Here is a 144,179-nt window from a genome sequence, read left to right on the forward strand (position 1 = left end):
AGCGACCGCAAAAACGGAAGTTAATAGACAAAAGATGGCGGCGCCCTCGTTTCTCTGGCATAAGGTCTAACGTTATATAGGCCTAGTGAACAATTCAAATGATAGTAGTAAAGGTCCTTGCACACTGAGTCCGAAATTTTCGTATGCGGTTTTTTCGTGATTTGGTGGCTCTGAATTGTCAAAACACCATTCAAAATGCTTGCTAAGCGGAAAACGCAGAAAATCTAACCTGATCTGAATTTTTTTATGATGGCGAAAATTTTCGGACCTTAAATGTTTAATAATAAGTAGGCCTATAGCGTCTAAAGAATTAGTAAAACAGTGACTAGCAAAAGTAACTAGTAGGCTAAAACTAATTAAAAACAAATAATTTGAGTATAATTTAATTTAATAATTTAAGTAGCCTACTAATAAAATGTAATATACTAGTGAAGAGGAGTGAATGTTAAATCGGCTTGCCATAGGATGTGTGTATTAAATGAAAGATAGTTGATTGTCCCGGTTTTGTACAGTGAAGAGATAAGCGCTTGTAAGATCCATCAAAGAGACAAGATATCAAGCTCCATTTGCAATAATCTCCTAGTTGTACATATTATAAAATAAAAGGGATCATGAATCAATATATAGGCTACTAGTCCTGAAGTTGAATGAGAGAAATAAAAAAAACGTTTCGAAAATCATATCTGCGCACAGCTGCCGTGGAAAATAATCCTGTTATGAGTATTTGTAGCTTATCTTCCTAAAGTATTTCTAATTTTCTACACAAAAACATACTGTGACGGAAATTGATTTTAAACACAACTTACAAAACAAAACAAATAAGTTACCTTATAGATAAGGAATTGTTGGTTCCCATAAGCATCTCCTTTACTTTCAGTGTACCGCAGAAAAATCCGTTCTGGTGAGAGACAGAGACTCGCTGAGATCCATTTGTCTCTTTCAAATGCAGTTTCTGCCTCTTAACGACGTAAGTCCTTCGATTTTCTTTAAAATGAACAAATCTTGAGTGATTTATCCCAAAACATGTCAGACTGTCTCAGGTGTGGAGCGAGAAAAGCCATTATCCAAAGAAGAAACTGCGAAAGGGTTTGGCGCATCTATGTTGGTCGGGATTCTCCCTTGATGTGACACGCCAAACTTCTAGTGAGCTGAACGCGCGCGAGCACGTGACGCTTCATTTGGCGTTACCCGCATTACTTCACACCAGATCATACTCTTTTATCATTCTTGTTAAGACGGAATACAATATCTATAGATACGATGAAGGCATGCTTAAGTAATTAAATCTAGTAAAATTACAATCGAAGACTATTCACTCAATGGACATGAGAAAAATCTGACTACAATTGGGCTACTGAAAATAATAAAAGTGTAGGCTAACGTTATGCGGAAAGAAATCATTTCGAATGAATCTGTTCAACATTTTCGTACTCACCTATGATTAGCTGCAATCCTCTGATTCTCACAATATGCGTGTTTTCCTTTGTCCCATGTCACCAGTTAACACCCTCAGATAGGCTGCAATAATTATAAAAAATTTAGACAAATCTAACATTTACGTCAATAAATTTATGAATTGAGACAACAGGATGGCCTCAAACTGATTTTCAGCTCTATTTATTGAATTGTCACCATCGACCATTTTATGTTGGTGACAAAATAATGTACATCACATTACACATGTAACTTAGGCCTATAATGCTCATAGTAATATATTTTTTTCTGGTATTATATGTTACAGGTCCCTGCAGTCGGGAGGACTGTAAAAGCAGTGAAAAACTTAATGAGAATAAATGAGAGAGATAGAAAAGATTGCTTGTCACTCAAGCGGTCCTGTGTTTTGCATTTCAGAGTCATTAAGACATGAAAAAAAAAATCCTTTAGCCTACATATAGGCTAAATACTTAAATCAAATCACAATAAATGAAAGAAAGAAATCAAGAAAGAAAGAAAGCAAGAAAGAAAGAAAGCAAGAAAGAAAGAAAGCAAGAAAGAAAGAAAGAAAGAAAGAAAGAAAGAAAGAAAGAAAGAAAGAAAGAAAGAAAGAAAGAAAGAAAGAAAGAAAGAAAGAAAGAAAGAAAAAAGAAAGAAACAAAGAAACAAAGAAAGAAAAGAAAGCCTAACACAACATGTTGCTGACAGTTAGCAGCTAACGTTAACTTACACAGATGCTCAGATTCTTTCACACAACTGGCTGAACTCAGGTAAGTATCTCTACCTCAGGTAAGTATCTCAGGTAAACAACTCAGGTAGCTGCTAAGTAATTTCACGTAGATGACTCAAGTGATAGAACGGACACTAATGGTTGATATGAATTTAAATGAATTTAACTAGCCTTTACAGTAAATGAGAGAGTCAAGCGGTTCTCTCTGTTGTCAGGATGCACAGCAGTTGTCATGGTAACTCTACTCTCTCAACTGCCACCCATAATTAAAAAAATGCAGCTCAGCTGTTCAATGCAAACTCATTATAATACATTAAAGTTATAAAAAGATATTGTATACACATGCAAATAGACATTATATATATATATATATATATATATATATATATATATATATATATATATATATATATATATATACAAATAATTTAATATTTTTGTGACCCCAAATACCATAAAATAAAAATTTTAAAAAATTGTGTGATGGAGCTGACATTTTCAGTTGAGACAGAAAATATAGGCACAGTTATTTGAAATTAATAATAATCATAATAATATTCCAATAATAACCAGAACCTGTTTGACTTTGTTGAGCTGCAGGTAGAACATGAAAGAAATCCTTCAAGATGAAGAATGACTTTAATATTACCTGATGTTATAAACATCTGCCAGTGTTGACATAAAACATAAGAGACAGCTGTGAAATCTTATCGAAAAATGAAAATGAAATCAAATGTTACACTGCATGTAAAGAACGTGATACTTATTATCTAAAATGCACTAATGGCATAAGTTGTCCCATGTCCCAAGAATCAGTGAATTATTAAATTTACAAAAAATACAATGCATTATTACTTGTAATAAATCATCATTGATTTCTGTTGGACTGGATGAGGACTTTGCGGTTTTTAACATCTCATGTGAGTTGACTGTCAAACATGGCATTGAAAATGTATTGTTCTGAATACTAAGCCATTGTTTCAGTGTGAATCAATATTGCCTCCAAAAGGATTAGACATTCCGTAACCCCAATATGTCTTTAAAAAAATCAATGGAGCATTTTACAGTGTACAGTATCACTGTTTCCATGGCATCTATAATCTCAGCAAATTAACTGTAATTCTGAAGAAATATCACCTCCAATAGATCAATTATTTCCCAGAGTTAATCAATACACTGCTTCTGGGAGAATGACCTCTTAAGCTCAGGGTAAGCATGTGGTCGCCACTGATAGCAGCACTGGGGTTTTGCTGGATTTAGCTTGCACATGTGCTGTACAACAGCAGTGGAAGATATATGGACTGAATGCATTATTGAGAGGCATGTGGGCGAGTCTACATGCTTTCCTTCCACGCTCAAGTTATCTTGTAAATGAGTACAGCAAAACATAATAAAAAAATAAATAAAAAAACAGCTTTTAATGAATATCACATGAGCCCAGCTACTGAAGAAATTCACAATATATTAACATCAGAGGAAAGAGATGAAGCCTAATCATTTCACATGCCTGTTCAAAAACATAGCTTTTTTAGCTATGACAATACTAATGTTTGTACATGTTGCATATATATATATATATATATATATATATATATATATATATATATATATATATATATATATATATATACACATTACATAAAAGTTTGTAAATATAACCCTAATGCTCAAAATAATTAATTGGTTTTAGTAGAGTAAACTTAAATTAAACAAATTAGTTCAGATTAACTTTTATGAGTATTTTGAGTTCATCAAACAGACACATTTTAAGTTATCTGAATTGTTTCATCGTTTGGAGTTTTATGGACTAAATTCATCTGAAACTGGGCTGGGATTTCTATTTCCAAGCATGCTTTGCTATGACACTCAAAATGGAGAGTAAATATTAAAATTAAGTGTTGTGATAATGTTTTTTTTTTTTTTTTTTTTTGCAATATTAGTGTAGATTTAGTTTAATGTTTTGCTATGTGAGTTTCTGTAATGTGTTTTTTGTGTGGGGGTTACCATCATGGTGACGAGTGGAGCATGATAAATGTTAACTGATCTATATTGTCATATTCTTTCAGCATAATTGCTATGCTATGCTTAGCTAATGCTATCAAAGCATTGCATTAGCAAGTTAGTTAGTTAAAGCTAGCCAAGTTTCCACTACTAAAATATATGTTGAAATTACATTATAATTTTAATGTATTTATTAGCTTACTCAAATATTTCAAGTTAAGAACCATTAAAATGTATGAGTACAAAATAAAAATCTGCCAGTTCTGCTTACTTAAACTTTGAAGTAACTTTTTACCTCAGTTTTTTGAGTTTGCCAACCTTTTCAGATTTACAGTGTAGCCTATATTTCACACACACACACACACACACACACACACACACACACACACACACACACACACACACACACACACACACACACACACACACACACACACACACACACACACACACACACACACACAAACTGTATATATATATATATATAGCCTATATAGAACTTGTATGTAAGATGCGATTAGACAGCACTAATATATGTATTTTAGGTTAGGAAAGAGAAACCACTAGATATTAATGAGCTGTGTCAAACTCTACACCACCACTTCTTTAATTGAGAAAGATTAAGAACAAAGATCTATCGACAAGTCTGGAAACAGGTGTGTGACTTAAATTACACTGAAATGGATTTGATGATTGTTGGGGCCAAGGGGTTTGCACAGTTTGGTGAGCATCCAACAGTTGTGCTGCGTCAACTAAAGCCACTCCAGTATCTGTGGTGAGAGAATCTGACGCGTTCTCACAGACGGGGTGGGGGGTGGGTGGGATGCAAGCAGCACTATCAACCTGTCAATCATCCCCTGGGTGGTTATGACTGCCCCGCCCCATTTGCTCCTCCATTCCCTCCCTTTTTTATCACTGCAAGTCATTCAAAAGAATTCTAGAATTTTAAGGATTCTATTTATTTTTTCACAGTTCTTTCTGCATCACAGTCAATGTTTGCAAGCACTATCTGGTACTAGAACAGATTTATTTTTCTATTCAAGACTTTTCAGAGATTAGATGCAGCTTGATTTGTGAAAGTTGTGAAAGGCATGTATATTTCAAGGACCTTCTTCTTTCTTATATTATGCACTCATCCAGGAGGTACTCAAATATTGCTCGTCTTATCCCAGTGTTCTATCAGGTGTTCCGTCCCACTCGGCTCCTTCGGGCAGTCAAACGTGTCATGTCACTGGTATCTTCTGAATAGCAGCTGTACATTCCAATCTGTAAAGCTGCTTTAACCCCCTAGTTTAGGCATCTCATTATCCCGGTGGATGAGGAGCCATCTGGAGACGGCCACCACTTTCTGCTTATAAATATAGGGAGGAGGACTTAACTCATCCTTACAAGACGGTAGACCTTTAATAAAAAGCCATTGATGGGACGGAAATAAGTAATCCAGTGGGCATGGATATCCTATTATACAACAGATTCCGATCTTCTAATCTTCTTGATCAGGGGTTCTCCAAGAGTGCTGATATTTGATATAACATCTCGCATTTTATTCTTCATTAAGGGTGGATTGCATGTTTTCTTCATTTCCCTTTCTTTACTGAGACAATCTGAATGTGGCCTGTGGTCCAGAGCCGGTTTAACACAGATAAAATACTAAGTTACATTGTCAGGGGGAAAAAACAACTTGCAGAACCAAATGAAAGTCTTCTTTAAACAGACGTCATGCAGATTTTCTTTTGTTTTGATCTTCTGTAACACTTTAATCCTCCAATATAGAAAGAGACAACTGATCTGCCAGACATATCAACGATAAAGATGCAATGCCAACATTTGTGGATGAAAAGTGATTATGTTCAATCTTTTGAAAGTGAAATGGCAGAAACACTACAAGCATCCGTGGGTAGAAAAACAGTGGTAATGAGAATGGCCTTCACTGATTCACTAACAAGCTGAGGTTGGAATAACACACTGGAATAATGAGAGAAGACAAAAATCAAGCTAATATTCATCCACCGAGCCACCACCTCCAGCACTGTGTAGTCACTTTCACATGGTCACGAAACCCATTGCAGTGAGTTCTCAACTGGTTTTTCTTCATGAGCCGGATTTTACAGTGGACATCAAGTGACGCTCAAACCAGCAACCCATAATTAATCTAGCCTGTTTTTTTTTTTTTTTTGGAATGTTTGAGGATGAGGGCATGCCATTCAACCTGCCCATGCTGGCATCAGCCTAATTTGGTTGGTTTTACCAAGTGACAGATGAATTTGCACAAAAATAATGCAGTTTGATTGGATGTCAGCCTTTGACATCAACAATGAAAAATATGACGGGAGAGAAAAATGTTTTTCTTCTCCCTTTTAATTTTGGGGATTTTATAGTGGTCTAAATGATGGAGAAGTCCGGTACATCATCAGAGAGAAGACTGGCTTTACCAGATCAAGTTATGACATTTTAACTAAACAATATGAGTTGTTTTTTACAAATTACCCATATGCATATGGATGAATAATTCACAGTAAAATCAATAACATGCATTTACAAAACAGATTGTGAGAATTTTTATTTCATGCTGACTTTTAAGGGATAGTTCACCCAAAAATCTAAATTCTGTCATAATTTGCTTCAAACTTGTATGGATTTCTTTCTTCAGCTGAACACATAAAATATTTTTCAGAATGTAAGTAACCAAACAGTTGACAGTAGCCATTGACTTCCATAGTATATATATATATATATATATATATATATATATATATATATATATATATATATATATATATATATATATATATATATATATATATATATATATATTTACTATGTAAAGTACTATTTTTACTATATATATATATATATATATATATATATATATATATATTTTTTTTTTTTTTCAATGTCAATGGCTATTCCATCAAACATAATATTTTTTTGGGGGGTGAACTATCCCTTTGCCAACTTTTTCCACCCTTGAAATGGTTGCTACCATTGACTATTTGCATCATCAAGTCTCTGAAATATTATTTTTTTCAGGTAGACTTGTTAGACATGATGGAATCTGCACATAATAGCCTGCAGCTTTTGGTTTTTGACATTACCTCCTAATTTCTCCAAAGAACAGGAGGGGCAAAAGCTAAATGTTCCGGAGCAGAGACATATTTATACACCTCATATTTATACAATTTTTTGATACAGCGAGAGCTGTCATGATCCTTTCCACAGGACTCGGAAGCTGTTGGAAACTGATAAGGAGCTGTGGAGCCGTGTAATACACAAGCTATCACCCATCTCTTATGATGGAACTAAATCATAAACTGTTAAGCAGTGGTAGTAGGACCTGGAATTATACTGGTGTGGGGTAATCCACTGTATGTCTGGCCTTGAAGCGGGCTCCATTGAACATATTACATTTAATGTTGTTAAATTAATGTTTATTGCATTTTTAAAATTTCATTTGTTACCATGATGGTGTTTAATGTTTGTGTGAATGACACTGTGCAGCTTCTATATTAGTATTAACTTTCTTGTGGAAGAACTACTTGTGTTGAGCTTTGATTGATCATGTGACTCTCATCACTACTGTGATTGGTGGTTATCAGTGTACAAAACAGATATTAATACTTCAATAGGACGATAAATTAATATTATATCATATTACTGAAATCCAATGTTAAATATACAGTTTTTTTTCCGTAAAAACAACGGGAAGAAATTACCATTTTTTTACAGTATTTTTCTGTTTTTTAACAGAAATTTTCTGGCGCCCCTGCTGCCAGAAAATTGCCGTTTTTTTACGTTTTTTTTTTTTTTTTTTTTTACAGTGTAATGTGTTGGCTGCTTTAAAATGAACATTTATTTAAAATAAAAGTTCTTCTTTTGGCAAAATTACATTTCCTTAATAGCCTAAACAGAGGCTTTACTCCCTTCAAACTTAAATTGTCAATGTTTCATTACATTACTGTTTGAAAACACTCTATTGTACCTTTATAAAGGGCATTTTCCCTTATTTTATTAAATGCACGCTCCATCTTTCATTTCAAATTCTTAAATTTGATAAATATATTCAGTTAAAATAATTAGACACTAGGCTGTTACCAATAAAATAGATTCAAATAGAAAACATATTTTAAATTGTAATAATATTTCATAACATTACTGTTTTTACTGATCAAATAAATGCACCATTGGTGAGCAGAAGAGACTTTTGTATTTCCTTGTTTCTTGTTGCATAACAAAATGGCTCGCTGCATGTTGGTCACACCATATTGTCTTTGATATGACAGACAAAAGTATTTCAAATAATCATATTAAACCAAAACCGCTTCAGTTAATTTTTTTTAAGCAATAATAATTAAGGCTAATGCCACTAAACAATTATGCCAAAGAATTTCATAATCTTTTTCAGAAAAATTAAATAAAAAGTCAAATTGTCTATATGATTTGCATTTTTTAAATTTAATTTTAAATAACTTAGTAAATCTGGGCAAAAAAAAGAAAAAAACTAAAGCCAAACTAAAGCCAGTCAAGCCAATATTTTAATTTCCTCCTGTTTACTGTCCACCAAATCAGAATTTGTGTGGAAGAACAGCTAAATTTATATCAAAATAATATAATGGACAAAATATCAGCTTTTTCAAAATATCTCACTTGCTTTATTGTCGACCTAAACTGTTAGAAGACACATGAGTCACCTCTTCCCTCTGTCACAGCGGTTCACATTGCCAGGATTGGGCAGCATTTGCAAATCAGTAACTGTGCTGAGCGGTAATCCAAGGCTTTGAGATCTCCAGTGGGGTTTTCTATGTGAAAACATGCTCATTAAACTCATGTCAGACTGGCCTAACTGCGTTTTATTGAGTTGTTTGCTAAACACAATGTGAAAGGCACCACACAGTCTCAAAGAAACAAACCTGAGAGATCATGTTCTTATATCAGTCACTGAAAATGTCATCAGACAACCAGATCATTCATTTATTGTATGGGAAAAAAAGAAATAATGAACTCATACAAGTATGGAATGAAATAGTTTTCAATTATTTTTCCAATAGCAGAAATACAGTCACCAGCCAATGATATATTTTTATGACATCATGGAATAACATGACAAAAAATGACATGTTACATGTTCATCAGACTAACCAAAATCTGGAGCTTGTCACAGGATTTAACTGTCAAGAGGGAACCATAAAGCCTCTATTCATCTCATCTAAATAATGTTCACAAAAGCCTGTCAACAGACACTGTCTGCCAAGAGTGAGTGATGGCCGTTTCCTGGATTGGGCACAAGACTAGTGTCTTGTGTAATGAAGACAACACTATACTTCCTTTAAACACTTTGCAAGATAATTTTACACTCAGCACATATCCTGACATAGAAATGCAGTGATTTATGATGCAGACTTCCAGTTCCATGCAACCCACACTCGACAGCAGCTTCCAGTGCATGTCTATAATATGCACCAGAGATCAAAAAGGTTTCCCAGACAACTGGCAGGATCCCGTGTCAGCTTGTAAAAATCCTCTCCTGATGCAGACACGGAAAAACCATTACTGCAAATGCACTTTTTGTCCTCTAATGGTGCACCAGCAAAGCTGTGTGAATTACCAGAAAAAGACACATGAAGAGAATTGACACAATAAACATATGTGCATGTATGATTGAATAACAGGTCTTATAATGGCTCCTACAGTGGGGATCTCAGAAAGAGAATTTGAGAGAAATTTTTACTTAACAGTCACATATTGCAGTGCAAAAATCTATAACTAGCTGCTATCCAGATTAACAAATGAGTTGTGAACGTGTAAATAAGCCATTGTCATTCTTTTCATGTAAATTATGCTTATTATTATGGTGGCTGAGAAAGCTCAATGCGCTGCAACTGAAGAAAACATGCAAATAGAAAAACAACAGCAAATTAAGAAAACATCTTCTCACAACGCAACCAAATACATAAACGCGCTTCAATACTCATAACGCACATATGATCAGGATGTTAAAATAATTGTACATTGTGAGTATTTGCAGCGCGTTTCTGTATTTGGTTGAGTTGCGAGTATTTGCAGCGCGTTTCTGTATTTGGTTGAGTTGTATTTGCAACGTGCTTCTGTATTTGGTTGAGTTGTATTTGCAACGCGCTTCTGTATTTGGTTGCTGTGGCAAGGTGGGCATGGTTCAGCGAGGTCTGTGACGGGAGAGAGAGAAAGGAGACGAGCGGCACGTAAAATGGGTCAAGTGCAAATGACAAACACCTGAGTTTCGTTTGAGTAATTGGCGTGAAGAGACCGGATAAAGCCACCTGGGAGATGTGAAGCGGCAAAGAGGGAATGGCTGAGACTCGTGGACCAAACAAGTGCGAAGAGTTGGACTGTTTGTAAAGCTCGGAAGAGCGCTGGTGGAAAGAGTTAAAGATTGAGTTATGAGAAGCGCCCGCAGCGTGAATTTATATTATTGCGTTATCTACTGTTTCTGAAATAAAGTCACAAGTCTCAGACAAGCCGACACTATCTTCTTCCTTCACCTTTTATCTGAATCTTACTACAGTGGTGCCGAAACCCGGGAAGGAAGAAGCAGCCGCCGCCATGCAATCTCCGTCAGGGACACCACTTGCGGATGTCATCTCATCCCTCGCGGTCCTCCATCAAGAACAGCACCAGGCCTTACTGGATCTGAGGACCGATCAGGAACGTCGGTTCCAGGCCATTGTCCAGGACCAATGGCCGGTGCGCCTCATCCCCCTTCTGTCTGGCGCGGCGCACGTAGCTACCCAACAACTGCCTGTCCGGAACCTCCTGGACTTAGACGACCTGAAACGGGCATCTTACAGCAGGTCGGCTGGAGCCCACACCAACATCGGCATTCCCTGGGTATGGGCGAAAGTGGCCGACCCTTTGTGATGGCCCAACAGCTCCGGGACTCCTGCCGCTAATGACTCCTGGCTGAGGGAAGCGATGTCGAGGGAATCATTGACTGAGTGGTACTGGAACAATTCATAACTCGCCGGCCCAGGAAGACCGCAGAGTGGGTCCAGTGCCACCGCCCGACGTCGCTGGACTCAGCCATCCAGCTGGCGGAGGAACATGTGGTAGCGTGCCAAGGGGTCGGCGAACCCCTCCCAGCAGTCTCTCTCTCTCCTTCTTCTCTTTTTTCTCCCTCTTCCCCTACCTCTTCCCCTCGACCCGTTCCTCTCCCCAGGTCTCGTCCTCCAGGCCCATCGAGATTTCCACCCTGAGGACAGGGTGGGTCCGGCCTGGACTACGCTGGTGGCCCGCGTGTTCTGCCCAGGGGGAGGAAGGACCTTCGGAAAGTCGAAATGAAATTCAGTATGTCCTGGACCTGAGAAAAAAACTCCACACATTGGGGCGGCTCTCGAGCGAGAATTTGTTACAGGCTCAGGACAGACAGACCAGGCTATACAACAGGGGGACCAAACTGAGAGAATTTTCACCGGGAGATAATGTCCTTGTATTGCTCCCTACATCGAGTTCCAAATTACTTGCGAAATGGCAAGGGCCCTTTGAGGTCACACAGCGAGTTGGGGATCTCAGTTATGAGGTAGTTCTAACGGATAGGAACGGGGCACGTCAAATTTACCACCTCAACCTCCTTAAAAAATGGTGTGAGGCAGAGTCAGTGATGCTGGCAACGGTAATTAGTGCGGAAGAAGATCTCGTGCCAGAAGTGAATACGAAAAATCAATCTCCCGCTCTGGCTCCGGGAGGAGATCATCTGTCGCCGTCCCAGAACACAGATGTAGCCAGGTTGCAAGCAGAATTTGCTGACGTGTTCTCGCCCCTACTCGGTCGAACAAATCTCCTTCAGCACCATATTGAGACAGAGGCAGGCGTGGTGGTGCACAGCCGGCTGTATAGGTTACCGGAACACACCAAAAAAGTGGTTCAGACTGAATTAGAGGCGATGTTTGAGATAGAGGTAATAGAAGAATCCAACAGTGATTGGGCCAGCCCGTTAGTTTTAGTACCTAAAACCGACGGCTCGGTTCGCTTCTGTGTGGATTACCGCAAAGTTAATGCTGTGTCAAAATTCGACGCGTATCCAATGCCACTGGTTGACGAACTGCTTGATCGGCTAGACACCGCTCGTTTTTATTCGACACTGGATTCGGCCCTGAGTCGGGCGGTGGGGGTATTTGGCATGGGGGGCGTGGTTCAGCGAGGTCTGTGACGGGAGAGAGAGAAAGGAGACGAGCGGCGCGTAAGTGGGTCAAGTGCAAATGACAAACACCTGAGTCTAGTTTCAGTAATTGGCATGAAGAGACAGGATAAAGCCACCTGGGAGATGTGAAGTGGCAGAGAGGGACTGGCTGAGACTCGTGGACCAAACAATTGGGAAGAGTTGGACCGTTTATAAAGCTCGGAAGAGCGCTGGTGGAAAGAGTTAAAGACTGAGTCATGAGAAGCGCCCGCATCGCGGATTTATATTATTGTGTGATCTACTGTTTCTGAAATAAAGTCACGAGTCCCAGACAAGCCGACCCCGTCTTCTTCTTCTTCTTCAACGTGTTTCTGTATTTGATTGCTTTGCGAGTATTTGGAGCGTGTTTCAGCCTATTTGGTTGCGTTGCGAGTATTTGCAGTGCGTTTCAGTATTTGGTTGTGTTGTGAGTATTTGCAGTGCGTTTCAGTATTTGGTTGCGTTGTGAGTATTTGCAGCGCGTTTCTGTATTTGGTTGCATTGTGAGTGTTTGCAGTGCGTTTCTGTATATGGTTATGTTGTGAGTTTTTGCAGCATGTGTTGTCAAAAATATATTTTCTTAATTTGCTGGTGTTTTTTATTTGCATGTGTTTTCTTCAGTTGCAGTGCATTGAGCTTTGTGCTGTTTGCAGTGCGTTTCTGTATTTGGTTGCATTGTGAGTATTTGTAGCACTTGACTTCTGAGTGACGTGAAAACCTCAGGTGATCTGTAAATCTTTTTGGCTCTGTGCTTAATGTGTGAAAGCATCACACAAGGTGTAAGTTGCACATGAATACTTACTCGAGCGACTGATGCAATACGTTTGCAATGGTGACACACACTTGCTCTGAGATGATTAGATGTTGGATGAATGGATGCTAGCACAGTGAAGCTAGCACAGCATGATTGGTAGAACTATGTAGACATTGGGACGTTTACCAGTATTTATTAATGTGGTTATGCTTGTGTGTTATTCATACTCAAAACATACGAGCACCCAGGTTTTGAGTCTGGCCTGGTGGGGTCATGTTATCCCATTCCTAACAAGCACAAAAAGAAAAAGAAAAAATGATGCCAGAATTAAAATCAACCATCTAAAATGTATGCATCCAGCCAAAGTGCTTGTTCTAAAGGCCATTCCAAAGTGCCACATTCACTCCGAGGCAACGACAATGATCATATGTACTAAACGCATCTGTTATGTTGGCAGAGTTAAGCAGGCATCTGGTCTTGCGGTTGGTGTATCAGCTGTTGACTCAGTGGACTGCCCCTGTTCGTGGGATATTTGCCCAAGAGTGTCCAACAATCGTCATTACAGAGAGATCAAGCATGGCCTAGTTGTGCCTCCTTGGAGGATGATCACCAAGGTTACCGCAGAATACAGCAGCCGAGAGATCTCTCGTCTTCCCAACGTGCAATAAAACCTCAGGTTTCCTGTTTGCGCGTGTGCGCCGTGTCCACTCCGGGTGATTTGAGAGAGGGACATACAACGAACTCTGATCTGTTTTGCCTTCCTGAGCTGTCAGGGTTTGGAGATTTCACAGACATTGAGATGTCTGCGCATAGAGATCGGTGAGAAAAAAAACACGCATTTCTTTATGTAAACATGCCGTTTGGCTTGAGCGTGTGGAGGAGGGGAGTGTTCAAGCTGTTCTTTGAGTGACAGCTTTTATCTTACTGCATTATCTGCAAGAACAGTTTTGACAAGTTCAACAAATGGATCGCTTAAGATATGTTATTGAAATCTCTGATAAAGCAGAGTGCTGTCAAAACAATATCATACACATTTCTGTTTACACACTTTCCCTGATGCATTTTGATGAATCGTTCCATTGCACACACCATGACCCATCTCATATGAGCTATCATTATGCTTCGTGTCAATTTCACAAATTCATATCAAGCTGAAATGCAAGAACCATCTGAGCCATCGATCTAGGGTGAATGTTATCAAGCCCTTAGACCTCTCATAACACAGCATTATTGGAAAAGAAAGAGGTCAGCCCTCAATAACACACAAGCAGAGTCAACCAGTCTCTTTAAAGGCCAGCACAAAGCACTTTATGACCCTGAATGCAATTAGCAAACATAGTTTATTGGCCTGTCTATAAAGTGATCGTCATTATGCTGTTTCTCACGAGTAGTTACTTGTCACTGCACCACAACTGAAGTGAAATATCCTTCACTTTGCTTTAAATAGTATTCACTGATGTACGTGTCTGCATATCTCCAGCGTGCATCATGGGAAAACTACAGCACCATAGAGACTCCTTTCAGCCGATGCTTTCTGTTCAAAAGTGGCCAATATAACTATTTTAACTATCCTGCATTAAAGTACAGACTGGTGCTGGAAGTGTGTCCTCGACAGAGTGGCGTCTGATCTGCTGTGGGCATGAGTGAGCGTGGAGTGGTGTGGAGAACGGCGCTCTAATGTTTAACAGTTACAGGGAGAAAAGGTGCTGTAATACACCAGGCTCGCTGCTGGATTGTGACTGTTCTACATCAAAGCAGGACAGGTAAAAGCAAAGTTGCTAAGCAACCTTTGTCCTTGATATATCTTTCCTTTTTGCTAATGTTATTATGTTTAGGAATATACAAGCGTAGGTACGTTATACTTTCATAAATGGTGTGTTGTGTGTGTTTACTGGGGTCTCATGCAGTAGTGTGTTAGATAAGCATGTTGGATGTAACTGACAAGGGAAATCAATGTTTATTAGGATTGCTGTATCTAGGATACAAACAAACAGATAAAGTGCAACAACATGAGCTTGGATATCTTTTAATTCCACACCATTCATTCATACACTACAACAGGAACATTAGGGGCAACACGAAGGACATTGCTGAAAAAAAAAATCCTTCTCAAATTTAGTGTTGTAAAGTTGTAAAATATGTTTAAATATATTAAGTATTAATACCAAATAAATTGTAATATATGAACGTTTAAACATACTTAATGTATTATGTTTGTATGTTTGATATATAAATATATGCAATATTTAATATTTAATACAATATTTTATATTTTAAAATATATAAAAAAGTATATATTTAATTATATATTATATATAATATTAATGTTTAGAATATATATATATATATATATATGTATATATATATATATTTAAATATATTTTACAACTTTACAACACTAAGTTTTAGATATATAGATATATTTTAAGAAATATAAATCCCCCAAAAGTCTATGTTAGATAAAATTATATGTTAGATTTAATAGTTACATAATTATTTATGTTAAAAACATATCGGGGATTTAATATATTAAACATTAATACCAACAATACAATTGGTCATATTCAGTTATTTAAAAAAAAAATTTTTGGAGGGGGGGGGGGGGTTTATATGTAATATATTAAAGAATATTAAATATAAATAATTAGTATATTTAAATACTATATATATATAAAATATTTTTATGTCATTTATATTCAATATATTTCAATATTAAATAATGTAATATTAAATATACCACACTAAATATTTTAAATATTAATATTTTAATATTATATTTAATACATTAAGTTGGATTTGCATATGTTGTGCAACAATATTGATCATGTGATGCATAACAAAAAATCAGTACAGAATCTCTGTGGACAGGTTACAATTGCAACTCTCATCTTTTCTTTAAGTTTGTACTTGGATAAAACATCACTGTGACATATAGGAAGTACAGAGAAATGTCACAGGCAATACAAAGCCCATCAGTCACCAATCCACCTACACATTTAAACACGTGATATCTTCTGCTAACCTTCCTCTAGCAAACAGCTAATGCGCAAACTGGGAAACGTTAGGATGCAACCAAACGCTGTGTTGTGCAGAAAATGTCATAGGTTAAATATTTAATCAGATTGTGATGACACATTGCACGAGAGGCAGCAATAAGCATGAGTTAGCGCATTTCCACAGGAAAATATTCCTCTACTCTGAGCACAATGCTGCCCCGGACTTTTGTTTTTGGTTTACACCAATCAGACCCAATATGGGTCAGGCAGCCCCCTCCTCGCTCATTCCCACCCCTGCAGTTCCAGCGGCACGTGAGCGCAGCATTGGCTGGCTCCCGTTTGCCATGTGAAGATTCATCTTTTATTTAAACTCCAACTGAAAATGAATATGTGAATACATTTAGCCTGCTCGCTCATCATTAGTGCAACTATTTACATAAGCGTTGAGAAACTCCTCTGCACGCACCCCATGCTTTAACAGGAATGCTTCGAAATGTACATGAAAAAAGATTGATTCCTGACTTCATGGAGAATACAATGGCTCCGTTTATTTACAGGGTTTTCATGGTTTGTGCTTGCAGCAGGAGAGAGCGATGGAGCAGGATTCTTATCACAGTGAGAGAAGCCATTGCCTGTCAGATATGAGAAGACAGTGCGTGGGTGTGCTGGGGTTAGAGGCTTGTGAAGCACAGGGCCCTGTTAACACCACCTCTCCCTCCCTTATTTATACCACACTGGAGGATCTCTGCTGCTATAACATCACCGAATGGAGCTCAGAAGAGCAGATGGTGTTCAAAAGACCTTAATTCAATTTCCCCATCACCACAGATGATAAGAGACGGCAGACACATTGTCATCCACCTCCCTATGGAACGTTAACGGTAACATGTTTGCAATCTCTTCAGGGATCAAACATCAATATCACTCCATTTCCAGTAACTACTTTTCTAGATAACGTATTGACTGGATGCTGTATCAACTATTAACTATGACTTCCTTTCTTTTGTGGAACACAAAAGGAGAATTTTGAAGAATGTAGTTGGTCAGCCATATATCAATGCTGTTATATAAATGGGGACTAAGGTTTTCTAAGCATCACAAAGAATCATAAAAGTAGTCCTTATGACTTCTGCGCTATATTGCAAGTCTCCTAAAGTTGTACAGTAGATTTGTGTAAGGAACAGACCAAACTTTGTGTTGTTGTTCAATGAAAAGCCTCATCTCCTCTAGTGAGCCGTGAACTGAACTCATGAACGAATTTGTGTTGTTATTGTTAAATAACAGTTGAGTGCCATAAAAACAATAGATGAAAAAACTTGGAAAATTGGTGCCTTGGCAATTAAATGGTAAAAAAGGTTTAAGCTGAACTGCTGAAGCACTAACATTACTAAAACTAAAACGGAAATAAATAGAATTTTTGTCAAAACTAAATAGAAATATATAAAACAAATTGGTTTCACTTTATTTTGATGGTCCCTTTAACACATTCTGCTGACTATAAGTAAAGTTGCACCTTCATGTATACTAACTCTTACTAGAGTGTTTGTAGAGTATAAGTAGACTGGTAAAAAGTTGACATGTATTTACTTATAGTCAGTAGAATGTCTGTTGGTGCATCATCACAATAACGAGTTAGCAGGTATTTAAGCAGACAGATTACTAATATTCTAATGAGAATTAATTGGCATGTAGTTGCAAAGTTACTTATAGTCAATGTTCAAAAGGGACCATCACAATAAAGTGTTTTCCAATTATTATTATTTTTTAGAAAAACTCAAATGAATAATTAATTCTCAAAACAGTTATGTCTAAGCAATGACAATGTACAGTGAGAGATTTACTAAATTATTTACAAGTCAAACAGTTGGAACAGCATTTCGAAAATATTTTGATGTGGAATGCTAAATATGAGTGATTAATTAAATAATTTTCATTTTGGGGTGAATTATTCCATTAAATCCCCTCCACAAGCTCCCCAAATCATCATCATCACCACCACAGAAAATAACAGTTGACTGACACATCGTAATCCACTTCCCTATATGAAACATTACATCAGTAGCATGTTGTCAATATCTTAAATGACCAATCAATATAACTCCATTTCCATTACCCAGATGAATAAATGAGCGGTATGGGTGCTGAGCTGATATCAAAAGGTACAGGGAGGGCGGTTAGAGGATTTTCTGCTTTTAACAGTGTTAGTTAAGGTCACGTCCAAACCCTGGGTTAGTATCCCATCAACAAACCGTCTTTTATTCATGAGAGTGTAAGCACTCAAGGTGAAACTGCCACTCTGAGTATATGTTTAAGTAACTGTTGGTACTGTATGCATAAATCATACGTACAGAAGACCTGTCAGCAAGTAGAGCATGCTGGGCACATTTGGATTAGGTCAAAATTTTATTTACTTACAGACGTGTTAAAAAGCCGACCGTAAAATGGAGCCAGTGTCAATGCGCTTACTGTTCTATGCTGTGACCTTACATAATATGACACGCACAGTCAGTGGTGCTCGGAACAAGCCAAAGGCTGGAAGCCAGACGGTGAGGATCCTGGGCACGGCACACCGAAACTAGAGGCGCTGTTGGAGTGGTAGTACACTGCTATCACACATCTCGCTTATTCGGAAATAAATTATGCAAATCAATGGAATCACATGCACAAAATACATTAGACAAAATCACTTCCATGTGGATTAGAGGATCATTTATCTGACAGGGAAGAAGGGAATGACGACACCTGCGTATTTACACCCAAGGCTTAAGAATAACTGATAGCGTGAGAGGATCAGATTCACTGGCACTGCTATGTACTTGTCATGCTCAGTTAAAGCTGTGCTGTGGAGGATGTGTGCACTGCTGAGGGAGGGTAGGATTGGGTAGAAAATGTCAATTTTTGCTCTGAGGTGTGACCTTGCACTGAGTACACCATAATTAATTCTATTACCAATCAGTCTTCGTCCAAAACAAGCACTTAAGCCATTTACAGACCTAATGCTGTACTAATTACTAATTTATCATTCAGCTCAAGCTTTTATTGTTGCACTTCGAAAAGTGAGCGTTACTGTTGAACTAAGGACTGTATATTTTCCACAGCACACACTTAAACATTATGAATTTCTACAGTTTGCATTTACCTTATTTTTGTATGTTCATATTAAAATACCATGTATTAAAGCCAAGTCACATTAAAGTTTAAATGTAACTACAATAATACTGTAACAAGTAAGTGTATTTTTTGTTTGGTGTTCTGATGGTCATTGCGCCTTCACATTCATGCCATCCTTAAGTTGCAATAGTAATTTCTAACAATAAGCGGCTTCTCGAACATTAATCGGCCAGTAAACACGTCATCAGAGAAGAGAAGAGATGTCAGTACAAGAGGGGGGGTTATTTAGATCAAAGATTACGAGGGCACATGAATTTAAAAAAAAGATGAGCTTGGATAAATCATTTATAATTAATCCTGCAATATTCCATAAAAAACAAGACCTGTCAGTTTTGATTTCATGGTGACTAAAGATTTAAGTGCGTTTCCTTGCACTCATTTTAGTCAATCCGAATTGATCCAGTCCAATTTCAGATTCAGAAAATTGATTAAATGAGCCTTAAATGTTGCAATCCGATTCACAGATTGGTTTACATGTCCGAACAAAACCAGTCCAGTTGCCGCGTTCAGAATGAATATATAAACGTATGTCAGAAGATCTTTTAAGCAATTTTTTTATAAACATTCAGTCCCCTCCAATGACCATTTCTTAAGACGTCAATAAACATACACCTTTTAATAAGACGTAAAACATAGGTAAACGTTGGAAATTTCATTCGGATCGATTGAGGTGTTCACTTGAAGGCTTTTCAGTCTGAAAACAGACCGTTTTTTTTTTTTGTTCAGTTAATTATTTTCTCATCCGTATCTTCAAGGATGCACTGCCAAATTCCTGATATGTTGCTCACATTCAGTTATACTGTATATTTTGTCCTTCCATTTATCTTCTGTGCTTTTTTATACGTTTCTATATATGACTTTCCAGTCTGGGAAGAACTGCACTGTGCAGTGAACCAGTGAACCTGAACAATGAAGAACTCGATTTGACAAATTATCCCTAGTCACAAGGACAGTCGCCCTGGAGCAACCTGGGTGTCTTGCTCGATGGCACATGATGATAATTTCATGGATTGTCCCTTGCGGGTTTTAAACCCAGAACTTTAACCACTAAACTACACCATGCCCTTGAAGTAATACACAACTCTAGGAAAGCACTCCGTCTTTACTACACTTCCGAATTGTACTTGGGAGGTTAAAACTAAAAGCAAGCCGTACATTGGATCACACTGCTGTATTTCACTAGGCAGAGAGGAATTTTTCTTCATTCCATTCCTGAACATACTGGACTGAGTAACAAACCCGGTTTGCCAAAAGGAGGTGAATGGTACAAATGCCTCGTCTGATTTAAAACAGCAATTAGAGTGGTGCAGAGTTGCAGTACGCTACACAAACACGCGGAGCGTAACCCCTGTAGACCTGAAGCTTAACGCGAACCGTATTTACATACGATGTGCTGGTGTACTGCAGTTGCTTAGAAAATGAAGGTAGAGTGCAGAGGATATTTTTCCAAATTAGGCCATGGAGGGGGAGGAAAGGAGTATGACAGAGCAGTGCTGATTATCCCAACATGCAGAATTCATAGCGCTGATGTTCCACTGAGAATCTCAGCAAATGCAAAGTGAATTAATATCTTGAAGGGTTTTTTTTTTTTATATCGGTTTAGAGCTGGGTCACGGCAAAAAGAGAAGCATTGTTTATTATCAGATACAATTTGAAATGGTTGATTTCCTCTTTTTCGGCTCTCTCTGTCTTTCTGTACCGCAGAGGTATCCTGCGCAGACGCTTATTGGCATTTCTTGTGAAATGCTTTGAAGTGGGCTCTGATGGATTCAGTGGGGGAAAAGCCATTGCCAAGGTCAACCAAAATTTTATTTCCCCCACTGGAATTTGTGTAGCAAATGCCATTCAATTCTTTTCTTTAAAGAAAATCTCTTGGTAAAGATTTTTTTTCAGGTTGTAGTTGAACTAGCATGGGAGGGGGAGGTTGGGGGTAGTCTGATAAGTTAGTTGCTATGCAACAAGACGGTTCTGTATGAAAGCATTAACATCCTCTCTGTAATGGAACCTGGTGCTATGAAAACACTGGCGCTCTAGATCAGCGATCACACACAGGCGTTTTAAATCTCTCTACCCTTAAGATTAGCCTCTATTTATATGAATCTCGAATATTGGAAGTGTTGCTTAAATCCCACCTGAAATACGCATCAGAGAAAGTGGCGAAGACAGCAGGCAAGTATGGTTCGTCACAGTTGTTCGCTCTTCCCATGAGAGGACCTTAAGATCTAACAAAGACATACACATCAGGCACGTTTTTCTCCCAAACCACAACATTAACAGATGTGAATATATGGCATTCGCTTCACTTCCTGTTATGATGCAAAAAGACAAGAAAAAGCCTTGGGGGCAAATTCACTGAACTGTTAGGGAAAGTAAAAAAAAAAAACGATCTGAAAGGTGACATTACAAACTTTATTAGCTTAGCTCATGAATACTAATTAGGTCATGAATCTTAATTAGGTAGTTGTAATAGGATTGCAAACTTGTGTGATTGTTCGGTGCAACTTGTCAAAGGTTTCAACATGATTCTAAAGGTTTCTTAAATGCTTTTCTTTGCGCTATAACAAAATTACACTCAAACAAAATAATAATTAAATGATTAAATATATAAAATGATTATGAGCTGGAGGGGGACTTTGATACGTCTAAAAGTAAAGCATTGCATCTTATTCTGTAACCACCCACAATTCAGTTTAATGAAAAGCTAGTGTGTAGAAATAGTGCTGCGCCATTAATATTTAAATTAAGTAATTGTCATTTTTTTCAACACAAACATGCCTCCCTTTATATGCCAATTTAGCTCATTATAGATTTGCAACCTCACACTCAGAACCAACCCACAAGATCAGAAATTGCACCATGCAATAAATTACAATTAAAAAAGTTTTCAGGGACGTGTTTCTTACATCACCTGATTTGAATAATTCCTTCAATGAGTGGGCTGTTAAGCAGAGATATTAAAGGGATAGTTCACTCACAAATTCTGTCATCTTTCATGTCATCCCAAGCAAAAATAGACTTCTGTTCATCTCTTTAGAGACTTCTGTCTCTCTATTGAAAGTACGGAGCAAGGTTTAGTGCACTTTGAGTTTGTATGTCCAAAACAAATTTCCCTAGGGACAAATAAATTAATCTTGAATCTTCCCGAAAAATTTGGAACACGGCACAACGCCCAATACTCATAATCTACATCTCAATTCAGAGGCTGCATCCTTTGAAGGACGCAGACTTCAAAGGCCACTCCTTCGAAGGCCACAAAGGTCGGAATTAGTTAAATGTTGTTAAATGGGACGGTCTAGCCTCTGGAGGATTGCTCTTGTCGCCTAGGAACTGTGACAGCTGTCGTTGACGAGCGGCTGTAAAGTTTGCACTGGACTTTTTTAAAAGTTATATTTATATAAAAGTTAACTGTTTGAAAACAAAACAGGGTTCACAATCTGTCTAAATCTGTTCACCTTGGTCTATTATTTACATAATAAAATAGTATAAACTATAAATAATCAAATCTTAGTAAGATATAAGTCAACATTTTCATTTTTACATTTGTATCATTAGATATTTAAGTAAGCTGGAACCCAATACTTATATTTAAAAGTGTAATTTGGCAATCCTGTCGTCACTGGAAGAATAAATTCTGGGGTAGACAAGGCCACGAAGGACCAATCTGTTGTATCCTTCATTTCACGGGAAACGAAGGATGCATTTGGAGGAGCCTTCGAATTGGGCACCCTTCATCGGCCTTTGAATTCACCCTCACATGCAACATAATTTCCTTCAAATGGAAAACCACAATTTAAACAGTGTATTGAAACAGTTAAACAGAAAATTGTTGAAACAATTGAAGTCATTGGGGTCCAATGTTGTACAGGCAAGATAAAGAAAGGTTTCAGGTTATATTAATGTTAAAAAGAAGGAAGGAAGTCATTCAGGTTTGACATGAGGGTGAATTTTCATTTTTGGGTGAACTAGCCCTTTAACAGATTACCAAGGTCACCAGGTTTTACTGGAAGAACTGAAGAAAAAAGGCATTTCATGTGAGAGTTATGACATATACAAGGCACAGAGATTGATTTCCTTTGTCAACTGCAATACCTTTTCACACGGCCCAGACACTGCTGCTTGGCAGCCTCCAACTCTCTTCATCACACGCAGCGAATATACAACTGTGAATGAAATCTTTGAAATAAGTCACATGAGTCATACGGCAGTCTTCAATCAAAACTCTCTGGCATTAAAACTCCCACCCCTTCCTCTAGACTCACCTGCTTCCACGTTCTTTTCTGCCGGGATCTGGACGCGTCAAAGCTTTGACCCTGTTATACTCGCTGTATGAAATAGACCTGTTATGTAACCATTTCACTAGCAAATTGCATTTTTCAAAAGATTTCTGATCACTTTCATTTCAGGGCCAATGAGATTGTCCCCTTTAGAAGCGATTGTTGTATTGGGAACGGCGTGTGTCTTGGATTTAGTTCTGTAAAATTGAGATGCAATCATTTATGTGGATACATGTAGCTTCGTTTCATTGGATTTTCACAAAGATATTTACTCTCAAAGTAAAAGCTCCCCGCGTTGTTTAATTTTCATCTTTATTCAGTGCTGTTTTCATGCTGCTTTTAGGCTGATAGCTACACAACCATCTTCTATATGATTGTTTAACTCGTGCTTCAACAATAAAAGAAATACACATTAAAGCCGCTGTTGTAAACAACACCGCAAAATGAATGAACCGCATCTGAGTCCAGGTACTATAGAGGAGATAAACAGTGAGGGAGAGATGGATTTGTTTGCAGTGGCTTTTCAGTAACAGCGTGAGGTGTGGAGGAGAAGAGAGGGGTAGATGCTGACAGTGTTTGTTTTCACCAGGGACTCTGCTGAACGCATTATTGCTGTGAGACACACACAAAAACAATGCACGCTGCCGCCATAGTACAGTAAACGGTCCGGTTCTTTACCAAACCAGTAAAGAACGCAATTCAGATTAGGGTTGCAGTGATTTGTTTTCTTTTTCAGATTCTTCTCAGAGGTCTTATCTAACAGAGGCAAAATGCTGCAGAGTGGTCTGTTTGTGAGTCTCATGCCAGCACTTCACTGTAGAATGCTTAATAGCGGCTAGCGCAGTGTACACAGTGTTCAGAACTGGAATAAGTAGAGACCTGTCTGAGAGCAGAGAAAAATCCAGCCTCAAAGCGGACTTTCCCTCTATGAAACCAGGCTTCAAAGTAGGCAGGCCATGTTCGGTGCAGGCTCTGCAGTTCCTGAAATATAGATTTCATCGCCTATGGGATTCTGCCTACCGTTTCTTATTATACACTTCTTCTTTAGAGTTAAAAATCTTCTGCAGTAATGTTTATTCTTCAGCAGGCTTTCAATATTTACAAATGTTTATCGATACACCTCCAACTGCTTTTTGTCATAATTTAAATATACAAAACAACAACAATAATAATAATTATTAAAACACACACTGTATGTTAAATAAATATTATACAATACATATTTGCATATTATTTTATTATAATTGTAATATTATTACTAACTAAATAATGTACACTATATGCATATTATTTATTTAATATTAATACTAATAATGTAATGATTAATTATATAATTATATGTAATTATTTATTATACTTAGCTGCCTATATGCATATATAATAATAATATACTTATCTGTCATAATTGCTTCTAATTTCATTTTTTTTTATAAATATGAATAATAATATGTATTATATAAATACGAATAAATGTTTTTAATGAAATAATATATAATAAAATAATTTTGTAAAGTTATATTGCAGCCCTATAAGGATTACAAGGAGAGCAAGCCTGCCCATTATATTGCAAATAACATATTTTTAACATGGCTTTTGAAGTGAAAATTCTGATTCAAATTAAATTATAATCCTCACACATAACTATGATGTCTGATCAGTGATCAGTGACCTGAGGTTAAGCTCAGATACTAATCAATACTGAGAACATATGTCATCACTTTTTACTGCCCATAAATTATTCAAGTAACTCTAAGGTAATGTGCGCTTCTGGGCAGTGGCACAGTAGGCCAAACATAAATTAAATGTCATAAGGAATGGGACATAATTTAAACGGACATAGGTTAAACGAGGTCATAACTACTCAGAAATGTGTAGTTAAATTTGATCTGTAGAGTCAGAGGCCTCACCCTCAGCAAATGAACTTCCCTTACCTTCAAATCGCTCAACATCTTTCTTCATATTGTTAAATGGCAGACAGGTTATATTCATGATCAGTCCACTTTTCTTGTTGCCGACAGTTCCTACAAACCAAACAAAATAATTACAGAATTTATCTGCAAGTTTAGCAATGATTGAAAATGTCATCCTTATCATCACAAAATTGTCCCTGTTGTCTTGGATCTTCTACTTAGTGGGTGAGAGCTTGAAAAGTCTGAAAGCGTGTAAATTAAACAAAATGGCATAAATCAAGTGATCATATAACATCAATAATACAACTATACACTAGTGAACCGTTTAGGCACATTCAAAAAACTATAGCAGAAAAATAGCACAAAACATCTTTTTTTTTACTGTAGGTGGTCTATAACCTTTCCGAACTACTGAATGAACCAAACATACACAAAGTCACTTATGCTCACCAAAGCTACATTAACTAGCTAAAAATACAGCAGAAATAGTAATATTGTGATAGATTATTACAGTTTAAAATAACAGTTTTTTATTTTAATATATTGATATATTATATTATTAATATATTGATATAATATATTTTAATATTTTTTATTTTAATATTTTGAAATGTTATTTTTTTTCCTGATGTTAAAGCTGGATTTTCAGCATCATTACTCCAGTCTTCAGTGTCACATGATCCTTCAGAAATCATTCTGATATGATGATTTGCTGCTCAAGAAACATTTATGATTATTATCAATGTTGAAAACAGGATTCTTTTGATGAATAAAACATAGCCTAAATCTTTTGTAACATTATAAATGTCTTAACTGTCACTTCTGATCAACTTAACTTTCGAATCCTTCCTGTGTTATATTTCCTGTCTAATTTCAGATCAATCCGAGAAAATCAGTAAACATCAGTTACGGTAATGCCCGAGACAAAACCATTTATGTGCTCCTAAAAGAAAGTTCATTATTTTATTATTTATCAAATGGAAAACCTCTAAAAGCCTGGGTGGGGAAGATTTATTCTGCACGCAAAATTAGGGCGTGGTCACAATGAAAGAGCCCTGATCCCTGCCACAAGAGTGGGCTGCTGTAATTTGACACGAGCAGATCCACGGTGACCCCCCCATCTGTCTGACACGGGCCATTATGCTGTCACAGAGCTGCACTCCAGCTAATGGAGAGGCAATATTAATGATCAGACCTCATAATAAATGGCACTCTGCTTTCTGACCATGATTGGAGTTTGGAGTAAAGGACATGAATCGATAACAATTTTACATGACATACATTGAGGTTGTGTCTCAGCTGAGCATTTCAAAGACACTGGTATTTTCAGATGCAGGTCAGGGACTGCACTAATATCTTGAATACCTTGAATCTGAATCATCCTAATTTTCAAAGAACGTTTTTATTTTTCAAGTAAATAAGTTCGAACAAAGACGTTTTAACAAATTACAATTTTTTTTTATTTTTTTTTTACAACATTACAAAAGTACCATGTCGCTGACCCATAAACTGGATGAACCAATGCTATTATAAGCTCTTTCAAGACTAAACAATGGAGATCACTTGTCTTTAAGAAAACACAAGATCATCTTTCGGACCACCAACCAAACCCGCCCAGGGCACATGACATTTTAATGACATTTGCTATGGTGTGGACAGTTGGTGCATGTTTGGGTGACACTAGCAAAGGTCAACCAAACAATCAGATGGACACAGCTATTCACATAATGTTGAGATCTGAGGAACAGAAATTTCACAACTAAGCATTTGTGCTATGCTATTAATGGAGGACAAGAACAATACGCTCAACCTAAAAGCCAGATGGGTTGGGATTGGGAAAAAAAAAACATGCCCCACGGAAATGACTGAATGACTCTTTATTTCAGTCCTAAAAAAGAGGTCCCGTAGAGGACTTCTAAGTAGTACAGAAGTCTATTGCTATAAATTGTGACTGTGTGTCAAAGACCTGGTCCCAGAGAGGGAAAAATTGGCAACAGCAAGGACAGCTCAAACTGGGACACTGTAGGGCCAAAAAGTGACAGGCAGGTCTTCATCTAGGTTAAAAAAAGAGTTTACTGGGGTGTAGAACTAAAACAAAGGACTGAGCACTAAATTCAATCCATGGATTTCTCTGCGTAACATGTTGTCTCACTGGGACTTTTCCATTTTTGCTTTATTTAATGGATGTCTCTCTTTGTTTTTCCAGTGTCAAGGCCTCGGTGTCTGTAATGCGGCCTCACCTCAGCTTCCCTAAAGCTGAGAGCTTTGCACAAGGAAAAATGCATCCAGAACAAACAAAGTGCAGAGTGATTTTCAATCAACAGAGAGGGTGAGAGAGCAATTTAGTAGCCTACTTGCTTAGATCATGTAAGGGCAGAGGGGTTTATTGCTTGAGGCAGTTATCCATTTTGCTCAGGTGAGAAAACAGTGATTTGCCATTGGTTGGTTGGTTTATTATTTTAGCTGCTGTTGGAATTTATACTACATAATTAGCAGACACAGACAGATCTGGCAACCAACAAAAAACCTTCACTGCAAACGGTTTCCTTTGCAAACCAGAGTTACATTGAACATCCAATATGCCCAAACATGCAAGATCTAAAAAAGTTCCATAAGAAAAGGGGAACCAGTGGGACAAAAACCACACTTGCACATACATATAAACAATGGTCTACATGGACATGACTATGAGAAACCAGTTATTTAAATTATTTAAAAGTTTTGTCTTTATAGGCCTATGTATTTTTTGTGTGGAAAACAATCAAATTAAGTTGTGTGTGCAGTGTGCCCAACATTTTGACTTGTAGTGTAGCCTATCTATGAATGTGGAATGTTTATTTTTGCTCTGGAAATATAGATCCATGTTTATCATGCAAATAAATTATTCTCTTGAGAGAAAGAGCTAGTTTCAATGCAAGAAACCGGAAATCTTTATCCATAAAACCGAAAATTGCATTTGGCATTAGAAATTACTCCTAAATAGGCCCTAGCTGCATCCGAAACCACAAACTTGACCAAAGAAGTAGCCAATATGTCCAAATTCATAGTACTCATTAAAGAGTATGCAAAAAGTACCCAGATGACCTACTACTTCCGGCGAGATTCTGAAGTGTGCATATGACATTTGCTATCCATGAGGCCACGGGAGAGGATTTGTGAATGACCGTGAAGCGACGTAAAATGGAAATGACAAAATGTCGAATACTTAGGCTACTTCTGGATTAGGCTACATAGCTGCTTTTTTTTTTTTGTTGCTGTCGTGAAGTAATGACTTATTCGAAATAAGTACCTACTTATTTCGGACGCGGCCCCAATTTCATGTCCACGACAACCACCTAGTGGAAAAGCAATTTACAAACGCGTTTTGTCTAGCAATTTAGGACCTTATTGCCTGCCGTACTGAAAGCGTCCATAGCAGCCAGAGATCTGTTGACAACAACGGGAATCCATTAAGTTGCAGCTAACCTGATATTTAAATGCAGAGAGGGTCGTTTGGTGTGATTTAAATGCTTTCCAGGGTGTTAATGGTGTAAAAATGACCTCAAACAATCCAGCTGTTTTTCTTCTCATGATCAACGGGCAAATCGAAGCAGCTGATGTAAGTTAATAGTGATTTATAGAGGCCGAGTTTGATGCAGTAAACTGTGTGAGAAGCCTGTCGTTAACGTGTGTTCATTTGATTAATTACATGTCGTGTTTTGTCTAAAGTTCCCAGAATGTGATGATCTGTACTGCAAGTATTGTTTCGTTTATGGACACGACTGGGCGCCCACATCAGTGAGTGACATCATCACCCTGCTTTAGCCTACTTCCTTTTGTCTGACAGTAACGGAAATCAGCGCTATAACATTTATATATTAACATGTAATGTATTCAGCATTTAATATGTAACTTGAATAATATGTCATATATTACTAAGTAATTGTCATCTTAATAAAGTAGTGATTATTTTACAGTTTTATTCGCTACTATTCTTCTTTAATGACGTGATATATAAACTTTTGTATCATTCTCATATGTTCAACAACAGTGAGTTTGTCTTTTCCCAGGGCTTGGAAGAGGGCATTTCTCAAATAACATCAAAAGGTAGAGGATCTCAGAGTTTGGTGTGGAATTTCCCATTGGACATCACATTCAAAAGCACGAACCCATTTGGCTGTAAGTGCACCTTGTTTTGGTTGAGTCAGAATAATATGCTTGCATTGTAAAGAATAGAGAGGAACATTAGTCTGAAGATATTGTAATGCAGCTTAATTGTGATCACTATATGTGACCCTGGACCACAAAACTGGTCTTTCATTTATTTATTTATTTATTTTATACATCATCTGAAAGCTGAATAAGTAAGCTTTCCATTGATGTAGCTTTGTTTGGATAGGACAATATTTGGCCGAGATACAACTATTTGACAATCTGGAATCCGAGGGTGCAAAAAAATCTAAATATTGAGAAAATTGCCTTTAAAGTTGTCCATTTCTATTGGCGATAGTGCTGCATCCATTCACAAAAATACGTTTGATATATTTAAGGTTGGAAATTTACAAAATATCTTCATGGATTGTGATTTTTACTTAATATCCTAATGATTTTTGGCATAAAAGAAAAATCGATAATTTTGACCCATACAATGTTTTGTTGGCTATTGCCACAAATACACCCAGGTTATACATTATACATATTGCCACAAATATCAGGTTAGCTGTAATTTTTATATATAAAAATAATATCTGTGTTCATCTTTTCTTTTTCTCCAGGGCCCCAGATTGTAGTTAGTGTGTATGGCCCCGACACCTTTGGAAATGATATTGTGAGAGGTTATGGAGCCGTGCACATCCCGTTCACACCTGGAAAGTGAGTCGCTCTGAGATTGTGGTGTCGTAATGTAACAAAAGCAGCCTGCATGCTTGAGATGTGTCTGAAATGTACAGTTACATGTGAATGCGCTCCGTTCCAGACACACCAGGACCATTCCTATGTTTGTTCCGGAGTCTACGTCAAGACTGCAGAAGTTAACAAGGTTATAACTCATTTCTCACATATTCTAAATTATTTACTGCTCAGTGTTTTACATGCAGACGTATGGCGACATTTTAAATTTACCCAATTTATTATGCACCAGCTTAGGGTTGTGATCTGAATTTCATTTCTTGTTGCCCTTCCCTTTTGTCCTCAAGAATTGATATGAACTCAAGTTGTTTTAGTTAAACGTGCAACTTGTATGAGAGTTTCAAATGAGCAAGTGCATTGCAACTTGAAAACATTGATTTGCATGATAGGCCCTGTATCTAACATGTTTTATCTTGTACTCAGTTGGCTGATGGGAAGGCGTCCAGAGTTCACAGATCCCAAGGTTGTCGCTCAAGGAGAGGGAAGAGAAGGTAAACTTTCATTTAACCTTTGACTTTAAATGAAACCTTGCAGTAGATGCTGACCATCTCTTATCATAGCGAGTCTTCAAAAATTATTGTTCTGCAAACAAGTGTAATTATGAGCCATAACTGATGCAGTTTTATCTATTTGCAGTCACAAGGGTGCGCTCACAAGGTTTTGTCACGTTACAGTTCAACATTGTGACTAAGGACATGAAGAAGCTGGGTTATGACACCACATCAATAGAACATTCACCTGCAAGAACACCGCAACAGCTTTGATAACCTTAAGGATCTTTTTTGTATCTTAGTTGCTTTATTCAGTTAGTTTTGTAGCTGCTTTATAACTACACGTTGTTTAATCAGCTTTGTATGTTTTAAAATAAACTGATCATGTTTTGTTTGTCTAGAAGAGTCAACCATTTCTGAGCGAAATAACTCGGCTTGTCCTTAATTTACACGCCTGAGTTTCATTCCAATCTGCAGATTTCATCTTAGGGATGGCCATTTTTCAAAAATATTGCATTCTAATATTCGGGCTCATAAAAATCGAATATTCCTTTATTTAAATAACGTTTAACAAGAAAGACCTTATTTTTTAAGTTTAGTTGTTTTTTTTGGCACCATTTCTTAAAGGAGAACCCCGGTCAATTTTAACATTAAGCTCATTTTTTTGTACATTTGGAGTGCTGTCAGTACAGAGAACAACGACAAAAATCGATGTTGCCTACACCGTGTTATCCTTTTTTTAAAATTTGCACCCTGTTGACTTCAATGGGGCAAGTACTAAACCTGCTTTTAGCCTCTTAACATCCTTGATGTGTCATTACAAGTGCCCAGCCATGTGAGTGATTCCTTCAGAGTGAACACAGGTGAATCTGACTGCAGTAGATGTGAAAGATATGAATAAAAATGAAGTTAATTCAGCCAGCGCTCATACCTGTTTTCGGTCGAAGCCCACAGTAGTCGATTGTCGAGTTCTCCACTGTTGCTTAGTTACCTATGATCACGCACGTGAACTCGACAATTGACTACTATGGACTTCGACCGAAAACAGGATGTAAATACAGGTATGAGCGCTGGCTGAAATAACATCATTTTTATTCATATCTTTCACATCTACTGCAGTCAGATTCACCGTGTTCACTCTGAAGGAATCACTCACATTGGCTGGGCACTTGTAATGACACATCAAGGATGTTAAGAGGCTAAAAGCAGGTTTAGTACTTGCCCTATTGAAGTCAACAGGGTGCACATTTTAAAAAGAGGATAACACAGTGTAGGCAACACCGATTTTTGTCGCTGTTCTCTGTATTGACAGCACTCCAAATTTACAAAAAAATGAGCTCAATGTTAAAATTGACCGGACTTCTCCTTTAAGCTTACAATTAGGCAATGTGCACAACAAGCTTACGGTTTTCTTTTAGTTGAAAACATTAAACTATGTGTAAACACAAAATATAAAGAACAAAAGCATTTAAGCTCAAGAACCCTAACCCTAAGCATGAAAACATTCAAGTACACCCCAAAAACAAAATCAATACTTCAAAAAAGGGCATAACAGGACCCCTTTACCTTTAACATTTGTTACATTACCTGAGATAAAAAAAAAAAGTAAACTTATTTCAGTTAGTCCTCATTTTCATTTTGCTAACTTGATGTACTAAAATAAATAAAACTGAAAAACTATTACATTAATAAGAAATATACTAGTTCAAAATACAAAGTTTTTGTAGTATCTCAATACTAAAATAACACTGCGGCCGGCGGCATAACGGGATGTGATATTGGCGTGTTTACTAACAGCATAAAGAGACAGATCAAAAGTCATTGATACAATTTATTTGTTTTACCACTGCAGCTACAGGTCCTTTATCACTTGCTGTGGTTTAGATGGCAATAAAACAATCACTCTTCCTGTGACTTTCCTACAAAACCATTACACAGAAATAAGGTACACAACAATATGTTACAATAGAACAGATGATAAATTATATTATACAGTTATAATGCCAACAAGTTGAGCACATATCCATAAAAAGCAGCCTGCTCCCAGTAATATGAGACAGTTTGGTAAATACACAGACACAACAACATGGAAAAATAAAATGTTATGCATGTTCACAAGGTTAGTCCTCCACAATAAATGCATAATGAGTACATAACAGAAGAACGAGTGATACACGGCAACGGCAACAGCAAAACAAGATGGCCGAGACTAAACGAGCAAGATATCGTATGGATTCAAAAGTCAAACTAGTCTGCATAATCGAGTACAGTGATGTTCACTAGCAGGGAGTCTTGTTTAGCAGGATTAGAGCCTGCTCAAACCATCGTGTCCATCAAAAGCGCATTACATACATCTTAAAGCTCTCTTAGCCACAACCATCCCCTAAAATGCCTGAGTATGCCTGCAGATTATTTACCATAACACACCCAGGCTCTGCTACAAGGCTGCACATGGTCAGTACTACCACAATATTTCCAGCAGAGGTTGCTAGCTCACAGATGAGAGAAACCGTAGAGTCCATACTCTAGTAATCAAGAAAACAAAAGCAGTAATATTGATGATAATAATATGGGAACATTTGAAGATAGATAAATGTGTAGTCAGTTAGAAAACGGCCGCAGCTCTGCATTTAAAAAGGACAAGCAATGTCACTTTGGTAACTACTATTCATCTTGTGCTTAAAAAGTGTAGACATAGCAAGCCACACGACACACCTAAGTCTAGGCGTTCTTGCTTTAAATCGACCGCTAATTGTGATATCAAACGATTCGTAGTCTAGTTTAAGTCTCATTTAATGACAAAACCGTGGCCAAAATAAACTCATTGGAATACAGAACAATGCAATTGAACCACAGGGGGTCTAGCTGCAGAAAGATGCATATGACCCCAACATACATTTACACCACATATTCAACAACAAAAACAACCCTAGAAAATAGATCATACAATCTATTACGGGACCCCTCCCACACTATGACCTGTCTCAGCATCTCCGCTCATTCACGTAACACAATAAGGAAGTTAGCTTTCCATACAGAACAGAGGATTTTGTTAACAACAAGCTTCGATATACTTTTCTCCAACGGAAGCAGTGATTAGTGATACAGCTGTTGGTTATAACAGTAAGATGCATTAGGACCTGATGAAGATAAACAAACACAAAATTACCTCCCGTTTCCCTTTTCTCCATCCACACGTGCGCACATAAATTAAAAAAACGTAACTGAAATGATCACATTTCAGGTTGTTGGATACTCACAGAGAAGCTAAGCGGATGAATTCAAATCGTTAGTATCGATTAGCTGTGGGAATATGGAGCTGTGCAAATAGTGAGCTGTACTGAATTGAAAGAACCCATTCACCCAATAAACAACGGCTTGGGATTGTAAAGCAGTAAAAAACAGGCTTCGGTATAAAAGTTGAGCCGTATTATGATATGCAAACCAACTCCCTGTCATGCATTAAAAAAAGAAAAGGAAGAACGAACAACTCTCCACTTCAGTATGAAGTTCATCTTTCAATGCATCAGGTTTAAAACCCTTCACACATGCAGTTCACAGACTCTCTCTCTCTCTCCTAGTCCTCAGATTTGCTCGTGTCTTAGTGAACGGTTTCCCATCTCGCGCTAAGGACTAACGGTGGGCAAACAGTCAAAGGAAGATAGATCAGAGCATGTGCAAAATCCCTGCTTGGAACATCAAAATCATTTCCATGTAAACTGATAGAGAGTCCTCTAAACTGTCTACTTAAGCGTACTGTAAATACACATAGTGTATATGCACTGCGTAGAACGTACAGGCTGCTTGGATTAAAAGGGTTAGAGCTTTATCTAGCACGCTGCTCGAAAGATTAGAAATTAGAAAAATTATGACAAACCAGTACTCCTAGTTTTAAGCCTCTGATAAAAAAAGTAAGCCATCAATAAGAAGTTAAAAACAGGACCCCTTTGAACGGGAGAGGAATATCTCCTAGACTCTGTATCGCTGATGGTGTCTTTCGAGGAAATTTAGAAAAGAATACCAAATTGCTGTATGGTACCAATCTCTGACAGGAGAGGAAGGGAATCGCCTGCCAGTGTAAAACCTGTAAACACCACTGCTACTCCCAAAAGTCTCAAAATAGCACACCGGTTTTGGGGGAACACAACCAACTATGTTGTCTATACCATAGAAACGGGGATGGGAGAGAGATTTGCGTGGGTTTCGGGGAGGCAGCCTATGTTGTTCCTCACAATAAGAAGGGGTTGGTTGTGCCGCCGGCTTGTGTTGCTGCCCCTGTGGGCGGCAGCCCTCCGCTCATGAGCGGCTGGGGCATGGACATGGATGCTGGGATCCCCAAGCTTGGCATCATCTGGCCCACAGGCCCAAGAGGAGCCATGCCGGTCATGGGTACCATGGAGACGGAGCCGGCTGGGGGCAATGAGGAGAGAGGCAAGGGCTCGTTGCTCCTCTGGGCAATGCTGTTGAAGGCCTGCCCACTCAGGCCCATCATGGGACTGACTCTCATCTGGTTGAGGGTGGGCGGCTGTGGCTGGTTCACCTGGAAGGGGTTGACTTGAGCTGCAGTTGCAGGCGCCGGAGCCGAAGCTGCTCCTGAGGCTGAAACTAAACCAGTGGGAGATACAGGTGAGCTCGTTGCTAAACAAGGGCTTTTAAAATCTAAATTTAAGGCTCAAGGAAAAATTTAGGAAAAAAAAAAAATCGATACGGTCTCAAAATAAATCATGCATATCAAAAACTTTTACTTTGTTAAACAGGCTGCTCAACAAGGACTTTATACTTCTTATTAGAAAAAAAAATAGGTAGTTTAAAAGCTATTTTAAAATATGCAAGTCATGTTTTATCCAATATGTAATGAATTTGGTTTATGTACCAATATATCAATACTTAAAGGAATAGTCAGGTCCGAATCTTCAAGATTGTGTAACCCTGTAGGCATTTTTGAGGAAAAGTTGTTATACCACATTTTTAGAAAGTTCAATGTCTCCTGAATAAGGATCCACCGTATAACATTGAAATAAGGGTCCCATTTTCTTGTAATTGTCATTGAAACAATAGGTGCATTATTCACAGCCAAAACACTACAGGTGGATAGGGTAAAAATTTTAAGTTATAGATATCACCATAAAACCTTTCCAGTTTTTCACTTACATAGAGACAGAAATTTTTTGTATTACAAGTTTTCTGAAATGTCATGTTTACATATGCAAATGAGGCATACCAGTATATATATATATAATTCGAGGGGCAGACATACCAGTTCGCGGATCTCCCTTTCGGGCTAGCCCTGTCTCTTCGCGTCTTCACAAAGGTTGTCGAGGCAGCCCTTGTTCCTCTCGACGACTGGCTGATCCTAGCTCACTCTCGAGACCAGGTTTGCGAACACAGGGACCTAGTGCTGCGGCACCTAGCTTGTCTGGGCCTTCGGGTCAACTGGGAGAAGAGCAAACTCTGCTCCGTGCAGAGGATCTCTTTTCTCGATATGGAAATCGACTCGGTCGCCATGTGCGTGCAGCTTATGAGCGTGTGCGCGCAGTCACTGCTAATTTGCCTTCGTCAGTTCGAGGGCAAGAGTGCGGTTCCACTGAAACTATTTCAGAGGCTCCTGGGGCACATGGCATCCGCAGCCGCAGTAACGTCGCTCGGCTTGCTTCATATGAGACCGCTTCAGCTTTGGCTTCGCGATCAAGTCCCGAGGTGGGCATGGCAACACGGCACGCTCCGAGTCCCAGTGACTGCCGTCAGACCTTCACCCCGTGGACGAACCTCAGTTTTCTATGGGCTGGAGTGCCCATAGAACGAGTTTCCTGGCATGTTGTTGTATCAACAGATGCCTCCATAATGGGCTAGGGCGCCATGTGTAATGGACATGCTGCCGCAGGCTCCTGGACAAGACCCCAGCGCCTTTGGCATGTCAATTGCCTCGAGTTGCTGGCTGTACGTCTCACCCTGCACCGCTTCTGTGCGTTGCTCAGGGGTCAGCACGTATTAGTCCGATCAGACAATACCGCCACAGTAGCGTACATCAACCGACAAGGTGGTCTGCACTCCCGCCGTATGTCGCAACTTGCCTGCCACCTCCTCATATTGAGTCAGAAGCATCTGAGGTCGCTTCGAGCCATTTATATCCCGGGAGACCTGAACCGTGCAGCTGATATGTCTCTGTTTCGGCCTCTCGCTGGAGAATGGGGACTCCATCCCCAGTCGGTTCATCTGATTTGGGATCAGTTCGGGGACGCACAGGTAGATCTGTTTGCCTCCCACGACTCTTGCCACTGCGACCTGTTTTATTCTCTGACCGAGGGCACGCTCGGCACGGATGCACTGGCGCACAGCTGGCCGCAGGGCCTCTGCAAGTATGCGTTTTCCCCCAGTGAGCCTTCTTACGTAGACTTTGCGCAAGATCAGGGAGGACGAGGAGCAGGTAATTTTGGTTGCCCCGTATTGGCTCAAGCGCACCTGGTTCCAAGAACTAGTACTCTTCGCGACAGCACCTCCCTGGCCAATTCCTCTGAGAAAGAACCTGCTTTCTCAGGGACAGGGCACCCTATGGCACCCTCGTCCCGATCTTTGAAACCTCCATGTGTGGTTCCTGGACGGGACGAGGCAGGTTTGAGTACCGTACCACCAGCGGTGGTGGCTACCATCACTACCGCTAGACTGTGCCCAAGGTTCCCACCACACCCTTTCGAGACCAGGTGGTGAACCTGCAAGCGCTGCCCTTGGAGGACGCAGACCCAGCCTTGGCACTGCTCTGTCCAGTACGCACCCTCCATACTTACATAGACAGGATGCATTGTTTCAGGACTTCAGACCAGCTCTTTGTCTGTCATGGTGGGAAGCTGAAGGGAAAGGCTCTCTCCAAGCAAAGGTTGTCTCACTGGATAGTGGACGCCATTGCTTTGGCTTACCAGCAGCAAGGTCGACCATGCCCCCTTGGTGTGACGGCCTGCTCCACCCGGAGTGTGGCATCCTCTTGGGCTCTAGCGCATGGCGCCTCGCTAACAGACATATGTAGATCTGCAGGCTGGGCTACACCTAACACGCCCTCTGGGCAACCCCCACGTGTGTAGTCCACTGTAAGCCTCTCTGAGCATGTGTCTTTCCCTCGGCAAGCTACCTTGCCACCCCTGGGTTTGAAATATTCCACCTGCAGCTGGACACCCCAGTGATTCTCAATATGCAGCCCCCTGGGGTCATGTGTATTCCAAGTCCCCCCCTTCGGGCTGGGCATAATTGCATATTTCCACTGATATATGCTTCCCAGTGTACCTTGGCATAATTCCAGCAGCCATTAAAAACTATCCCTTTCATGTTAATGTTGCTTTTTCATCGTTTACATGTTTAAATATTCTGAGAATGCATAGTTTTAGTTCTAATGTTTAATGTTTAAACTGCAATAAATGCAGCCATTTTTTTGGCAGCCATTTTGTTTTTATTGTTTATGCCAAAACAGTGATGTTTACAACTTGTTATACGGCAGAAATGGATTCAGCACCTAAAAATCATATAGAAACAACACTTGAAGTACTTTTCCTCAAAAATGCCTACTGCATCTTATCCAGGGCTATTTATCTATTTTGGGACCTGACTAGAATTAGAGGTCGAGCATTATTAGATTTTCCTGATACAATAATAATGTGTTTAAAGATAGACAGATTATTGCAAAACTAGTAAAACCTAAATACTGAATGTTTGTTTAAGCAAAATTTCTATAATAAACAGAAAAAAAAATATGCATAAAGCAGAAAAATAAAAAAAATGTATAAAATAAATTTGTAACTAGATATAAAACTTAAACTGGGACTCTTATTTTAAAATATATACATACAGTATCATGATTACCGATATAAATGCAAGACCTCTCAAAAACAATAAAGGAACACGCCGACTTTTTGGGACTTTAGCTTATTCATTGTATCCCCCAGAGTTAGATAAGTCCATACATACCTTTTTCATCTCCATGCGTGCCGTAACTCTGTGTGATGCACCCACCGCTAGCCTAGCTTAGCACAAAGACTGGAGGTAAACGGCTCCAGCTAGCATACTGCTCCCAATAAGTGACAAAATAACGCCAACATTTTCCTATTTACATGTTGTGATCTGTATAGTCACAGCATGTACAAATAACAAGGTCACGTGAGAGACCGAAGCACTCAGAAAGCGAAGCACTGCTACTTCTGCGGAGTGATTTACTCCAACTCTGAACAAACTCTCTGCTCCTCACCACGGGGCTTCTCAGGCGCTGCGAGCAAATCACTCCGCCCAGGTAGCAGTGCTTCGCCTTCTGAGAATATAGTTCCCAGTATGTATACGGTTAGAAGATGGCTGTGTCTCATGTGACCTTGTTATTTGTACACACTGTGACTATACAAATAACAACATGGAAATAGGAAAATGTTGGCGTTATTTTGTCATTTATTGGGAGCAGTATGCTAGCTGGAGCCAATTACCTCCAGTCTTTGTGCTAAGCTAGGCTAGCGGTGGGTGCGTCAGAGAGTTACGGCACGTATGGAGATGAGAAGGGTATCTATGGACTTATCTAACTCTGGGGGATACGGTGAATAAGCTAAAGTCCCAAAAATTCGGCATGTTCCTTTAAGACTTTTCTTAAACCATTAAGAAAACATGTTATTGGTGAAGGGTACCTCCAGCAAGGAAGGGGTTGGAGACTGGAGCCGGCTGGAGAGGCTTGCTGACCAGAGAGTCTAGGTTGACAAGAGCGGCGTTGGGACCCAGGAAAGACTCTGGAGTTTTTCTGGTTGGGCCGCTCGGTAAGTCAAACAGATCAGAGCCTACAGACAAGCTGGTCTGTGATGGCAAGGCAGAGCTTCCTCGACCATCACCTGCGAAAAGCATCACATCCTCATGTCATTCCCAACAAGAGACAACCCTTCTTTTAACTAGTAAACTGAAGGGATGCATCGAAATTAAAATTCTGGGCTAAATCCAAAACTTCAGAAATGCTCTTCTCTAGAGTCATTTTTTCTAGCTATCTAATGAGTTTATGGACATTGAATAGCTTTCTTGAAGTAAATATAAAATTAAGTGACATTGTAAAGCCTACAAGTTTTTTTATCGACATCTTTCTCTATTGAAATACTGACTGAGAGAATACATGAGACAGGATTCATTTCTGTAAGCTGTAATGTATCTTTCAAAATTTCTTATGGTGTTCACCCATATTTATTTTGTGCTGTAACTAGTAGTAAAGAGGAGATGAGATGATCGGTTCATGTGCACTTAATCAGTGCTGCCGCTTGAACTGAGGCGCTACAGTGATCCTTCACGGCGTATTAAACAGTGGCAAAACCACATTTATTGTTTGAATTTCATAATAAAATCAACATAATTTTAAAGTTGAAACTTTGCTTCATATTAAAAGTAACAAAGCGTTTAGCGATTATTGAATGGCAGGTGCGCTACAAATATTTTAAGTTTTGTTGATGCTGCACATAAACAGAAAAAAAGCTTAAAAAAAGTTTTAGATTTTAGATTTGAGAAACCATATCATTACCAATTAAAATAATAGCTATTTCAACCGAAAACATCTGGTAGCCAAAATTTCTGTGCATCCCTAGTAAACCACAGTAGTAGAAGTGGTCAGCATTTACCTGTCAGTGCTGAGGAGCGAAGACTATCAAACTCAGAGAGGTCCTCCCCGGAAGTACCATTTGGTGCGGAAAAAAGATCAAAGCCACCGACTGAGGGAAATGAGAGATGGTTGGGATTAAAAATAAATAAAGAAAGCCTTTAACTTATAAAATAAAAGACATTAAAAAGATCAATGAATTCAAAATAAAGAGAGCGGCCTTATTTCCTAATGTAACATATATTTTGAACTTGAGTTTTCAGAGCTCACCTGTGGCAGGAGCTTTGGGGCGGGTGGCAGGAACTGGGCCCCAGGGATCAGCAGCTGCAGGAGCTGGGGTCGACCCCCAGGGGTCACTGCTCTTCAGAGGAGTGACTGAGGAAGAGGCACTGGGAAGACCCCAGGGATCCACAGGAGCAGCTGGCTTAGGGGTGGCACCTGGAAGATACACACAGATGTGTTAGGTAACTGACAACTGAAGTAAAAACTACGATGAAAAATCACTGCCACTATCCTAGTCGAACACTTTTAACAATAAATGAAGAAAATAAAAAACCCTGTTGAGACTTCCAAGTCGCAATGTAACTGAAGTAGTGTCAGATCTTTTCTTCCATATTGTGACGTACATCTGAGTGAAATGGATTATGGAGAAAAAAATAAATAAAAGTAGGGCAGGTACTTCTTATCCATCATTTGTTGATTAGTTTGATCTAAATGCTAGCTTGTAGTTGATTTTAAGATGGCGACTGGGTTTAAGTGGACTTAATGATTGGAGAAGTTCAGCATAAGTTACCAGAGAGAAGTCTGTCGTTTCACTGGAAGGTCAAGCTGACATTTTGATTAAAAATAAAATTACATTTAAAAATTTAATTAAATAAATAAGGTGAATTTCCATTTCATGCTGTGTTTAAGTCATTTGCACCTATTTAATTATATCAAAAACAGCAAAAACAGCCAGAGAAATTCTATTTTATAAATGGGTGTGACAGGTGATGCAAGTTAAATGGGAGTGAAGGTGACCCAATTATGAAATATGCAGTCACAGTTTTTGCTGTTTCCTCTTCCAGAAGACACGTACACCTGCCTCAGACCTTCTCTCCATTCGCTTCATGACTTCAGTCTGGATTAATTTTCAGAACATTTGCAAGAGATTAAGAGAACTGGGCTGTCCGAAGAGGAACCCCTTTACAGACTCTGTGCTCACTCTACCAGTGCAGATCTGAATACTGAGTCTCTTTTGTTTTGAGCACACTGGAATGCACAACTACCGGCCTAGCTACATTACTGAGCTGCCACGAAGAGCTACAGGCACAAACAACATTATGAAATAGAGCCTGTGGGGGGGGGGGGGGGGGGGGGGGAGGCGGCCCCTAAAAGAAAAGGGAGCTTTTGGTTAACAGGTGGTCTTCACATCCTGAACATTGAGGTTTTTTTTTTTTTATATGTGACAAAATTAGATGCAAATCTGCCTTAACTTAGTATCATATCTATTATGCAAATGATTCTGGTGAGAAAGTAAAACAAATAATTCACAGCAGGAAGCTGATACAAGCTATAGTCAATGTGATATTATTAGCCACCGACAAATGTGATCTTGAAAGTGAAGGGTGTTTGAAACTAGCTATTGTTGTCTATGTGCCAGACTTCAAGATGATAAAACTAAAAATAGTGTTCGTGTTAGGGCTGGGCGATATTTTCCTCATATCTCAATATTCATATATTTGCACCAAAATGGTTTAAAACTTTGATTTCTGATGTTAAGCAGATGTTTGAACTAAAATGTAGATATAAATGGTGACAAAACCAGGAAGGATAGTATAACAAGTCTAATGGCCAACCAAAAGTGCATTATCATATTTACATTGCTATGATATTTACAACCTTATTTATATTGTCCAGCCCTAGTTTGTGCGCGTGTCTGTAATTACCGTAGGACTGCCAGGGGTCTGAGGCGGGGCCTGCGGCTGCAGCACCTGCTCCCCAAGGGTCCGAAGCTTGATCGGCAGGTCCCTTGAGAACCGGGTCAATCAGATCCATCAGAGAAGACTGTGGAGGCTGAACACACAGTGAAAGAAATAAGTGCCCACAATTACATCCTACTGACCAAAACAATCACACCAGCTACAGTCAATGTGAACTTGGTAGCCAATCGGAAGGTAAATACTCACATTGAGTAAACAAGTCCGCAAGGAAAGAAAGGGAAGATTATGTTAATTGAAGAGATAATGAAGAGATAAAAAAAAATTTCTGATGGCATTACTTAGCTAAAAGTAGTTTTGTGGTAAAACATTAAAGTCAGACCATAGAACTTATAAAAAAAAAAAAAAAAGGAATGAAGGCAAAAAAAGTGATTAAAACAAATTCAGTATTTTTATTCAGCAAGGATGCCTTAAATTTATCAAACAAATGTATTTAGTTTCAACAAAAATATTGAGCAGCACAACGGTTTTCAACATTGATATTAATAACAACAATAACAGTGTCTATTGTATTTACACTAAGTGCAAATATCCCACCTTGTTGGTAGAGGCTATTTACACTAACTCCGCCCACCTATGTCTGGTTGGGCCAGACAAAAGTACAAAAAACACCTGTGACTTACTGGGAGTAAGGCGGGTAGCAGATACTATTGAAGCGATCAACCTGAGTTCGAATCTGGCTTTTGCCGGACGTTCCTCTACGTTTTCCCATCACATTTCAGATTGGAAAGGCATTTACTTTCAATAATTATGAAGAAAATATGTAAAAAGTGGAATTAAAGTGCCTAACGGTTATTTAATAATAAAGTGTTTGTCGGGTAGGGTTAAGGGTAGGTGTAGTGTGGGATTTATTGACCCTATAAGGTGGCATTTATTTAATAAATATACAATTTACACTCAATGTGTCATTATTGCATTCTGTTTTATAATTAACTAAAATACTGAGGTGCAAATAGTATCCAACTACTATTTACACTTATTGCAAAGAAAATACTGCTATTTTCACTAAGTGTAAATAGAACCTATAGCTATTTGCAATTTTGCACTTAGTGTAAATAGCATGTATCGCTAAGATAATATGCTATTTTCACTGTGTAATCAGCATATATTGCAATATCTATCTTAGTGGAAATAGCTGCTTTTTGATTCTTAAGCAAATGTTTCTTAAGCAGCAAATCGTCATATTAGAATGAATTCTGAAGGATCATGTGACACTGAAGACTGGAGTAATGATGCTGAAAATTCAGCTTTGACATCAGGAATTACATTTCAAAAAATGCTCAAATAGAAATTTATTTTAAATAGTAACAAAGTATTTTTGATCAAATAAATGTTCATAAGAGACAAAACAATCGTCTGAACTGTAGTGTACATTTATATATTCATAAATTCGAACCTAAAATCAAACCAAATGATGACTGAAAAATTGGTATTTTCTTCTACTTTACAGAATTTTCTCCCAAACAGGGAGGGAATATTGCAGAATTCTGCTCAACTCCGGTAATATAGCACTATCAAATTAGGCCTTCGGCTTCTGAAAAATGTGAATATGGTGAATAACTTCTTGTTTTACGGTACTTAATTCTACACAAGTAAGAAAATCATTTAAGTTTGGAACAACATGAGGTTGAGTAAATTATGAGAGAATTTACATTTTTTTGGGTGAACTCTCTCTTAATACATGAACATGCAGGAGGTGAGGGATGTTTCAACTAGAGTTTTGTGTGGCCACAGATTCATTTCAGGCCTACTGATGAGTTAAAGCGCTCAGAGCCTGCACCTACCTCTTTCTTCTTCTTGGCCACTTTCCCTCCGCTTGAGTCTTTACGGCTTTCTTCCAGAGCCATCTGGAGCCGTAGGTCATCCCCACGACGCATCCTCTCCTCCTGAACAACCACACACAGACACACAAAAGAAAACGTTATAGCACACGTATTATGGAGCACATGCCTTCTGCTGAATCTCAGCATGAACCTGCTGCCCTGTTGTTGTGATTCATGGTGATTCAGCATCAAAAATCAGTTACTTAAGCTTGTAAAAATTTCAAGATTATACAATTACACACTGAACTCAATTGTGTTAGAAAACCAAGAGACACACCCGGTACTTTGTTTCCTCATCGGGTTGCTTTCAAAGGGCAGAGGAGACAGGAAGGAAGTGAGAAATGTAAAGTATGTTAGTGGGAAGCAACTGAAGATAGGCTGTAATCTAGTCCCTTAGCTAATTTGGTGGCAGTAAATAATTTGCATTTGGTTAGTCAAATTCAAGATGAATTAAACCTTCCAAGCGGAAGGGGACCAAGAACAGAGATCTGCTGTAGGGTTCGACTGATATAAAAATGATGATAAAATATCAAAATATAAAAATTATGATATAAATCTAAATTTGATCTAAATCAATCTTGATATAAAAATCAACACCAATATAATCACTTTTTTTGGCTGATAACCGATATTATATAATTATAAAACTTAAAAATAACAGCAGCTGCAGTGAGACTTTAAATAAATGGCAATAGGCTCTTATGCAGAAGATGGGAATTATTTTACTATAGTAGTCATATTGTGTCTGGTAATATACAGTCTTTGGAATTTCACTTTCATTTGCAATAATTAAAAAAAAAAAATCAAAATCACTCAAAACTATCAGATATTCAATAAGGTGATCAATCAAGGCTGCTGTGGTTTAGTGCTACCAAAGGTTGGGTTAACTGAAAATATCAAATGTTTATTGGTGAACGTTTCTAATATTTTTGCGTATTTTAGTGTAGAGTTGTAATATGGAGCATGTCGGTACAGAACGATTAATGCAGAAGGCAAATACAACAGAGAAAGGACATTGTTTACACAGCAGAAAAACTAGAGATGAGTGATGCTCTTTCAACATGTCACTAGAAGCCTCATTTTTCTACAGTTAAAACACTACGGTTCCCTTCACCTCATAATGATCACAAATCTGGGACATCTGACTGTCTCATACAATTATGTCCATTTATGAAATGACCCCTAATTGTAGTTTGTCTGACAGGGAAGAAGCTCACAGAGTGAATTACCCTTTATCGACACATGACAGCTATAAGCTAACAGGTACAGAGAGATTCAAGCGTGCCAGTAGTGCTACACAGAAAAGAGACAAGCCCCTCCTCACCAGTTCCAACATGCCCGTTTTTCATTTGGAAATTTATCCCAGATGTCCAAACACACACAGAATTCCTTCACATTATTCCTTGAGCAGCTGATACGAGTCCCAAGCATAATCAGAGCTTCCAGGAAAATTATATTTCCTAAAGTATCAGCTGCCCCACTTCATCACTTTTATAAGACGTGCAAGATGTGGTTTTAAATACCAGTGAGACAACTGTGTGGTTGTATGGCTTCCACACTAATTTGTACGTTTCCTAAACAATATCTTCTGGCTAGACTGGCCCGACTTTGCAAAAAAAAGGACAAGTGGGCGGATTTGTGTAACTTGCAATAGGGAAGAAAGACAGCCAGTATAAGCTCATATTTCCCATTTCTTGATGCTGCACACTTAGATTTGAAATGCAAGTATAGTGAAAGCGGCTTTCATGTGATGCAAAAATCCCAGAAATAGAGTTATCACCATTGCCTAATAATACAGTGACCTGGTTAATGGTACAGATGCCTGGGAGGCACAATAAGGTTAATATGTATCTGATAAGACCACATACAAAATATTATGGTGACAAATACTGGCCTAAACATTATAAAAAAAATTACACTGCCAATTCAAACTCCTGTGTCACAAATACTTTTCCACATTTGATGCAGTAAATGACTATTTGATTATGTTCACAGTGTGGCGAGACCTTTGCTAATAGTGGACCATTAGAGCAAGTCATTCTCTGAAATTGCGTGCTGCTTGTCTGGGTGGTGAAAATACGGTTTTAACTGTGGAGTGTTGTTCATAAATATTGGAACAAATTAAAATCAAGGAATGAAAATAACCAGAATCAAAAACTCAAACTCGAGCTCAAAATGTGGAGGAGTTCATAGTGATGCATTGTTTTATTTTAAAATCTATTTTCTAAATCTTTAAACTTAAAAAATGTATTCCGTGAATAGGCCTCACACCATGTCCAAAGCAGGTGCAGCTCAATAGAGTGCTTCAGGCATGATGTATTTTTGGAGGCCAAAACTCAGAAACAAGTTAGCATTTTGACACTCCTGGTTCCATCTTCTTCAGGTCAATGGGTTTTTTGAATAGGTTTTTGGTTAAATGTCTGAAATAGGGTCTGTGGTTAACAAGCTCAAGATATAAAACGCATTAGTAATACCCCAATTGTGATTTTACAAAAGTTTTTACCTTGAAAAAGGAAGTTGTGAAAAAGTGGCTAAACAACTACAGAGGTTGTCAGGGACATTAAATGCCACACAACAGGTAAAGTCATCTACTCGCTAGTCTGCTTTTGTTTATAATTGTGCTCTTGTAAAAATACATAAGAACTAATTGATGGAACCCAGGGTGATGCTAACTTTCAGGTTGGCCAACAAAAATATGAAAATCACTGCAGCATATAAAAGCAATAAAAGCTCTCTTTAAATGTACCTCTGTGCTTCTAGGTAGACCCACCGAACAAGTTATAGAGGGCTTTTCAATCCACAAATCACCAACATTCACCATGTATTTAATGTAGCAACGCTAACTGTAACCATGTTATTGTGGCAGAAATAGCTTAATGTTTTTTTTATTTTTCATTTCAGGGTTCGTACAACCTTTTGAGTGTGAAATTCAAGCCCTTTTCCAGCACTTCAAAGCTCTAATGGTACATTTAATAAGAGTAGAATATTTTAGAAGGTTTTTGCATGTTACTGCTGTTAATTTAAAAAAAAAAAGCTTTACTGTCAAATGTCCAATAAACAAACATGTAATATTAGTAACTACACTTATTAATGCAAAATAGTGATTTTATGATTAAATTAACTTTATGATTAAAAATACCCCCAGCACTACCAAGTCAGGTGCTGGTGCCACCATCTGTAGAACTTAGTGGCAACTGCTCTGAAATGTCAGTCTAGAGCCCTGTAACGTGATGTACTGCACCTGCTCGGCAGCCTCTCGACTCATGGCAAGAGCCAATTGCAACTGTAGCTCCTCTTCTCCACTCGTCTGAGGCCTGGCTTGCTCCAACTCTGAAGATGCATTGGGAGATGTGGCTGAAACAAACAAAATACACATACAATGACATTATCATTCAAGCAATGCACTGCTACCACACCCGGTTGGGTCCATGAGAAAGTTGTCAGGCCAGAATAAAGAAGCCAAACTTCCATCTGCATGCTGGGCAAGTCACAACAGCCTGCATATTATTTCAGATTATTTTATTTAGCGCCATGTCAGCATTCAAAGCTATTTTCATGGCAAAAATTCAATTACAAAAATACAAATATCATATAAATACAATAAAAACCAAACAAAAACAGCAAGTCATATTATACTAGATTTTTTAAATTAACATATGATAAAAAAATCTCAAACCTTTTCAGGCATAATCTTACTAAAGTCAAGTTCGTAAAGTTGATTTAAAGTATTAAGTCCAGGAAAATCTAATAAAATATGTTTAACAGATAAAGGAATCTTACAAAACATGCATAAATTTGGGTCTTCACCTTGAAGCAAAAACGCATGGGTCAAACTTGTATGACCCATACAACATCTGGTGTAGACCACTTGATCAAGTCTAGTTTTAAGAGTGATAAAAAGACTCTTTGTAATTTCCGGATGAGTTTCATATAGCTTATTATTGCACATATTCCACTCTTCTTGCCACTTAATATGAATAGATTAATAATCAGTCTGATATCTGAGAGAGGAATTTGACATTCATCAACTTCCTGATTAAGAGCTTCCTTAGCAGCTGCGTCAGCTCGTTCATTTCCGGAAAGTCCAACATGGCCTGGAACCCAGCAAAAGATAATACTGAAGAACTGATTTAGTAGATAATCCACTTTGGTTAAGATGCAGTCCACTAAAGGATGATCAATTTTTAAAGTGTCCACTGCTTGAAGGCAAGATTTCGAGTCTGTAAAAATGATAGAATCCTTTTGTTGTGTATTTTCAATGTGTTTTCATAAGCTAAAAGTAAAGCACGTGCTTCAGCAGAGAAAATTTAGCACTTTTTTGGAATACAGATTCTATAGTGTTGATGTCCGGTCACCAATGCTGCCGTTACACCATTTTCCACCTTCGAACCATCTGTGAATATAGGTACGTGAAAAGGGAATTGGTTTCTTATGTCCAAATATTGCTGTCTATATTAGGCTTCTTTAATTTCCAGGGAGATATAGAATTGAATTGTATTTGATTTAAAACGTTCAAATTTGTATTTAAGTTCTCCAAATGTGGTTTAATACGAATACTGAAGGATCTGATGCTTTTAGGTTTGCTCTCATACAAGTGAGTAAATTGTGGGTTGAAGACTGTAGAATAGGCTGGATTGGTTTTATTTGCCTTTATTTTGACAGCATATTGGAGTGAGAGCTTCAATCGTCTGTTTTGAAGTGAAGGTTCATTGGCTTCAATGTGCAAACTTTGCACTGGCGAAGTTCTAAATGCTCCCAAGGCAAACCTGCATATTATAAGCTTGTTGCTAAAGCAGTGGACGAGAGTACTTCCTCCTATACTGATTGGATTAGGGCAAGCCATGTGCTTATGAAACAAGCATCTCAGAAGCACATGAAGCAGTCACAGGCCATTGAAAAGCCACACACCTTACAAAGTACAGGTCAGAAGGCTAGAATTAACCCTACGTTCAAAGCAACCACATCTGCTCAAACTATAAAGCGCATGGCGCATCTGACAAAAAGAGCTTTGCATTTGTGTTAAGGCTCTGATGCTTTAATTCTCCATCGGTCTTGTTGTAAGCAGTATCAATCAATAGACTGCTCGTCTGTGATCCATAAGATCTTTGACAGCCTAATGGCCTAGTCTTGATGTATCGCTTCAGTAACGATCAGAAAACCTGGACCTGGAGATTCATAGTGCCTCTAGAAAAGCTTCCCGTTTCTAACCCTCGAGGGAATGGAAATTACGACCAAAGGGCTTGAGATTCTGTGGGAAAAGCAGTGAAGGCGAATAGGGGAAATGAGCGTGGTGTTTTGGTGAGATCACAGATGACATCACAATGCTTCCAGTCCTCACCACAACAACCTTATTGGGCTAAAGTGGAAACATGAATCATATGCAAACTGTGTGGTTCAACGTCAATTTCTTAGAATCATAACTTAAGCAACAATAATTATTTTTCATTACTAGACTGACTGAGAAAGATGTTTGGTTATTGGCATGGAGCATCTACTTTTTATTTTTTAGCTTATTCTGGCCAATAACCACACATTTAAACAGTAAGAGGCTGACTGACTGACATGTAAAGCACCCAATCAGATCAGAGCTTGCCGTTTTTGTGAAACCAGACAGTCAGTTAACAGACTGTCAGTTTATGAGTAAACAGGATTGGCTCACCATTTCACTCATAACTATGGTTCTGTTCATCAAATCTGACATCTGACATTAAAACTATGTACAACCAAATTGCAGTTGTTCTTATTTAAAACACAACTGGATATTTGACTAATAGTACTATATGTAATCTCATTTATATTCTAAAAAAAAAAATATTTCAAAATGTGGCCAAGATTCTGATAAAATGCAATAAATGTCACATTGTATGACAGATTCATTTAATAATTTAACTTTTTAATTTAAACAAAACAAAAAACAAAATAAAATAGACACCAATGTTTGAAGAGTTTGAAGACATGAGCAAAGTTTGGCTGCATTATGTTATTGTTGGCTAACGTGAATTATCCAGAATCTATTTAAAGAGCAACTTGCAGGTTAAAAGACCCAACAAGTCAATGTATAGAAAAATAATGTAGGAACTAGATTTTCTTTAAAAAAAAATTATAAATATGCTACAGTGGCTTCTGGAGTCGTTTTTGTGAGAAAATTTTACTTCCGCATCTGAAAATGGGCGTGACGGGCGAGAGTCGTGACGTAGCACGAGGGAGAGCGGTCGATTCAAACAACAGGGAAATATGGATTGCAATGACATTTCGGACGCTGAGGAAATTGTTGACGGACCACAGCCATACAATTATGAGCCTGCTAGGCTGCCAAGAGAGCAGGGACAGGCCAGGATTAATGTTAGACAGAACATATTGGAACTTACAATAACAGAAACTAAGCTTTGATCAGGCGTTTGTCATGCTCATTAATATCCGCCCAGACTAACGTTACGTGATATAACTTAGCAGTTTCTCATGGAGAGACAGAGAGATATTTATTCCTGATACATATTTTGTTCCATAGGTGCTTGTGTGGGAAATGCGAGGCAATGTTTACAGCTGAGGAAAGTCATGCAGGGAGGTGGATGCATACTGGGCCTTAGTGGAAAATGCCAAACTTCCATGGTTGCAGTTAGTGTTACTACAGTAAAGCCATGGTGAATGTTGCTAATCTATGGACACTGGATAGTTCGTTCATTCATTGCACAATGTTTATTCCTGGTTTTCACGTCAGCGCTTTTGATTCGTTAATAACGGAGAAATGTGAATATTTCTCACTAGATCTCGCAGCGATGTTATTACTTCAGTGGCGAATTCTTTATTTACTGGATCTCGCAGTTAGGCTACAGTGTTGCTTGATCAGGCTCGCGCTGCACTGGTCCAAACTGATAAACGGTCCACACACAAACACAATAACGAGTAACTGTTAGCTCAGTTTCGTTCCGCTTACATTGCGTTTGCCAGTTGATGTTGTGCTCGCGCCTACATCCAGCGGGAGAACCCGAAGATGCGTACACTGAAGGAACCGCACTAGCTCTGAGTCTCACCCGGTTCTTACTTCGGTATCCCATGTTGAACTCCTTCATATCGCCGGGACGATAATCCTCCGATCTGAAGTGAACGCTACACACGACCGCGTTTTCCGAAGCCGACGCGGAAGAGAAATCCCGTCTCTTCACCTGCACAACCCGCACCCAGGCACGAAAGATAGCACCGTCCTTTTTCTTGTTAGGAAACCGGTGGACTCGATGTCCTGACAGGCTGGAGTTTTTGCAAGCTCCACAAACAAAAATTTACCATGACGATGATAAATTGAAATACAAAAACTACTGAAAACACACTGACTCACGACCGCTCTTACTGAATACCAACCTACTCTGCACTGAGCTGCGGCAGAGCACAGCACACGTCTCCCTCGTGTGACGTAAAATGACGCGATGTTGAAAAAAAAGCGGTTTGTACGAGCAGTCAAAGAAACGCTCACTTTATCTACTAAATTGGTGTCATTATGTCGTTTTAAAACATTTTAAATCCTGCATTATCTTTTCATATGGTATTTTCATACACGGTTATATATTCATTTAGATTTTTTTTTTACCTGCAAGATGCTCTTTAAAACAAGATCAAAACCTTTGCTAAATGACACAGCAAATTAAACCATACACTGCTCCGCAACCAATCTTGGGGTTAAAGAAAAATAGTAATAGTAAGCGCCGCAGCATTTGAGTTTTGCAGCTCTAAATACTTTCCCTTGGTTGTTTGCACCTGTGAATATCTCACACACAGTTTACCAATAGGGGTGTGGCCGTGTGGCGATACATTGTTATATTTAGATATCGAAACACCGATGTGATCGCGATATAGAGTTGTTTCATAGTTTTTTTCCAAGGCTATAACATTGGGTGAATTGTATAGCCTTGGAAAAAACTATGTAAAACTAAAGTCCATTCCTCTAAAACGTAAAAGATCCCAAAAAATGTCAAAGGCATTGTAAAATAATCAATCGAGTGGTCTAATCCAAATCCAAGTCTTCTGAAGAGACATGATAGCCTTATATGATGAACACATTTACAGCGACGCGCATACTGTAGTAAACACGGATGTTGAAATGCTTGCTCGACGCACGAAAACAACATGAAAGTGAGTAAATGCAGATTTTTTTTTTTCTCAAATCACGGAAGTGAGGTCTTCGTCCGGGTTAGCGGTAGCATAAGCCATCAGGCAAGTGTTATTTAAATAAACTCCTGATGTACTAACAAACTTTCCAATGCCTCGTTTTATGAGTACAGAACCTATTTGTACTACTGTAGAAGTTTGGTACCATTCTGGGCATTATTAGTGTGGTAATTTACGAGATACATCATAGGATCCATTAGCGCCTGCACTCAGTCATTCGGCTGATATCTCAAAATAAGCTCTAAATTTAATAATGTTCGACCAATGGAAAAAAAGCTTCTGGGGGGGTGGGGGGGGTGTTTGGCTCGAGGTCATGATGCAAAGGACCCTAGTTAACCCACCCCTATTTACCAACACAAAGAGCTTTTTATATTCATGAAACTGACAATGGAGATGTTTTCAGTACCATGTTCATGCCCTGGACACCTTAAAATGACATTACATCACAGAAATTACACAGCGTGCAGAAAGGGGGGAGGGGAGGAAATGCTTGTTTTGACATATGAAAATGACTTCATATGAATATGTTTCTAATTTAGAAACTAGAGAGGATTTTCTAAAGGTTTTCCGTCAGCGGTTTTATAAGCAGTAGTCACATTACAATTCACTTGACTAAACAGTAATACACTTGCATGCAGGTTATTACAAAATGAAATGGACAAACTTTTTTCCACAAAGATTTTATAATAAATTTTATATATAAATCACCATAACTATAATTTCAGATTATTTAACAGATCACCTTCATACCCAAACAACCTTTAGCCTTTGTTTATTTAAATGGTCCTGTGGTATGACAAATTAATAAACAAACATTAAAGTTAAAGTTAATATGAAAACTGCATAACTGCACAATGCCGTTTAAAGTAATTTTAGATTAAGTTTTTCATATCACACTGCAGGACTATCACAAGAAGATTGTAAAACTACAAAGGATTTTGTGAGTACCACCAAAAGACACAATAATTATTTTCATTTTGTATTAACATTTTTAGGGTAATATGTAAATGCATGACCAGTAATTTTGGAAAGTACACTCCAATTAAGTACAACCAACATATTCGGATAGTAGGCTATTTCTATCCACATTAGGCTATTCATTTTTGATAGGTTATTTTGTTTAGGATCGCATGCCAATGTTGATATTGTGCTTCTGGTTTTAATTGCTAAAAACAATATCCAAATTTTATTGTCAAAATATTCTTTGCAGTCCAGCCAAATCATAAAAATATATGCTAAAAATATAACTTTTTTTTATCTTTGTCATTGTATCCATTTAAATTCACACATCAAGCAATCACATTTGAGCTTCTTGGTCTCCATTTGTGTGCACTGATCAATTTTTATATATGATCATTAGGGATGCACCGATGTGAAAATTGTGGCCGATACCGATAACCGATATTAATATTGCTGTTATGGCCGATACCGATATTTACCGATGTCGATATCTCTGTATAGAAAACAAATTTTAATGATTATCAAATAAAGAGCTATTTTCCAAAACACTTTTTTTTTTTTTTTTTTAACTTTAGAAATGACTGATATTGGGCATCTTTACCTGTAGGCTATGCAAAATATGTCACACATACGAAACATGCATTATATTGCATTGCATATAATGTGTGCTGGTCAACTTGTCTAAAATTAAGAAACCCTTAGAAAACAGAAAAAAAAAACAGGAACATTGTGTACAATTAAGATAGGCTACTTAATTTATTATTCCAATAACCAAATATGACACTAAATACCACAGGGAAAAGGGCTTCTATTTGTGACGTGCTGTCTTTGCCTTTGAACATTGCACATTTTAAACAGGACAGGCATTAGCTGAATAAATGTTAGCCAATACAAACATTTATAGAAAACAGTTGACAATTAATAGACAGGAGTCCAATAATAGCATAACGAATCACTTATTCTAAAAATAATAACAAGGCTATAAGACGAATCCGACATATGGGCTGTGTTAACAGTAAAACGTCCGTCATTTAACGAATTTTAAAACACGGATGGATAATACAAAATGCTTTCTGACATTTTGATAGAAAAAAAAACAAGCAAGAACAAAATTTAAACTTAGCCCGTCAATTTTTCATTTTACAATTATCTTCTCTCTCTGTGTGCGCGCGTCCGTGTTTGTGAGGGAGAGCTCGCGCAGCACTGATACAACGGTAGCCTACTTTTTAATCCATAAGTAACGAACGCGCTAGTTTTCATACAAAATAAATATGTAACATAATTAGGTAGGCTACTTTAGTTATTATAAACACAATAACGTAACACATGAAGGCTACGTTTCTCAACACTGAGAATGAATAAATAAACGCCTGTTTCTCCACTCGCGCTTATCAGTAATCCACAAATCACACGTGCTGTCACTTTTGAGAAAAATCTAATTCGAACGGGTATCAAATATCATGCAATATATTCAAATATCTACGAGTCAAAAAACGATCAATCAAAAATGTTTCATGAAGAGGGAAAAAACATAACTGCGTTAACAATGTTACTGACGGGACAGTTCTCTGTTACGCACGTCTGAAAGCAGCACTAAAAGACAGCTTTAAAACTTTCACAGAGACCTCAAACAGAAAGCACAAAGCCTGTCTTTAAATTTAATTTCGTTTTGTATTAATTGTATCTTAATTTTGATCAATGTTTCATCCAAAATAAATAAGAAGTAAATAATAGAAAATATTATTTAAGGACATGGAGGCGACGGCGCGTGAACTGAAGCGCGTCTCAAATGAACCGAAACCTACCTGCCGTAGTTCACAGACCTAAGACATATATAGAAAGCTTGAAACATCTATTTTTAAACAGAACAATTCAAAACGAAAGAAAACAGACTGTTCTCTGCTTATGTCATCTGTATGAAGTGTGTATTTCTCTCAGGTGCATTCACTACTGCTAAGATCGCGAGTCAGCATCGTCAACTTCATCTTCAACTTCACACGTCAAATATCGGCCTGTTCACATCGGCCATATTTTGACATCGGAACGATACCGATGTGTAAAAAAAATGACCATATCGGCCGATATTATATCGGCGGCCGATATATCTTGCACCCCTAATGATCATATATTAAATCTGTTGATCATATAAAGTGACGTGTCTCTTTTGAAAACCGTTCTATTCATATTGATTAGTTTTACAATGTATTTTTCTACTTTCTAAACGCTAGAAAATCATATCAAAAAGCTTCTGTCGCACAACACTGAATTAATTTAACATTTTCCCATAAGCACCCATGTTCTAATTTCCTTCAGTCTGTTGAAGTGTGAATAAGATTTGACCGAGAGCCCATTTACAGTTTGTAGAGAAACAATACAAGGAAACTAGCACTGGAATGCAAAACACTCCTGCCAACATATCAGCTTTTCTTCTAATTTTCCCTTTTTTAATGACTCAGCTGTTTACAGACTCTTTTGTGCTATGAAGCTCCCCACACACTCTTTATTTTCAACTACATTCTGCCTAATCAAACACACTTAAATGCAACTGAAGACAAAGGACACACAACTTAACCGTATGTTTAGATTTCTAACTTTACACCATGTGGGTCATTAAAATACACTGGCTGACTATTCTCAAGAAGATTATCAAATCCTGTATAAAAAAGGAGTTGGGGGTAGTAAGGAAAAGGGGAGAGAGACAGCTTCCTCCCTGAAGCACGGGACAGAGCAAAAGACCTCTGGGAATTGAGGAATTCTGTCTTCCTGCAATGAGCTCAGGGAAAGGGGTGGGACATGAACGGCACGCAGCTGTCCGGGGCAGACGTACAGCCACTCAGTGCTGCAGGGAGGCACAACAGAGGATGTATCTCCTGCAGGGTAACAGCAGACTAGCAGTTTCCTGGTCTGCAGTGTAAAGAATTTGCCCCATGTGGTCAAAGCTCCAGGTGTGCAGAGTTTCTCAAAATGAATTCAACAAAGTTGACTCCTTTACAACAGCACCAGCCCAGATTTAGTTGTTGCCATTAACAGCAACATTTCAGACATAAAGGGAAAAGATCAGCAGGATGCCAACCTATTACTGTCAGTAAAGGGCTTAATATGGTCCTAAAGAATAATGCATCCTGTAGCATTTAAAAAAGCTTTAGTTCCACAGTTACAGCGATTTTAAAAACCTGCTACACAAAAAAACCCCCAAAAAAAACTCTTGATCCTGGAACTGGTCTGAATACAATATGGTAAACTTTGACACTACAACCATTTTGTTGTGCATCTGTTTAAATATGCAACAGAAACATACAAGGTTCTTTTAAAATAGCTATGACTAAGTCCACATGAAATCTGAGCATGCAGATTAGAGCAGAAAAATACATTTCCAAAAAATGTAAATGCCCATCATCAAGTCCTATTCACCTTATATTGCAACGCGGAACTAAGCTTTTTTTACTGGGCACTTCCGATTCATTAGCCACTATAGTAAATAACTGGAAGAATAACAAAATGCAGCAAATGGTTAAATCATTTGTGCTACAAACTAGTGTGTTTGTGATTACGATAATAAATTAGAATATGATGACAAAAAACAGTCAAGCAGCAATGCAATATCAAAGCAGCATAATGGACTTTTTTTTTTTTTACAGCTAAAATAACTGGAAGCGGATGAGACTGGAAGCCTCAAACACTATCAAGTTACAATAGTCGAGCCCACTCTTACATTAAGAATAAGATGAATACGTGTCGTTGCCAGTATCAAGAATTATTCCTGTCAAGTGAAACGAGTCTCTCTAGGACTCCAGAAGGTTGCTGTTTGTAATGCTTGATCAAAAGCTGCAATGTTTGCTAATATTTTGTGCAGGTTGAGTACCCATCAAATGTTCTATCAGCCAATAGCATAGTTTTAGGGTTCTAGAGGGACCTCAACACAGAAGGTACGTCACAATTTGCGCATGTATGGACAAATTCTCGTAATCTCTATTTGTAGTATAAATAGTGATAGAGCTGCAAGCTTAATTGTTAAAAGATCACAATCTCGATCAAAGGATTTTTTTTCTAGGATATGCGTTTCCATTTTAGTTTATGCGCATGTCGTCTTATCGAATGAAAAAAAAGTATCCGCCTCAAATAAGTGCGTTCATTTTTTTATGCACATCTATGCGCATCTTGCTGTTTCCATTCTGCATCTTTTTATGTGACATCCCAAAATTTGCATACAATTATGTGGATGGAAACATGGCAAGTGACATTCAAAAGATTAGTTCAAAAACAGTGATTCATCCAGTAATTAAACAAGTGAGGTATTTATGGATGACTCATAAATCATTCATTCCAACGGAATAAAGAAAAATCAAAATTCAATAATTATTTTATACAGACTGCAGCATTGACATTTTGTCAGAAACTGTATTAAATGACATTATCGTTTAGTTGTCTATTCAGAATCATGGGAGAATTTAATCATGATTCTCAATTTATCCAGAATCATCCAGCTCCGTAGTGTGAGCAGTGTTCTCACTGATAGTGCACTTCAAATACTCAGATGATACAGTTATTTACCCCCCCCCCCCCCCCAAAAAAGCAAGTGTGGAATATAGGACACTTCATGCTTTCAACTGTCACAGCCTTCATTACGTAGCTCTGTGAGCCAATCAGACTCTGATGTTGGTTCACAAAAACACTACATGGTAGAGAAAAATAACATGGAATATTTATAACAGATTTTTAAATATTTGGTAAAATATCTGGCTTGATCAGATCAAACAGTTTACAGACTTTTTACCATATTTAAAACCATTTTACCCCACAGCTAGCACCAAAAAATGTTTGGATTCCATGCCTGGTAAGTTAACAAACCAAAGAAACTTACATCCATGATATGATGCAGGTGAACCCTCAGACTTGCCGTACTCTTCCGAGTAGCTGGTGGAGAGGTTGGGCTGGCTGGAGCCACGGCCGAAGCTGATCTGATTGTTGCTGCCCACACTGGTGGCGACCTGTGCCATGCGCTCCTTAGTCTTCAGGGCCTGGGAGCGCTCACCCTTCAGACGGTCATCATCCTTCAGTAGCACCACCAGCTGCTTGGACTTTTCTCTGACGTTGATGCCCTGGTCTTTGCCGTCCCGATCGATATACTGGAAATCTTTCAGCGTCTGTATGGCAAAGATGTTCTCTTTGCACTGCAGGGCCACTCGCTCAGAGCCCGTTTTGATTAGGTAGTCAAGCAGAGTCAGGGCCTTGTACACATGCCGCCAGTTCTTTCCATGGTCGTTCAGCCTCTTCCAAATCATGCTCATAATCTCTGAAAAGGCCACCACATTGTAAGTGAGGTCGGCGATCTCTGACATCAGAGAACTGGAGGGGCCCCACGGGTCATTGGAAGTCGCTTCCCTGACCTTCTTCTCTGGCTCTGAATAGTTATTAACCACATTTTTCATTTGCCTCCGAATAGTTGAGCTTGGCATTGTGGCGTGTAGTGTTAAAAATAATTGAAAATAAAAAACAAGTTTTGCTTAAAAACAAATAAGAAGTCCTTTGTGCAATCGTTTGAACACGTTATCCGTTTGAACAGTTTCTCTGTTACTCTGTGCCTGTTAAAACCATTTCCACACAGAGAAGGAAGCCAGCTCGATGAATTCCTCCATTACCTGAAACACAAAACCAAAATGTCAGACAGAAATAGAAAAGGTTCAAACGAGAAGCTAGTCATAATAGTGGACTACTACATAAAATCTAGTGTGCATAAAAACAGTTAAGGCAATTATCAAAGAAAAGAAAGTGATCATGTTGATAAGCGTAACATGAACATACAGAAGTTTAATGGTCCATTCCTGAACTGTAGTTTGCTGCTCTTCCTGTTGATACCACAGTTCAGATAAAGAGAAATGGATCACAGCTGTTCCATTTTCAATCTAAGCTCAAGTAGAAGTCTACCACCCAGGTATGTGTGGAGTAAAACATAACTGTGCACACACAGAAGGGCGGCTTAGTGTGTGAAGTTCTTCCTATTACTCATCTTTACGGTAACACAACACTCACTTCTGTGGGAAGACATCTTATTTCCCAAAAGTAATTGCACCATACTTCGTTCTCCATTACAGTACGGCATGTAAAAACAATCCATGTTCTGAGCTCAAACGCATCAGTCGTCTCTGCTAGCACAAATGAAGCATCAAAGTCATTCTAAATATAAGTTTCCTGTCCTGAGCACACCGTGATGCTTCACTGCCAACAAAACATCTCAACCTATCCTATAAATTCATTAAAAGCCACTGAAATGTGACTCCTGCTCTCCCACGGAGGAGCCAATAGAGCGCTGCCTTGCGAGCAACCCCCACTGCCTCTCCCCCCAGCCCGCATACACATGAATACAGCCACGGCCTAATGAAACATCTGCTGCTTTAATGACCAATTCAGACCCAGCACATCAGAGGAAGAGAGGGGCAACTGTATCACTACCGGAACAAAGCTCCAGAGGCTCTCACTGTGACGGGGGCCCAGGAAGCCAGTACACAGGCCCGGGTCTGTGTGCGGATCCAAGGCAAGTGGTGGCCTCCTCCATACTAAAAGAACAGGTCTGGCAATGTCCCGCCAATATCAAGGAGTCTCAGTGATCAGTGTTGAAGCAGAGCCAGAGACCCAGCATAGCAAGTCCTGCGAGCAGCACCGAGCGTGTTTACATGCACACCAATCCGCTGATAACTACCAAAAATCAGTGTATTGAATTAAGATATTTTTGATGAAATCCAAAGTTTCTACAACTATACCACTTGTCTTCGGCTGCACAAGATGAGAACACATTTTTATATGTCTTAGGACAGTTTGGCTGGATGCGCTGAAATCTTCCTTATAAGAATGGTTTCCTGTCACATATCATACGTGCACACTTCAATAAGCTGACAGAATGCAGGTTTAGGCGTTTACATGCCAGGCGAAATCGGGGTAATGGGCAAAAATCTAGCTGGTTCGATTGGTTTATGCTTAAGCAGTTTAAGGCCATGCGCTGATAAAGGAAAACGGTTTAAGGCAGTTACATGACCGCACGCGATGTCGGCTTAAAGGAGAACTCCGGTCAATTTTAACATTGAGCTCATTTTTTTGTACATTTGGAGTGCTGTCAATACAGAGAACAACGACAAAAATCGGTGTTGCCTACACCGAGTTATTCTATTTTTAAAATTTGCACCCTATTGACTTCAATGGGGCAAGTAGTAAGCCTGCTTTTTAGCCTCTTAACATCCTTTAAGTGTCATTACAAGTGCACAGAAAATGTGAGTGATTCCTTCCGAGTGAACACGGGTGAATCGGACTGCAGTAGATGTTAGAGATATTAATAAAAATGAAGTTAATTCAGCCAGCGCTCATACCTCTGTTTACATCCTGTTTTCGGTGGAAGGCCATAGTAATCGATTGTTGAGTTCACACGCGTGATCATAGGCACTAAACCTATGCGCGTGAACTCGACAATCGATTACTATGGCCTTCCACCGAAAACAGGATGTAAACAGAGGTATGAGCGCTGGCTGAATTAACTTCATTTTTATTAATATCTCTAACATCTACTGCAGTCAGATTCACCCATGTTCACTCGGAAGGAATCACTCACATTTTCTGTGCACTTGTAATGACACTTAAAGGATGTTAAGAGGCTAAAAAGCAGGCTTACTACTTGCCCCATTGAAGTCAATAGGGTGCAAATTTTAAAAATAGAATAACTCGGTGTAGGCAACACCGATTTTTGTCGTTGTTCTCTGTATTGACAGCACTCCAAATGTACAAAAAAATGAGCTCAATGTTAAAATTGACCGGAGTTCTCCTTTAAGCACGTGCATGTAAACGTACTCACCATCTATTTTCTACTAATGAATCAATACTTTAGGATACTTTGGAACACATAAATGCTTCTTTAAAACATTTGAGACAAGAGTGCCAAAGAACCTGATCTGCATCTACAATATTCAGTTTTGACAACACTCCTCTCACACTACATGGAAATGCTGCTATGAACATATTTTGAGGAATCACAGCGGTGTTTGGTCAACACCAGATCGCAATAGAGCTTCCTTATTCTGCGAACTGTTGAATACCTCTTTGAAATGGCCTTCAACATTAGGTTGAACTAACAATAACATTTTCTTCTTAACAGAAAAGTGAAGAGCTGTTTTTGCATACAAGCCAAGCATGCAATCAACATTCTCCTCTAATTCTCAATAAATTTGGGCTGAAAACAAAGCTAATAATTTCAGGTCACTTAGAACACACAAGGTCGTCCGATGTGTTTTTAAAAGTTTAACTCAGTTGATCTGCTCTGCAATTTTAGAATGCAGTGTCATGTGCGAGATGCTGCAAAAGACATGATGTGAGCATGACAGTCAAAGACATCCGTCTAGCCTCAAACCCGTTTACATAGGAAAACACTGGAAAAGTTGTAGAAACAAGGTCTATGTGAATGGCCTCTTCCGACTACAAAAATCTAGTACCATCAAAAAGAAAGTCCTTATTCTGAGAACTTAAATATCTCCTTGAAAAATATATTTTACCCTTAACAGCAAAGTGAATGTAATTTTTCCTAGCACGGTTAAAAAGCATTACCATATAAAAATACAAAGACCACATTAAATGGCTTGACAAGCACAGTTTTATTTTCTGTGTTGATGCACTGCCTGTTGAAACAGGAGGTTTGGGTGAGACATGCTTTACTTTTAAACAGCCAATAAGCTTTAATTGTCATCAATGAATCATGAATCACTACGTGCCATCTCATTTCAGAGTACATCTGATTGGACAACAATCTGTGTAGCGCAGAATGAGTCTTCTATATTTTTGGTCCATTTTCCAAGAAGAGAAACAATATTTAAAATAAATTTTTAACAATAAGCAACCCTTAATACCTAATGCAAAATGACAAACATACAGGTGCCAAAAACCAGCACACACTACATAGGCAACATCATTTTAGCAGCGAAAAGCAACAAGAAGCAAAAATCACCAAAATCATGGTGACCTTGCTGCACACAGCAGTTGATGTGACCTATTCCTCCATCATTTGACATGCGCAGGCCATGCCGATCCATGGCTGGCTGCATGACACCCATGCAGCGAATACAAATCCTGCATAAGAAACACCAAAAGCAAGTTCTGCACAGCTGTGAAGGACAGCGCAACCAGGTATGACTCAATTCAAACAAAAGATAGTGTGCATGGCAAGCGCCAGCATGTCTCGCCTCTTTAGGATCCATTGTGGAAGCGCTAAGGAAGGGTCTATGGTGGCAAAGTGAATCCAGCAGCAAGAAAAAGCAGGTGTAAAGATGTTGTACATAAAACACTACATACATTAGGGGGGAAATTGAAATACACACATATCTAGAATTCCTCCATAGTAGGCCAGTAGGCCTGCAAGGCAAACTGAAAAAGGAAAGGTGAATTTCACATAAGCCAGAGCTTGTGAGAGTGGGCGCATGAGCACTGCAATCTGCTTTCGGGTAATCCAGCCGGTTCTGCCACTTCATGTAAACTGTGTCCTATAAAACTATAGAATGTCCTTGAAATTACACATGTAATATATTCAATGTTATAGTCTGTTGACTATGTTCAAGCTCTAAATAATTTTTTTTTTAAGACATGATAATTGGTAAATTCCACTTCAGTTGCTACATAAGGTAGAAGATCGACTATTACTCAGTTGTCTGTCTAATTACAGGAAGCAAAACACTAAAAGATGAAGATACAGCAATTGATTATAGAAACAACAGAAAATGATTCTCCTCGATCACGGGTGTGTCCACCAGGAGATCAGAGCGGGGAACTGTGTGAAACGTCCATGTTGTGGGGATAAATCGGTTCTGTCGGGTCACACTATCTACAATCTTTGTAGTGTCGACTAAACAAACTGGTCAATCTACAAATCCGTCTTTACACAAACTTAAGCAAATGATTTGTGACTACACAGTAATCTCACAGATACACTTACAACAATACTGAATTAGAAACACCGTAAATCTGTTCAGAGCAGAAAGCTGTTAGTTAACATCTCAAGAAAGGACTGTATAAACCAAAGTCAGGTCGTGGTAAAATATTTATATAAGATACCATTGCTAGAGGAATTATACCTACAGCTATACTGAATGGACCAAGATTAGAGATTAATAGAAAATGTGTTTACAACTCTATTTGAATGTATAACTACTATAAAAACACAAAATCCCACGGATACTTGTTGCCAACGGTTTAACCAAATAAGGCCGGTAACAAATGTATTTAAGTTTCAAGCTAACTTTAGCACGTTAGCAAAACCAAACCCATAAAACGCCCAATTGTTGACAAAAATAAAAAACTAAACCTTCGCTTAAATGTCCGTGTGTGTTTTAAAAGATGTAAAACAGCAACGTTGACGACTTTAGACCGTTTCCATTATTAACGTTTAATTGCTAACTAACGTTAGCAAGCTACTGAAACCACGACGAAAGTTTCATCAACTGTGAGAACTTTTTAAAAACTAAACTATTTTATGCTGCAAATATAATGTTGTTAAAAATGTCGAAAGACGTAGCACACCTGAATTGTAGGGTTTTGATGTTTTATTTTTAGAGAAAACGACTTTTTAAAAGCTACAAAGTGATTTGAAGTATTAGCCGCTTGGGCTAGCTAACTGTGGCTATGCTTTGACTAACTTGCTAGTTTAATCAAGTGTCGCTCTAATTCCACTCACACCCCAAATAAAACGTCGCTTTATCATAGTCCTTCACTCTCCAGAAGTGTGTTTGTTTAAAAAATAACCTCCTGAATTAGTTAAACCTCAAGCCGAAATGTGTGGTACTCGGTGGAGATATCGCCGCACTGAGAGAAGCGACTAGAAAACAAAAACAATAACTTACCAAACCTCCTGTGCTGATGATGACCGGGGGTAACACCCGGCATAAGTACAGACTACTCGTATGAGAGATATAGAAACTTTATTTTCTAAGAAACGGCCGAGGTGAGCGTTAGTATTGGTGTGTTGGGCTTGTGTGTGTGTGTGTATATGTGTGTGTGACACCCACACCGTTCAACATGGCGCTCTGAGTCTGACTGCACATTCATCCTCCTCAGGAGGGGCGAGACAAGCCAAAGGGTGTGACCAAACTCACTGGGTTTCATTCTTAAAACTGTTTATTTCCCAAATTTCACCGCCGCGGCCTCTTCAAGGCCATCAAAGTCCACCAAGACACACATTATACGATGTTCAGCTGAAATTAGTGCATAGGTTTCGTCATCGTGAGACTTATTCCCGAAACTGATCAAAATCGGTGGAATGTGGCCCCCAAGTGGGGTGAAATTAGAGAAATCTGACTGTGACCCTGATGGACTTTTTCTAGGAAATAAACTTAATATTCTCATCATGTTTAAAGTAACTGTGTCTCAGAAGAAAATTTACAAAGTAAATGAATAATAACATTATTTGTATAGCCTAATATTAATAAAATACAATAACATTCCCCCTTTTTTGAACAAAATGTAGGCTACAATATTTTCCACCTGAACGCCACAGTAATGGTTAATAATGTAAAGCCAAAACAAATCAATCTTTGGATTTCCAACAATCTTTCTTTTGTATTTTCTTTTATATTTTATTTTCTGAGAGTAGTGTCTACCAAGTTACTAGTTTTACTACTTTGAAGTTACTATTCTACATAGTCACTGTAGTATATCAGTAATGGTGAAAGCAATATCAGTAGTATTTTTAATAATAATAATAATAAAGAGTTTTTAGAGGTGTCTGCTTTGAATAGATAGACATATACTTGCTGGTTTCCCTTTCAAGCCTGAGGATTATCTGAGATACTAGGTTTTCACACTCGGACTGCATAATTTGATGTTTTAGTAGCAAATACATATCTTCTATGGCAATTGTCAGAAGTAAATTCTTGAATGCATGTCGATAAGCAAAAGAAAAATGTTTAGTTACATGTCATACATACAGCCTAGACTTTTGGGCGGCTACATTAGAAAAGATTTGATAGTATTGACATGAGTTGACCAGTAAGTGGCAGCATGGTAAAGATTTTCCTCCTCATGGTACAGAATTAGACCTGTATTTAATAAAAAAAAAAGTAAGTAAGATAAGTCTATACATTGCCACAGTTTTACCTCCAGATATTAAATCTCAGTATTATAATCTCATTAATTATAGAATATGGTAAATGTATAGTGAATCTAAAAGTAAACAGACCATATCAGAGCCGTGTGGTTGAGCCGTGTGGCTCTTTTCATGCCTGCATTTATTTCTGCACACAGACACTGCATGTGACGTCCTACCGAGAAACAAAACAGTAGTTTCCATTTAGCAATTTCAAAAAATGTCCCAATCTGCATAGTTTTCTTCACATGGCAATGAAGTTTTTGGTTACAATGGACTACTACAGTACTACTGCATGGACAGACACACAAAAATCTTGTCATACAAGGTTGTTACATCATGAGGATGAATAAATGATGGCATAATTTTCATTTTGGAGTGAACTATTCCTTTAAAGGTTTTATATTTTCTTTTGTTTAGAAGAATGTTTCGCTCCAGTCTATTGGTGACAAAGAATACAGTGCATGACTTCTTTTAAATGAGGATTGTTTAAATTTTGCTTTTATTAATCATACACCACTGAGTCAAATGAGCAATCAAGTTTAAAGTGGTGCAACTATATCTTTCACCCTGTTACAGAGTGACTCCTTTGTTTGTGGTTTCCTTGTTTCATGCTCAGGAAGCCCTGTTTTCTGTCCCTCATATGATTGTTTATATTGATGAGTAAGTTTCTCAGGAACTTTTTTATATAATTACATTTTAAATACTAAAAGGGCTTTCATATATATATATTGTTCAACCCACGTTGACCCAAACATGGGTTGAAACAACCTAGCATTTTAAGAGTGTATCTATAGAGGTTTCCGGCAATAAACTCTCTCACACATAAGCACCTTAACTGACTATGCACACCTTCACACCAAGCTGTTTCTCACAAGCACTCTTACATCTGAGAGCTGCTGTGACATTCACAGAATGTCTTTTGTGGTGCAAAATGTTTCCAAGATGAAGTAACAGTTAAGTCACGGAAAATGTTGTTGAGTTGATTTCCTAATTTGTAGTTTATGTGGTGATATCTGTACACATACAAGAGATATATCATGTTTAAGTGATAACTTATGAAGCGACCTTCTTTCTTTAAGTCTAAACTCTCGCCCAGCCGGGTAGTGTTCATAACATCAGCTCAAACAGCAATACTGAGTGCCATTATGGTCCTCTTATATAGCCAATGATAGACTCGTTGAATTTGGTAGTGATATCTAGTGTGTGCCATCTTAATTAGTGGATAAGTCAATGAAAAATAAATTTGAATGACACTTTAGATGTGTGTGAGAATACATTTGAGTGAACTACACCTCACTGGTAACACTTTACAATAAGGTCCCATTAGTTAATGTTAATGATTTAACTAACATTAACTGCAATGAGCGATACATTTGTTACAGTATATGGTTACACTTTATTTGAAGGTGTCCTTGTTACTGTATAACTATGTATTTAAGTAGCCTACTGAGTAATATTAATTAACATGTACTTAGTATAGGGTTAGGAATAGGGTTTATTTTAAGTTAGTTGCATGTAATTTATTGTTATTCATATAATAAGTACAGCTATTATGTAACATGCATAAAAAGGACAATGTAGTTACCCTGTATTAATTTTTGTTCATGTTAGAACATTGTTCATTGTGCATCTTATAAATGACAGTTTGCGATCATTCTTTAAATATAAATATGGATATCAATGTGATATTAAAGTATATGTCTACATGCTGATAACATAGCTGAAGCTATAATTAAGTATTAATTCAAATACTTAAGGGTTCAAGGGCACCATAACTGAGGAGATCAAAAGAAAAGACCACTTTATGTGAGAAATATAGCCAAAATGGGACGTCCATGTACATTTCAGGATTAAACAGCACCACCAATAGAGGAACATGAGAGGTGTACTGTGAGTCATGCAGCTCTATGGGGACGTTTGCTCATCTAGAAACAAACATGTTCTTTGAATCATATACTCTTTTCAGATGAGCTCCTCAGCTGATATAATTCATCTCCAGCTATTTCCAGACATGGGAGTAGTAATATGCAAGCCTAACACAGATTAACCAGATACCTTTACAAACTACAGATCTGCTCATAAAACAGCAGTCTGGCAAACACATATGTGTTTTTCTTTACTTGTAATACGCAGGTCCGGCTCTCTGATGAGGGGAAGTTTTCGAGAGGCCATTCTTTTCGTCGTCCTCCCATCATTTTTTTAACTTTCCTGTTTCTCACATAGCTGTATTTCCTTCTATTAGAGCACGCTGAGACAGGAACTGCCACCCCTGCCTCCCTCCCACATGTTTTTTTCTGTCTTTCTCTCTTTTAGACCCACACACGTTCTCTCTCTGCTAGTTCTCTCGGTTCATTTATCAGGGTGCAGTGTTTGACAGTGAGCGTGTCTCTGGACAGTCTGTTTCAGTGTGGATGCTCTCTGGCTCAATCCTTTCCTCCGTTCAGTATTTTGTGGCTGTGGTGGGACGTCTACCCATATTGGTCTTTTGGGGTTCACCTCCAGCTCAGTGGACTCAGGATGGAAGCAATAGCAATTTACAACTTTTGTGCTACGGAAAGTGACGAGCTTAGCTTTCAGAAGGGAGATGTACTCAAGGTATAAGCTGTTTTGAGTTGGATTATACATACAGAGCTTTTGTTTGCTACAAATGATTTGATCTGGTCAAAGCTTACTGACTGTTCTTCCACTAGATCATTAATAAGGAAGATGATCCTAACTGGTACACAGCAGAGTTGGTTAACAGGAAGGGCTACGTACCTAAAAACTATATCAGCGTTCGGCCACACACGTAAGTACAATTTTATGTCTGTAAATCTTGGAAAATATTGTGTGGACTTGTGTTGGTTTTGGTATTCACTAGTCTTTATTCACTAAGGCAGAATGGTCCTGGGAATAAAATGTCTCAGTTGCTTCACTTAGACAACAATGAGATTAAACTGTGAAAATGGTGACATTTACTGAAGCCTCCTGCTCCACAGATGGAGAAAAATGTAAATCCCCATGTAAATCTCAAATTGGTACCAAAATTGTACTATAATATGTGAGAAATTTCAGTAAACTCGAACATTTCTCATCAAATTCTTAATTTACAGCTCTACAGTGTCAGTTTATACTGTATACACTACCGTATAAACACACATCCTAAATCTCCTATTAGGATATGTGTTTCCCACAAACACATATCAAGCAACGAAAACTTTTCAACGCTGATAATAATAACCATTAATAATAACTGAGCACCAAAGCAGCATATTAGAATGATTTCTGAAGGATCATGTGACAGTATACAGCCAGACACATGTGGCCTGTCTAGATGTTAACTGCATCACTAATAGTGCTGTTGTTCCCCTTTATCTCGCCCACAGATGGTTTGCGGGCCGTATCTCCAGAAATGTAGCTGAGAATCGACTGCGCCAGCAGGAATGTGGAAGCTTCTTAGTAAGAGAAAGTGAGAGTGCACCTGGAGAATTCTCTATGTCAGTGAGGTAAGACGCATCCCAACCTGCATAACCAAGCCTGCCCTATACACTGTTCGTGGGGGTCGATGTAATTTGTTGTTTGCTGCACATCTCATAAAAGTATAACTAAAATTTGAATAAGAAGAAAGATTGTAGGGTCCATCAAAACCCATCTGACCTACTTCGCAAAGGACGCCAATAGCCCCTTCTGCTTAAGAAAATGTACCATGAAGTTGTCTGAAAATGAGAGCATCAGAAAGCTATTACGTCGGAGCACAGATTTCATTTAAAATTCATCAAACGCGCGGGGATCACATTATTATTCTGTCCGGCTCTTTACCATCCACTTCTTGATGGCTGAGTTGGGTTTGGATGGCAGAGCCTGTCCGGGATCCCGGGAATGAGCTGGCTGGGATAATCAGCACTGCGGTCTGGAGCAGGGCTGGCCTCAGGTGTGGAAGCACCGGCTAGGGTTATTGTGAGATTAAACACACCATGAGAAGGGGAATTGGCAGCTGGTCTGCAGGTCCAGGGCTAATTTGTGACGCACAAACTCTCTATGCATTCCCTGAGAGAGCCCTGTCTGCCAATTCAGATTACTAATCATACTGTCTATGTGATTGCTGTTAAGGGAATAGTAGATATAAATTCTGTCATAATTTACTCCCCCTCAAGTTGTTTCAAACCTGTATGAATTTCGTTCTTCTGCTGAACACAAAGGAAGATATTTTGAAGAATGTCGGTAACCAGACGGAAACTATTTCCTATTTTTTAGTAGGAAAAAAATACAATGGAAGTCAATGAGGTCCATCAACTGTTTGGTTACCGACATTCTTCAAAATATCTTCTTGTGTTCAGCAGAAGAACGAAATTCATAAAGGTTTGAAACAACTTGAGGGTGAGTAAATTATGACAGAATTTTCATTTTGAAGTGAACTATTCCTTTAATTGACAAATCAAGGCCATAGTGCAAAATGAGCAATGTGAATGCCTGGAATGCCTTTGATTTTAAAAATGTAAATCTTTGATGACTTTGGGCATTATTATCCAATGTCATCTAGGTTTGAAGCAGGTTCATTTGACGAGACTACAAGAAACCTCAGACGATGGCATTATTTTATTTTTCACAGCACTCACCTTCCCGCATATTTCATTTTTCTCTGAGACCATATATGCCAGCATTTTAAAGAAGATATCCAGGGATTTTGAAAATAATAAAATGTTTCTTGAGCAGCAAATCATCATATTAGAATAATTTCTGAAGGATCATGTGACACTGAAGACTGGAGTAATGATGCCATTTCTTTTCTTAGACAAGATGATATCCTCTGCTGTTTGCAGGGCATCAGTCAGGTCTGTTAACACCGGGGCCTGATACTAAGAAGGCGCTGTGTATCTATTTTGGCCCTGCGCCACAGGCCTAGTCACTCCACTTGGCCAAATGAAGATGAAATGATGATAACTCAGCTGTGAAATGTCTAGTAGTGAGTGAACCATCTGTCTGTCTTTAAATGGGACACTGAGGGACTCAACCACAAAACTAAGCTTGGATGGATCATTGCAATCAATATGTTCACATGCTAAAGCAAACATCCCTATTATAATGAAAAAACAACACAAGTATTAAACTCTTAAATGCAACTTTTACCTCACTGTTTGTAATAAAGGCATAAATGATACCCCAAAACATGGGTCTTGTTGAGATGTGTGCTATTTTCTTGCCTGGCAGACAATAAGAAACTAGCAATGCAATAAAAATGCAACCTATTTATCAGCATGCTAAAATTACCTAGAACACATCAGCAGTCACAAGACTTGCATGCAGTAACACCCTATAGCAACACCTGAGTAATTATCCAGAACATCCTAGCAACCACTTGTTAACTTACAATCTTTTTTTCTGACAGTGTGGTTTCATTATGTTGCTTAAGGGTCAAAACAGAGAGTAGTTCAGCCTGTCAATCATCTTCAGTGAAAGGAGAGAATGCCAACAAGCAGGTAATCCTGCAATGGGGAGCTAAAACTGCAACTGGGCTGTTCCCTAGATAAAATCATTAAACCTTCAATCAAAGAGATTCAAATAAAACAGCTTTGTTACAGCAGTAAACTGAAGACCATGCAACATACCACAGCCATTTGCTGTAACCTCAACAACACATGCGAGATGTACCTGCCTTGCTGCAAACCAAACCAGCACTGAAGATTTAAGCGCTGAATGTAGGTCATTGTTAATGACACTGATGGCTGAGAGATATGACAGGATCTGCTGACGAACCACCAACTCATGTCCATCTATATTTAAATACTGTTTCTGTCCTCAACCTCACATCCAGCATATGCATAGAAACCTTCAGGCCATTAGTGGCATGACTCACAAAAAAACTAAATCACAGCTTCTTATATGCTTTTATTTGTATGTATAAAGCATTACATGGGAAATAATCTGCACTTGTTATCAGACTTTATTTCTGTTAAAACAACCTAATTTAGCTGGACTTGTGACTCAATTCAAGAGTATGCTTGTGACTAGTTTAATCAGCCCTTCAATAGCACTGCATGATGAACCATCCACCCTCTGACGTTCAGGAAGCTTTTGAGGAAGTACAGTATTTCACACTGACATTCACAAGCTTTTTAGGATTATTAAAAGACAAGCTCTCCAACATTACGGTTTTCACTTTTTATTTTATTTTTATTTTGTTTATTTGCAGGTAAACTAAGTGACAAAAGAATTTGATCGTTCCAGAAAGCAGAGAGATGTGTATCATTGTGAGCACACAAACATGAGATGAGATGGCTCATGCTTCTACCTTTGATCTACTTTACTTTGAAATTTCAAGATATCTTATTAATATTCATAAAGCTCAATTAGTCTTTACACATGCCTTTGTCATACAGTTGAAAGAACAAAGTTTGCTGTGCTTCAAATGCTGAATTATTTATATGTTCTCACAGCTTTGAAAAGAATATTTGCAGAGTCTCTTAAAGACATCAAAGATCTTTCTAACCTAATGCAGCCGAAGACACATCTAAACTTTTTTAAGACATGCTGACTAATTGTTGTGAAATGTTTGGCCTGCACCGAGTACAGCTGTTTACAGATCCTAAAATTTAAAAATAAGAGAGGATGTTTAACACCGTGTCTACACCGGACGTGAGCGGTGCAATGCGACGCGACAAAAAAGACAACAAAGCCCATTGTACGGTCCAGAGACGATCCTTACGGTTTTGAACCTGTATCATGACCTTTAAAAAAGCCCTTCCTGTGAAATGTTTTGGTTTAAAAGTTTGTGTTTTGGTTTAAGCATTGCCAAATGGTTATAGTCTATATTTTGTTTGATACGTTCGAAAAATGTATGCATTTTATTGTACCGGTAATTTCAGCATTGCTCAAAATGGAATTACTAAAAGCTAATAATAAAATAAAATCTGAATCAAAATAGTATTAAATACTATGATGTAAACAAACTAAAATAACAGTGGTTTGGAAAACCTGTTTGGAAGCAGTCATTATTGCAATTCCATTTGTGGCCACTAGTGGCACAGAAGTGGCACACTGCACTTTTAAAAAAGTGACCTAAAAGTTTTCTCCTTTTTGGTGTCACTGCATGACATGAGGGCTTATTCTGTAGTGCTGTGTGTTTATTTCGAATCTTGGTCTCTTCTTACCAGCTATGGGGATCATGTACAGCATTTCAAGGTGTTAAAGGATAGAGATGGCTATTACTTTGTTTGGGAGGAGATCTTCCCTTCCTTAAATCAGCTTGTGGACTACTACAAGACCAACAGCATTGCAAGGGAAAGGACTGTGTTTCTGAGGGATACAGAACATGCATTAAAGGTAAGACAACACTTATATTGTTCTTATGAAAATATTTTTGAACTGGGTACCAACATTTTGCCAACAGCAATTCAAATGTCATACTTAAATGCTTCTAAAATGAAAGCCGGATTGTAAACAGCATTCGTTTTTTCACCAAAGAGCAAGAAAATATTGGTTTAATGGGAAAAGTGTAAAAGACAGCAAATGTGTAAAAACACTGGTATTCACAGTCGTGAGCACAGAGGTGTCAAAAGTGATTAATTGATTCATACAGTCATTCCTTGTTTGTTCATATAGGTAATAAAGTATTAGTAAATGTTGAAATTAACATTAACAAAGATTAGCAAATGCTGTATAAGTGCAGTTCAATTTTAGGTAATGATAATTAAAGTCCACATGAAATCAAAATTGACCATATTTACTTTGTTTGCCTAAATTGATCGTTTTGTGGTGAACAATTCATCCATGCAAGTCAATCCACACAAAAAAATGTTTTGGCTTCGTAATCTTTAATCAAAATCTGAAAATGCCCCTCCCCTCTGCATTGGAGGACCTTCCCTGATGATGTAGGTTTGAGGAATTGGTTTGGGCAACGCTTAACCACTCCTCTCAAACCGTTAGTCTGTTATGAGCAGAGATGGAGAGGAGGAGCGCTAGAGTAAAACCCTGCCCTCTGTTCAATATTCCGTTTCACTGGGAAATGCGTCATAACACTGGAGAAAAGTCGTTTGCAACTTCCGGTTCACGCGGACTTTAATGTAGTTAGCTAATGTTAACTAATGAACCTTACTGTAAAGTGTTAGCATTACATTTATATCCGATTGCCATTTATCCAAATGACATGTAATCCACACCAGGAAAAACACACTAATCAGTAATGAAACTAGGAAAAATATCTCAGGTGTCATCATAATAGTGAGGCACATAAAGTATGACAGTAAAAGGGACCTAAATGTGGAAAATGTGAAGGTAGGCACATCAATAATGATGCCCTTTGTCTGTTATTGTTTCCCAGCAGTGGCCCCATCACGCACATGCCCTGTTTGACTTCAATCCAGAGCTCAACTCCCAGCTGCACTTCCTGCGGGGTGATGTCATAGACCTGCTGGACTGCTCAGATTCTCAACGCTGGAAAGGTCGTTGCCGTGGACGTGTGGGCTTTTTCCCCCCTGAGTACGTCCAGCTGACTCACTGACTCTGAAGGAGAATAACAACACTGTGTGTACATAGCAGTAGTCGATTGTTAGCATCTTTAATTGGTTTAATACGACAGGAATCATCAAGCTAAGTGTGTTTGAAAATGACTTTGGAACACGCAAACATACCGAAATGGACAGTTACTAAAACGTAATCATGCTGTTGACACTAAAATGACACATTTCAGCTTTATAGGATAAAAGCTATCCAGCATCACTGTACAAAAAATAATCTCCATTTATACTGTAGTGCAGTGTTCTTCAACCCTGCTCCTGAAGGACCCCCAACAATGCACGTTTTCTTTGTCTCCCTAATCAAACACACCTGATTCAACTCATCAGCTCATTAACCCATGTGATAATGAGCTGATGAGTTGAATCAGGTGAGTTTGATTAGGGAGACAAAGAAAACGTGCAGTGTTGGGGGTCCTTCAGGAGCAGGGTTGAAGAACACTGCTGTAGTGTATTAAAATGCATATATAGATTTTGAATTGTATTAATACAATCTCTTCACTGCACTTTGCTTACAAAGTAATACAATACAAAAGCTATATTTATTAAAAAGAAATTCTGTGTATATATTGTTTAGAACTATTGTTGTCTATTTCTTTTGATGATGTAAATGTTAGCATTATAATGAATGAATATAAACGGGTTAATATGCACGTCAATAATCTTCAGTTTGGGCACAAAATGGCTATTGGATCAAGGAAGGAAATGACTAAACTTGATATGAAATTATTAAGAAGTTTTCATCTTCCATTATTTCAAAATCTGATGTGCTGCAAAGTCAGAGTCCCAGAGGAGACATTTTGGTTGTTTACGTTGACAGGCGATCTCTCCGTTTTAAATTCACTTACTTACATTAGAGATTTTCTTCCCTTGAGACTTGATGCAGGATAAAACAATTGGAAACTTTTCAACCTTCACCAATTATTTAGTAATAACAACTTTAAATCATTCGAACAACTGAGAACAGATTTTTAAATTAGCAAGAACAGATTTTTTTCAGGTAAGGAGCTTCATACTCACACACCCAAACTGGAACAGATTAATAGAGCCCTCCCTTTTAGAACAGTATTTATTAAAAATTCAGGGTGGAGAACATATGTGGAAACCAATAACCAATGTTGATAGAATCATTACTTCAATGACAAAAGATAATTCATTTTATGTGAAAGACAAGTGGATTAGGGAGCTACGGCTCGAAATAAGTGAAGAAGTTTGGCTGAAGATATGTACTCGGGCTCACAAAGTCACCAATGCCAATTTGTGGAAGGAATTTCAGTGGAAGATAAATAACATATTTTTCAGAACACCACAAGTTGTGGCTAAAATGAATCCGAATCAATCAAGTCAATGTAAGAGGGGGTGTGGAGAGACAATGGCTACTCACTCACATATTTTTTGGCAATGCCCATTGTTTAGATAACTTTTGGAAATCCATTTTTACATTAGTTACATTATTATTAATAAAGTATTGAATATTGAACTGATAAGAGACCCTCTGATAGCAATTCTAGGGATGAAGCCAGTTGTGATACAGTATGAAAAATATGTATTTATTACAGATATTACTGTAGCAGCAAAGAAAACAATAAAACGGCTTTAAAAGGAGTCGCCAAACCAAGCTGAATGGCTAACAATTTTAAGAAATATTTACACTATGGAAAATATGACATATTCGTTGAGATATTTATTGAAAGATGGGCACCATTAATGACGGTGATGGAGGACTGTTAGAACTAACTCTGATTATATCTGCCAGGGGAACTTTAAGTTGATCTTTGTTCTGTTCACATTGTTAATTTTAAATGTTGTTAATTCTTTTTATTTCTTCTCTTCCTTGTACTTCTGGACATATTCTCCTGTGGACTTGACCATATACGTAAGAGCGTGTGAATGCTATGAACCCTTGAACAGGATATTTCAGTTTCTGACTGGAAGTAATTGCTGTATAAGGAGATTTGAAGGATATTCAAAAAAAAAAAAAGTAAAAAAAAAAAAAAAAAAAAAAAAAAGTGGTCAATTTGACTTTTTTACAACATAAATTACACACCATCATACATCAGATGTGAATTTTTAAACCAATGTGTGCTTTTAAAAATGTAAGTTGCTACATATGATATGGGCTACAACAATTTCTAATTCGCAAAGCATGTTAAACTATCATCCTTACTGTAGTCCTTATTAAACAACGCATGTTTTTATTGACATAATTAACATTAGAATATAACTGTGGGCCTATATGAAGCAGTTTCATGTTTTGATGGTTTCAGAACTATCAGAGGGCTTTCTGTGTCATTTTAAATCATTTACATTTTTTTGATTTTTATAAAATTAGATACTAAGACTTAAATTAAAAATAATAAACTTATATTTATAAGTCTAGCACGACATAGCTCTGTTCATTTTACCTTCAAACTGGCGTAGAAAACTTCCCAACTACTAAACGACGATTAGTAACACCATAAAGCTTGTTGGGCTTCTTTTACAATTGGTTGATAGTCAGTCACGTGACTGAGGTGTTTGCGCTTACCTGTACTTGCATCTGTGCCCGACTTACTGAACACACATTCATACTCTTGACAGGATCAACTAGATGAGCAGAAGCGAGAGAGCGCGTGTCTTAGTTTTTGTGTATAATATTTATTTAACATTGTTGGTTAAAATATTTGAACTAAACTTTTTCAATTACAAAACTATAGCCTACGCAAAAGCTTTTAAATGCAGTTAAAAATAACGTAAATAAGTAATGGCACTGTCACAGGTTCAGTGCCTTGATGACAATCACATCAACTTGCGCACTAACGAGTCCAAGCCGGAGTTCTTTTACAGCGAGGAACAGAGGGTCGCGCTGGAGACACTCATACATGACGGACAGGACGCTTTTGAGGACTACATCAAAACAAAGAACATCCGCTGCTTTCTATCGGACCTTGAACTTGAGAGGATTCTCAACACTGTGGAGGTGTATAGCCCGGGTTCCCACGATAATAACGCTGAACTATACGGGGAAAGTGATGGGGAAGATATTTCCCTGCAGTACTGGCCCGACCGCTCGGACTGCTCGATCCCACAGCTGGACATCGGGTGGCTGGACCGGGTGTCCTACCGCGGGGTGACGCGTGTCCAAGTGTACACTCAACCCCCTTATGGGGGTCAGCCACATATTAAAGAGGTCGTTAGAAAAATGATCGGCCAAGCACAGAAGGTAGGGGATAAAAGTTATGTATGATTTTGTGATTTTTGTTGTGACTCACCTCTGGTGAATAAGACACTGATCAAAGTACAGTGAACATGTAGAGATCTACACGTGTGCTCAATCTCATAAGGCTGGGTGGGTAGCCTACTGAAACTTTGACTCTTAGAATAATAAAGTGAGATTTTAAAACACTTCATTTAACGATAGATATATATTAAGTAAATAATATGGGCTAATCAATAGTAACAATTAAATAAACAAAACTAAAATGTATACTTCCTACACATTTCACATTGAAAATTTGACATTAAATCTAATTTAAATAAACTACGTTTTGTCAGATCTTGCCTCTTTTTTATTTTTTATTTTCTTTATCACAAATTAGTATGCTGTTAATATAAATTGTAGTAAAGAAAATACATGATTGGACCCTACAGCTTCTTTGGGATATAGTCCTCACAGTGTCCCAGGCATGCAATTGTCCAAATCTGCTGTTGTGATTAGGCTACTTTGAATACATTTTTCAAGAATGTCCAGTTTTTCATCTGTGTGCACAGTTTTATTTGCATGAATTAATATTTGGATTACAGTATGTTTTTGACAGATATATTACAATGTGCTTTTTTTACCTCAAAGTTCTTGTGTTTTCATCCATGCTTGTCCCTTTGCAGGTTATTGCAATTGTCATGGACTTGTTCACAGATATTGACATCTTCAAAGATCTTCTGGATGCAAGCTACAAGCGGAAGGTTTCTGTGTACATTATGCTGGAGGCCACTGGAGTAAAGCATTTTCTGAGAATGTGTGAGAAAGCAGGCATGCACACTGGACACATCAAGGCATGTCACAATTAATATAAGAAAATCATTTGACCGTCAATTTAAGATTAAATATTTATTAGCGGAAAAGGAAAATATGATTAAACGCCTGCAGTTTAATGAGTAGGAACAACTGAGAGATAACTTGAGTTCTCCAAATCAGAAAGTCTAATTTTCCAAACCGCCTGAGGCAACTGTGAGCGCTTATGACGCTTGATGCTCTTGTTTTGAGACTGAAGCAAAACAATTTATTTTCCTCAGTCTCCGTTATTTTTATTTCTGCTGATGATAAATAATTTTGCAACACATTTTTGAAATAACATAAAATCATATAGGCTACTGTATCAGTGATAGTAATGGATTTATTAGAATGATGTGTGTAGTGTTTATACCAATAATTTTTACAAATATATTTACTTCTGTTCTATTACAGAATTTGATATGTGAATCGGTTGACCTGAATATTTGAGATATTAGCTTTTGTCTGTGTATCAGCTAAAGGCACCACAAACCCAACAGCAAACAGGAAATTTAAATACTGAAATGTGAATAGTGATAAAGGCATGATCACAAAAGGCTCGTTTCAGCATTAGCATCAATGTGCGTAAGTGTGAAAACATTACAGAGATGTGATATAAAGGAAAATTTGTCCTTCTTGTGTGTTTACTTGCTAATGTGATCATATACTAATAGTCTGTCATTGATGAAACCAAACATACAGTGTGTCAGAAACTATGGCCACATTCACACAGCAGCAGAATACGGTTGTCAGTCCTGTATTTGAGTCCTTAATACGGTTACGTTCATACACGGTTATTTACGGAGAGTGACAACCGCTTTCTATAACTGAACTCACATCTGTACAATTTCAGGACTCACAAATGCATTCTCGGAAAACTCCACTGTGAGAACAGATCTGGACAACTAGTGACGTCATACAGTGTGAGAGAGTTGCTCTGCGATGCACAAACGCGCGTCTACCATGTGTTGCGGGTTTTCATGTATGGTTTCCCTTCCGGTAACTTATACTGACGGAGATATGAGCTGTGTGTCATCTGAAGGTTTCAGATCAAGTCACTGTTGTCATTTTTGTGTTCTACGCGTGACTCAAATGCTCCGCTCTCCACCCCGATATAAAAGCTGCTGTCAGTTAATGAAGGTTTGATGGATGAACTCGCCGCTGAATTGGACTCTTGTCTTGTCATAAGTGATAAGACTTTTCAGTTTTATGGATGTCACCATCTTTTATATTACTGTGTGACTCCTGTCACACGTTCATAAAGACAGTATTCGAGATGCTACTGTAAGTTTCTGTTTTAATGTGACATTTCGAGACTCACACCTGTAAATAAATGCGGTTGTCAAATCCAAAAAATAACAGTGTGAACGTAGCCTATGTCTAAAAAATACCTTCAAATATCCCTCATGGTACACATAAAACCCTGTTTGTAGATAATTTCTGTTATAATCCATCGCGCTCTTTAAGATCACTAAATTCGAGGCTTTTGGTCATACCTAGGATATCTAGGTCCACCAAAGGAGGGAGAGCATTTTCACATTTAGCACCAAAACTCTGGAATAGTCTTCCTGATATTGTTCGTTGCTCAGACTCGCTCTCCCAGTTTAAAACTAGATTAAAGACGCATCTCTTCAGCCAGGCATTCATATAATACTTTTAATCCTACAGTTAAATCCGACCTCTAGTTCATAAACGCCAGAGGAGAACTGGCCCCCGACTGAGCCCGGGTTCTCCCAAGGTTTTTTTTTCTCCATTAGGTCACCTGATGGAGTTTTTCGGTTCCTTGCCACTGTTGCCTTTGGCTTGCTCAGTTGGAGATATTTGGGGATATTTAATTTAATTAATCAATCAACGATACTATTGATCAGTATTACCAAACGTAGACGTTCCACTAGAAACAAACATTGATGTATTGTTCTAATTTATTACTGTGAAGCTGCTTTGATACAACCTGTGTTGTGAAAAGCGCTATATAAATAAACTTGACTTGACTTGACTTGACTTGACTTATACCCTAATACAATATTTGTCTGACTTTTGTATTAATTTTGTATTAAGTTGCCCATTGTGAGAGATGTGAGAGATTGTGTTTCTCATTGTGAGAGAATTTCTTTTAGTTGTGGATATTTTTTCATCCACGCATTAACCAAACATGCTGAACTCTCTTCTTCCATCAGAACTTGAGAGTGCGCAACATCAGTGGGGCACAATTTTTCAGTCGATCCTCTAAGAGAGTGTGTGGAAGCCAAAGCCAGAAGTTCATGTTTATTGATGGAGACAAAGCAGTCTCAGGGTCATATAGGTAAGTCCGGTCAAGCCAGTTTAACAAGGTTAGACCTAACCTAATTTATTATTCTATTAGCTAAATACATCCATAATATACATAATTATTCAAATAAAAAAAAGGTTTTCTTTATTTTCAGTTTCACATGGTCTGCCTCTAGATTGGACAGAAACATCATCACTGTTCTCTCTGGCCAAGCCGTCGACACATTTGACTCATTGTTTCAGGACATGTATGTGATGTCTAATGGAGTGTGCTTGAGCAAGATTAATCTGAGCAGTGAGCCTCAACCTGAGTTCCTCCCTCAGGCGGTACCAACTCTACTTCCCTCAGCAACCAAGGCACTCAAGCTCATTAACCCCAAATACTCTCTGGTCTTTAACTGTGCTTTCACTACCAATGGACCTATATCTGACCAGACAAGTGCCAAGAACAACATTTCAAAGAATCAGACGGAAGTCATCAAACAAATCAAAGACACCCCAGTGGTGCCATCTATTCACCCGGGACTTCTAAACTTGGAAAAGGCGAACATGATCAATTATGTGCCGACCTGGCCTGATCCTGACCCACCGAGTGATGTCATTGGTTTCATTAACATAAGAGACTCCAACAAACCAATGCTAGCTCACCTAATGCGCTCAGAGCTCTTTGAAGTGTCTCAAGCCATCCGATTCAAGGATCCTTTTCATGAGCCAAAGGAGTCTATATATCTGAGAGCTTGTCCTGGACCCATATCCCAAACTCCCTCTGATCCTGAAGCTCCAGCACAGAATCAAACATCAGGAGAAGCTCGGAAGAATTTTGATAAAAATCAACATCAAACAAGCAGCCGGAATGAGGATCTTATCTTGCCTTTGGAAAAGCCAGAAACTCTGCATGTGCTTGCCTGTAATAAAGTTGATAAGGAGGAACTATGTGTAATGGAAAAAGACATATTTGACATCTCTACATCTTTGCAGAGTAAAAACATTCACTCTGAAAAAGACTTTCCCAATGCAATTCCGAATGCGTCTTTTACCCAAGACGACAGAGTTTCAGCTACAAAGCAAACTCCACAACCTCTGAAATGTCCTGCTCAACCCTCTGATGATTTTGACATTAAATCATCATCAGGAGTGTACAACAAAACTAATTGTGACTTATCTTCAATCCCAGACACCCCTTTTGTTAAGCAAAGCCTTGATGACCAAGTCTTAATTGATGTTGCCACTCAAGAACACAGAGATACAAAACCAGAGACAAACCAATATGGCTGGAATGGTACACAAATGTCTAACTGTGACTCCAGCATCTCTTCATTGTCTGATGTATACTATGATTGTTTTAGCCCTGTTGCTGACTTAAGGTCTTTAGGAGATTTTTTTGTGGCTGATAAAACACAATCTTTGTATAATCCAATCAAAAATGGTCATCAAGAGCAGGAATTTCCTTGTTCAAATTCATCCTCAACTCAAGATCGTACAGATTTGGATACTAAACAGACCTTGTTTACTCCAAAAGTTTTGAAAACCTCTTGCAGTATTGTCTTCAACTTCTTATCTACAGAGTTCAAAACAACAACTGCAACTTCCGAAACCACCTTTGCCCAAGAAAGTGACAAAGTTATCACAATAAATGATAGTAGGCTACCAGTCAAAGATAGTGAAATCTGCTATTTCTCACAGACTCCTAATGGTTGCTTCAACTTCTCTTCAGAGGAATACTTTGAATGCAGTGACACAGTGGGTTTGAATCCAGATATACATGGTATGGTTCATGAGAAACCAAACTCAGTTGAAAACTTAAGCCTGAATGAACCTCTAGAAATACTGAAGCCCGTACTGGAAGCTGAGAAACTATTCGAGGTAAGCTGTCAGAGCATGAAAGAAAAAGATGAACCTAAAATGGATTCTGGACAGGAGCAGCCTGAATTTCAACACATACTAGAAATAACAACTGACAGTCACCTAGTGGCAGATGAAATTAAGGCAGTTTTAGGGTCTGAGGATATTACTCAAACTCAACTGAATAAGAAAAATCACAGACACCAAAAACAAGAGTCTGAAGTTACCTCAGAGCCAGTAGTAAAGAGCAAATCGATGAGTAACTGTTTACAAGAACATAAGTTAAGTGCATCTCAGGAGAAATTAGAGATACAGAACAAGGCAGAATCTGTACAGTTATCTGAGAAAGTTAAAAAAGAGCCAATGCAAGCCTTAAAACTTGATGCAAGTCTAGATTTAGTGAGTGAGGAATCACTACGAGACTTACAATCTGAAATATGTCAGGGAAAGTTCGTACAGTTAGCTGAGAAAAATTCAAAACTTCATCGTCAGGACTTAGAATCTGAGGTAAGTCGAGATGTAAACTGTGTGGGGCAGTCTGTAAAGTTAGCTGAGAAAACTGCAAAACTGCAACTGCAGGATTTACAACCGGAGGTAAGTCTCGATTTAATATGTGAGGGACAATCTGCACAATTACCTGAGTCAACTACTATACCGCCACAACAGGACCCACAGTCTGAGGAAAGTCCAGATTTAATACTCAAACCTTCAGAATTGAATGCTGTAATTCCAGAGGAGACCAGGGTAACAAAGTCTAAAGAGTTGCCTAAGAGTGAGGAACTGCAAAATCCAGTGACTTATTTAGATTCTGGATCAAATCCATCCAACCTCAAATCTGAAGAGCATTTAAGGCTGCAGAATGATGAGGCCAGTCCAGCAGTGTTAAAGATAAACTCTGAGGAGCACAATCCTCAAGAGAAACTGCCTGAACAGTTTGAATCAATTGAGCTGTTGATATTAGAGGATTCGGACCCCCAAGAGACAGAGCTGAACAATTCTGATCCCATAAGACCAAGAGCTGCATTGAGCAAAGAAACAACGTTCAGCAAAACTGAGCCTATAGAACCAAAAACGGCAAACGATAGAAAACGTAAAGAAAATAAGATTGGTCATGATGTTTACAGTAGGAATGAGAAGAAAACATGCCACCCAACAGCTCTGGTTGAGGAGAAACAAGAAGGGGAACATATTTGTTCAAATCAAATGAACAAGATCCTGCCAGAGGCTAAATCCAAGCTGGACTGTCTGGTTAGGAAGGTAAGCATTTCTTACTGTACTACTACCAAGAAGCAAGCACTTGTTCAATTAGAAATTAATTTGGAGAACTGCATTAAGGATAATATCATTAAAAATATTCTGTTCTTCATCCTAGCAACCACATCAAAAATCATCCAGAATTCCTATTCAAGCAAAAGGAGGGTTAACTAAGTTAACCATCAGCAAAGCAGACACTCGCTCATTCAGGCTGCAAGCTCCTAAAGCTGGCTTGCATAGCAAGCTGCCATCACTTGGAAAACCACTGGGGCAGAATAAGCCTAGCCTTACATTATTTCCATCTTCTGAAGAATTGTCCACAGGAGGAATCGCTCCAGTTAGGTCAACACTAATTCCCCAGAGACCCCCTCGGACAGTCCCCTCACCAAACAGTCCCATCTCTCCCCAAAAACAGCCTCAGGTCCAGCTGACTGCACCTAGGATCAGGCAGTCAGACCAGCCAAACGTTTCCAGGAAACGTTCTGCATCCATTACAAAATATAGCTGCTCTTCTTCTGGAATGTTATGTCCAGGACAAGTAAAGAAGCAGGCGTTTAAAGGGTCTCCACCAAGCAAGTAGAATAAGGGAACAAAGTGCAGTTCGAATTCATGGTTGCATACTGACTTCATAAATGTAATGGTGTTCAATAGAAATTAAAAAGCCACTGTGTTATTTTAGTATTTAGTTCATTGATTTGTATTATTCATTCCATTTAGCAAACAGAATTTCAGTCTCCTACAATGCACTCAAGCTAACAGGGTTTTCCCTATACAAACAGTTTTTTTCTAAAGTAAACGTTTTATGTAAATTGCAGACACAGACTTTTAGATAAAGCTTTATGATTGTCCCTAAAGCTATTAATATGTAAATGCTTTATTTTTTTTTTAATTCAACTTATTGTAAATTATCAATTATGGGCCTCATTAAATCATCACATATAGTTCACCATTTGCATTACATGTTATTTCCTGATTCTTTTATGGGCTGATTTTAGTTAATTAGTATACTAAAGGAAATGGATATGAGTGTTACTCATTTAGATTGAGGTCAAAAACTCCAGACTTTTGAAGATTAGAAACCCCCAGACTGTACACACGCATTTATTGAATTATTGAAACAGACCTTCCAGGACAGAATTCACTTGATTACTACTGGACTTTATTCCTTTATTTATATGAAGACTTTTTACCATCGTTGCTACTTATTGAAGCAGCTTCAAACATGATTTAACCTTATTATATACCATAACCTCATTCAGTTTGGCTACTTTTTAAGTTATTCTTAGGTGGCCTGGGACTGTCAGTGTTCTTGTGGTGTCAACTACCATCTTTATTGTAATGTAATTTTCCGGAAACTCCAGATTTAATCACATATCATGTACAGTTCAAGTGAAAAACAGTTGTGTGCAGAACTAAGAGTCCACGTGCAAAGATGGACCAGACAAGCAACTGCCACTGATATATCAGATAATACTTTCGGTATTATTCAGACCAGTAACGGGTTTTAATTTAAATATCAGGAAGTATCAGAACTTTTTTTAGCAATTTGCTTTTGCTAACAACTCTTCTCTTTTGTGGCAGACTGTAGTGTTACAAAGTGTTGAGGCCATAACTCTAGGGACCTTTGCTGGGTAATTTACATGAAAGTTAGATTAGTCATCCAAATATATTTCCAATAAAGTCTACATCATTTTTATGCTTCCAGAGCAGGCAAATAAGGGCCATATAAGCAGTTAATTTGACAAAGGCCTACTTGAGATGCCATTTCATAAAGAAGAGCATCACCATACCTCACACCTAACCTAAGAATGCTTATAATTGTTCATGATCATAATGTGTTCCTGCCAGTTTAGTAATGGTGCAGCTGCAGTTTGTTTTGCTAACCACAATGTTTTAATTTTCTTAAAGGGATAGTTTAATTCAGTCATCCGAATGTATGTAATTCAATAGGGTCCAAATCAACATTGGACTCTACTGACTTTCATTGTATGGACAAAAAATCACTGGGATATTTTTTTTACTTTTATGTTTTCCAGAAGTAGGAAAGTCATTCAAGTTTGTAAAACATGAGGGTGAGTGAATAACAGAATTTTACTTTTGGCTGAACTATCCCTTCGAAGCTATAGGTTTGAGCTTGCATTTGTAGGCAACTCAAAACTGGTCACTCACTAAATACAGACATAAAGAACAACCGTTTGCTGCCCTGCTTAGTTAAAAATATCTCTATAAGAAGTATTTGCAGGAAAAGAGGAAATATCAGGATCTTTTACTTCCCTGTGAAACTAGCCGCAAGATTACTTGGGTCATACATCTTAAGCTTTGTAGAGCGGTACTTCCCATTACAGACATTTTTGCTGAAGCAGAGTCTTTGCCATATGTAGAAGTATCTTCTGTCCTCAGGGTGCTAGTCACTATGCAAACAGGAACAGTCTTTATCGACTAACTCACTGCTGCTTATCTGTGTCATTTAATGAAATTAATAGAACTGTAGGGAATCTTTTTCACATTTGGGAGAGGATTTTCTCCAAATCTGCTTAAAATGCATTCAAGCTATACAGTCTGTGCATAAAATCAAATCTATGACCTTGGTGTTGCTAGCATACTATAAAATAATTTGTTTAGGGAGTTCTGTAAAGTGTTGACTGCCCTCTGTTGGCTAATTATAGTGGTGATCTTTTAAGTAAACTTAGTTTAACCAACTTAAGGTAGATCTCAAAAGCCAGTGAATAGCATGGTACAATAAACTTGAAACTAGAGTTCTGCTAACCTATTTGTCAATCTTATATCAGCTGGCATGAGAAAAGGGTGGATCATTAACCAAACACTGCACACATATGACACCAGATATTATTTGTTTATTTATTGTCATCAAGTGCTGTAAATAAATACAAAAGCCTTAAATATTGGTTACATAACAAAAACCCTGCATTTCATTTGAAAATGAGAAGTCAAGTTCTCATTGAGGCAATATATTTAGAAATTCTGGCCACTATGATCAAACATTTATGAGGCAAAGATGCTTAAAAACAAATAGGCTCTCAAGTTAAAGTTTTAGTAGAAGAATCTGGGGGGGGGGGGGAGGAGGGGGGGGGGGCACATTCAATCAAGTACATTAGTTTCCTTGCCTTGTACAAAGTAATTCTTGAATTTAACATCAGCACTCTACTTAGCATTACCAGACAGAAACACAAAAACTACTAGTGGCCCAATATTTACACAAGTCATGAGGCACTGACACTGATATGTCACAGCATAGATTTTATAAATGGTAACATTTTGTAATTGTTGGCCACAAAGTGGAGTCGTCCATTCTCCAATTATAAAAAAAGAAAGAATCCAAGACAGAAGATTTACGGCTAAAAAGAACCGAAGAGGTAATTTTAACATCCAGTGGTCCTTTTAAAGGCACACTATGCAAGATTTGTACCTTAATATAACAGCTTCGAAATCATTTCGATGGTAAACGAACTCGTAGTAGGGCAAATCATCCCTATAGCAAAGCAGGGGGTGGGACGCCGCTGGCAAAACCAACAATGCAGGGCTGAGAGGTGGCGTCCCGCCAAATCTTGCGAGAATCACGACTTGCTTTACGGCACGACGTCACATACATCAACAACATATGAAGCAGCCTCTATGGAAGACACTAGCACGCATTTCAGACGTGAATCATGGCAGAGTCGACGAAGAAAACGAAGAAAGCGCGGTCGGAAGAGTGCAGAGACGGCTCTGCTGAGTGGTAATTACGACAGTAACGTTAAATACAAGTACTCCACAGCGACTCTAGGGGTCGCTGTTTGAGAAAAACGGAAACTGCATAGTGTGCCTTTAAATCCAGTACTTCAAAATCATATAAAAGTGCCAAAATTTCAGTTCAAAAGGTTGAGTATTCCTGCACTTCAAACCTCTGAACGCTTTGACATCAGCATTTTAGAACACTGAAATCATGTAGCAGAACATCCCGGTTCTTTGAACGTACAATTATTATTTTAAAATATTACACATACAACAAAGTGACGCAGTTATAATGGGCGACAGAAGGAAAAATGGTTAATGACGCAGGCAATAGGGAGAGAAAAAGTCTTGACCTCTGTGCACGTGTTAAGACTGACTGTAAATGACCCGGCTAATCATCCATGCCTATATTACGAAAAAGGTAAGACATGGATTCTCCATTGTGGATGCGGCGAATGGCTTCTGACAGGATCATGCTGATATCCACCGTCTTTATTTTGGGACACTGGAGTTTTTGGATCTCGTGCGGAATGGTGTTGGTGACAACTACCTGTGCAGAAAGACATCAGAAAGTCAGTTCATGACAACACACTTGTCACTCTGAACCTCAAATTAAAATGATGACCTCATCTATGGCGGACTCCTCTATTAGCTGAGGGGCGTCTGAGGAGAGGATTCCATGAGTAGCCATGACAAAGATCTTGTAGGCGCCTCTTTCTTTCAGAGTTTCGGCTGCTGCTAGAAAACTGTCGACATCGTCAATGATGTCATCCTAAAACGAAACAAAAAAGGGTAAGAAGAGGGATAAACTTAAAATAGCACCCTGAAGACATTCAAATCCTCTTGAACTCACCACTATGATGGCAATTCGTCCACCTACATCTCCCACAACAGTTATTGGGGGTTTTTCTTTGGGAATCAGCACTATGCAAGAACAAAAAAAGACAATAGGGAATAGTCAGGGGAAAAAAGTAAAACAGACTGAGAGAGTTTGCTGAGATGAGATTCTCACATGGGATCTCTAGGCTTGGATGGATGGCGCCACTGTTTTTGACAGTGGGTGGGGAATGACGTCCATCCACCAGGTCCGATTCTGCATCCTGGGCTTCACCGTGGATCACGGCGATCCCCAGCCGCAATCTTTCAGCAAATGACTGGGCCCTGTAAATGGACAGACTCAGAATTTGTTTTCAACGTTTTTCCCATGTGGCTCTACTAAACCGTTTTGACACAAACCAAGGAACAGACACGAAAGAAGAAATAGAGCCACAAATGCTACTCCAAATCCAGTTAATCGGGTAGGGATGAGAATTTATAACCAAATTTACATAATTTCAATTATAGTGTATTATAGGAATTTTGCTATAGTGGGCCCGGTCCCCTGGTTGAGAACCAGTGTCTTACACTGTCCTCTTTTTTAAAACTTTGCACCTCACCCTTACTTAAGTAATTTATGAATCATCTAGAATTTTTGCCGCTGTTGTGTCTATTTTATATAGATGTTTTGATGTTGTTTGTGAGACAAATTTCTATCACCATGTGACAGACAATGTTTTTTTAATTGAATTTCTCATTTACTTTCAAATTTACAACCAATTGTTTTATCCCGTGGGATGCATGACTGTACCAGTATACCAGTAGAAACTGAAATACTGACACACTTGGATGCATTTGAAAGCACACACACATCATCATCTTTCATTACCTCAACATCATGTTTGCACAGCGCCACCCAATGCATACAGTTGCATCAGTGAGATTTAAGTGAGGGATTTGGTGGGAAGGTAATATTATTTAATATTATAATCTTACTAGCTGGTCTAGAACAAATACTTGACTAGTCAATTACTCCTGCAAGTCTCTATTTCAAAGGCCTGTGGATCTTTCATATGACATGACACCGCAAAAGCAAGATATGACTTTACCTTTTGGCTGCTGCTGGAGATTTGGCCACAATTACAGCATTTCTGTAGTCAGGAATCTGAATGCAGAGGCAAAGTAAGTAAAAAAACTATTTAAAAATCTAAAAGGAAAGGAGGACATACACACATATATTATGCATTCTCATACAGTCAACGTTCATTATTAACTATTGGCAGATGACCTTCCATCTGAGCAAGAGAGAAAATTTATCATGAATAAATGAATGCATTAGCTTGAGTGGAGAAATTTATTCTGAGAAAATTCAGCGTCTGATAGATCCGGTTTCTGTCCTGCCTTCTATTTATTAGCAACATAACATGGACTGACCTATTATTCAAACTGAAGGCTCTGACAGGACAAACGGGAAGAACAACTACAGTATCTACAGGAATCTCAGCTCTCATGGATGGCATCCAGACAAGCGTTAAGCAAGGACCTACTTCTTCCTGTATGTACTGTAGCAGGAACGGTGAGGCCCGGAGATTGTCCACTGGAATGTTGAAGAAACCCTGAATTTCCTTTTGATGCAAATCCATAGTAATGAGATGAGTCAGACCTGCCCAAGGCCACATTGGACAGAGTTAGAAGACTATAATTGCCCAGTTTCCTTATAAACCACAAATGAAGGGACAGTTTAGTCTCAGATCATTTTACAGATCACTTTAGACTCATTTACCTGCTTTACACATCATTGAGGCAAGCAGTTTAGAAACGATTGAGCCTCTCTTCCTCATTTTGCACTGTTTGCTATAGGGGAAATAGGGAATGACGCCGATGATGTTCCGAGCACAGGACGTCCTGCAGGCGTACACCATAATGAGCAGCTCCATGATGGTGGTGTTAACATCTCTGCAGATGGGGAAGGAAGGAAGGTTTCAAAGACTGGGGTTTAGGAAAACTAATTTGCATACATGGAGATTTGTATATGGAACATCAGTATCAATGTCAAAGTGAGGGATAATTTGCATGAATCTGCATAATGCTACATACTGGCTGCAGGAGGTTTGAGTTGTCAAAACAGGGTTCTAGATTAAAAAAAAAAAACCTAGTTTGGAGATTAAAAATAAATAAATGAAGTTGATTATGGTTCTAATCTTACTGAAAAAAATCCCCATTTAGTCAACTTTACTTTTGACCATGTTAATCCATTAAAGCTACACCAAAGTACTTTTCCTCTTCGGTCCCCCTACAGGTTGGAAGCGGAATTGTTCATTACCGCTGTTGTAAATAATTTTGCCTACCGTCACTATTTATTTATCCAGCACCGGCTTTGGAAATAACGATGTCCACAGACAAGGTAGAGCAATGATTATTACTTACAAGTCCAGTAGCAACAAAGCCAAGTGACCATCAGTCTTGCATCTTGTAGCCTCATTCAGATCACGCCAACGAGTGTAAGTCGGTCCAATGTTCACTCTAGTTCGAGCTCTTTCTCTATCATGCTCCCGTTTTCTTTTCTTGGCCTCCTCCGACATCATACCCTTCCTTTTATTTGCAGACTCCGTCATGATGACAATTCAAAAGCTACCTGGCTGCTAGGTATCTTCCATTTATATGTACCAGCCAGAGCCTTGCTCCACCTATCGGCTATTGTAACACTTGCCGTAGAGCAAGGCATATTTGTAGTTTCTTATGTCTCATTCGAACTACAGATCCGCTACCCGATCTGGCAAACTTGCATAGTGCGGTTAGAGCCGATATTGGTCCGCAAAGCGAATGCAGAAGTGCCGTTCACCCTGTTACGAGTTGATGAACCACTGAAACGATTTTGGAAACATTATTTTAAGGTACAAAAGAATCTTTGGTGTTGCTTTAAATTTTAAATACTAATAGCAATACATTCTTGTAAAAAAAATTATTTCAATAAATATATATATATATATATATATATATATATATATATATATATATATATATATATATATATATATATATATATATAAACAAAATTAGAGTGTCTTTACATGATGAAAAAATGATTGCCTCCTACTGTTGTGTTTAAGGTTTCTTACTTGGACACAGTCTGAATGATGAAAACATCTTTGCTGCGCACAGACTCTTCGATTTGGACCCGTGTTTCTGTGGGAAAAGAAATGTTACTTTTTTTTTTCCTTAGGTCCACGATACATTTTTTAACTTCACACAAACAGACTAGCTATTTAAAAGTTTGCACAAAGATTGGACTGTGCAGGGAATTCTGGGAGAATTTCACCACAGTGTCTGCATGTGGGAGTGTAAGCATATCTCCATTTCACAATACACAAGCATGAACCAAAACAAAGACTGTCAGTTGAATTAGCCAATAGTAGCTCAGATCCCTGCTCTGTTTTGTCTACTCTCTCCAGTATGGCACGCAAAGAATGAACAACCACTACAGCTACAGCCACCGCTAGTGTAGATTAAAAAAGCAAATATTTAATAGAAAGTTGAGCAGAAAACAGGCCTTCACCTCTGTTAGCCTCCTGATAGACCTGCACCTTCCCAAGTTCCACACCCAACCGCCTGTGCAAGAACAAATGTTCAGGGGAATATGAAGCAAAATAACAACTTAAACGGAAACACACAGCAGAAATCACCCGTATTTGACATTTAAGTTACAAGATGTAAATCTCAGTTAGACTAGAAAGACCCATAGTTAAACTGTTAACATAACTTTGATGTTTATTCATTGCATGGAGGTATATATATAAATAAAATATATACTGTTTATATTTATTAAATGTGAGCCTTTGTGAGATTCATCCAGACATACACTACTATTCAAAAGTTTGGGGTCTGTATTTTTGTGATGTAAAAAAAAAAAAAGCCTCTTATGCTCACCAAAGCTACATTTTTTTAATAAAAAATCTGATATGCTAATTTAATTTGGTGCTCAAGAAACATAATTATAAATGCTGAGAATGTTTATAAAAGTGAACACAGTTGTCTTTGATGAATAGAACAGCATTTATTTAGAACATAAATCTTTTGTAACATCACTAATGACTTTACTGTCACTTTCTGTGATTAATTTAATGCATCCTTTCTAAATAGAAGTATTAAAAAAAGAAAGAAAAAATACTGACCCTCAAACCTTTAAAAGATAGTGCATTTTAAAATAGAAAAATACACCTCTCAGTAAAAAAAAAAAAATATGGTACTAAAATTTGGTACTAACCATTGGTACTCAAAAGAATACAGTTGTTCCAGCTCAGATCTGCTGTTGGTCTTACCACTTTTCCTAACTACCCAATATAACTGGCATGTTATAATGGACCTCCAGTGGCAACTTACTCGGCTATCCTCCTGGCCAGCTCTCTGCTGGAGGGGTTGGAGTTGGCCGTGAAGATGACCAGACCTCCTTTGGCGGCACTCATGTCCTGTGGTTGTCTGGTGTCTACCTCTAGGGACTCAGGCAGTGGCTCCCTGGGCACCCAGGCACTGCTGAGCCCTTCCTATCAACAGGACCAGAGGCACACTGTTAGTTTAACACCAGACACTTCCTGCAAGAACAAAGGGAAGATGGCATGTTTACACACACGAATCAACCCAGACTCGACGAGAAATGTGCACACACACATGGATGACTAACTACTGACACATAATTACAGCAGACAGGAGACTTCTGACTGAGTCTGCTCGATGGCGGTGAATCACGGTTCGTGACCGGAGCACCAACAGACCCTCATCGAGTCGGGCATGTCATGACAATACAGTATGAATTAATAACGCGACATCCACACTGCAATGAGTCCAAACTTATACAAAAACACAATTATTATGCTAAAGTGTTTGCTAAGTTCACTCATTCATTATGCTGCTAAGCTAGCTAGACCTTTCTGTCTTTTAGGATAATAAAGATACACATACACATCTTTTAGGATAATAAAGATACACATTCAATTACAGAAATTAATATTAGCGTAACATAATTTGTTGTGGGTTTGATTTAGCAAACCAAAAAAAATTGACAAATCTCACCAGTTTTGATCTTTAAATCGATCCCTCCGCCTGGTTTACTGTATCATTTGCAACAATGTGAACATTGCTACCTTCGAAAAATACCCAAGATGGCAGCTATTACGCACAGACTTTCAAAATAAAAGTCATTTGTTTGTTTACTTTTTTGTGTATATATATATATATATATATATATATATATATATATATATATATATATATATATATATATATATATATATAACTGGTCACCATTTTTATTCACATTTTTGCTTTTTTTCCCCTCCAGTTTTATCATGTTGTGTACAAAAGTCCATGTATTGTGTCAATAAATATGAGGTTGTAAAGCTGCATTCATAATAGTTGTTCAAAATATGAGTTGGCATTTCAGTCTGTGTGGTTGTTAAATTTCATCCCTTGTGAAAAAAAATTAACTTTCCCATACATTTAAAAAATAATACATATTATAGAAATAATATACTTAAAATAGTGATTTTTAAAAAAAAAATCCAAATGACTTCTATTGTCAACACTCTAGTGTACTGTCAACTCAGAGCACACAGACTTCCCTTTACGGCTGTAACTCTGTACTACCATCTAGTGCCTGGTTACAATACTTTTCCAATGAAGTTAAATTGAAACATCACATGCAACTGGCAGGGAATGGGAAATGAAAGCAATGATTCTTAAGAAAGCAACACACTGACGCCAAGTCTGCAGACGTTTGCTTCATATGATAAGTTCAATTACAAAACCAAGAGTGAGGACCTGCAACCGTCACCATTAGCCACAAAAAGAGAAATGAAAATGCTTTATAAATGGAGGCAGTAACATTTCAGGGACTAGTGGGTGATTAGAGCAACACACAAGTACCTCAAGCAAAATATTTTAATACTTAAAAAGAATACTTTTAGGAAACATTACACATTTGATTCCAGGATTTTTAGTTACAAAGTAGATATTCATTTAAATAATAACATATTAGTCCCAAGTTTAATGGAATGTACTGTTTTTTTTTATCAAGATGTTGAGAGGATTTTTCAGTGTCTTTATATTTCACATACACACATTTTCATTGACTCATAAAGAGCAGAAATACTGGTGAACAGGGAAGGAGACAGCTGTAGAGAGAGCGATTCCCAGACTGTCCCCCACGCTTGCTGCAGCCATGGCAAACTCTCTCTTACGCTCAGCGGTCTGTTCAGAAACACAGCGTAAGAGAATGCTTTAGAGACCATTGACTGATACATGCTGATCTAATCAAACGGTTCGAATGAAGTTCACATACCTCCTCATGGATGAAATGGAAGGTATTCACATAGGCTGCTCCTCCCAACAGACCCTCATAGAGGACAATAATAAAGACCACCCATGGGTAATGCAAGAACTGGTAATATACAGCAAAACCCAACACAACAGCATTCACACACTGAAAGAGAAAGAGTAATCGGTGTCATGAGGAGTTTTAAATATGTTTTCTATTGTCTTGCATTTACTGTTGCATATGTATGTCTAAGTTGATGTATGTCTTGTGCACCAGATCTCACCTGTAGGAGAGACATAAGGAAAATTTTCCTGATCTTAAAACAGAAGAGAGATGTGCGGGAGACAAACACACCAATCTGGTAAATTGTCTGATACCTGCAGAGGAGAGATAATGATGCGCATTGACCATTTGCTGGCATTCAAACAGAATAAAACAACATCTGACAACTGATAATGTTTGAGGCGGAAGAACCAAAGTCTCCAAATTAAGTGGATTTGGGATGTTCTCTTAAAGGAGAACTCCGGTCAATTTTAACACTGAGCTCATTTTTTTGTAAATTTGGAGTGCTGTCAATACAGAGAACAACGACAAAAATCGCTGTTGCCTACACCGTGTTATCCTCTTTTTAAAATTTGCACCCTGTTGACTTCAATGGGGCAAGTTTTAAACCTGCTTTTAGCCTCTTAACATCCTTGATGTGTCATTACAAGTGCACAGCCAATGTGAGTGATTCCTTCAGAGTGAACACGGGTGAATCTGACTGCAGTAGATGTGAAAGATATGAATAAAAATGATGTTATTTAAGCCAGCGCAAATACCTGTATTTACTTCCTGTTTTCGGTCGAAGTCCACAGTAGTCGATTGTCGAGTTCACGCGCGCGATCATACGTAACTAAACCTATGCGTGTGAACTCAACAATCGATTACTATGGACTTCGACCGAAAACAGGAAGAAAATACAGGTATGAGCGCTGGCTTAAATAACATCATTTTTATTAATATCTTTCACATCTACTGCAGTCAGATTCACTCGTGTTCACTCAGAAGGAATCACTCACATTAGCTGTGCACTTGTAATGACACATCAAGGATGTTAAGAGGCTAAAAGCAGGTTTAGTACTTGCCCCATTGAAGTCAACAGGGTGCAAATTTTAAAAAGAGGATAACACGGTGTAGGCAACAGCGATTTTTGTCGTTGTTCTCTGTATTGACAGCACTCCAAATTTACAAAAAAATGAGCTCAATGTTAAAATTTACCGGAGTTCTCCTTTAAAGGGATACTTCACCCCAAAATGAGAATTTCTTTCATCATATATTCACCCCTTATGTCAAAAACTTTTTTTAAGAGAATGTGACAACTACATTTTTTTTAATGATGTCTACATTATTAGGGCATAATGGAAGAATTGTACCTTATTTTATTTTATTATAATTTCAGTAAGTTTATTATTTAATCAAACAATCTTTGTGTATCTATATTTTATTATTTTCTTTCTTGTCTATTTGTAATTTTTTTTTCAATCTTTTCAATGCAAAGCTTGGTTGAATATTTTTTTAAATAAATCAATTAAAGGTTTTATTATTTAATGCTTTTACATGCTTTTATTCAGCAAGGATTCCATTAAATTGACCAAAAGTCTCTGTAAAGACATTTATAATGTTACAAAAGATTTCAATTTCAAATAAATACTGTTTCTTTTAACTTTCTATTAATCCAAGAATCCTGAAAACAATGTATCATGGTTTACACGGAGAAAAAAAAAAATCAACATTGATAAAAATGTTTTTTGAGCATCAAATCATCATACTAAATAGATTTTTTTGAAGGATCATGTGACACTGAAGACTGGAGTAAAGATGCTGAAAATTCAGCTCAGGAATAAATTACAGTTCAAAATATTGTAAAATATATTAAAATAGAAAACATTTAAATTGTAGTAACATTTCTCAACATTATTGTTTTAACTGGTTTAAAAAAAAAAATCAAACTAAAGCAGTTCCGACCCCAATTTTTGAACGGTAGTGTAATTAAAAAGTCATGAAATTAAAGAGATTTGTCATGTGACCTACCAGCGATATTGTTCTGCGTGTGAGAGAGGAGAGTCAGGAAAGTAGAGCAGCTCCAACTAATCAGAGGGATTAATAAATATATAGTGATATTTAGAGATCACAGGTAGTTTTACTGGTGTCTTACTCTTTTTGACTTGTCTGTGACTGTTACAGAAAACACTCACCAGTCCCTGGTTAATGAAATACTCAGCGAAGTAAACCACACTAAGAGGAATAATAAACTTCAGCAGGCCCTGAAAGAGATCATATGGGTAAGAACAAACACTAAAATAAAAGACTCAAAGAGGAAGTGCATTTCCTGACTACAGCACAACAAGGTGCAAACTAAACAAAAATAAAAACACACACACAAACTGCTATCCTACATGACACACACAAGCTATGCTCACACTTTAAATGCAATGTTTTTTTTAAATGTAACCCCAAAAGAAATACACAGCATTTCTGATGTTCAGTGGCCTTGAACAAAAATGCAAATAAAGACAGAGATCCCATGACTAACTGAAAATTACTCATTTTATCTCAGTAATTCTAAACTATTATATGAATTAGATTTTTTGGGGGGGAAAAATAATCATGAGACAAATTTGCTGATATGCTAAAAAAAAAAAAAGGTAATAAAAATGCAGCACTGTATCCACCCTTATGAGTGTCAATATAAAATTCAAGGCCTGTGAATAAATAATATAAAAAATAATCATACAAAAATGACTTAAACACCAAATTGAGGCTCACACAGCAGGTCTAACCTTAATAACGTATATTTGGTCAGTGAAGGTTAGGGGTTCGATGTGATGGTCCCCTGTCAGAAGGAAGAGTACAGTTATTTGAATGGACCCTCATATACATAACCATGAGAATGAAAAGTTGCAACAATACAAGCAACCAGTTCCTAATGTACACACCTTGTTCTTCCTGAGATGGCTCAGAGTCCTCATCAGTATCAGTCTCTTCCTCAATTAAAGGGCGTCTCTCCCTGGAGTTCACCGTTCTGAAATAACTGTGACCAACATTGTGCCGTCTCCACTGTGGGAACGAGGGTGGGAACACCAGGAGGAAGAAATAGCTGGGGAAAAAAATCATGAGAGAAAAAGATATGTTTATGCAATCGATTTGGTCAACAGGTTCAACCAAAAGAGTTGAGAAAGTTATTCTGACCTAACAACCAAAATAACAGGGACAACCAGCATGATCCATAACGTAACTTGGGGGGTCAGACCAGCCTGTGTAAATGCTGAGTAGAGGAAAGCTCCAGCTACTCCTGCTGCCCCCGTGCCGGACCCCCAGCCACTTAACACATCCCTTAAAGAGACAGAAACATAAACAGCTAGTAAAACTGAGATCAGTGACTAGGGCTATGCACGGAATACAATACTAACATATTATTCATACTTTTTCTGTAATATGCAGTCATTACACTACCATTCAAAATTTTTGGGGTCGGTAAGATTTTTAAATGTTTTTTAAAGTCTCTTATGTTCACCAAGGCTGCATTTATTTGACCAAAAAAACATAGTTCAAGCAGCAGTATTGTGAAATAATAGTGCAATTTAACATAACTTCTCTATTTGACTATATTTTAAAATGTAATTCAGCATAATTACTCCAGTCTTCAATGTCACATGAACATTTCTGATTATTATCAATGTTGAAAACTGTTGTGCTGCTTAATATTTTTGTGGAAACCTTGATCATTTTTTTCAGGATTCTTAATAGAAAGCTCAAAAGAACAGTATTTGTTTGAAGTAGAAATGTGTAACATTATGAATGTATTTACGGCCACTTTTGATCAATTTAACGCACCCTTGCAGAATAAAAGTGTTCATTTGTTTACAAATGTTTTACAGAAGCCAAACTTTTTTAGTTTGAGAATACGGTGCATAGTATGCTCATTTCTGCATTCATATAATATTTTGGATTAAAACTGCATAATAACTGCTGTTACTACCACAGATAATACCTGAACATTCACAAAATGAAATGACCAAAAGACTAACATAATACGGTTATATTAATATGAATAATGGTTACTTTAACATCAAAAATAGTGCATACTGTACGGGTACAAAAATATCCCAACACAGAACAGTTTGTATGAATGAATGGGTGTCTAGACGCTACCTGCTGAAAAACACAGAGAGGGAGAGGAAGGAAAGCTCCCCCAATCCTGAACTAATACTGGCAAAGACGACACCTGAGGAAGGATTCAGAGGTTCATCATCACAGCACTTATCAGATCTCATTAATCCAATACAAGAGGACATGCTCGTTACCAGTTATGCTCATCGATACAGTTGAAGAAAATGACACCATCAGGAAGCTGACTACTGCCGTAAAGAAACACACCAACACACGGAAACTGTTCATAATAAAAGTGAAAGAAAATAACATATTAATTAACAATTAAAGGGATCATTCCTTTAAAAATCCCTTTTACAGAAAAAAACACTGTGCAGGGCTACAATCAAATCAAATTCATCCTTTTAACTTTGTTAACAGGTTTGACATTGATTTCTCACACTATTGCATATCTCTTATCACAGTCTTACATGACATAATGTCAACATCTACGCAGCTAAACCTGTCTGAAGATGTTGACGGTTGTTAGACAAAGTAAATAAGTGCTTGTCAACTTTACCCATAAGGCACTTTGTGTATATAGAAAGGTGCTGTGAATTTGATTATGAGGGTGGGTAAGATGTCAGCCAACAGCACAGCCTAGAAACAGAAATAAAACAGTGTCACTCCCTGAACAAATATTTAAACATACACTTAACTCCCTAGACAACACGAGGGACCCGTCAACAAGGAATGACGGAGAGAAAGAAAGACAGACGTACCGCAGTAGACACAGGATTGCAGTCAAAGCGGTTGCTGCTGTTCCCGATCTCTATGTTAGTCCCATTTGGAGCTGGAGTCTAGTGCGAGAACAAAATAAAAAACGAGATAACATGAGTAATCAAACCTTGTGGAAAAAGTACACTTTAGCATACTTTTAAAAAGAGTTCATAATTTACATAATATACTTTAAAAGAATATGTTAAGTCTGAACTGAACGTAATGTTTTCGGAAATTCTATTATAGTTTAAATTCATAATAAATACAATTAGTTAATGTTTTTTTTTCTAAGGCACGTTTATAAAACTACTTAAATGTCCTAATTGAACTATGGCCTAATCCTGGCTTAATCTAAGCCTTGTCTGTGAAACCAGGCCAATGCAATTTCATAATTACTTCTATTGTCTTTGAAATATGACTGAAGTGTACTGCTGAATGTACAGATAAGCATTAATGGTAAACTAAAACATAATGTCATGTATTTAAATATATTTGTAATTACACATTTGTAATGATTAAGCTGCAATTTAGTACATTTAAAATATATCTACTTTAAATATTTAGTATGTTAGTCAATACTTTAAAATAATAAGTGTACTTCTTAAAAGCATGACTAAAGAATATTGAAATATGATTTAAAATTGGACTATTACAAAGTGCACTTTTTAAAAGTATACTTACGTTTGTTAACACACACACACACACACACACACACACACACACACACACACACACACACACACACACACACACACACACACATACATACATACATATTATATATATATGTATATATGTATATGTATATATGTATATGTATATATATATATATATATATATATATATATATATATATATTTATTTATTCATTTTTTTTTTTTTTTTTAGTACTCATGCACATTCAATACAATTATGCACACTTCTTTTTCACAAGGGAAGGATGGAGTTGTGGCAACTGTTTTTAGCAATATAACCAGAAATATCTTACAGGTGTTGTTGTGTTTTGAGATTCCTGTTTTTGTAAGATGTCATGTGCTGCACTCAGCATCACCACATATGCAAAGTTATTGCAAAGTCCCAGTAACCTAGATAGAGATAATGAAGATTAGTTTACATATTGCGTATCACTTTAAGTAAAGTTTGCAGAAGATTCACTTACCAAAACCCAATACAAATTCTCCAGCGCTGAAAACGACCTATACAGAAAAAACATACGTCAGGATAAAAAATCATATAAATCATAAAATACTGTTAAAGTGTCATTAGAGTATCCTACCTTCAGTGTGAGCTGTAATGACAGGGTCAGAGTTTAATGATCGATCCATTGCGACTTTTCGCACTGAAAAACTGTCACATACAGAAAAGTACTTCTCTAGCTGAGAGTTCAACTGCAGACATCCATAAACATTACATATTCATAACAACGGTGTATCTGAATGATCATAGCTCATTTGCAGCGGCGTAATGTTAGATAAACAGAGAGACACGAATCCACTGTCTTCCACTTTCATTACCTCAAATTATGACAAGCGACAGCAATAATCACAGCAGCACAAGGGTGCTGCACAGAAATAGATCCGACCGAGCGCAATGCTGCGAGGAGTAAACAGTTCCCACCGACTGCAGTGACTGTTTTCAGTGCACAGTATATCTATTCTGAGTTTTCATTTCATTGTTTTTATTCATTTTGAGGAATACTGAATCTGTTGTTGTACTCAGATGATCAAATACTCAAATTTAGTCTAGAACTAGGTTAAAATAAGCATCAAGTTTACACACAACACCTCTGTATGTTCCTTACAATTTCTCAACATGAGGACAGGAGAGGTGTCAGTCAATAAATGGGAAAACAAAGTAACTTGTGTTGCTTATTTGAAAAATGACCTAAGATATTTTGTTTTAAATGTAAAAGTACTGCATTTTAATGTAACGTATTGCATAAAAATAATGCATTTTAATGCCGTAATATAAAATGTAAAAGTAATGCAGTAATGTAAAAAGTAATGCATTTTAATTTTAATTTAAGTAATGCTTAACTCCTAATCTCTCCCAGGGCACCGCAGTGAATGGCTGTCCACTGCTCCGTGTGTGTGTGTGTGTGTGTGTGTGTGTGTGTGTGTGTGTGTGTGTGTGTGTGTGTGTGTGTGTGTGTGTGTGTGTGTGTACACTAACTTTGATGGGTTAAATGCAGAGGACTAAATCAGAGTATGGGTTAACATACTTTGCCTTCACTTCACTATGTTTCATTGGCTTTTTGCATTAACTGACCAAAATCTAGAAAACAATGCTGTGAGGGTGTTACTAATACAACAACTGAGAAAATAACTGAAAAAATCATTGTTTCTTCTGACAGTCGTAATCAGTTCCTGTATGTTTTCCCCTCTTTTGGAAAGTTTTGGATTATTTTTTCATGGATTATTTTTCTTTTGGAACTATTCACAGTACTATAAGAATATGTGTACCATTTGAACAAGTATTTAACATTTTAGTTACCAAACCCATGAGTCAACACTTCTGCCATTTTCCATTATCAGGACATCATTGGCATATCACTCTCTCTCCCTCTACTGGTCAGTAATCATAAATGCATCAAAAACTAAACTGCAGGACTGTTCATTTATAAAAATAAAATAAAAACAATAAAGTAAAATACAGAAAATGTGTAAGAACATTTATAATCTATAAGAATTTTGTATTCTACATTAAGAACATTTGTAAAAAAAAATAAAAAATAAAAATAAAAATATAAAAATCATTCTTACAAAAAGGTAGGCAATTTGTTCCAGAAACAGTTTTTGATATGCTGGTTGAAAGGCTGTGGAAGGCATAGGACCATAAAATGTTCGTCCAATCATTGCATTCGGACCGAAATGCAAATGCAGGAGCCAGGAGGTACGATGTCCTACCTGCCAATGTATGTATTTTCATACCTCCGTGCACCTGCTCGCGCAGACATCGCATGTCATAAGCATGTTTCATGGCCACAAACAAACAGCAGCCGCATTTTACAGTTTCTCCTGAATCAAAACAACAAGCTCATGCTGCGTTCATGCCATAATGTTATGTGCTTTTGAGATAATTTAACGCTGTCTCTCTCGCCTCGTGATGCTTTGCAGACTCTGCTCTGGCTTTGTGTGTTTATTTGTTTTGAAGGAGGCATGGCTTTGGAGACACTCTGAAGGGAGAGTGGGATCTAATCCTTTCAAAGCTAACTTGCTATTGCTAGCCGTTCTGAAAATTTCCTACTCTACCTTTAATTTATAAGAAAATTTGTAGGAAAATTCATGACAACTTAAAAAAAAAAAAAAACAACTTTTTTAAGATAACATATAAACACTTTTAGAGAAATGTATAAACTGTTATAAATAGTAAATATAAATATATATAAATAGTAATACAATTTATAATAAAATTATATTTATATTAAATGTATTTTCACATTGGTTGTTTGTGGATTTTTATAGTAGGCCTAGCACTACATTCATTCCCTGACATAGCCTAGGCTCCTGCAGATCTGACACTTCTGAAACTGCTATGGCCATGAACTACTGCCATTTGCCAACAAACTTACCAAGATCTTTTAAAATTATTAGATACTGTTAATGCGTTTACATTGAGATCAATAGCCTACACCTTAATGATGAAACGGGGGAATTTCGAAAGGTTTCAAAACAGTGTGAGTGCAAATGAAGGCAAGCTCACACTTTTGGCCAGATATTGCTGGATTACGGCCAAATCAGTCTTCGTTACGGTTGGTGATGCTTGTTAAGTATAAGAATAAGAAACTTTATTGTCATTGCACATCAGGTTTACAATGAAATTGCAGTGCATAAGACCGAGAGCCGCTGCGTCCGCTCGCGCCGCCATCTTTATCACACAGATAAGTCACATAAATAAATACGAAGAAATGTAAAAAAAAAAAAAATCAACAACTAAAATACATAAATAAATATAAAAATAAATGTAAAAAACAAAACAAACATTGAGTATTTATACTTTTATTTCCTTATGAATAATTAAAAATTTCCCCACATTTATTTAATTCTACTTTATTTTTTTTTTACATTTATCTATTTATACATTTCTTTGTCTGTATGTAAATGACGGGTTTTACTTTAGACGAGTTCAGAGCGGCAGTGCTGAAGCTTTGAGGCCACAGTGACACCTTGTGGTGTGACCAATCAAAACGCAAGCCATTGCAAAGTCACAGAGGCAATGACTGACTTCATTTAATAATCAAAGTAATTTAATATCACCCTTTAACCAGTTTAATTTAAACCTCAAAAAAGGTTCAAAAGTTTCATAAAGCCTCGTTTACAAAGCACAAATCATAATAATTAAAAAAAAGTACTACAAATAATAATACTTATTTACTGCAATTATATCTATCAAAGGTGTTCTTAACCGGTGCTGCTTCTTATAATGATAATCATCCTATATAAATAAGATAAGTTCCAACAGTGCCGACAACTCACAAAAACGTATTGTTTGAATAACACCACAAAAAGAAGCAAATGAGGTTAGCTGTGAAATATACTTTATTGTTTTCTTAACAGTGAGTATCATATTAAACAATAACAATAATATACCCCTGAAAGGCAGATGTTCTTTGTGCAAGTCAAATACAGTTAATATAAGTACTACAAGTACAAGAGCAACGTTTCTCAGCAGAGTTCGACATTAGAACACATGGGAGTGTTATTAAAAGCGGAAAGAGGGAGGAGATTAGGGCAAAATACATCTGGACATCAAGTTATTCAATTACAATTATTACTCTTTTAGGTTTCATCTCTTAGTTTCATAGTTTTGTTTTACACGTGGAAGTAACAAACACTAGAAAGAAAAAGGGAATGGGTCAAATGATGGGAGTTCAGAGTACAGATGTGTTTGGGTTCAGCGATTCTTTAGGAATAGGATGTGGATTGAAATGTAAAAGGCTTCTTGGTGATTAGTAGGCATGGTTGGCCACAAAGAGAGATTCTCCAGCAGCAGCACCCTTATCTCCTGAGGACACGTACTTCCCAACACAGGCCAGGCTGTTGTTCTGGAGATAGAAGCACAAGACAATAAGAGTAAAGTTGATCTAAAACAACTTTAGATTAAATACATAAAGTATAAACGGTATTTATCATATTTTATTATTGCAGGTTTGCATAATATTTCACTGTTTTTATTCGTTTTGAGGAACAAAAAAAACCCCAGCAGATTATCTCAAGTTACTGAAACTTACAAGAGCTCTCTTTACGAACTCCTCCTGGCAGGCTTTGCCATTCTCCTTCTTGCCAGCCCAGGCTTTGAGGGCAGAGGCCTGCAGGGCACGACCGTAGGAGAATGTCAGGGCCCAGGGCCTATGCAGGGGACACTGGTTCATGGCATTCAGATTGAGTGTGGCCTCCTCCTCACTCTGGCCTCCAGACAGGAAGGTGATGCCTATATCAAGAAGGTGTGGCAAAATGGGTCAGAAACGAGGAAATGATGATAATTACACAGTCGAGAACGTGTCCAGCAGGCCTGTGGTAAGATAAAGACTCTGTCATGAGCGAGTGAGTAATTGTGGTTGTTTTACTAACCAGGCACAGCAGGAGGAACAGTGCGGCGAAGAGCAGTGACAGTCGCCATGGCGATCTCCTGGGGGGTGTTTTTCTGGGAACAGGCATGGCCGGCAGTCACCATGTTGGGTTTGAGCAGAGTGCCCTCTAAATAAACATGGTGGTCTGACAGGGCCTTGTACACAGCAGCCAGAACCTTCTCAGTCACATACTGGGTCCTCTTCAGGTCATGGTCACCATCAGGCAGAATTTCAGGCTCCACGATGGGCACAATGCCGTGCTAACGAAAAAGGAGATATCATGTCAGTAATAAAAGTATACAATTATTTTAATATACTCTAGCGTTCAAAGGATTTTAAGATATGGTCACTTATGCTCACCAAGACTGCATTGATTTGATTAAAAATACAGTAAAACAGTAAGATTGTGAAATATTATTAAAAAAAGGTTTTCTATTTTAATACATGTTAAAATGTAATTTATTCCAGAGATGACATCAGCATAATTACTCTACACCAGTCTTCAGTGTCACATGATCCTTCAGAAATCATTCTGATATGATTTGCTGCTCAAGAAACATTTATTATTATTATTACCAATGTTGAAAACAGTTCCACTGCTTAATATTTTTGTGGAAACACCAATGTATTTTCAGGATTCTTTGATAAATAGAAAGTTCAAAATAACAGTATTTATTTGAAATAGAAATCTTTTGTAACAATGTGTCCTTACTCTTTACTGTCGCTTTTGATGTATTTAACATGTCCATGCTGAATGAAAGCATACAAAAAGCATTGTGTGTGGATATACATAGCTGTGCGCGTCTCACCATCTGGCAGATGCTAGCGTAACGAGCGAGCACATTGGCGTTCTCAATGATGGCCAGTCTAGAGGGAGTTGTGGCAGTGATCTTCAGCACAGACCTCCATTTAGCAAAGTCTGCCCCATCCTTCTTATACTGAGCACAACGCTCGTACAGCCCATCCAGACCTGCGAACGCAGAGAGAAATGAAGGTTTAAAGAGTCCCAAGCAAACTAAGTGACCGTGACCATTCAATTCCGGTCAACGTCCATCAAATTCCAGCATTTAAGTGGATACAAAAGGTTAAAAAAAATACCAAGTGTCATTTGTACTACCTGATAATCTATTTCATAGATAATCATGGGATGTTCACCTTGTGTGGTGGTCTCTCCATTAGTGCCAGCCAGGGGAACCACACCCTTGTCCACTTTGATGCCAACTACCATGCCCCTCTCCTTAAGGTACTGGGAGAAAAGTTTGCCATCATCTGTCTTCTGGTAGAGCGTCTCATGGAAGAGGATGACGCCACCGATGCAGGGCTTCACACGGTCGTCTGCGGTAAACAGCAGCTGGCGGTACAGTCTCCTGTTCTCCTCGGTGTTCTCAGCATTGATGCTCTGGAATCGCTTCGCCACGCTACCTGCGCAGGACCAACGATACGAGATGTTATCAGTCATAAGACAAGCAAATAAACTGGTTACTAATGAACGTGAACTCAACAGCCTGTACCTGTAGACTCGTCCGCAGCAAGAATGCCTTTGCCAGGGGCCACAATCCTCTGAGCAATATCGCTCAGCTCCTTCTTCTGCTCTGGTGTGAGGAATGGGTACGCGTGAGGCATCTTGACTCTAAGGAGATAGGTTTGGGAAACAGATTTCTATAATCATTCTGATTATCAGATTCATAATCATTAGAAACACACGAATCACATAACACAAACAGTGACCTATAACCAAGTAATGAATCAGGTGACTAATTAAATCAACATCAAGGAGCCTGAGCAAGGGTTCAGAATTGGGTGTGTACTCGCAAACCTTACCGACATTTTTTTTTTCTTCAACAAACTACATCTTGTTAGTTCATGATGCAACACGCCCTTCAGATACAAGCATGGATGACCTTGTGCGGCTCACGTAACGTTGCCTGTGTTAGCTTTGCATTAAAACGGAAAAGCGACTAGTAAAAGACTAGCTTCCGACAGCGGTCAAATATATATGCTTTTACTTGGATGTAAACTTGCTTTATATTAAGTAAAAACTCACCAGTAAAGAGGGGTAGAGGAAGCGATGGTTTCCGAATCACACTCTCAACGTAGTCACGTTATTCTACGGATGCAATGAATTGCAATAAAAGGAAGGAAATTACAAGCAATTTTACAGGGCTTGACCAATCAGGGCGGGAGTCATGTATTGATGGACAGGGCGTGGGGACGATGATTGGCAGTTGGGCTTTGAAAGGCGGGTTTAAGAACTACGCATCAAAAGGGGAGTGGTTTTGTTACAAATTAGAGGCGGGTTCGCGTTCTTGTGATACGTGACAGTTCACATGCAGGAGAAACAGACATGGAAATTACATTTTGAAATCCTGTTTGGATGCAAGCGAACAAATGACCTTGCGTGTGCAGTGCATTTTAGGAGTATGTTTAACAGGCTATGAATTATAAGACACTAATGCGCTTTAAAAAAAAAGAAAAAAAGTCTGGTATATATATCATCAAATTACATCTCTTGTCTACTGGACATTGAACAGCCCCACAAAAGGCTCTTAACATTCCAGCAACAAACCTCTTAACACCCTCCGCTCAAGTTGCATTCAACCAAAGGCCAACTTAAATATAGACAATCATTTAATGGCTGAAATCCAGCACTATAGAAGAGGATTTGACTTGTGATTGTGAAAGAGGGTCTGAACGACTCTTTGTGATGTTGAATTCCAAGCAGAGTCACTCAAGCTGGTAAATATTATTAATTCATGCCAAAAATAACACAGATTATCAGTGTTTTGTGTATTATGCATTTAAGCAAGAATAAAGAATTATGAATTATTTTAACAGTACATTTTATTATGCTAATAAATGTACAATTAAATCATTATTATTTAAAAGTTTTTAATATTAAAAACTATTATTATTATAATTATCAGTATTTCTTTGATTTAAAAAAAATGTGACAGAAGCAAATACATTGAAATAAAAAAGCCTAAAGAATATAGGCTAGTCTTATTTTTGCAGTAATTTACCGTTTACAGAAAAAAATAATAAAGTAGAATGCACGTTTTTACCGTGGAGCTGGATGAAGTGAGCGAGAGATACTCCCCAAATGGATGCAGAGGAGGTCTGGATAGTCTGCGACACTCTTCTGGTGCCAGATGACCTGTATTTATTCAGACGGCGTGACCTTTGACATTCTGTGGGTTTGGCTAATCTTAGCAGCAGGCAAACCCACGATGCAACTGGAGAAGGGCGATGTGACATTCATGTACACTGGCATTCAGCAAAGAAAGGTTAAAGAGAAAGGCAGTGAGTGGCATGGACAAGGCGCATGATTATTAATGTTGCTGCAACATGCATGAAGTATCATACAATCCCAATTAATTCATGATGAAAAGGGAGACTTGTGGTCTATAGATGACTGCAATAACCTGATTGAATCTTCTGCATGATGCTCTTTAATATTACTCCATGCAGTCCTTACAAACCTCCTGAGCCCACGAGATAACTGTCATCAGAAAAGGGATCTACTGTCCTCCTGAGATCTTCTGTCATGACCTTTCATCTTTTAAATGTCTTCTCTACATAATCCCTGTAATCAGCAAGAGCTTCATGTCTGACCAATTCATAAAGGTATAACCTAGATAACCTATATAGTAAAATGTAGAAACTTGGAACAATTTTTGCAAATGCATGAAAACAAATGAAGCCACCAGAAAATCTAAGACAATCCAACAATGAATGTAAAAGTGAATTCTTTCATATTTTACCACCAATGCTCTATAGATAATAATACTACTGTCAACAAAGCCTTTTTTCATGAAAGAATAACTTTAATTCATTTTAAAACCACACAGTTACAAAAATAGCACATATTTATATATATAAAAAATTGATACAAAAAATAATTTCAACCTAAGTTTTGCCTGTCAACAGAGAAAAGTGACAGTCACAGCATGTTTACTTTGTAAGCCATAGTATGCTGGCTGTAAGCATTAAAAAATATGGCCATATGCATAACTGTATGTCACAATATGCACAAATATTTCACAGGAGGATGTCCTGTAAACAATTACATTAGTAAACACTAGAACTAGCTTTTATTACCTTTGTACAGTATTACAGTATGTATCACAAAAATGATTATTACAATCTAAAATTGGTAAGTCAGCACTATATGAACATGTATCTTATATACAGTCAACACAGTTCAAGGACACTGGTGTCAGAATTAGATATATTTAACAGCATGTGTGGTTTATAGATTCCTCTCTTCTCTTTGTATGGCTCATAACTGAAGTACAAATGTCCATCATACCCAGTACAATGATACCACAGAGAAACACATTCGCTACAAAGCATAATTAATTATTGCCAACTAGGAAACTAGAAAGGACAAAAGTTTGTAAATATGATTTTTTGGTGCTGAAATGTAAAAATTCATTAAACGTCATGCTTTAAAAATCCATGGCACTGCTTAAAACTTTAGCTTCAGTCTTCTATTGTTCTACAGTGATTGTGTATTTCAGGAATTACAGCAGTTTGGACAACTGGCATCACACTATGACTTAAATATGTCCAATAACCATTATACTACAATAGTATGTACTGTATTTACAGTCTATATTATGTTTTATTAAGCATTTATTAATCTTGCTCACTTCATCCATACATGACTCAACTAAACAATGTATATTCCCAATAAATGCACATCTAAATGTTTTAGAACCGATGTAAATTTTGGTTAAATCAATGACCGTGAATAGGAAGGATGCTGTAATGTCTCCCAAATGATGCAAACGTTACAGAACAACCAAAGACTGAATCACAGTTTCTCTGGCTATCTTAAAACATACTTAAGTGTCACTTGGAGTAGGAATTTAAGGCATATTTTAAAGTGAAGTGGGTCTTCCTCTTTTCCTCCACCTTTCCTTCTACTTAAACTTGATCTCAAAGCAGAAGCAGTTGATGGAGTCGCACTCTGGTGGTTGACAGGTACAAGCACAATCCCACATCGCACACTGCAATAAGAAGAAATGATGATGAACAAGAAAAACCTGCTGACAGTGTGAGAAGGTTTATACCACTTCTGTTCATATTTATAGGCAGTGGGGGCTCCTGGCCGTAAATTTAGGTAAGGCAGATTCTGGGTCTTAGCACTAGTTTATGATCAACATTTTGTAAGCTTTATATCCTAATCGCTGAACACATCAGACACACATTTGACAGAATTCAGAATTGTCCTTGCGTTATTCAGCCTGAGGGTGGCGCTCTAATGATGATTGACAGACAAACGGCAAACGCATAGAATGCCATCTAGAATTGCCTTAATGTGGTTTTGTGTATTATATGTTGCAAGAAAGCTGAGATCAAAATCAAATACACTGTTTTCCTTAGGGGCAAACAAAATAATTTCAGATGTATTTTCATTCAGGAAAAATTGCTCAAGTTCATTTAGGCAATCTAAAAGTGGCTGAAGAGAATATTTGTTGTTGCGCTGTAAGGGAAGATAGATTTGGGTATCATCGGCATATAGAAGAAAAGAGACCATATTTAAAAAACAAAACAAAAAAAAACATTACAATTATTGTGCAAAATTAATATAAAATTACTTATACAGAAGATATGTTGCAACAATCCTTCCCCTTATAAAAATACATTGTTAGGCATGGTTATGCAATACATAGGCATTCGTTTTATATTTCAAGCATGTTGTTTGTGCACTTAATGCAATAAACATCATACAATTATTAAATAGGTTATAATTAGTCAAGATTTTGCAATAACTTTTGATCAGGCATTACCGCCTGTGTTCTAAAGGAGACCCAATTCCTGGGCTCGATTACTCATGACACTGGCTGCCCCGCTTAATCATGAATCTATGCGCTTCATTTTAATATATTCTAATCACTTTACGACTTAAAATAGTCTAGAAAATCCGAAAAAATATTTGTTGCAAAATGCTGAACACATTTATAATTTATTATTAATTGAATGTATATATAGAGGTCTATGTTTGGATGAATATTTTGGTGGGGACCTGCCCATACAGACAAGCCGTGGATGTTTATAGGGCTGTTTGGAAATTGTGTACTGTTTATTATTCAGTTAAGTTATTTGATAATACCATCATAATATGAAAGTTAAGATTATTACAAAGGCAATATTAACACTTTTATAATAAGATTTCATTTGTTAACATATATAGCCATGTACACACTGTAAAGTTTCAGGAGTGACAACAGCATTAAAATACTGGATTTCACCCATTGAATCCATGTGTGTACAGAACACGACTCACAACCAAAATTTCGACGATTGACAGTGTGATAACCATTAGAAAATTCTGGTGTCTTGCTTGTTTGGTATCCACTATTTTTGACTAAATTAATATTACAGTGACCAAAGAGTCATTATGTTAGATTTAGGTCCAGTTTAAGGAGTTTAAAAAAACATTGCATAGAATTTTTGTAAATACGATTGCAACTACCTGCATTTTTCAGCAGTTAATGCGGTTGTAGAAAGCAGTTGTCACTCCCAAAAATGACTGAACTGTGATCAGTCTAGTTTACTACATTAGTTAACATGAACTAAGAATCAACAATACTTCTACAACATTTATTAATCTTGGTTAATGTTAATTTATACATTTACTAGCGCATTGTTAAAATTACCAGTTGTATATGTTAACATAAGTTCTGTCCTGACAAATCTCGGAGTGTTTGGCATGGTAATGGATATGACAATGTTGATATATATGTTGATACAGATCTGCTACGCTGTTGCTGTGGCAGAGTAAGTACAAGACTTGCTACTGCCAATACATACACGCCACGCTGCTGTGAGCAAGTAAGACATGTACATGCTGCTGCTGTACAATAGTGTGCATGAATTACCCGTAGCGGATCTATACAGGTGGAGCTGGGGAAGGTGGAGGGTTTCTGAAAGCGCACTGCACTGCTAAGAAAAATGCTAACCACGTATTTGAAGGCTGAGCATGTGGGATCATTGGTGACTAATATAGCAGGGACTAATCAGCGGTGCTATAGAGAATTATGTGATTGTAAGCAGATCGAGTTAAAGACTTATTAGCTGCGCCATCTAGAGTTTCAAGACAGAACTTTACAGTATTTAATGCACTAAAATAAACAATGTATTTTTATTAACTAACATTAACATTACATTAACATTAGTAAATGCTTTAAAATGATATTGCTCATAGTTACTTAATGTTAACAAATCAAACCTTATTATAAAGTGTTACCAAGGCATTTAATTGGCCTTCGGAGAGCATATAACCCTAAACAATCAAAAACTTCGGGGGTTTCCCAACAATTAAACAATTATTTTACGATTCCTGAAATTTGTCTAAGGTTGCAAAATTGTGGCAAAAACAATGCATTGTGCATCCAGCTTAAAGCAAAAAGAAATTGGTGACATATCACTTACATTAGGGGAGGGACAGGAGTAGTCCAGGCAGGATCGCAGAGAGGGTGGACGACAGTCACATGACTGGGCACACACTAAACAGTACTCACAAGGAGAGAAACCTGCACAGCAATCTGAACACCGTGGATCACACTTGGCCTGTGAAGAGAGAAAAGCCCCTTTCACACAGAGATTCCGGAAAATACACGGATAAAGTGACCCGGGATTTGACCCGGGTTCATTTGATTTTGGTTCATTCACACTGCCAGTGATTTTCCGGAATCAGAGAGCGCGTTCACACACAACCCGTGTATGTCCCGGAAAGACACGTGACATCGATGTGACTTGTAATGTCTCAGCAGCGTCTTCAGTTTGCTTATGAGCTGCGATTTCTCTCTCGAGAAACCACGCTTGTGCATTTATTTCTCTGATTCGATCATAAAATTGCGCATTTCGTACCGTTTCACAGCTGGCGAACGATCCCGGCTTCAGCGTCATCACTACGACACGGCATTATTACGGCTTTTGTTCACACAGCGCGCGTTCCGGGACTGAACACGGCAATGTTACTAGGTCCCCAACCCGGCATCGATCCCGGCATTAAACCCGGGTCGTGTTTGCGTTCACACAGAAGGCGTTCCGGCAATTTGCCGGGTTCAAAGCGCTGTGTGAATGGGGCTAAAGAGAGCCAAGTGTGATCCACACTGCCAAAATGACTCAAAAGATAAAGCTAAAAACAGCAGGAAGTGAGATTCAGAGCAAAGCAACTGTGAAAAGTGTATACTTGCTGGACTTGTGTATATCAACAGCCATTCATATTTACTCAAGTAGATTGTTCAGCAATTTGGCTAACAGTAACGTTTCATGAAGTTTCTTCAGAAAGAGGAACTGATGATGTTGAAGTACCTTGAGACAGTGGTGGCACCACAGCACAGCCGCCAGGACCATCATATAGAGTCCCACAGCGATCATGATGATGGCAGGCAGCGGGAGAGAGAGAGCCCACACAGGAACAGCCTGACAGAGTCGAAGGAAACAGCACTTGATTTCACTAGACATCAACCCTACAGCTTATGGAAAAATCTATTTTATTTTGTAATAAGAATTAGTACTTTTTGAGAATTAGTCATTTATTTAGTTTTCAAAATCTTTCAAAGCCAAGGCTATTATTTTGTTGTACAAGAAATATTTATTTTCTATAGGTTTTTATTTTTTAAAATATGAAATATGAAAAATGTGAAACATTAACTTTATATTTATAATAATATGGTTAATTTATATATCGTATTTCCCGGGCTCAGTCATTTCACATGAACAATTATTTGGACAATGGACATTTGCCCAGTCCAGAACAAGAGATAATGCAGTTGCAAACATTGTGCAAACATTTAAATCCATGACAAAGAACTGTAACATTCATACAAAACCATGAAGCAAGTACACAACATGACTGATAATAATGGAAGAACACATTATGACTGATAATAATGGAAGAACACATTATGACTGATAATCTGGGATTTGGGCTGGGATTTGAAGCAGATACAAATTATGACTGATAATATTAGGCAAACAAATAGGTTTTGAGCTGTGATTTTAATTCATGGATACAGATAATTGTCATAAGTGTCAGGGAGTATAGGGAGAAAGTATGTCAGAAAGATAGGAGTGAGCAAGACCATTAAGGTAAGCAGAATAATTTTATATATAATACGGGATGATACAGGCAGCCAGTGGAGGTTAAATATGATGGGAGTAATACGAGCAGATCGTGTAGCATAAGTTAATATTGTCGCAGCAGAATTTTGAATATATTGCAAGCGGGAGATAAGAGTGTTCAGATAGTCAATGCGAGATGTAATAAATGCATGTACTAATGATTCAACATCTTTTGGGCTGAAGTAGGGACTAACTTGGGCGAATAGGGCAAAGTTGGAAGGATGCTTTTAAAGAGTTTGCTAATATAGGCATCTAGGGTCAGTGAAGAATCTAGAGTTTCCCTAAGTTTCTGACCGTGGCAGATGGAAAAACTGATGTAGCATCAGGGTCAAAGCTAGGATCACTAGTTATATTTTTTGATAGAGTTGGGGAAAAAATAGGATCTCAGTTTTGCTTAAGTTCAAAGTGAGAAAGTTCAATTCATTGACACACGTGAGGATAACGAGTCAGTCTGGTGAATAGAATCTGTCCGGCAAGCTGTATATATCTGAATATCAGTCATCAGTAACATAGGCTATACCATGACAATGAATAATTTGTCCAAGAGGCAAAATGTAGATAATGAATAATAATGGGCCAACACCTGATCCCTGGGGAACACCCTGTTTGAGTTAAGCAGTGGTGGATTTGTAATTGTGCATAGAAATGTAGTATTGCGATAAGGGGAGAATCAGGATAATGCAGTACGTGAGATGCCAATCTTTGAAATGCGAGAGAGTAATAATTCATATTGCCCCAAAACACATATTAATTTATAAAATTAGACAAAATGTACAGTAACACCAATTTTAGCTCATGCTTACAACAAATTGTGTGGTAAATCAGAAAATAAATACTAAATGAATAAATTACTCTTTGATAGTTCATATTTAGTAATATTACTGATTTGACTGCACTGACACTATTGGATGAGACCTGAGCTGAACTGAGTCGGACGATGGCATCACTGTTTTCTTCAGAGCTGCTTTATAGCTGAATTGAACTCAGTTCATTATTGATGAACTTTCCTCAGTTATTGAACCGAAATTATTCAACACAAAATGAACTGAATGACTGTTTACGTTTGTCTTTTTAGAGCTGCTTTACAGCAGAATTGAATTCTGTTTGTCTCATGCGATCATTGTTCTCACTGCGACCAGAACACCGCAGACACACAGTGCGATCACCATGGGAAAATCTCAGAGTAAAAACTGGGAGTTGTGAAAAATATGATACACCGGTGTTTTGCCAGATGAGAAGTTTATCTATGTATCATCTTTTTACTCTTTTAATTCATTTTATAACTGTATCATATATCTCTTTTAATTCCTTTTAGAACTGTTTTTAATTTTCCTTGCTTTTATTTTGTCATGATTTTAATTCCTTTCTGTAAAGCGCTTTGAATTGCCATAGTGTATGAAATGTGCTATATAAATAAACTTGCCTTGCCTTGTTCTCCTGTTTATCACAGTAAAGCAAACTGTATAGATTTAGATAGAAAATAGATTTTTTTTTTTCTGTATTCTGTTATATAAGAGCAATATAAACAAAGGGGACTTGAATTGATAGTAACAGCGGAGGAACTATGTGCAAGTTTGCTTGTGTCTGAAAGCTGGAATTTCTGTCAAAATAACTTTACCGAAATAAAAAAAACACTCTGAATCACATTCTGACGGAACACCTATTAAATACAGGCGAAGTTAGGCTAATTCGTGTGTGCATTTAAATAAACAGATATTATATTTTATATTTTTTTCTTCGTCTTATTATTATTATTATTATTATGATTAAAACAGTATTGCGCAGTATGGTTAAAGAAAAAACATAAAAGACTAAAACTTAATTTGTAAGGGGAAAAAACATTGTACATGCAAAAAAATGCATTTAACGTTACACCGTTGATGTCCAACAAACAAATCTTCACTTGAAGGACGTAGCACAATACACAAAACTATCTTACATACCATTATAACGTCCCTGCATTCCCAGTGTAATTGAACAGGGTTTTCAGTTATCGGGAGATTTCTTTAATTTAATTTAATTAAACCAGATGTTTACTCGTATAGCTAGCACATTGTTCTATAGCGAGGCTGATCAATGTTGTCCTAGCAACCGCGATACCACTTCCTTTGAGTGTACGGCGACATGGAAGGACCAAACTTAATCCATATTGAAAACATCATAAAAAGTCCGACAGTAGAATGGAAACGAAAAGCCCTACTACTGCAATGCATGCAGACTTTTGTGCAATACATTATTGAATATGAACCCTTTTTAGCGTTTATATAAAGTAATCGAAATGAATTAAATGTAAATGAGTTTAAAAAAAAATCAAGCTAGATGCCATTAAAAGTCTTCTTAGTGTATTTGTGTAATTTGTGCATATATTACTACTGTTTGTGCTGACAGATTTGTAATACCATAAGTAACCCTCCAGTGTTTTTTTTTTTTTTGGATTGGTATGCCTGGGAAAATGGCAGACAAAAAGCCTGACAAAGATTTCTCTTTTCTTGTATTTTTTCTATTTTTTTTCTTGTATTTTGTTGTTGTTAGAAATTACAGTTTTAAATTCCCCTTTAAAACTGTTTCCATGCGTTTATTGTGTTATTAACTTTATTGAATCAAATCTTTAATAAACTAAACTGAATAAATATTTAGTTTATTAATTCATTCACTCAATAACTAAAAATGTTTCCTGCTCAGGCTAGCCGAATGTCGCTGGTGAAAAAGAGAAAGTGTGTCCTCAAGATAGCTTTGGATTACTTTTAGCTCACTGTCCAGGGAATAAAATCTTCTGAAATAAATTGAGAATTACATTTTAACAGTAACCTGGGCCTACAGACAGAAAATGAAGAGAGCTAAGCTGAAAGAATAGTGCTGCTGACATCTGTCCCAACACCCTGACTTCAGACCAAACCATCAAGTGTAAATATTTAAGCTGAGATGAAACAGTGAGAGGATGCAGTGGTCAGGTAAAATTGACATTCATTTTGCTTTGTCATTGTGATGTTATTTAAAAACATACATGGAGTAGTCAGGTGTAGTTTTAGCTTAAATTGTACCCAGCGTTACTTGTCGTAATTGCATTTTTACTTGTAAGAATTAAATTTGAGAGCTCTACAATTCAATTCTTACTAGTAGCAATTACGATTAGAGAGCTCACTAATTTAACTTTTACTAGTAAAAAAATGAATTAAAGTTATGTATAATTGCAGAGCTCTGTAATTGAATTAAAGATTAAATTAAAAATTAGGCTCCAGCACTTCAAACCATTGAATCAATTGGTTCAATTGATTTAAAGTATCCCATCACTATACACTGAAAAAAAAAAGTTTCAGTTCAACTTAATGTATTTCATGTGGTAACATCTACAATAACTGGTTTTGTTGAAATGAAATAAATGATTTAAGATTACTGATTATAACTGAATTCAACCAACCTGAAAAACAAGGTTTTACTGTCAGTAGATATAACCTGATTTCTCCAGCTAGGTAAAATTACTTAAGTTTGATATAATCTTTTTGGTTTTATGAAAGTCTGCTTAAACCAGCACATGTCAAGGCCCGTCTTAAGTTTGCCAATGACCATTTGGATGATCCAGAGGAATCATGGGAGAACGTCATGTGGTCAGATGAGACCAAAATAGAACTTTTTGGTCATAATTCCACTAAACGTGTTTGGAGGAAGAAGAATGATGAGTGCCATCCCAAGAACACCATGCCTACTGTGAAGCATGGGGGTGGTAGCATCATGCTTTGGGGGTGTTTTTCTGCACATGGGACAGGGCGACTGCACTGTATTAAGGAGAGGATGACCGGGGCCATGTATTGCGAGATTTTGGGGAACAACCTCCTTCCCTCAGTTAGAGCATTGAAGATGGGTCGAGGCTGGGTCTTCCAACATGACAATGACCCGAAGCACACAGCCAGGATAACCAAGGAGTGGCTCTGTAAGAAGCATATCAAGGTTCTGGCGTGGCCTAGCCAGTCTCCAGACCTAAACCCAATAGAGAATCTTTGGAGGGAGCTCAAACTCCGTGTTTCTCAGCGACAGCCCAGAAACCTGACTGATCTAGAGAAGATCTGTGTGGAGGAGTGGGCCAAAATCCCTCCTGCAGTGAGTGCAAACCTGGTGAAAAACTACAGGAAACGTTTGACCTCTGTAATTGCAAACAAAGGCTACTGTACCAAATATTAACATTGATTTTCTCAGGTGTTCAAATACTTATTTGCAGCTGTATCATACAAATAAATAGTTAAAAAATCATACATTGTGATTTCTGGATTTTTTTTTTTTTGATTATGTCTTTCACAGTGGACATGCACCTATGATGACAATTTCAGACCCCTCCATTCTAAGTGGGAGAACTTGCAAAATAGCAGGGTGTTCAAATACTTCAAGCGTGTTCAAAGCGCTACTCTTCACCACAATGGTAAAGAGGGGAAAATCGGGGATAAATCAGCCTGGCACCATAGTGTGAGCCAGGCATTACACCCTCTCAGACAAATTTCATTGAGAATCCTCTGGGGTCTGAGGGGTTTTCTGGGCCCTGGAGGTGTTCTGACATGCCCTGACATTTGTTTGTTTTTCAGTTATTTATAAACATATTAAAGCAGCACTCAGTAGCTTCGGGATTTCTTCGCTGTATTCTCGCTTTTTGCTCGCAGGTTTCTCTCTAGAGCTCCCCCCACAGCTTCGAAATAGATATTTGACAACACTGTTGTAAAAACTCGTTGGTGATTCTCAGACACCAGAGGCTATAGATCAACGACATCAACGCAGATGGGACATTCTTTAAAACGTCTTCTTCATTCGGGTTCGAACAGCGTGAGGGAGCGCAATAATGACAGCATTTTAGCAGATTTCTTTTGGCCGTAAAGCATTGTTTACATCGCGAGACCTGATATCACGCGAGACTTCCTGACGCGGCGGCCGGCGGCCCGCCGGCTCAAAGTTGCAAGTGCGTATTTTCCACTAACGGGCACCAGGGGGGTGCGAAACAACCACCATTCAACCCGAAATAAGTAATATAACCATTCCAATGACTCCGAAGCTGTTCAGTTAAGGTAAAAAAAGTTACTTAGTTCACCTTTAATGGCAAAGGTGTAAATTCACTCTGTATAGAATAAACTCAGACAAGCTCAGTTCGGACTCGTTTTCCGTCAGTTCTTTTTCGTGAATTGAAATGTGCAAAGGATGTGACAATGTGTAAATGTGACAAATTTAATCTAATCTTCAATTAGCTTTTTTATTTATCATCAGCTAATTTTAAGAAGAAAGACAGCAATAGGAGAGAGAGCTGCTTTAACACTGGTGATATAATTTAGTCTCACTACTTTGAATGAAGATGAATGATGAGCTTCAGGATGCGACGCCGAACTTTCAGTTTCATTTGCAGCAGTCAGCTTGTTGAAGAGATTGGCTCATCTGAGGGTCTATCGATGCGTGTTGCAGTAGCACTATCGTAGGCCTATCTGGCTACTGGGAGCTGGTAAAATGCTCTCAAACTTTATTTATTTATTTACGGTTTTGGAACGAGCATACACTTTCCATTCCAGATTGGAATATGTCTCCTCCTGAAGTGGTTTGAGTAAACAAACTTAAATCCATTTCGAAAGCATTTCAGATGGCATTTACATCTGATCTTTTCACGATCAGATAGTGTGGTATCTATCAGGAGTTAGAGACAGGAGCAGCGATCTTCATCCATCTTGTTTACTCTTTCACTTCTGTTCTCAAATACTCAACATTACGTCATTACACAGCACTTCAAAATAGACACAATATAATTCACGCATGAACACAACAGATAGCTATCCAATCAGAGAAAACACATGAACTGATGAAGTAAACAGGCCCCAAGGCTTCAGGATTGCTTGAAATATGCAGGCAGGCGTGTTTGATTAGGGACGGGACTAAACTCTTCAGGACAGTGGCCCGTCCAGGACTGCAGCTGCCCATCGCTGGACCAACATTGTGCCTTGGAAATATTTGATAAAAGCATTTTTTAAATACTGTTGGACACACCTTAGCACATTTCAATTATGAAATAACAGGTTTGGCTTCATGGTCTCAAGTTTAGCACTTATCTCCACTTCACGCCTGAATGTCTCCCCAACATGTGACTCACATTATGTTGTGGTTGAATGTGCTTCTTTCTGCCTAGACAGACCAGTTTGATGCATGCAATGAAGTTCTCCATGGGTGAGGAGAGATGCACCATTCATTTATTTAAAGGTCCCGTTCTTCGTGATCCCATGTTTCAAACTTTAGTTAGTGTGTAATGTTGTTGTTAGAGTATAAATAATATCTGTAAAATTATAAAGCTCAAAGTTCAATGCCAAGCGAGATATTTTATTTAACAGAAGTCGCCTACATCGAACGGCCCGTTTGGACTACATCCCTCTACTTCCTTCTTTAATGACGTCATTAAAACCGTTTTTTGACTAACCTCCGCCCACAGGAATGCTCCCTCAACTCTACCGAAATTCGTTTATGTACTTGCGCACTTCTTATAACGTGATAAAGTGAGAGATAACAGCTTTAATAAATGGCCTGGAGGACTGCTGGGAAAGAGAGCAGCAGGATGCAGGTGAGAGAGAGGGGTGAGAATGACTCCACCCCACCCAGAATAGATGGGTATTCTCTGATAGTGTTAGTCAGGAAGCTGGTGAAGGGAGCGGTCCTGATGAAGACTGTGCTGTTGGAGGATTGTGGGTTGATGCCACTGCCAGGGGGAATGGACAAAAGACCAGTCTGAATCAACAGGCCATTCATTCTACACAGCAGGGGGATGCCGTTTTCTTTCTGAATGAGAGAAAGAAAGAACGTTACAAACTTCATACTAAACATTCAGTGGAACATTGTTAGGACACATTACAATTAGACATAGTGGTAAGTAGTATCTCAAATGTGTTTCAGTCTGTAAAATCAAAAGACAAGCCCGCAGATACCTGCTGAAAGCTCAAATGCAGAGGCTCTGTGCAGATGTTGATCGGTGAGGTGTCTGAAGGATCGCAGTTTACAATGGTGACCTGGACTTCCTGAAAAGATTGATCCCCTTATGAGGAAAGAAAAACGAATGGGAAATAAATATCATTCTTGAGATGTCATTGAATTTAATGAGATAAAAAGTTTGCATAAGTGGTTATATAAACTCACATCCTGAACTCCGACCAACTATTGAACATTGAGAACCAGGGCCAAAGCTTGAATCATACATGTCAACCGGAACATTGGGAACGTAATAAAACGGAAAAGACAGTTCCACAAGTGCTACACCATTGCCGAAAATATCGTCGAAAAAGACATTTGCCACGTCACGCGACATGACGTTGCTGGAACAGTCCCACTGGACAACATTGAGGTTCACTGTCCATCCATCCATACCCATGAATCTGAAGAATGAGATATTGATGTCAGTGTGCAAGTCTATGTCAACCTATGTTTAGATCACTGATTTCATATGACATTAAGTTTTCCTGATTTGACTACCTGGAAAAGCAGCTAGCAGAGGTCATGACGAATTGGTCAGAGACCAAAGTTCCTACACACATAGGATGACCGTTAAGAGCTAGACTAGCCATCCATGGCCATGAACCTGCAGAACCTCCGCACAATGTCGCTGGAGAGAAAAGAGAGGGAGAGAGAAAGGGTAAATGGGAGATAATGGGAAAGTGCAAGTAAGCTCTAATTTCAATAATATAATTTTGCTTTATCATGGTGATGTTAACAAACTTACGTGTAGTAGGGCAGCTCACATTCTCGTCTGGAGGAGTGGTGGAGTTAAAAGTGACAAAACCAGCTCTGTTGGCTCCGATTTGATCACTGATCCACTGCTGGTACTGAGAAACTTTGGCATACACACCAGGATATTCAGGTAGAGCACAACCATTGCCAAAACTCACAACTCCAGCCTGGATCCATGTAGAGCCCTGTTTGATTACCATTGGACCTCCAGAGTCACCCTGTACAATGACAAAGAATTTAAATCTCTCTCTGTCAGATATTTACTGATTTCTAAAAAATTTATTCAAATCGTTCCATGTTGATCATGTTGATAAAAAAATAATAATGGGTGTGTGGTCCTGGTAAACCCTGCGATATGAAACTAAAATATCATGTGAGGTCATTTTAGGTCACCATGAGGAAAACAGTTTATGAATCATACAGAATGAAGTCTTTTGAAAAGTCTTTTCTGTGATGGGTAGGTTTAGGGGTAGGAGTTGGGTAGGGGATATAATATAAAATATTATTAAATTAAATTAACAAGTACAAGCCATGTACAATTGATACCTGGCAGGAATCTTTTCCACCTTCTGGCTGTCCAGCACACATCATGTTGTCTGTTATTGTTCCACTATAAAGACAGTTACATTTACTATTTCCAACCAGGGGCACATCCACCTCCTGTAGGATTTGAGGTGAAGGAAGGGATACTGGGAAACAGAAAAACTCATTAGTAACAATTAAATAACAAGCTGAGATGATTTTGAGTAATATACTGATCTTTAGACACAGAATCAATTTCTTACACCACATTGGCCCTATTTATACCTAACATTAAAGGAATAGTTCATTCAAAAATGGTAATTCTGTCAATAATTACTCACCCTCATGTCGTTCCAAACCCATAAGACTTTCGTTCATCTTCGGAACACAAATGAAGATATTTTTTATGAAATCTGAGAGATTCCTGTCCCTTCATTGACAGCTACGCAACTACCACTTTGTTGCATCAAAAATCTCTTAAATCCTCCAGGGAACCAAGAATAGACTTTTGTCCACTGTAGTGGACATTATATTTTAGTGAATTTCTCTGACATCATACGTCACATCATGACACAACCTGGGTGTCCTGTAAAGAGCACATTCAGGACTTTTCAGAGATACCAAATGTTTGGAGGTTTCACCATGAAAACAACTACTCCTTGGTCTTTAAAAATGTCTGACATTAATTTAGTGATCAAATGTAGCATTCTTATGGAAATATGATAATATATTGTAATTATAATTTAAATTGGACTAATTTTCAAATTGTATTTCATAAAACAACATCTCAGGAAAATATTAAGGGGTTTCAAATAAATAAAAATACTTTCTGTTCCAGAACAGGGCATTGATTTCAAACATGTCCACTGTAGAGGACATCAGGACTTAAATCATGTTTATCAGGCATTTTGTGAGACACAACAAGTGAATATGGAAATAAATTATACATCAATATTCTTATGAAATATTAGATATTATTACTCCAATTAATGCCAATTATTACTCCAATTATTACACTTCTTTTTTCATTAAATGTTGCTCCAAGAACACATTAATGTGCAAATTAGATACAGTGATACATTGCATTGAATGGGAATATTAATTTATGGCCATTTTACCCACATATAAAGTAAAATGGTGTATCAATTCATTCCGTTATTTCTTTCATAACATAGTTGAGAATAATCTTTATACAAATTTTGGTTGAAAAAATCCTGAAACCCCAAACGTATTTGTGATTGAAAAAAAAATCCCATTGTTTTTGCCTATACATATAATTCCATGTCATTTTATTTTTTAACCCTCTGATGGTCTTTATTTATGTCTACATGAGTTTTTTGGGGTCTCTGGAGACCCCAGACAATAACATTTAATTTTGTAACAAGATAATAGTTTTTTTTTTTTTTTTTTTTACACATGTAATTTTATTCTGTTTGTTAATGTTTTTACTCAACATTTGTGCAGTTTTTGGAGAATTTATGATATTTTTTTAAATTTCTATAAATAAATAAATAAATAAATATTTAAATAGCCTTTTTACAAAAAAACAGCATTTGATGTAAAATTCACTTTATAAAAGACCCAGATTTCTATCTTTCATTCATGGGGATAACATGGATAATTTTAAATGGTTTAATGTAACATTTATGCCCATTTTTTGGAAAATGCAGTTTTAAAATAAAAAATAATAATTTTAACCACTAGATGGCTATAGAGCTCCAGTATATGCTATTTGCTATTAGACTACCTGAAAGATATCTTTTCACAAGTTGGATTCAGTTGGATTCATATCTAATATTATAAAATCACAATTATAACAAAAATAAAATATTTTTGTCAAAGTTTAGCATTTTTTTGTACCAAAAAAAAACCAGTTTTTCAATAATGTTACATTATGATTAGAATCAAACCTGAACAAAATGTTACAAAGAGAAATGTTGGAGTCTTAAGATTTTATCATTTATTTCAATCATTTATTTTTAATCTAATTCTAGATTTTAGACACACACAATTGTGTGTGTGTGTGTGTGTGTGTGTGTGTGTGTGTGTGTGTGTGTGTGTGTGTGTGTGTGTGTCTGAGAGATAAAGAGAGAGAGAGAGAGTGTGTGAGTACACATTGTCGATGTGCCAGTGTCACCACACCACTTTATATTTGTAGTGGTTCTGCATTTTGGATGATTTTATTTGACAAATTATAGCCTTACAAATGTTCCTGTGTGTGTATGCGTGTGTGTGTGTGTGTGTGTGTGTGTGTGTGTGTGTGTGTGTGTGTGTGTGTGTGTGTTTACATTTTCAATGTGTCAGTGTCACCAATTTATTTTTGTAGTGGTTCTGCATTTTGGATGATTTTATTTGACAAATTATAGCCTTACAAATGTTCCTCTGTGTGTGTGTGTGTGTGTGTGTGTGTGTGTGTGTGTGTGTGTGTGTGTGTGTGTGTGTGTGTGTGTGTGTGTGTGTGTGCGCGCGCGTGTGTGTGTGTGTGTGTGTGTGTGTGTGTGTGTGTGTGTGTGTGTGTGTGTGTGTGTGTGTGTGCGCATTTTTTTTAATGTGTCAGTGTCACCAATTTATTTTTGTGGTGGTACTGCATTTTGGATGATTTTATTTTACAAATGATAAGAGAACAGTTTTTATAGTCTCAAAAATGTATTCCTCTATGTGTGTGTGTGCGCGCTTGTTGTGAGCAAAATAATTCAGCATTGTGGATGCTTTTTGAATTGGTGGAAGTGTGCCACTTTATTTCTGTCATTTCTGTCGATGTGTTCTGCGTTGTTTCTGATTTTGATGATGAATTTTGTCTATTTTGATTGCGGGGTCTCCAGAGACCCCGAAGACCACGAGTGTCACAATTTTTGTCACGCTAACATAAAAACAGATATCATTCCAATTTTTTTTGTAGATCTAGAAAGTGTTAAGAGCCGTAGAAGGTTTCATACCATTTGGACAAAGGGAACATTTTTTTTAATTTGAGCAAAAGTCATTTGCGTGTCAAAAAGACCCCGCGGACCATCAGCCAACTTATTCCTGGCGTCCACTACAGAGGACATAGCATAACGTATGAATAAAATATTATTTTTCAAAAATGTTTTTTTTACCATTTGTTTATTGTGCTCCAAACAGTGTGATGACATGAAAAAAAACTAAATTCACAAAACTTTTTTTTCTGGGTCTCAGGAGGATAAAATAAACTAATCCATATGTAGTGAATGGATTAGTCCGGATTTTTTTGAAGAGACACAATCACTTTATATGATGAACAGATTGAATTTACATTAAATTTACACTACTTACATTAAACATTCATCAACAGATCACTAGTAGTTCCTGCATATAACTAGGTAACATTTGAGTAAATGCTGTATTTTATGACTATATTCATAGTAAAAATGATGACTGATTATGTCTCAGACACACGATGTTCTTTATAATTTGTCAGTTAGTTAATAGTTATTAATGAAGCTAATCTCATTAAGTAATTATTGATTACCTAATAAGGAATAATCTCCTTAATTTTATATTACTTAATGATTAGTTAATATTGTTTCCATATTAGTTAATAGTAGTAGCTGAAGTGTTAATGTAGAACTCATTAGTCCTTCATTACTTCCTGCATTACTTATTAATGATGGACCATTATTCTAAAGTGTTACCGCTCAAGCATGTTTGCTTGATGTGAGAGAACAAATGAGCTTCATTCCCATGTGTTACGCAGCACGTTTGAGTTTCCGCAAAAAACAGTGAGGTTTGTTCTGGCGTGTCAAGCAGGTTCGGTTGAACTTCAGTTTATGTTCGCTAATCAGTGTTTCACGAGTTCACACTTACAAATAAGTCAGATAGAATAAATGCGTATTTGGCGTGCTGTCCGAGGAGAGGGCTCCGGGCTCGGTATTCGGCCCGAACCCAGAGTACTCCCCCCGTATTCCTGGCTGTGAAAGAACAAGCCAAGAGTGAGGAGTCGGGGTGGTGGAGGGATGCTGAAAACTGTCAAGGAAGTTAGATGAGTTGACAGAGTGAATATATATGCTTCCTCTCATGCTGATAGGGTAGACATGGTAATTGTTTGATGAGTTGATTGATTACTTGATTATTTGAACGTGCTCCTCCCGAACTTTGTTAATAAAACATCATATATGTGAATAAAAGTCTAAGTTCAATTTGTTTATATAAAAAAATCGCTTCAGAAAATTTGGACTAAACCGCTCAGTTCATATGTATTAGTTTTACGATCTCTTTATGAACTTTTTGAAGCGTCAGAGTGGTAGTTGTGTATCTATCAATGGAAGGACAGAATTGCCTCAGATTTCATTCAAATATCTTTGTTCTGAAGATGAACGAAAGTCTTACAAGTTTAAAACATGAGGGTGAGTGATTTTTGGGTGAACTAATCCTTTAACATGCCTTTTGGTGATTGGATTGCTATTGTCATCATTAAAAGCCAGGTTTAAATGCATCCAAGGTGCATTTTTGCATGCAAATGCGAAGTTTAAAGGGGCCATAGACCAGTGTTATTTATCATTATTATATTGCAACACATTCTCATACCTAAGGCGTCACTTTTTGTCACTTTCAACCATGCTTCAATATCTGACGCTCAAAGCACCCTTTAGCGTCCATATGTGACGCTTCGGTTATGGGTAGGTTTAGGCGTCATGTAACTGACGCTTTCGGAAGCGTCAATATCTGACGCTCAAAGCACCCTTTAGCGTCCATATGTGACGCTTCGGTTATGGGTAGGTTTAGGCGTCATGTAACTGACGCTTTCGGAAGCGTCAATATCTGACGCTCAAAGCACCCTTTAGCGTCAATATGTGACGCTTCTGTGGTACGGTTATGCGTCTCATATGGATGCTAAAGGGTGCTTTGAGCGTCAGATATTGAAGCATGGTCGAAAGTGACGCCTTGGGTTTTTCGTTGTAATTAGTTTTATATTTCCGATTTTATTTTTATTTAAGTTAAAGTTGTAGTCGTTTTGATAGTATTAGTATAGTTAACTATAATAACTCTGCCATAGACTCTGCAAGAGTGTCGAAAGATCACATGCTTTTATGTTAGCCTATGACTTTAACACAACCCATCTCTTTTATATTATTTATTTTTATCTTTTTGTCTTGATTTTAGGAATATTTAAAAATGCATTTGTTTTCATGAAATGCTTCTTATATTTTAAAATATTTAAATTATACAATAATAGGCTTGGCAATCTCCTGCATGTTAATTGCTGTCACCATATGTGTCCACTGGTTCGGCGCTGAGTGGGCATTGCCAATAAATGCTTGTGTGGTATCATATAGTGTACAAGTAGTAAGAGTAGTATGCTAGTATTCTTAATTCAACTATTGCTCAACTTTATACAAGTGGCAAAAAATGTTGGGCATAAAATGAATTAAATTGGTATGTTGGGCATCTGTGATCATATGAGTCAAATACATGATGGTTTTATCTGGCATGTACTGAAAGCAAACATAGACTATATGTAACCCCTCCGGTCCTATGCCCTGCTCCGAGTGGGACTCGAACTCAAGTCTCTAGCTTTAGTCACTAGTGCACCTCTTGAGATCAAGTGGGTGAGGTCTGCACAGCTATCAGCTGGCCTCTGTTATATATACACACTGTATATTTTAGAGGAATGCCCCTAAAGTGTCAGACATCGAGCATCTTGGCGCACCAAATGATATGCATCAAAAATCTTCTTGATTCTTACCTCCTGAATAAATGGTTCCCCAACCTGTGACCCACATCATGTCACTGTTGAATGTGCTTCCCTCTGCAGCTAGACAGACTGGCTGGATGTAATTAGTGAAGGTCACAGGTGAGGAGAGATGCAACAGAGCCATGTCATTGTTATAAGATTGTCCATTGCCATAGCTTGGATGAACTATGAGTTGAGAGACGTTTCTGGACACTTCGTTTGGATTGGGTTGTTCTTGAGACTGTCGCCCCAAGTACACAGTAATGCTTGCAGCAACAGTCCTGCAAGGAGGATGTGACCAAGTGATTACAATCATGATATTCATCAAGGAGAAGCAAACATGTAATTGAAGATCTTTGTGTTGGTTACCCTGGAAAGCAGTGAGCTGCTGACAGAACCCATTGATTGTTGATTAATGATCCACCACAGAAATGACTTCCATCTTGGTGAAGGCTGACCTGCCATGGCCAAGCGCCAGCGGACGCATTAACTCCCCCCACGATCTTTGTGTTGAGAGGGGCTCTGCCACACGCTTCAAATAAGAAGAGAGATAAAGGACCCTTATTCTGCCGCTCTCAGAAAAAAAGTGAATTTGTTGCTTAATAAATTTTATTATTATGTGATGAGAAATTATTTACCCATAGGCTGGCAGTCACACCCTAGAGAAATTGAAACAAGACCAGTTATTAAAAAAGACAAACCGATATTCAACAAAACCATCAAGTATCATTGCTTTAGTTAAATCCAAGGAGGATATACATGATGCATTATGCGCAATGAACGAATAAATTATATTTAATAAAGACAGAGAGCAAGATTACACTACATTTCAAATAATGTTGACACAAGACAATGAACTGAGCAAGACTAAAGGTTTAAATACACAGAGGATGATAATTAATGGAATGGGGAACAGGTGTGAAACCATAGGCGTTTCTCAATATCAAGTACACAAAGTTCGGTCTTGCATCCTTGGTAGTTCGGACTTGCCAAGTTCGACTCAGGAGATCAAACTCCTCAGGACAGGAGGATGCAAGTGCAAATATATATAACAAAACAAGCTTTAAAACACAACCCTGCCTCCTTTTGTTTACATTTAAAAAAATATTAAACATATTAATATGTGGTGCAGGCAATATGTGCATATCTGATAATCTTCACTGTAATAAAATAAAATATGACATAAAACACAACCCTGTCTCTTTTTGTTAAATGTCAGTTTTAATGATCAATAATAGCCATTATAGAAGTACTGTATAAGTAAAAGGTATAAGAAGCTATAAAATAAAGTCAACCAATTCAGTCAAACGTACAAAGTCAGCGCTCTAGTAGGCTAAAATGGTAAAGTTGCGAAAGTTAATTTTTCTAAAACGATGTGTCAGGGAACAAATTATAGATTCATGAGACCAAAGATCGCCAGTTAGATATACACAAGACAAATCATATCTCAAGTTTAACCAAAGCTATCTCACGACCAATTCATACGAATTCGTACGAATGATAAAAAGTTGGCTAATTCGTACTAATAGGTACGACCTCACTCGTACGAATTTGTACGATTTGTCTAAACCCACGTGATGGGTAGGTTTAGGGGCGGGGTCAGGGGTAGGTCATTCGTATGAATTCATACGAATTGGCCAATTCGTAAAATATGTACGATTTTGCAAAAAACATACTAATTCGTACGAGTCAGGTCGTATGAATTCGTACGAATAAGCCACCTCGTAGAATTTGTACGTTTTCCCGTGAGATCGGGCTCGTTTAACCATTACAGAGACATCAGAGTCAGCGGCAAACGTCAGAAGGACTAGCCGAGGTAAGGCTGTTCTCGGTGGGGTTAAAGAGTGTGGAGCGCCGGCTGATCGCCTGAATCTCACGACTACGAAAACGTCAGATAAAATTTTCAAGTAGGAGCTCTCTTTATAAATAAACCACAGATTTGAGCTTTAAACAACTACATTCTTGCCTGAAAAACTCTTAAAACTACATTTTGTGTCACAATGACAGTAGTATTTTTAAATTACGCGGGTGGTAGGTGCAAGATGCATTATGGGATACCTGGCTGACTCAAGTCCGCACAAGTCAGCTCTCGATGCATCCTAGATAAAAGGGGCGGATCAAGAACACATCCGGGGATTTGAACTGTACTTGGCTAGATGTGAACTTTGAATTGGAACAGTACTTGGGCAGCGACCGATGACGTTTCACAAGTCCACAAGAACACGAGTGACAATGAAAACTTAAAACTAACGTAAAACTTTGGATGCATTTTGGTTGTTCAGTTACACGACAACAGCGTTTTGGGGGCCTGGAAATGCAAGCTTTTGAAAATGTGATTCAAAGTGCAAGTTTTGAAAACTAAACCGTTATCATCTCCTTGAAAACTACAAAAATACGAATTTGTGAAAACGGTGATGTCATGTGTATTACGTGTTCAGTCTATAGGCACGTAGTGTTTCTTTACAAAGTGACCTCGCCAACTACTGGCCTGGCATGAATAATACAGCGTTTTTAATCATTTTCGTGGATCCGTGTGAATGGGGAATGTATTGACAACACTGTGTCTGTATGTGAAAAACACAAAATGAAAAATGTATGTGAAAAACACAAAATGTTTCTGTTTTTTAGAACATCGTTGTTGTGTAAGCGTACACTAAGACTGAAAACTAAACAAGACAGACACTAAACATGACGTGACATGACATAGCTTAGGTAAAATGTGAGACTCTTTTTGAATTGGAAGGGAAACACTTTAATTGTAAAAGTAAGAGCTATCTATTGAAGAATATTTTCTGCAGAATAATTTAGAAATTGACTATTAATTACTATCTGGAACACTGGAACAATTACACTTAAGTATACAGTAATAAAGTACTTACAAATAATTTGCAACTATTAGTTTATATTTAATTAGTCTCTGTCTACATTGTTAATATATCAATATGGCTATATAAAAATAGTGAAATCTTTGTTGATTGTCACTTTAATTAAGACAATTATTATTGTTTAATTAGCTCATATGTAAAGTGTTAGATATTGAGTTTGATCATGTTTTTTCCCCTATGCTTTGTTAACAACTTATTACTAAATAGTTCTCACTTTAGATTAGGTCAAGGAAAATGGGAAAATGTCATTAAGTTATTGTCTTTGAGCGTTCCCGTAAACCACTTATAGCAACATGTGTGTGCTTAATGTATTTGAAAACATTTTAAGGAACACTGAATATGAATGCAATTAATGTATAATAAAGGCCTAATAATGTCTAATAAAGTACTTAATTAACAGAAAAATAGACATTTTCCCATTTTTCGTGACCCAATCTAAAGTGAGAATTGTTTACGCCTAATAACCAATTAACAATTCCTTTACTACAAGCTAATTAAACAATAATAATTAGTGTTAATTACAGTGACAATGAATGAAGAACTATTTGTGTATAACCTATAAATATATTAACAATGTAGAGACTATATAATATATTAACTATGAATGAACTATAAAGTAGTTTGTTAATGAGTTGTAATTACTTAGAAAAAAAATTGTACCACATTATAAGGACCACATGAAATAAAGTATTCATAACTTTATAAATAATTATGTTTGGTCAAATGCTTAGTAATATTTTCTATATTTAATTAATAAATAATAATAATAAAAAAACAGACAAGACATTAAAAATTATAATAAATATAAGTAATACAGCTTGTAATTTTTTTTTTTAATTGTATTTATTTTGTCAGGAGTAAGTGAAATAATTTTATAAAGAACATTTCTATTAAGATGTAGGCATTTACCTTTGATTAGGAGAATGACCACAAACACCAAGCTCAGTTTCCAGAACATCTTCATATCTCTGAAGTCAATGATGACTGTGAACTTATATATCCCTTATGGCCTGACGCCTACACTGTTCTTCAGAAGGACTTTGGCACACCCACATAATTTACTCAACAATTCTTACAGAAGAGGAAAAATATGAAAAGTATTCAGGCAAAAATTCTCACATTAAATGGACAAACTTGACTCTCAACACTACATACCAGCATATTATCTTGTATTAGATAAAGGATATTTTGATGTTCATGTTTTATGTACTTGTTTTAGAAGACAATAAATTTATGAAACAAAATTAAACCTGAAATGTTTGACTTTCTTAAGCATCAAATGTTTGTCTTTAGATCAATATTTGGAATACTCTTATATTGAATAATTATAAGTATTCTTCTAGTATTCTTAGTGTCTTTGAGCTTTCCAAACACAATATTGATATCAATGTACAATATTATAATTCATTAATATATCAAGTGCAAAAAGAAAATACGAAAACCTCATTGCTTTGAAATTCTCCCATAAATAACAAGAAATATATGGGTTCACACATATTTGTTTGACAATGAAACTGGTTTCCCAGGTTTTCAAAGAAAGTCACATAGCGCAAAACTATGCAACATCATAATAGATAGAGTTGAAAAGAAGGTGTGTTCACTTCTTTTTTCACTGTTAGTTTAGTTTGTTTAGAATGACCTTAAAGTAAGTTCTTTGTGGTGTCAGATCTGTATGTACAAAGGTGCAATGACAAGCACTATCAATGAAATGAAATCTTTCATCGAAAAGGTTTCTTATATAACAATGATATAAGCAAAAAATATAATTTCAGCTACATAATTAGTTAATAACTTAAAGTATATATTATTTTATTATGTTATACAGTAGTGGACAAATGTAATGGCCTAGGAAAATTGACATATTTACTCTTTATTTAAATATTATTAAAAATGTGTTAAAGGTTTTGTAGGCATATTGCAATTGTTTTATTTTTGATAACGCAATGAAACATGCCAAATTGTGCGGACATATTTTTTTACCGGGCAAGAATTTATGAAAACATGCAAAAAGACAACCTACGAAATATTAACAACTGATTATATTGTAGTAAATGTAAGCTTTTTCCTTTGAGTTTTTTGTTTTTCCATGCATTTCTTTTTGCATATAAAATAAAACCTGTATTTCGCTTTTTTTTTTTTTTCAAATAATTTTGTCAGATAAATAACTTAACCAAGTTTAATGTTTTGCTCCTCCCTAATATTTAAAAAAAATATCAAATATTAATAATATAAAATAATATGTTTAATCTCCTCCGGACATCATTTTGTCCACTATTGTACATTGAGCTTATTTGTTTTCTTTTAAACATAGGTAAGGACATAATATCTTATTTCTTACTCTTGGGAAGGCTACTTTAGTTTTCTATGTTTGTAAGTCTTTTTATTTTTTGTTTATACTTTTAGTATTTTTTAGTAAATCAAGTTCCAAATTACAAATTAGTTCCAAATTATTCATTCCTTCTTTTTTCATGGGACCAATTACACCGTTTTTGCTTTTTGGAAAATGAACAACAATGGATTATACTTAATAAAATGGACTTAATAATGAACAGACAATATATATGAATATGAATCAATATTTTTATTATTATTGTGTCTTGCATACTACTGTATGCCCAGCCCTAATGGGCTTGTAAGACACCAATACCAACACAAAAACAAAAAAAAACAAAAACCAGTTGTAAGACAGTAGGCACAACACATGAACTTAAATGAACACATAAATAAACAACTCTGCCGCCGCATCCAGGCTTTACAAACAAAAGTAGCCAATTTAAACATTAAAATTAAACAACCATTTCATCTTGTCGTCATCACTAATCCAGAACATTTCAGGCTTTTTAACAAACAATTCACCAAATAATACATTTCTGAAATCATCGTAACGTGGACAATATAACACAAAATGAGTTTCATTTTCAACCTCTCCTAACTCACACAGTTTACAGAGTCTGTCCTCTTCAGGAGTTTGAGTGAACCTACCAGTTTCTAAGGCCAAGGGAAGGATGCCAGTTCGCAGCTGAGCCACCAAAGATCGTTGGTTCCTTGTCAAGTTTGCCTTTACATACAACTCTGTTTCATATACATCTTTAATTTGGAAGTAAGTCCTTAGCTTTGGCTTAGCCATAATCCCAATCAACCATTTATGTTTAAAATTTGATATCAAATTTGATCTAATGTTATTGACGCTACAAGGCAAATAATTACAAAAAACGTACTGGAGTTGTACCTCAGCAAAAACAGTCTGGAGCTCTACAGCCCAGGGGGGTTTACTCTTACACCACAGAAAAACTCTTTTTTGTTACTCTATTTTCAGGCAGATTAACCAGTCGATTCCACAGTCAAACCATTTCACATTTCCTTTGGACTGAACCAGGAACCCAGCCCATATCACCCTGCGCTGCCAGCACTGGGACAAACTTATGAACCCCCAAAAAGCAGCGGATTGCACGATTTTCTACAGCATCCAAGGCTGGGCTCTGCACGGCCCCCCACACACCAGCAGCATAATTTAACACAGGGGACACACAGGCAGCATACAACTGGGAGAACGTACCATAACCAAGATCTTTACAGATTTTTAACTTGTTTATCACAGAACCCAGGGCTCTACTGGCTGCAGCAGCTAGGATTTTAACTCCTCTGTCAAACAACATAAATTCATCAAATACAAATCCTAAATACTTATACTGGGTTGCATACTCAAGAACGGTATTACCACAAGTAAAAACCTTTGTACTTCGTAGAGTAACACCCTTCCTAAAGTGCATAATTTGCGTTTTTGCTTGATTTATAACAAGTCTCCATCTACAGCACCAATTTTGTAAAACATGTAACATTTTCTGTAGATCCTCTTCATTTTCAGCCAGTAACGCTACATCATCAGCATAGAGCAGAATGCCAACAATGACACTGTCTAGGCGCACCCCTAAGTTTAAATGTTTAATTTCAAGAGCCAAATCATTTATGAACAGAGAGAACAAGCATGGGGACAAAATATCCCCCTGTTTTACACCAAAGGGAATACGAAACCACTCAGTCTGCTCATCATTCACCTGAACACATCCCACACAGTCTGCATACAGGGACTTTAATGCCCAGTAAAACTTCCCATCAACCCCTGCCTGGAGAAGCTTCAAACTTAACAAATCCCTATTCACCCAGTCAAAAGCCTTTTTAAAGTCCACAAAACAAACAAAAGTGGGTTTGTTTTCAGTTAATCTAGTTCTGACAATTGTTGAGATTATATAAATATGGTCAATACATGCCCGATTTTCGAAATCCATTTTGTTCATCTACTAAATACTCTGTTGTTTCCATAAAATTACTTAATAGCATTTAAAACACTAGAGTAGATTTTATAAACAGTACTTAGGAGACTGATCCCTCTGTAGTTAAGAGGTATGCGAGGGTCATCTTTCGCTGATTTAGGAATAGGTTTAATGATTGATCTATACAATGTAGAAGGAACAATACTGTTATCAAAACAAAATTTAAATAAACCAAAAAGCATATGCCTAAGATGTGAAGACTTTAACACCTCATTTGGAATTTCCTCCACTCCCATAGCCTTCCTCAACTTGGCCTTATTAAGGGCATTGCTCACTTCTTCAAAGGTAATATCAAAATTCAGATAAAGATTTGATCGGCTGTTATCACCCATAATTAATTCAAGATTTTCTTTTACTTGTACTGAAAGAACACTGAAAGCAGGGTCAAAATCTTCAATATTAGTCAGACCTGAATATAAGTTTGAAAAATCCAGTTCCCATTTTTGAACCACTCGCTCTTTTCTCAGCTCCACAACACCATTTTCCATAACAACTTCCATAGGAATGGTCTTGATTCTATATGGACCCAATTTATTAATCTCTTTCCAAAATTGTTGTGGATTACTTGTTTGTAAATACTCAAATTTTAATGCTTGACCCCTATTAAACCTTCTTTTATAAAATCTTACATATTTATCAAAAAGTGACTGCTTCTGCTTATAATTTTCCCTCAGATCTTGTTTATTTAGAGGCGCTTTACACTTAAGAAACCCTCTCTCTGCTATTGTTCGCTCATTCCATAACTTTTGAAGATGGACATTCCAAAAAGGCTTTACACCCTGTTTAAAATGTTTTTTATTTTATATGCTATTTTTACTCGAGTTTATTTCCCCTCTAATAAATTCACAAAACTCCTCATACCATTTATCAACATCCTCCTGATTATTGTGGCACAGCCCTAGCTTATTTTCTAACCCTTGCACTGCCATTTGGCAGCTTGTAGATGTTAAAAATGTCTCAGGGAATGGTCTATATCTCCTTTTAGGTACACAGCAATAATTATTTTCATTAATTAGTTGGGTATCCACTTTAAAAATGAAGTGAATTAAAGAATGGTCTGGTAAACGACATCTATCTCCAATAAGAGGCAAACATGCTACTGCATTTTTGTTAAGGAGGTCTGTGGCAGTAATCACTTTAACATAATAATTGAGAATATAGGAATATATCTGAAGTATAAATGCTCTGTCTGATTTGACTTTTAGGTTGTTCATGGTTTTCTGTGCTTTGAGCAATCAAAGAGCAAACACTTTAGAAAGGAACGATCGCAATGTATGGCAACTGAATGTTGACAGGTCATTCAAACACCCATAATTTATTACATATTTTCTCTATGTCAATTTGACTGAATTAAGAACATTTAAGCATTTATTGTATTAAAATTAAAAATGTACTTTTGTCTCCATGACAGTAGGTTTATTTCACTGTTTTCTTTCATGCATGTTAAAGTTCAGCTCTGTGTCTGTGAAACATCACAAAAATCTTGATTTGTTGTTGTTCTGGTGTCACAAAGAGTAGCTATCTCATCAGTTCTGGGGAAAAAACTTTAGTCATGTTAAGATAAACTATATTTTCCACTGAAAGGAATGTCAAAAGTCACGCAAATCTCAACACATAAAAATAATCTTAAGTAGGCTAAAGCACCAAGTCTTCGATTTTTAACATGCCATAGTTTTCATGCCTTTGGTTTGATTGTGAACCCTGGCCAATTAGCAATCTTATTAATATTATTGTATTATTATAATTAATATAATTAATGACTATAACTCTTACTGTTACAACTATTATTAAGGTCTATCTATCGATCGATCGATCGATCTATCTATCTATCTATCTATCTATCTATCTATCTATCTATCTATCTATCTATCTATCTATCTATCTATCTATCTATCTATCTATCTATCTATCTATCTATCTATCTATCGATCTATCTATCTATCTATCTATCTATCTATCTATCTATCTATCTATCTATCTATCTATCTATCTATCTATCTATATCGATCTATCTATCTATCTATCTATCTATCTATCTATCTATCTATCTATCTATCTATCTATCTATCTATCTATCTATCTATCTATCTATCTATCTATCTATCTATCTATCGCTAAAGAACATTTAGTTACAATGTTCACAGGAATATCAATCAACACATGACAAAATTTCTGCATTTTGAGGTGTTCACTGAGACCCTGAAAGTGAATTCTTTATTGAATAGCTTTATTCTTTATACCAATCCGAGTTCGATTTTAAAATCCTTTGAGAAGATACAGATGTAAAAGGAGTTTCAGCATAGTGAATGGTATGTAAATACCACAGGGTTGGCTTGTTATTTGAAGCTGATAATGGAAATGGGTGAGGTGAAACAATGCTTGTTTTATTCAACTATGCTGAACATGCGATGTCAAACCTGACATGATGCTGGTTTAAAGTTACAGACTCAGGGATGGGCTGAAGTAGTGTTATACCCTGAAAGTACCACAGCACCTAAGCAAATATCACAATATCATTTACCATGAGGTAAGACCACAATAGACTTATTTGAGGAAAGACAAACAAGAGAATGTGTGAAAACGATTTTCAGCTGAGCAGTTGATATGCTTGACAGAGTTCTGAGGTACAAGTTAACGTGGGTAAAGATGACATTTAAATTTGTTTTTGTGTTCACTTTATAAAAGTGTAAAATCTGCATAAATCACTTACAATGAATTTGTCAATGTTTGCTTATAGAGATTTTTATCAACTACAAAGGCTGATTTTCTTACCACAATAATTATTCAATTTCCCTCCATTTTGAATTTAAGAAAACTACACTTTACTATTTAAACCCAGGCTGTTTATTCAATTGCATGGGATTTATTTGCATCATCTAAATACCCTTGTGACAAAAAACTAAACACAGATATTCTCATGTCTTGTTTTGAGTTTTATTTCATGTTCATGTTTCATGTTACTAGTTTTGGTTGTTGGTTCATGTTTCATGTCAGTCATTTGCCTGTCTTGTTATGTGCTTCCCTAGTCTTTTGTGTCATGTTGGCTGAATCTGAAAACGCCCCCTAAACCCTCAATCACTATTACCTGTTAGTCCACTAATAGCCTATACTGTTCACCGTTGAACGTACATCGGCTGTACACTTGTTATTGTGCTGCAATGTGGGATAGAATGAGTGCACTCAATAACATACACTTCATTACATATTATATTGTTATATTCAGGGGTTTGAAATTAAAACCCGAAATTCAGTCAGTACTGGTACAGCCATACATTATCATGCTGCAACATGTCGTGGATGAATGGCACGGTGGAAGACTAACCCCTGACCCGACGCACAATGTAATGACGAACGCGGAAGGATAGAGCAATACAAAACACCACGAATTAGAAGTCTAAAACAATAATTTTTAAAGAAAAATGTCAGAGGAGCTTGAGTTTGTTTGAGCCCTGTTTGTTTAAACCGCGAGAGGCTTCGAAACTTACGATACTCCTACATCCTACGTCATAGATGCGTCACTGGTTGGCGTAAGTTGACTTGCGTAGTATGTGTACAGCCGTCTGCCGGAAGCTAGTTATTTTAGTCGATAAAGTTTTAAATATCGATGTTTTCTTACACGAACACATCGCTTCACTTCAGAAGGCCTTTATTAACCCCGGCTCTCTTTTATCATGGATGGATGTTTTTTTTATGGACTTCAAAACATGGTGCAAAGGACCCTAGGTTGAAATTACTCCGAATCATCCCTTTAAGTCCAACCTCAGTATATTGCCAATCTTCATCAAACATGATATTCCTAATGTTTTTTTTTTTTTTGTGACCCAAAATATTTGGCCCTAGTATACAGCAGTACAATTTCAGTTAAGAAATTTAAGAAACTTTTCAACTGGTGTACTGTGATTAAAGAGGTTGCTACGGAAAAAAAAATGACTTAGGCTATAGGCTATGTAAAATTTTTATGTTATGTTTATACGCTAGTCGGTTCTTTTACTTTAATGCACTTGAGATCACATATTATAGTATCATATAGGCCTATATAAAAATCGAAATGGCCAAATACTCTCATTGCAAATAAAAACAAGAGTATTTCAGTCGGGAGCACTCACTGAGGGAAACTTCACTTAAAAATGAAACTAATGTCAACATTTCTTTGTTCTAAACTTTAGTTCCAAATAGTTTCCAAACTCTATCACTTTCTTCTGCAGAACACAAATATTTTCCAAAGAATGTTGGTAACCAACTTTTCTTTAGAGATAGGCCAACAGGTTTGGCACAACAGCAAATTATGACAAAATTCCAATTTGTGGGGACCTAACCTTTTGGGGAATTAACATTGACAGAACAATGACATTCCTCTTCCTCTCCTTTTTGTTGATATTGAAGCCACTATAGATCTGCTTACATTAGGTTGAATTACATTAGGTTTAATTAACAAGAGGTCCATTACATATCAAACAGGTTGTGCTGGTTGTCATCATGGCCCCATTTGCCCCTGTTGGTAGATGTTGTAGGCTACCCCATCTGGTTCATGGGAGTGGGGGTTGCTGGAGGAGTGTGGTTTGCGTAATTTCGCACACTAGGGCTGCGTTCTAGGCTGCGTTCCAGTCCAAAATTGTCATGCCCTTCACTTGCTAACTTCCCTTCGTCTCGTTCACTCGGATGTACGTCATTGCGAGTGCCCACTACTGGCGGAAACTGCAATGGGCTGAACTGGAACGTCCTAAAGCACTTGATCACTTGGAATCAGCTGTGGAGTTGATTTATTATTTACATTTTTTTCCCTTTAAGAATTTGTTTAATGCAGCATCCAAATGTTTATAGGTGTGTTTGGGTTGTTTTAAATTAAAAAAAAATTATAATTAATATATCATATAGTTGTCTGTGTGGTGGTGATTAGACGAGATATGCGGTGACGTCACAATCGTGTTGCATTGTGGGACATATAGGTGCCTGAAGTGTACATTTGAAGCAGACTCGCTCCCTCGGTCAAAATCGAGGGAACGAGGGTCTGTCCATATAAACTTCCCTCGTCCACTTCACGAAGTGGAACGCACTTCAAAATGGCGGCAGGGATTCCCCCGAGGGGAAGTGCTTAGGGAAGTTCGCAAGTGCGTGTCTAAAAGTGGACTGGAACGCAGCACTAGTCCGAAATTGTCATGCCCTTCACTTGCTAACTTCCCTCCGTCTCGTTCACTCGGATGTACTTCATTGCTTATGTCGCATGAGTGCCCACTACTGGCGGAACGTTGCAATAGGCTGAATTGGAAAGTGCTAAGCCTTTGATCACTTAGAATTCACCATGGGGTTGATTTATTATTTATTTTATTTCCCTTATGAAATTGTTTAATGCAGCATTCTATATGTATATAGGTGTGTTTGAGTTGTTTAATTAAAAAAAGAATAATAATAATTAATATATCAAAGCAGGGGCGTAGGCAGAATTTTATTTTTTGGGGGGCCAATCTTAAAATGAGGGGGCAACTAATATATTTATATATATATATATATATATATATATATATATAGCCTAGGCTAGCGACATAGCTCGGCGATTATTATCTTTAACATGAAGTAGCCTACGAGGGCGATTATAAAGTGTCAATCATGTCATCTTACTCAGCAAATATATAAAGAGTTTGGTTCCAAAATTAAATATATAGCCTATATATATATTTATAGGCCTATATATATATATATATATATATATATATATATATATATATATATATATATATATATATATATATATATATATATATATATATATATATATATATATATATTTAGTTCCCGCAAAAATCTGTATTGTAGGCTATCTGGTCGGTGTTGAAAAGTCCATTTTTAATTTTTCGTAAAATGCGATATCCGTGCAGTCAGCGCACCATTCCACGCTTTGTAACCCGTAACAGCGGCGCTTTGAATAAACCCGGCATCCTAGTTCTAATTTTGACGGCACTGGTGACCCTATGGTGGTTTCTGCGGTGGGGAAGAAACGTAAGCCATCGAAATAATCTAATAATTAAGGCTAGCCTACTTGAGGAGATTAAGAAGATGAGGCACGGGAGGAGGAAAAAATCTCGACTGTTGCTTGTTCTCACACGACAGCATCAAACTTCTGTCACGCTGACACTTTGACCCCAGGGGATCTTTTGAAAAACGTTCAATTGTTTTACTCAAAGTCAACGAAAAACCAAGCAGGACCAAGCCATTTTACAGCTGATCGCCGTAAAAAAAAAGGTCAGGAGGTATTTCTTAGCGATGGTGATTTAATGTCGGCTATTTTTAGTCCAGTGCCTGTAAGTTAAATAAGATTAGTATTGACCAAGTTCCGAGGCTGTCATATGTGGATCAACTTACTTTGTTGTGTATTTCAACAGTTAAAATATGAAAAATATTTTTGGATTAAATGGATTAATTGCATTTTGGGGAAAAAAAGTGTCATGAATTTATTGCATTTTGAGGGGAAACTAATCCTTTATTATATTTTATAATATTTGAAAATCAAATATGGATTTTAAATTTTATTTTAATTTTAATTTTTATTATTTTTATTATAACCTAAATATGCTATGTGAAAGTTTGAAACAAAAAATAGTGGTTTTCATCTTTCCACTCTCTTGGTAAAGAAAACACATTATTACTCAAATTAATCATAATGGATTTATCGCGTTTTGAAACCAAACTCTTCATATACAACAGATATAGGCTATACAGGAAATGTGGTCATCACTTGTTGTGAAGGCGGTTCATCAATTGCAAACAAGTCATTGCGCATTGTGCCGATCTGAGTCGAAGTCTCACCTCTATTCCTGTGATGAAATATGTGCGTTTCTGTCTCCTAGCCGCTTCACTCGCTGTCGTCTTGTAGTAAGCTGAAGCAAACTCAGATGTAGATGGCTTATTTTCTCCTTCTCACTCATCTTTTCGTGCGTAATATTGTACTTTGCACAACGCTGCCATTCACCGCATGAACTCTCACGCGAAGATGACAGCGTAGGTTACGCACAACACGTCAAATCAAGTTTAAAAACAGCCGCATTTTACTGCGCAGTATTTTGATTGGTCAATCTATCAATTAGACTAACACATCAACAATTTTTTTTTTTTATTATTTTATTTTAAGCAATCAGAAATCTGAGGGGGCCGGACATGTAAATGAGGGGGCCTAGGCCCACCCAGGCCCCCTCGTGGCTACGCCACTGTATCAAAGTTAAATTAAACACAATATGATTTGACGTCACAATCGTATTGCATTATGGTATATGGAGCTGCCTGAAGTGTACATGAAGTCAAAAATCAAGGAAAAAAATCGAGGGAGCGAGGGTCTGTCCATATAAACGTCCCTCGTCCACTTCACGAAGACATCAAAATGGCGGCAGGGATGCCCCACTGGTGCTTATAGGGAAGTTCACTTTTAGTGTCTAAAAGTGGACTGGAATGCAGCCCAGATGAGAAGCGATATCTTTAAAAATATGACAACTTTTCAGAATGCATTATAATGGATTATCATTTTCCCAAATCTTTAATTAATAGCCAACATAAAGATTTCGTCTGTAAGATTGTACATTTTACAGCATGCAAGTAGCCTACTGAAACGGTAGCCTGCCTACTAATATAGGCTAGCCTATTAGTTAGATCCAGATATATTCCTTTATTACTCTGGATAATCATATTTTAGAATAGGGATTAAGGTAGCCTACATCCACGATTCTGAAAACAAAACATTAGACAACCAAACAAAATAGGCTATATTATAAATGTATATAAATGTATAAATTGTATAAATGAGTCTATTTAATTGAAATGAATTAATTAGATAAAAAATCTAATTTTAAATTTAATTTTTTTTAAGTTTTTGAACGAATTATTTTGAATTAATTCAAATTAATTCGAACTATAAACGTTTATCCCAATAGCCTACTTTGTTTATTATTTACTGTTTGCAACACAGAAGCAACAATAATAGCCCAATGTGTAGATAAAAAAGACTGTGAAACTGTTTCAAACATAAAGCAGTGCTGCTTTCTCTGGATCATTGGCAGCGCGAAAGCAAGTTTAAATATTCCGTTGTGATGGTAATTTGTTGCGTTAATAGCGGAATCATTGTCATATGATTTGGAATAAGATCGTGTGTTTGAATTGAGATCGTGATCTTTTAACATGCTAATTGTTAATCCATATGAGCAGCCTATGAACATATGAACTCGCAGATTCCTCCCTTCAGAGCCAGAGGTCACCATTGGACAGTTTTTTGTTGTTGTTGTTGTTGTTGTTTTTGTTAGCAAAACCATCATGTAGATGACAACAATTGGTTTCATGAAGCTAAAATAATGAAGTCAGAAAGTGGATAGATAAATGACCTGCTACGTTAGCAATTACCTATGGCTTAATAATTCATTCAATGGTTTGGGGTCATTGCTGTTTTAAGCCCCTCATTACCACAAATGACCAACACATTGATCGTCATTGGTGCCCATATCTGTAGTAATCCAGGCACGGATTTTGCACCGTGTTGCACAAGGCCTGGATTCTGTTGTATTGTTTTATATTTAAGTTGTCACATGATATTGCACGCAATCTTCCAAATATTTCGCCTGTGGGCACCAGACAACAGACTGAGTTTCACAGATGTACTGATATTCATAACAACAGCAGGATTGTCACTGTGATATTGCTTTTATACAAGAGTTCAATAAACAAGAAGTTAATAATAATCATATATTTTAGACACAATATATCTATTTTTTTTTCTTAAGCCACATGCAAACAGAAGCTGCAAGTTCATGTCCATGGCTCATATGGATATAGGATTAACAATTATTAAAAGATCGCGATCTCAATTCAAACACACAATCGATCTTGTTTCAAATCATAATGACAATGATTTTCAAATACAGAAACGCGCAGCTTCCTCCCTTCAGAGCCAGAGGTCACCATTGGTTATATCCTGGGTTGGTGACATAGGTTGGTGACAGAGCTCTGGCATTCCCGGTCTGTCATGCGTTGGTTTGTTGTGAGCTCACAGCTTGTCATGTATTTCCTTGTGCCATGTGCTCTTCTGTCAATTGTCTAGCCCCTTCCACCTTACCTGATTATTAATTAATTTGCCCCCCCTGCCTTCCTCGTTACCCTCTTTTGTTTGCTTCCTATTTAGTCTCCATGTGGTTGCAGACCAGGCTTAATCCATTAAATGATATGAGTACACT

At 37.4% G+C, this 144,179-nt stretch overlaps 9 protein-coding genes across 17 annotated transcripts; 3 read left to right on the forward strand and 6 right to left on the reverse strand.

Moving 5' to 3' along the window:
- Positions 1-28,573: 28,573 nt before the first annotated feature.
- Positions 28,574-31,258, forward strand: b9d1 (B9 protein domain 1). Of its 2 annotated transcripts, none has more exons than XM_081366796.1 (7): positions 28,574-29,056; positions 29,167-29,235; positions 29,508-29,616; positions 30,213-30,309; positions 30,413-30,475; positions 30,769-30,836; positions 30,982-31,258. In XM_081366796.1, exons 1-7 carry the CDS (start codon positions 28,994-28,996, stop codon positions 31,107-31,109), a joined length of 597 nt encoding a protein of 198 aa, XP_081222922.1. In that variant the 5' UTR covers positions 28,574-28,993; the 3' UTR covers positions 31,110-31,258. The 2 variants fall into 2 exon arrangements, with proteins under 2 accessions (XP_081222922.1, XP_081222923.1); XM_081366797.1 differs by having other exon boundaries at positions 28,870-29,056; positions 29,489-29,616; positions 30,982-31,234.
- A 1,396-nt stretch (positions 31,259-32,654) lies between these two features.
- Positions 32,655-64,406, reverse strand: epn2 (epsin 2). The gene is made up of 9 exons (XM_081371135.1): positions 64,216-64,406; positions 58,212-58,989; positions 47,472-47,584; positions 44,192-44,293; positions 42,357-42,483; positions 40,699-40,866; positions 40,451-40,540; positions 39,485-39,682; positions 32,655-35,441 (listed from the first exon to the last, which is right to left on the reverse strand). The coding sequence occupies exons 2-9, from the start codon at positions 58,804-58,806 to the stop codon at positions 35,065-35,067; spliced, it is 1,770 nt and encodes a 589-aa protein (XP_081227261.1). The 5' UTR covers positions 58,807-58,989; positions 64,216-64,406; the 3' UTR covers positions 32,655-35,064.
- Positions 64,407-67,699: 3,293 nt separating this feature from the next.
- grapa (GRB2 related adaptor protein a) lies at positions 67,700-74,513 on the forward strand. 3 transcript variants are annotated; one of them, XM_081383947.1, is made up of 6 exons: positions 67,700-68,054; positions 68,150-68,247; positions 68,825-68,944; positions 72,590-72,758; positions 73,756-74,185; positions 74,355-74,513. In XM_081383947.1, exons 1-5 carry the CDS (start codon positions 67,977-67,979, stop codon positions 73,933-73,935), a joined length of 645 nt encoding a protein of 214 aa, XP_081240073.1. In that variant the 5' UTR covers positions 67,700-67,976; the 3' UTR covers positions 73,936-74,185; positions 74,355-74,513. The 3 variants fall into 3 exon arrangements, with proteins under 3 accessions (XP_081240073.1, XP_081240074.1, XP_081240075.1); XM_081383948.1 differs by having other exon boundaries at positions 74,372-74,513; XM_081383949.1 differs by lacking the exon at positions 74,355-74,513 and having other exon boundaries at positions 67,785-68,054; positions 73,759-74,076.
- A 1,954-nt stretch (positions 74,514-76,467) lies between these two features.
- Positions 76,468-84,287, forward strand: fam83ga (family with sequence similarity 83 member Ga). The gene is made up of 5 exons (XM_081367761.1): positions 76,468-77,150; positions 77,813-77,980; positions 80,156-80,280; positions 80,402-83,345; positions 83,461-84,287. The coding sequence occupies exons 1-5, from the start codon at positions 76,692-76,694 to the stop codon at positions 83,920-83,922; spliced, it is 4,158 nt and encodes a 1,385-aa protein (XP_081223887.1). The 5' UTR covers positions 76,468-76,691; the 3' UTR covers positions 83,923-84,287.
- A 1,891-nt stretch (positions 84,288-86,178) lies between these two features.
- On the reverse strand, positions 86,179-93,051 carry prpsap2 (phosphoribosyl pyrophosphate synthetase-associated protein 2). Of its 5 annotated transcripts, none has more exons than XM_081369769.1 (11): positions 92,958-93,051; positions 92,271-92,431; positions 91,447-91,499; positions 91,010-91,076; positions 89,674-89,846; positions 89,438-89,553; positions 89,000-89,055; positions 88,087-88,235; positions 87,928-87,998; positions 87,700-87,846; positions 86,179-87,624 (listed from the first exon to the last, which is right to left on the reverse strand). In XM_081369769.1, the coding sequence occupies exons 2-11, from the start codon at positions 92,351-92,353 to the stop codon at positions 87,466-87,468; spliced, it is 1,074 nt and encodes a 357-aa protein (XP_081225895.1). In that variant the 5' UTR covers positions 92,354-92,431; positions 92,958-93,051; the 3' UTR covers positions 86,179-87,465. The 5 variants fall into 5 exon arrangements, with proteins under 5 accessions (XP_081225895.1, XP_081225897.1, XP_081225898.1 ...); XM_081369771.1 differs by having other exon boundaries at positions 92,155-92,431; positions 92,958-93,020; XM_081369772.1 differs by having other exon boundaries at positions 92,155-92,479; positions 92,958-93,020.
- Positions 93,052-93,652: 601 nt separating this feature from the next.
- On the reverse strand, positions 93,653-100,729 carry cln3 (CLN3 lysosomal/endosomal transmembrane protein, battenin). The gene is made up of 16 exons (XM_081369756.1): positions 100,626-100,729; positions 100,388-100,458; positions 100,271-100,307; positions 100,100-100,196; positions 99,114-99,191; positions 98,912-98,991; positions 98,547-98,632; positions 98,395-98,467; positions 97,432-97,575; positions 97,179-97,339; positions 97,023-97,075; positions 96,438-96,506; positions 96,274-96,329; positions 94,484-94,577; positions 94,225-94,365; positions 93,653-94,133 (listed from the first exon to the last, which is right to left on the reverse strand). Exons 2-16 carry the CDS (start codon positions 100,434-100,436, stop codon positions 94,017-94,019), a joined length of 1,335 nt encoding a protein of 444 aa, XP_081225882.1. The 5' UTR covers positions 100,437-100,458; positions 100,626-100,729; the 3' UTR covers positions 93,653-94,016.
- A 2,897-nt stretch (positions 100,730-103,626) lies between these two features.
- Positions 103,627-107,956, reverse strand: aldoaa (aldolase a, fructose-bisphosphate, a). 2 transcript variants are annotated; one of them, XM_081386994.1, is made up of 8 exons: positions 107,743-107,956; positions 106,725-106,787; positions 106,192-106,310; positions 105,836-106,102; positions 105,490-105,650; positions 104,682-104,940; positions 104,342-104,541; positions 103,627-104,155 (listed from the first exon to the last, which is right to left on the reverse strand). In XM_081386994.1, exons 3-8 carry the CDS (start codon positions 106,301-106,303, stop codon positions 104,060-104,062), a joined length of 1,095 nt encoding a protein of 364 aa, XP_081243120.1. In that variant the 5' UTR covers positions 106,304-106,310; positions 106,725-106,787; positions 107,743-107,956; the 3' UTR covers positions 103,627-104,059. The 2 variants fall into 2 exon arrangements, with proteins under 2 accessions (XP_081243120.1, XP_081243119.1); XM_081386993.1 differs by lacking the exon at positions 106,725-106,787.
- Positions 107,957-108,489: 533 nt separating this feature from the next.
- LOC308699971 (uncharacterized protein) lies at positions 108,490-115,934 on the reverse strand. The gene is made up of 4 exons (XM_081381188.1): positions 115,762-115,934; positions 113,006-113,116; positions 112,121-112,258; positions 108,490-109,692 (listed from the first exon to the last, which is right to left on the reverse strand). The coding sequence occupies exons 1-4, from the start codon at positions 115,762-115,764 to the stop codon at positions 109,606-109,608; spliced, it is 339 nt and encodes a 112-aa protein (XP_081237314.1). The 5' UTR covers positions 115,765-115,934; the 3' UTR covers positions 108,490-109,605.
- Positions 115,935-120,340: 4,406 nt separating this feature from the next.
- On the reverse strand, positions 120,341-127,902 carry LOC308696011 (polyserase-2; the record flags this gene model as incomplete). Its single annotated transcript, XM_081374346.1, has 7 exons — positions 120,341-120,604; positions 120,751-120,857; positions 120,959-121,194; positions 121,292-121,421; positions 121,539-121,764; positions 122,093-122,235; positions 127,770-127,902. The coding sequence occupies 7 exons, from the start codon at positions 127,900-127,902 to the stop codon at positions 120,341-120,343; spliced, it is 1,239 nt and encodes a 412-aa protein (XP_081230472.1).
- Between the last annotated feature and the right edge of the window lie 16,277 nt (positions 127,903-144,179).

This window comes from Scardinius erythrophthalmus (assembly GCF_964197995.2).
Source record: "Scardinius erythrophthalmus genome assembly, chromosome: 1".
Taxonomy (NCBI): Eukaryota; Metazoa; Chordata; class Actinopteri; order Cypriniformes; family Leuciscidae; genus Scardinius; species Scardinius erythrophthalmus.

Coding starts and splice junctions, on each gene's coding strand:
- b9d1 (XM_081366796.1), top strand. CDS start 28,994: ATGACCTCAAACAATCCAGCTGTTTTTCTTCTCATGATCAACGGGCAA. Junction 29,617..30,212: donor AAGCACGAACCCATTTGGCT/GTAAGTGCACCT, acceptor CTTTTTCTCCAG/GGCCCCAGATTGTAGTTAGT. Junction 30,476..30,768: donor AGACTGCAGAAGTTAACAAG/GTTATAACTCAT, acceptor TCTTGTACTCAG/TTGGCTGATGGGAAGGCGTC.
- epn2 (XM_081371135.1), bottom strand. CDS start 58,806: ATGCCAAGCTCAACTATTCGGAGGCAAATGAAAAATGTGGTTAATAAC. Junction 44,294..47,471: donor GTCGAGAGGCTGCCGAGCAG/GTGCAGTACATC, acceptor GTGGTTGTTCAG/GAGGAGAGGATGCGTCGTGG. Junction 40,867..42,356: donor AGACCCCTGGCAGTCCTACG/GTAATTACAGAC, acceptor TGTATCTTCCAG/GTGCCACCCCTAAGCCAGCT.
- grapa (XM_081383947.1), top strand. CDS start 67,977: ATGGAAGCAATAGCAATTTACAACTTTTGTGCTACGGAAAGTGACGAG. Junction 68,055..68,149: donor AGAAGGGAGATGTACTCAAG/GTATAAGCTGTT, acceptor TTCTTCCACTAG/ATCATTAATAAGGAAGATGA. Junction 72,759..73,755: donor ATACAGAACATGCATTAAAG/GTAAGACAACAC, acceptor ATTGTTTCCCAG/CAGTGGCCCCATCACGCACA.
- fam83ga (XM_081367761.1), top strand. CDS start 76,692: ATGGCACTGTCACAGGTTCAGTGCCTTGATGACAATCACATCAACTTG. Junction 77,981..80,155: donor TGCACACTGGACACATCAAG/GCATGTCACAAT, acceptor TTCTTCCATCAG/AACTTGAGAGTGCGCAACAT. Junction 83,346..83,460: donor TGGACTGTCTGGTTAGGAAG/GTAAGCATTTCT, acceptor TCTTCATCCTAG/CAACCACATCAAAAATCATC.
- prpsap2 (XM_081369769.1), bottom strand. CDS start 92,353: ATGAGTGCCGCCAAAGGAGGTCTGGTCATCTTCACGGCCAACTCCAAC. Junction 88,236..88,999: donor TCTCCAGCAGCAGCCAAAAG/GTAAAGTCATAT, acceptor GTCCATTTACAG/GGCCCAGTCATTTGCTGAAA. Junction 87,999..88,086: donor TCCAAGCCTAGAGATCCCAT/GTGAGAATCTCA, acceptor GTTCTTGCATAG/TGCTGATTCCCAAAGAAAAA.
- cln3 (XM_081369756.1), bottom strand. CDS start 100,436: ATGGATCGATCATTAAACTCTGACCCTGTCATTACAGCTCACACTGAA. Junction 98,992..99,113: donor GCAATCCTGTGTCTACTGCG/GTACGTCTGTCT, acceptor TTCTGTTTCTAG/GCTGTGCTGTTGGCTGACAT. Junction 98,633..98,911: donor ATACACAAAGTGCCTTATGG/GTAAAGTTGACA, acceptor TATTATGAACAG/TTTCCGTGTGTTGGTGTGTT.
- aldoaa (XM_081386993.1), bottom strand. CDS start 106,303: ATGCCTCACGCGTACCCATTCCTCACACCAGAGCAGAAGAAGGAGCTG. Junction 105,651..105,835: donor TGGAGAGACCACCACACAAG/GTGAACATCCCA, acceptor CTGCGTTCGCAG/GTCTGGATGGGCTGTACGAG. Junction 104,156..104,341: donor AGTTCGTAAAGAGAGCTCTT/GTAAGTTTCAGT, acceptor TTCTATCTCCAG/AACAACAGCCTGGCCTGTGT.
- LOC308699971 (XM_081381188.1), bottom strand. Junction 112,259..113,005: donor GGTGCCACCACTGTCTCAAG/GTACTTCAACAT, acceptor CTCTCTTCACAG/GCCAAGTGTGATCCACGGTG. Junction 109,693..112,120: donor ACTCCTGTCCCTCCCCTAAT/GTAAGTGATATG, acceptor TTCTTATTGCAG/TGTGCGATGTGGGATTGTGC.